At 38.0% G+C, this 122,500-nt stretch overlaps 9 protein-coding genes, 1 long non-coding RNA gene and 1 other non-coding gene across 13 annotated transcripts; 3 read left to right on the forward strand and 8 right to left on the reverse strand.

Annotated features, from left to right (window-relative positions):
- Positions 1 to 3,071: 3,071 nt before the first annotated feature.
- crispld1b (cysteine-rich secretory protein LCCL domain containing 1b) lies at positions 3,072 to 13,830 on the reverse strand. Its single transcript, XM_027142904.2, has 15 exons — positions 13,698 to 13,830; positions 12,888 to 13,192; positions 9,439 to 9,557; positions 9,084 to 9,216; positions 8,522 to 8,637; positions 8,279 to 8,379; positions 7,803 to 7,988; positions 7,318 to 7,378; positions 7,164 to 7,230; positions 6,657 to 6,787; positions 6,418 to 6,461; positions 6,256 to 6,328; positions 6,086 to 6,155; positions 5,788 to 5,921; positions 3,072 to 5,231 (listed from the first exon to the last, which is right to left on the reverse strand). Exons 2-15 carry the CDS (start codon positions 13,143 to 13,145, stop codon positions 5,180 to 5,182), a joined length of 1,545 nt encoding a protein of 514 aa, XP_026998705.2. The 5' UTR covers positions 13,146 to 13,192; positions 13,698 to 13,830; the 3' UTR covers positions 3,072 to 5,179.
- Positions 13,831 to 15,848: 2,018 nt separating this feature from the next.
- On the reverse strand, positions 15,849 to 19,636 carry pi15b (peptidase inhibitor 15b). The gene is made up of 6 exons (XM_027142905.2): positions 19,480 to 19,636; positions 19,054 to 19,319; positions 17,879 to 17,997; positions 17,674 to 17,806; positions 17,476 to 17,591; positions 15,849 to 17,205 (listed from the first exon to the last, which is right to left on the reverse strand). The coding sequence occupies exons 2-6, from the start codon at positions 19,300 to 19,302 to the stop codon at positions 17,070 to 17,072; spliced, it is 753 nt and encodes a 250-aa protein (XP_026998706.1). The 5' UTR covers positions 19,303 to 19,319; positions 19,480 to 19,636; the 3' UTR covers positions 15,849 to 17,069.
- Positions 19,637 to 34,552: 14,916 nt separating this feature from the next.
- jph1b (junctophilin 1b) lies at positions 34,553 to 54,979 on the forward strand. The gene is made up of 6 exons (XM_027142900.2): positions 34,553 to 35,244; positions 39,369 to 40,122; positions 48,064 to 48,182; positions 50,984 to 51,666; positions 51,827 to 51,924; positions 52,402 to 54,979. Exons 1-5 carry the CDS (start codon positions 34,866 to 34,868, stop codon positions 51,905 to 51,907), a joined length of 2,016 nt encoding a protein of 671 aa, XP_026998701.1. The 5' UTR covers positions 34,553 to 34,865; the 3' UTR covers positions 51,908 to 51,924; positions 52,402 to 54,979.
- Positions 54,980 to 69,294: 14,315 nt separating this feature from the next.
- On the reverse strand, positions 69,295 to 72,810 carry rpl7 (ribosomal protein L7). Its single transcript, XM_027142717.2, has 7 exons — positions 72,659 to 72,810; positions 71,741 to 72,083; positions 71,466 to 71,632; positions 71,051 to 71,188; positions 70,761 to 70,870; positions 69,813 to 70,023; positions 69,295 to 69,346 (listed from the first exon to the last, which is right to left on the reverse strand). The coding sequence occupies exons 1-6, from the start codon at positions 72,670 to 72,672 to the stop codon at positions 69,815 to 69,817; spliced, it is 981 nt and encodes a 326-aa protein (XP_026998518.2). The 5' UTR covers positions 72,673 to 72,810; the 3' UTR covers positions 69,295 to 69,346; positions 69,813 to 69,814.
- Positions 71,252 to 71,334, reverse strand: LOC113640428. The gene has a single exon (XR_003440071.1). It is a non-coding gene; the product is annotated as a small nucleolar SNORD12/SNORD106 (small nucleolar RNA).
- A 2,016-nt stretch (positions 72,811 to 74,826) lies between the features above and the next one.
- Positions 74,827 to 77,919, forward strand: rdh10b (retinol dehydrogenase 10b). Its single transcript, XM_027142716.2, has 6 exons — positions 74,827 to 75,362; positions 75,579 to 75,817; positions 75,903 to 76,001; positions 76,087 to 76,232; positions 76,642 to 76,773; positions 77,085 to 77,919. The coding sequence occupies exons 1-6, from the start codon at positions 75,083 to 75,085 to the stop codon at positions 77,206 to 77,208; spliced, it is 1,020 nt and encodes a 339-aa protein (XP_026998517.2). The 5' UTR covers positions 74,827 to 75,082; the 3' UTR covers positions 77,209 to 77,919.
- LOC125139949 lies at positions 75,718 to 77,199 on the reverse strand. Its single transcript, XR_007139131.1, has 3 exons — positions 77,061 to 77,199; positions 76,600 to 76,821; positions 75,718 to 75,852 (listed from the first exon to the last, which is right to left on the reverse strand). It is a non-coding gene; the product is annotated as an uncharacterized LOC125139949 (long non-coding RNA).
- Positions 77,920 to 82,926: 5,007 nt separating the features above from the next.
- ube2wa (ubiquitin conjugating enzyme E2 Wa) lies at positions 82,927 to 87,036 on the reverse strand. 2 transcript variants are annotated; one of them, XM_027142718.2, is made up of 6 exons: positions 86,969 to 87,036; positions 86,171 to 86,262; positions 85,922 to 86,024; positions 85,677 to 85,832; positions 85,029 to 85,104; positions 82,927 to 84,943 (listed from the first exon to the last, which is right to left on the reverse strand). In XM_027142718.2, the coding sequence occupies exons 1-6, from the start codon at positions 86,981 to 86,983 to the stop codon at positions 84,930 to 84,932; spliced, it is 456 nt and encodes a 151-aa protein (XP_026998519.1). In that variant the 5' UTR covers positions 86,984 to 87,036; the 3' UTR covers positions 82,927 to 84,929. The 2 variants fall into 2 exon arrangements, with proteins under 2 accessions (XP_026998519.1, XP_026998520.1); XM_027142719.2 differs by lacking the exon at positions 86,969 to 87,036 and adding an exon at positions 86,700 to 86,941.
- A 1,245-nt stretch (positions 87,037 to 88,281) lies between these two features.
- On the reverse strand, positions 88,282 to 90,315 carry elocb (elongin C paralog b). 2 transcript variants are annotated; one of them, XM_027142846.2, is made up of 4 exons: positions 90,189 to 90,315; positions 89,806 to 89,834; positions 89,287 to 89,430; positions 88,282 to 88,719 (listed from the first exon to the last, which is right to left on the reverse strand). In XM_027142846.2, exons 2-4 carry the CDS (start codon positions 89,807 to 89,809, stop codon positions 88,529 to 88,531), a joined length of 339 nt encoding a protein of 112 aa, XP_026998647.1. In that variant the 5' UTR covers positions 89,810 to 89,834; positions 90,189 to 90,315; the 3' UTR covers positions 88,282 to 88,528. The 2 variants fall into 2 exon arrangements, with proteins under 2 accessions (XP_026998647.1, XP_047662339.1); XM_047806383.1 differs by having other exon boundaries at positions 89,806 to 89,864; positions 90,189 to 90,272.
- A 169-nt stretch (positions 90,316 to 90,484) lies between these two features.
- On the forward strand, positions 90,485 to 93,502 carry tmem70 (transmembrane protein 70). Its single transcript, XM_027142844.2, has 3 exons — positions 90,485 to 90,753; positions 92,292 to 92,391; positions 93,058 to 93,502. Exons 1-3 carry the CDS (start codon positions 90,493 to 90,495, stop codon positions 93,495 to 93,497), a joined length of 801 nt encoding a protein of 266 aa, XP_026998645.1. The 5' UTR covers positions 90,485 to 90,492; the 3' UTR covers positions 93,498 to 93,502.
- Positions 93,503 to 93,578: 76 nt separating this feature from the next.
- On the reverse strand, positions 93,579 to 119,146 carry kcnb2a (potassium voltage-gated channel subfamily B member 2a). The gene is made up of 3 exons (XM_027142843.2): positions 118,660 to 119,146; positions 116,754 to 117,337; positions 93,579 to 97,733 (listed from the first exon to the last, which is right to left on the reverse strand). The coding sequence occupies exons 2-3, from the start codon at positions 117,327 to 117,329 to the stop codon at positions 95,877 to 95,879; spliced, it is 2,433 nt and encodes an 810-aa protein (XP_026998644.1). The 5' UTR covers positions 117,330 to 117,337; positions 118,660 to 119,146; the 3' UTR covers positions 93,579 to 95,876.
- Between the last annotated feature and the right edge of the window lie 3,354 nt (positions 119,147 to 122,500).

Below are 122,500 nucleotides of genomic sequence, written 5' to 3' on the forward strand. Positions count from 1 at the left end.
TGTAGGATTTGTCAGTTTTGCCTGCAACAGCATTCTTCAAGCAAATAATCATGAAGTGCAAACCCACAGAGAAGGAGAAACAAATTCAGTTTTATTAATATCTCCCAAATGCTGCTCCCTCACTAGCAATAAGTAAGCCCTGCATATAATCACACATCACCTGGACGGGAGACGTCTCTAAAATTAGTCCCATAACATCTAATCTCAGTTTTACAGCAACTCAGTTCCTGTTGTTCCTCCTCAAGGGAATCTGTCTCATTTCCACCAGCTTTAGGCTGCGGGTGAATAAAAAAAAAAATCCTCAAATAGACATGCTATTTGTGTGGAGAGGGTCAGCGTGTGAATGTTTATAACCCGTTATCATTATAACAACCAGCCGAGCGAGGAGAAGAGGAGGAAAGGAGAGGAGAGAAGAGGAGAAGGCCCCACCACAGCGCTGCACGCATGTCAGGATCGTGTTCATTAAACCTCAGTGTGGGAGCGAGAAAAAATAAAGCTTACACGAAGGTAGTCATTGCTGACCCGCATATACATCACACACTCACACACAGACACACACATATGCAGTACTCTATATGAATCCACACACCATGTGGTCTATACATATTTCCAGCTGCAGGCAAAAGAGGAAAAATGTCAAACACATGTTGGTCAGTGTGTAATCAGAAACACATCATTTCAGGGGTGCGACATGCTAAGATCAACAATGACTCAGAATAACAGCACATTACAATAGATTAGCATGCGTTACACACCAAACTGGAGTGAACTGGACTGAGCTGGACCAGTACCCGAGAAAAACTCTGATGATTGAGCTATTGTAGCTTTTACTCAACTGCTAGCTACAGTAACTGTGTGTTCACACCAGCACATGACAAAGCGACACCTGATTTTCTGCACAATTTCAGTTATTTTGGTTTCTTTTCTCTCAGCTTTGACATCGCATTAACAGAATCTAGGAGTAGCACTAATAAACTTTCACTTTTATAAAATTACCTCAAAATTTGGAGCGAAATTGTTATATATTTTTGTCATTTAATGCCTACATTACACAAACATTCAACCTCGAAGAAATAGAGATGAACGCTAGCATCACAATAAATACGCTAGTCTGTAATGCTAAAATTAGCATTATAGCAAACATGCTAAAACACAAACTAGCAGAATAACAAACAATAACAAACAGCATTTACAATAAAATACATGCCTTAAATAAATTATAATGGAACGGAGGTTACTGTACTGTTTGAAGTACAAGGACCACTTGCTTAGCATTGGCCTGAAATACACTCAAGTAAAAAACAGCAGAAGTGTGTGAAAACTTCATGTGTGAAGTGGCCTGATGCTGGAGCAGTGTGTCTGCCTGCCTATGCCTATGTGTGTGCGTGCACGTCCATGTGCATTTGTGTGTGGTTCATTGTCATGTTCTCATTGCTTCATGGTTTTGGAGTCATTTCCCAGCCATGTGACCTGCAAGCTCACCTGTGTGTGAATTTTGACACAGCTCTGATGCATGCCTCTTCTCTACAGAGACCTGAAACTTTCCTCAGGATCACATGATGATAACAGTTAACAAACACTTCTAAACATCAGTAGCTGCTGGAGATTCACCTTCAGATGTATAGCATCAACAAAACACACACATACCCACAGAATGAAGAAGTGTTTAGTTTCCTTCAAAGAAAACATGAACTTAAGATAAATCTTTAAACTTTTTTTCCAAATAGCTTTTGCAGAACTCATGTCAGCTTTGTTAGCAGCCATTGCTAACTGTAATAACGGTGTTATTTTAGCCAGATAAAGTCTTTTTTTTTTTCTAATTTAACAACACATCTGAGGTAAATGTTGTTCCTGATGAGTGTGTAATTTTTTCAGTCTGTGTCTTTACATTGACTGTATTAAAGATCTGAACAGCAATGCACTAGCTAGCAAAATGGTACACCTCGGTCAACATCTAGGCTGTTTTGCGTTTCTAGTTTTCTTGCATAGCAACAGTGTTGCCATGACTAACCACTGTTCAATATAAGGGTGCTGTGTGTCCTGCATGACTTACGTCCTGTTCATGCAGAAAAATTGTTAAAAGTTTTTTCTTAAATATTTGATTGTGTCTCAAAGCCTCCTGTTTTTCATTGCATTGCAACGAAAATATTTAGTACTAATACAGTGATAAACAAGTTTTACAATAAAAATGACAAACTGTGGACAGGTGACCAACAAAAACAAACAAGCTAACACATGAACTAGCACAACAGTAAGCAACCTATAACTTGTAGTAAACATATCAATTAGCAGTAAATCAATACCATACATCACAGATTACCATTTTATAAAGAGGAGAAAACTCAAACTAGCCTAACATTATACACAGGCTAATCCCAAGCTTTAGAGTAAATACACCAGAGAACTGCTTATTGTTTAAATGTGCTCCTGATGTAATAACAGAAATCTTATCTGGAAAAAAGATGTTTTTGATTTACATGAAAGTGACCTCAGAAAAAAAGAGAAAAAGCTAAATTAGCATTTTGTTACATGTTTCTGTCAGGAAAAGAGTGTCATAAAGCCTCCTTAGTTATGGTCATATATCATTTAGCGTCAAGATAATTCTTGACGCTAAATGATATATTAAAGGTGATGCTACAGATATTACTACTTCTACTACAAATAATAATAATAATAATAATAATAATAATAATAATAATAATAATAATAATAATAATAATAATAATAATAATAATAATAATAAAAGCTCCTAAAGATTTCTGAGGCAAAACGTTCTATCATATTCATTTTAGAAAAGATTGGAGCCCAGCAGGAAGCATGGTCTGATGGTGAGTGTTAGTAGGAAAAGAGGGTGAGGAGAAGGGGACACACACACATGCAATCACAATGGGTGTCTTTGTGTGCGAGTGTTTGAGGTGCGATCAGCTTTCAGTTTTTCATTCTGCAGCTCGGCCGAGTTCCAGAGTGAAATAAATAAAGCACAAAGCAGATCAGTTACATATAATTCAAACACACACACACACACACACACACACACACACACACACACACACACACACACACACACAAAATCAGTTTTGATCATATTGACATTTATTTTAATGAAAAAATAATACCTATTCCACTGCAGGTGGATTATTTGAGTGAGTAACTGAAGCGTAGGCATGTGCTGATAAACACTTATATTGTTTATTACGGTATTCAGAAGTGATAGATTTGAATAGAATTAATAGATTTGAATTTCACAGATTTTATTTAACACTTTATAAAATATATGATTTCCTGAACATATATCAGATAGATTTTCTCATCTATATCAATCCTCATGATACTTTGGTTTGTGTGTGTTTGTGTGTGCATTTACATTTAAAGATGAATATAACCTATATAATGAGCATGTAATAATGTGTTATTAGTGTAGTGTTATTAAAGACATATGATTAATTTACTGTGTGATTAAAAACAAATATCTGCACATGCCCACTGACAGTGTGGCTTTATTCAGCGTGTAGGAATAATAAATACTTAAAGTAACGTTTCACTGTCAGTTCCCCTCACCCTGCGTTCACACTCGTACGCTTCTCTCTTTTTGTAAGAAATAATCTGTATTTTGTTTAGAGTTTTGTGATTTTTTCCTGGCCTGCCAGGTCCAACTCCACTGCGGCAGGAATACAAAACAGTACAAAAATAGAAACTTCATTATCATAAAGTCGTGACCTCATAGAATGAAAACAACTCAATAGGGTTAATAGGGTTTAGATACACCAAGCTGCCTGTTTATCAGGTTCACCTACACTATAGATGCACTGCTGCTCTGCACAAATGTATTGGCACCCCTCTACACTGTGTTCATTTATCGAAGTGGAAGGGCTTAGCAGCAAATTACTGTATGGTGTTGGTATCACCACTACAGCACTGACAAATACAGAGTGACTTTTACACGATGACATGGAGTCTAAAGAGAATGTAGATGTACCTAATAAACTGGCAAGATTGGTTGCATGTAATCGATCCCATTATTTACAGACAGATGACATTTATACAATAAAAAGAACTTGTTAACAAAAAAGTCTCCAAAAGTCCAAATAGGCCATGCTAATTATCTGTCTTCTTTCCTGTCCTGTGATCCTGAAGATATTTTTCACATGATCTTGGTGATATTTTTCTGAGACATGCTTCAGACATGCATTAGCTACACCGTTCAATCCAGAAGTGGTATTTCTGTTAGAATTAGCATAATCAAATTTAGAATCAACGTTTAGCCTTGTACTTAAACACAACACCTAGCTAACACTAGCTTCTTTGTACCTATCACTGCCATTCTAATTCGATCAACTTTTATTTGATCAACTTTGAAACTATGTTTTTAGTAATTTTGAGAACACAAATGTTATCTATGAATTAATTTACATTATGAATGAAGAACCCTATCATTTCTACATCATCATTAGCCTGCCTGTATCATCACAATTTTTAAATTAGGGCACAAACTGGTTCTATAACAGGTTAATTATCTTATCTGTTACCTTTCCAGTAGCTATCAATGTTTAGCAAAAGTTAGACTGATGTATAAAGTCATAGATACACTAATATATTTATAATAAGTATTATTAAGTTAACTCTTATGTGCTAACTATAATGAAACACTCAGTAAGGTTAGGCTGAGATTTATTTTAATGTGTTATTTTAAACTACTCTATCAAGCAAACTGTTGCATAAACTGCTAGCAACAAATTAATCATGTGTAAGTTCAACAGTATGCTAGCCAACATTTGGCAGGTTTGCTAGTTCTAAGGCAGGCTTTTACAGCTTGGTGGCTAAACTGTGGCAGAAGGAGACTGAGCTACTTTTCAATAACAAAGAACTTTCAGATAAAACCCAGAAAACTACACTGTATAGCTAATGCTAACACTTTTTTTTCCGATAATAGAACAGGACAGAAGAAAATAAGCCCTGGCCTCTTTATCCTTCTGCAGAAACTTTTAGAGTAAGAATCATTCACAACATGATATTATACAGAACATGTACACAGAGCTGAAGACTGCTGCTTCCCGATTAGCCATATGGTTGGCGTTAATGTCTTTTTTTGTCTGTTGAGAGTTTTTTTAGCCCAGCATGAGGGACGCTGTTATTGTTGGCCATTCTGCTCCGCAGTGGCATGTGTCCTTGGCCTGGGGCTTCAGATCACCGCAAAAACTCGGAACGCTTTTCCTCTTGTGGGATTCTGCAAGCTGGAGGGAGGGAGACACACACACGCACACACACACACACACACACACACACACACACACACACACACACACACACAATCATTTACATGTTTTATGAGTCGAGCCACTAATCCCACGCTCTGGGTGGTCCTTTTATCTTTCTCAAATCTATAAACTTGACTCAACCACAAATGAAATTAAATTAGATCAGCTGATGCCCAACCTAAACCAGCATGACATCATTGGCACACTCTTCCATTATTTTGATTTTGACATTAAAGAGTATGTTACATCACAGTTTCCAACAATGCTGCTGACTTCTGGACTCTGATTGGTGTTCTGGTGTTGATTAATTTCTATAGTAACAGCTCATTCACAGGGATGTGAACAGCACATTCTCCAATAATATTAAACTGATTACAAAAATTGGTGACGCAGTTAGGCTTCCTATCGTATATATGGAAGGATTCACCAGTGTCAGCACTTTTTGTCTACTTTCAGGACCTGATGGGGTTACGTTTCTTGATGGGGTTTTCCTGATGGGGTTACGGTTTCTCAGTCACATGGCAGAAGTTACCTCTGTGAGGCAACACTGTTCTGGTGTGAGCCTCTGTAGGTCCGTCTCTTGTCTACCGGCATCACATCCAGATATCCACCTGAAGCATTCTGAATTACACCGGCATGAATTGCAGCCCGACAAATACTGGAGCTCTGAATAACAAAAACACAAAAAGAGAGAGAGAGAGAGAGAGAGAGAGAGAGAGAGAGAGAGAGAGAGAGAGAGAGAGAGAGAGAGAAATATATAATTGCTAAAATAAGTTCAAACTATATCTCACTACCCCTTACTTAATGGTTCATATTCAGAGAGAACTTACATCTGCATAGTAACGGGTCCCGATCACACGGGCGTGGCTGCTGTACAGGCAATTACGAGGACAATACAACCTGAAAAAGCAAACAGTTCATGCAAGTGACAGGTCAATGCTAATTACCAGCTTACAACACGCATGAAGTATCTTTGGAAAGTAAAATAAAAGTGAATAACCTTGGACAGTGTGTAACAGGCTTTTTGAAAGGACAATATTCAGACACTGTCATGTCACAGGATATCGCTTTTACTGCAGAAGAAAAAATCAGACCATAACAGCTTCTGTTCTGATGTAATGAAGTTCATTAGTTATGCTAATGTCATGTACAGTATACTGACCTGGAACCTTCAGCACAGTGAAGGCATTAGCGCTCTGCTCTTTCCTGAGGAGAAACAGATGAAAAAAAGTCAGAGCGCTGTTCTTTTCAGTCAGAGTGTGAGTCAGAGAGTCAGTTTGAGTCATTATAAGTCAGTGTGAGTTGGAGAGTCATTGTGAGTCTGGATAAGTCAGTAAGTGAGTGTGACTCAATGAGTCCATGTAAGTCAGTGTGATGGAGCTGAACAGCATGGAGACTTACGCCAGTGTCTGAACTCCGTTTTCGTACGACTTGGTGAAACGTGTTCGTTTGCCGACTCTCGTGATGTCAAGCCAGCCTCCGTCATCATCTATGATCCCGGCGTGTAATCCGGCACCACAGATACTGGATTGCTTAATAAAACAGTGTCATGTTCGATAGATTAGTTTGTTAAGTATAAATTTTCTCAACTGTAAATGTTTAATGCTTTGGATCTTTGACAAAACAAGTCAGCTAACAGTCGTTTCCTCACCAACTGCTCTCTCTTCTGTCTCTTGACATTAATAAGACAAAAAAGCAGCTGAGACGCGACTGTTGTGTCTATAAACACATCTGTGAAGGGCGTTTTAATGAGCTAAAGAGTTGAACAAGCCATGAAAAATCAGGGATAAATATAAATATAAAGTGTTATTGGCCTTCCTTACCACGTCTGACTTCCTGTTCATCACTGTTCTAATTTGGAAAGTACTACTGTGCATGATAAAAGTGAGTGTAGCTTAAATCACGTACCACATCATAATATCCTGAGCCCAACACTTTTCCATGGCGGTATAAACAACCAGGTGGACATTCATACCTGTTAATAAATCAGATAAGAAACGACAGAATAAAGTGACATTCGCGTGCAAACACAACACAAAAGATGAGACAGTAAAGCATTTACCTGTTACAGGTGGTTCCTTTACAACGATCCCGTAACTTTACATCACACTCCACTTGCTGAGCTGCAAAACAGGACGAGCAGAGTACACCTGACTGACAGGAAATGTTTGTAAGTACCATTCAGGGCAGAGATTCAAACTTAAATTGTGTAGTGTTCACACATTGCCATTAATATTTGTTCTTATGTAAATCAATAGTCTTTGCTTCTTCACCTGTTACACAAGGCTGCGGATTTTCTTAAAACTGTGTGTTGCAAAACCATTCCGGTGACAATGTCTTGTCATTTTGTTTGTTTACTTACTTAAAAATTCTGTAAACGTCAAATTCAAAGCAAATTCAAACCATAAATGATTAGTCAGTTTGTTCAGCACTGTAAGGGTTTATTGGTTTATTTATTTACTTTAAAGCATTACTCAGTAACAGTTATTAGAGTTAATGGAACACTGTAAGAGTTGTATGTGTGTAAACGTAGCTAAAAGCTCTTACACATCTGCTCAGTGCTGATGATCTCATTCTTGTCCATGCCCTGGTTCTGTGGCGGTGTTGGTGCTGGTGTTACTGTTGGTGTGTGTGAGTGATCAGCAGATGGAGATGAATGGCTGTGTGATGGCTCTGGCTCAATGAAGTTATTTTCCTCCAGGTCAGGGGCTAAATAACTCTGACTGCCATCATCTGAATATACAAATATATATATCAGAAATAATCACAAATCCACACCAGACTCTGTCAGAACAATCCCAGGTCCAAATGCAGGAGCGATTAGAGTGCTCATTCACACGCACACTGTCAGTTTACCTTATTTCACTGATTTAATTAAACACAATACACAACAACAACATTGTGTATTTAAATGATTTATCAGTATAATAGTTCAATGTTACATTGTAATTGAATCCTGAAAGTGTTAATTCCACACTGTAGGTGTTAATTTTACAGTAAGTATTAAATGAACAAATCTGAACCTTTAAAGCAGAGATTGTCTCTGCAGCCTCCTCCGTAGCTGGACGGACACGCTGAGCACGGCCGGCCGTGTTTATACGGCGCATGACCCCACCAGTTCCCCCTAACATCATCACAACAGCATGTAAACTACAACAAAACAAAACACTGCATTTCATAGTACATGAAGGGAAAACTGTTTAGCAAAGTTTCTTTGCATGATTAATTCATGTGTCAGTTAAACCCACATGGGGTTGGTTACTTACGGTGGCGAGTAATTACACACGAGGTAGACAGCTTTGGCCCAGATCATTCCCCACACGTTCATATTGTAACACACGTTGATGGCACAACCGATTTTATTACTGGTGGCCCAAACTAACTGCAAAAACACACCGATTTAGTTTGACAGCAATTATGTGACTATGATCATTCTCTCATTCTGAGTATCGGGTTTCAGCTGTTTTAACACTTCATATTAAACCCATCTGGAGTTCACTTCAGGTGAACCTGAACATGTAACATGACTGGCTGAATGTTTTATATCGTGATATGGTCTGCACATGAAATGTAGCATGTTCTATATACATAAATTGTGTGAAATGGGCATTTGATGAAATGGTGAAATATGATGAAAATCACACCAAACATTCAGCATCACACAATTTATACCAACATTTAATCACACTATAAAAGCAGACTGATGGAAAAATGATGCAAACTGACTGCACTTGGGTCAGTTTTTAAAGAAAATACTTCACTTCAGATATACATGTTGACATTAAGCTTTGTGTTGTATTGTAGCTGTATGGAGAAACGTGTGTGTACCTGTGTGTAATGTGTACAAACAGGTCCGGAGCACCTGTAGGGACAGTACGGGTTACACTCCTGTGGATAGGGGAAGCTGAAGTGCTGAACTTCATCATACCACGCCTGCACGTGAAAGGTCGGAGGTCGTTCTCTATGAAAACACAATATAACAGATATATTATCCTTTTAACAACAGATTAGCAAACACTTAGCGAAAACTACAATCCTAACAACACTGAATGAATATTTGTGTGAAATAAAGTATTTCACACACTGGAAAGTGTAGTGAGGTTAAAACAATGGCAACAATGTCTGATACTGAAAAATATTTGGGCAAAAGAACACAGTGTTTTATGTGAGAGCTGGAGTTCACCTGCCCCAGTGCACTCCCAGGTTCTGTCCAATCTGCGTGAGCAGGTGAGACGGGCCGTGCTGCCACAGACAGGTACGAGACCAATCCTCTGCACTGTGCTCCAGTTCAGTGTCCCACACCTGAGACCACACACACATAGACACACACACACATCTATTACTTGTTAGCTCCCTCATCCTCAACTAAAGAAGCAAACTTTAACAGTGAACATGTCTAAAGCAACATGCTGATTATTTATAGAACTGTAATGTGACCGGAAATTAAGTTTTGTTGACTTCAGCATGGTAAAGCGTTGTCAAATTGTTGTATTTTCTTGCTCCTGTGCGTAGGTTCATGGCTGTTTGCTCACTAGGACTCTCTGATAGAGATCAGATTATGGCTTAACAGCTACAGTGTGTTTGTGCGTCACTCTGTTTGGACAAAGAGCTGTGTGTAGCAGCTCGGACGTTTTCCTTTGTAAATTGTGCCCAATGCTGCTTCATTCATCTACCTGAACCTTACTAATGTGCACTTAAAGCTGATTGTATATGCTAATTTGTTCCATGTGCATGGCTGTAAATGGTCATTCTTTAAAACCAGTGTATTTTACCCATTCTAGTAAACCACATTGCATTAAACAGGTTCTGCACAACTTCACACAAATAAGGGAAAGTGTCACGGGTCAGGACTGGCTCTGGTCAGGCGAGCATTCCAGAAATAGGTGAAAGTGAGTTTTTCAGTCATACACCAGCAACAAACCTTCATAAACATAGCAGTTTTGGATGGTGGCCTGTGATTATGTTCACCACAAGCATGCAGTTCTCAATGTGAGAGGGCTGCTGCAATCCACTTGTCTAATTTCTCGATCCAAGATCTGTCTCCGAGCTTCTGTGACCTGATTCTGGCTTCCTGCCACAGCTCACGTGCTATAATTCCTCATTAATACTGAGTCCTGACTTTAAGAGTTCACTGCAGCTGAAACATGAACCCTCTGTGACCTACACTGCTTCCTGTTCAGAGTAATTACCCAGAAGTTTTTTAAGGCAGCCGGTTGGTTATCGTGCTCTGCTCTTTGGGGGCCACACACAGAACCACAGTGTTCTGCTCGGCTCCAGAGATGAACAGATTAGTCTCAGAGAGGCTGCGAGAGCTGGCCGGCGTCAGTGTAAATGCTTACAGAACACACAGCTGATGGGTTTTTAAAATTGTAATTACTTAGTATTTATTTATTTATTATTTATTATTTACTTTTCTCGTTTTTCTGCTCTTAATTGTCTGAAACTGTTACTAGGCAAGGTGGTTAACCACAACTCACACCTCCAGGGTTGGGGGTTCGATTCCCGCCTCCGCCTTGTGTGTGTGGAGTTTGCATGTTCTCCACGTGCCTCGGGGGTTTCCTCCGGGTACTCTGGTTTCCTTCCCCGGTCCAAAGACATGCATGGTAGGTTGATTGGCATCTCTGGAAAATTGTCCTGAGTGTGTGAGTGAATGAGAGGGTGTGTGTGCCCTGCGATCGGTTGGCACTCCGTCCAGGGTGTATCATGCCTTAATGCCCGATAACGCCTGAGATAGGCACAGGCTCCCTGTGACCCGAGGTAGTTCGGATAAGCGGTAGAAAATGAACGAATGTTACTAGGCAGGTTTGAATCCACTGCAAACCTTCGGTCTAAAAATTGTTCAGACAGAAAATGTCATATTTTGTTTTACGTTATTATGCAAAACAATATTTCTGGAAAACAAAAAAAATAAAAAATAGAAATCTAAATATAATTTTGTCTTATAATTCAGAACATATATGACAGCATTTTTTGCCGGAAGTTACATCAGTATGTTCAATTTATGACTTAAAAATTACATTTATTGCTAACATGATCACATTTTATGACCACATTTTTTCACTGTTGCGGAAACTTTATGTCTGATGTACAAAGAATCGATGAGTTTGTTGAGAAGATGTCTGTCAAAGACACTGGTTCAGAGGTGTGATGAGTTCTGACATACATTTCTGGAAACTTCAAAAAAATCAAACACATCCCTGTTGCTAAATCTATCTGCCACCTGAGCAAGAAAAAGATTCAATATGATCCAATTTACAGCCTATTAAATGCAATAAAACACAAGGCCACACCTCCTTCAACAGGACTGACAGGCACAAAGGCCACACCTCCTTCAACAAGACTGACGGGCACAAAGGCCACGCCTCCTACACTAAAACTGACACTGCACCTGTCTGACATAATGAAATTCTTTCCCTATACTTAACTTCAAAATTTGATCCCTGAACGTGAACTCTTGACCTTTGACCTGAGAGGCACTATTTGTCAACACTGTTGCCAGCTGCACTGTGCTGGACAAACCTACTAAGAACCAGTGTGTAATATTTGCTGAATGTCCATTACTACACCAATAACCAAGAAGAAACAAGAAGAAACAGGAGTTCTGGCTGGAGGCCATCAGCAGCAGGAGAGCTGAGGTTTGAGTGAAGGGGCAGTAAAGGAATGATGGTGCTGCTGACTTCCTGCTGAACTGAAATGTTTGCAATCGACCACAAACTTGTCCATCGTTCAAGATTCTTTTCACCTCCACTATAACAGTGAGAAACTGATGCACAGATTTGGACAAATGTAATCTTCATGCAAACACCAAGGAGAGATTTATAGCTCATCCACAATGCTGCTATTGACCTACAGTTCAGACTGAACACTGTGTTTTAGACGATGATGACAGGGTGGTGTTGGGGTAGAGCGGAACGAAACATTAATCCCACAGCCAAATATGATGGTTCTCAGCACAACATAGTTAAACAACAATGATGCCATTGACTAACAGATCTGACTGATTCTGATCTTTAACTTGATGACCTCCAACTGGAAGCTCGAGAACTACAAACTAGGGTTTTTTCACTTGGATGTTCACTAATTAGCTGATATCTACAGTAATTACAGTAGCTGAACTCTAATCAGTAGAACTCCAAATGGAGGACCTCTAACTGGAAGATCTCTAGCTAAGAGCTCTCTAACTAAATGTTCTTTAACTGAAGGTTTTCGATCTAGAAGATCTCTGGACCTTCATCTACTGACTCCTATGTAAATGATTTAAGGAAAGACATTGACTGACTTATTACTTTCCAACTTTCTGAAAACTACTGTGTAATATTTCCTAAAAGAAACAAAAAGAAATGACAGTGGTTTGAGTGAAGGGGCAGTAAAAGTACGATAGCGCTGCTGCCTACCTACTGAACTAAACTGTTTGCACATAACCACAAACTTGTCTTTCGTTCAAGATTCTTTTCACCTCCGCTATAGCAGTGAGAAACCAATGCACAGATTTGGACAGGTGTAATCTTCATGCAAACACAGAAGAGAGATTTATAGTTCATCTACAATGCTGCTATTGACCCACTGCTCAAACTGGACACAGTGTTTTTAGATGATGACAGAATGGTGTAACTTTTATTAACCAGATCTCACCATGTACTCCATGTTGGATGCAGGAGGATAAACCTGACCCCTGAGCTTGTTGTGGAGGTCCAGAATGAGCTGCATATCACTGTGAGAGATCGCCCTCTTGCCCCTCGATCTGGATTCCCACCATGAGTCCTCCTTGTCTATGTACCTCTCCATTATGGCTTCAAGGTGTGTGCTGTTGGGAATGAACATAGCAAAAGTGCAGTGGACGTGAAGGAGGAGCAGCACTGGACTGCTGAGCCAGCGCTGATTCATTTCCATATTTCAACCACACAGACAATCAACCCAATGGAATATCTCTTCTTCACCTGTGAATGCAGAGCAAGATAATAAAATGATATAATATTCTTTATCTTTATCATTTCTGACAGTGTTTACACTTCACACTTCTTTATTCTCTCAGCTGGAGCTTTTTAACATTGATCTAATTCATCTCACGACTTTTCATGAAGTGTTAAAGGAAAATAAACACACGTTTCTTTTTTTTTAAACTCTGGCTGGTTTTTATGTTAATGCAGTTATGCAGTTTAGTCTCAGGTAGAATTCCTTGCACAAGCATGGTTTATTATTTGCCTCTGCAGAAACAGATAGTCACATGCACGTGCAATATTTCCACGTGCAATGTATTCACGTGCAATAAGTTTATGACTCGCGATAAAAATATAAATTCACACGCATAACACAAAAGCACACCTTAAAACAACGAGCTAAAGGTTAATAGCAAGCATTTGAGGTTTTGAATGAACACATCAAAGCAATGCTTCATCCATGCAAAAGTAAAACAAAACTGATGTTATTATACTGCAAACTGACCTTAATGCAACGCGAAGACTTTTTGACAGTGTGTGTATGAGTGCATGTGTGTTGCAACACAGCTGTCCAGATTCATTCACACCGACGTGTTTTCTTTCAGACGCGCTCGAGCTCCACTGATCGCGCGCGTGTACCGGACCGCTTCTTATATCCAGTTAGGCGGGACTTTTATTTTAAACCCCACCCTGTGAGCGTAAACACCTTTCCACACCTTTTCATCACTTTGTCGATCAGACCCTAAACAGGAAATATAACGACTCACTGCATTACAACGCCGAACACTTCAACAAGAATTTAAGGGTTACTTTTTCTTTTCCATCATTTTTTTTACACTACATGCAATTAATGCATCGCTTCCAAAATGTGATTAATAAACATATATTGATTAATTTATTATCCTTTCCTTATTTGAGGAATATACTTCTAATTTTCAGGATTATATATATATATATATATATATATATATATATATATATATATATATATATAGCACACCTACAGCTATCTCTTTATTATCTCTTAAAAGTGTTTGCCCATGTAGATTGTTTAATGAGGGTGTGTTTTGTACATGATTGGTTGTTGTTGTTGTTGTGTAAATCATTAAACACACCATCACTCTTCTTACTGCTGTCTGAAATGAAATACATCCAACACATTCCTTTTTTTTAAGGCATTCCATAAGGACTTAATAAGGTGAGGACACAGACATTAGTGTCAGTTCTTGCATGTCTCCTGGCAGAGATGGTGTTCTCAGGGTGATGAGTGATGCTGGATTTCCAACAAGCATAGTGCTTTGTGCCAAAAAGGTTCAAGACAGAAATCTGAACTTTGGTCTCATGAGACCTGAGAACCTTTTCCACATGTTTGCTGAGCTGCGGATCTTTCTGGTTCCTTCAAAGTTCCATTGATTCTTGGCTGCTTCTCAGACTAATCCCTTCTTCACCTGGTAACGGTTTTTGTTGAATGGCCTCCTCTTCACAGTTGCCTTGTATTCTTTCCATTTCTTCATTAACAGATTTTCTGCTGCTTCTCAGTTTGTTGAACCTTTGGGCTGTTTTGTTTATAATTAATACTTGGCTAATGCTTTTCCTGCTGCTAGCTGCATGTGGAAATGTGTGTGCCAACAAGAAAATTAAAATATGACCAAAAAATCAGCAGCTCTTCACCGCATGGCCCTGATGTGTGTCTGGAACAACTGTAACAGTGATGCTCTGTGTGAGCTGAAATCTCAGAGAAACCACCATACACTAAAGCTCTGATTCACCATTCAGCCTCTCTACACACAACACAAATAGCGTTCTAGGGGCTTTAAAATAACTACAGACACAAAAAAGTTTACAAAGCACCACACACACACACACACACACACACACACACACACACACACACACACACACACACACACACACACACACACACAAAACCAGTTACAGCAGACCTTAAGCACAATAACATTAAAGGTGAAAGGTAGCACCTTGATGATTTTAGGCTAAGAATAATAAAATTCTATTGTAATAAACACAATTGAACGTAATGTATTTTGTTAGATTCGCAGAACATATTCAGTCACAGTTCATCAAAGAACAATAATCACGTGAAAAATTGCACAGGAGCAGTGAGTCAGGTGGGAGGAGAACGATTCGAGTCTTCTTGGTGAGTTGATCCAAATGACCTGACTCACTCATCCACTCAAAAACCTCTCCTATATTGCCAGAATTCCCATTGCTACCCAGAATGCATTGTATGAAATCATTCTGATGTAATTTTGGCTTAAAACAGCTGAGTAAAACATGGTAAGGAGAAGCACAAGGCTATGGTCGTTCCAGGTTCCTCAGTGAGTTCTGACCTGTGTTTATATTTTTCTGTGAAAGCTGAACTAATAGACCCTTTGTTATTCAAAAGAGAAGGGGGTAATTCTTTAATTTCTGAGCTCCTGAGAACCCGTGCCAATGCTGCAGGTTTGCTAAAGTTAGACAAATAAAAGCACAGGCCAAAACAAACTGATGGCTGGTTTGGCGTTTGTCATTTTCTCAGGGTCTGATTTGAACCATGTGCAGATGTGCAACAGGTTTATTCACCTGATTTATCTTCATCAACATATGGGAGATGTTTTAGCTCTCCAGCACAAACACTCTTTACATTCTACACCAATGAGGTTTTTATAGAATACAGCACCTCTTTATTGAGTACAAAATCTAAATCATACAAGGGTACAAAAATATATACATCTTCAGTGTAGTCCAGCCAAGTGATGAGTCTACTGAGCATCTGAATGTGTGTGTATGAACCACCAGCACCAGAATGTCACACATTTAAAGCAGTGTACTTCCTGTCCAGATGATGGCGCTGTATATCAGTGATTTAAAAACCCTGAAAGAAGAGGCTGTTTTTTCCTGAATGTTTGATATACAGAGCAAGAAGAGGAAAATGCTTCACTCAACAAAGAGCACTAAATTATATTGATAATAAATAATGGAATCAAAACTCACCTTTAAAATAACAGTGTGTGTGTGTGTGTGTGTGTGTGTGTGTGTGTGTGTGTGTGTGTGTGTGTGTGTGTGTGTGTGTAGACCTGATGTTTAACCTGGTTGAGCACTGATGTACCATTTCTCAGGAGCAGTAACTCAAATACTGCAGCATATAGTCAGACAAAATGTTTTTCTCTATAACATGGCAAGTGTCACTTTTGGTGAAAGGCAGGATGCTGAGAGAAGGACTGCTTATAGCTGTTATAATGTAATGAGAACTGGAACTAACTTATTCTGTGTACATTGCATAATATTAAATGTAACGATAAACAAAAAATACAATGTCATTCATTTAAAAAAAGAGGAATTGGTGGCTAATTGCTTTGGTATAAGAGGAATAAAACACTTAATTGCAGATATAGGAAAATAATCACTTTCGTGGTGGTGACACTAACTTTGCATCATCACACCACCACGTCACATGATATTTTACTTAAAACACACAAACAGTGTTTATTGCACAAATTTCGAACAACACAACCACTACAGGCTGTAGTTACACAGCCTGAGATTATATACTATATTACATGGCAGATAGTGGCTCGTGACATCTGAATATGTAGATCCAGAAATCATCTCTAACTATCTATCAGTAACAGACTGAATAATTCATAGATATGTCAAACCTACCCTTGTCCATAAAGGAATACACACATTCACTATTAAGAACATCAATATGATGATCTGTAGTAATAAAAAAGTCATACATATAGAATAACATCAGCACCATTACTGGAAGTGTAAATATAATTCCTATAAATTCTCCTGCTGCTGTACAAAATGAACTGTATATATCAAAAGACATGAAGAGTACACACATGTATGTTTACTGTACTATGGCAGCTCACTTAAACCAGTACACAAAGTTGGAATTTAGTGACGGGAAGCACATGTTGTTCCTACATGATCCTCCGTAGCTTGGAGGACACGCTGAACATGGCACGCCCAGTTTGTAGGGTGCCTCACCCACCCAGTTCCCCCTGCAAAAGCAGAAAATGATTTAGTGTAATGAAATCTCCATGTCTCCACTGATGGTTGACTTTTATACACAAGTGACGTTTGACAATATACACATTTTGCTTTATATTAAAAATATTAATATATCATCTGCTTTATAACTCGGCAGTAGTTGGTCAATTCTATCTTAATAATGTAAAATATAAGTTCTCCTAAGTCTGATGTAGGCATTGGTAAGTAATGGAGACACCAGATGGCGCTATTGGCTGAGTTTTAAAGCAGAGAGCACTCACTTTGGGGAATAATCACAGACCAGGTAGGTTGCTTGTCTCCACACAGATCCCCACACCACCATGTTGTAACACACCTGAATTGCACAGCCCACTCGGTTTGTGGTCCCCCACACCATCTGTATAAAAAAGACAAGTAGATTCTTATTAAATAAACCTGGTACAGGTCTTAATTACCTGTATGTAACTTGTTCCACTCACCTGTGTATAATGTGTGCACATGGGTCCATAACAGCGCATTGGGCAGGTAGGGTGGCAATCCTGTGGGTACGGGAATGCGTAATCCTTCACCTCATCATACCAGGGTTTCACCAGCTGCAGGATTGACCGGTAACTGACAAGAGATTACAACAACAGTAGTAATAATAATGATGGTGATGATGCACTTATTGTTGCTAAGACTCACTTGCCCGTGCGGACGGAGAGGTTTTGGCCGAGGTATCGAAGCAGATATGGAGGCCCATGATCCCAGATACAGGTTGCAGCCCAGGACTCAGCTGAACGTGCCAGAGACTCATCCCACACCTGATCATACACAATATACACCCGGTCAGACACACTACTGAGGCTGAGAGGTTAAACTTGCATAAAAACTAAACTAACAACAATTATAATAATAATTGTTGATTTAAAAAATAAGTAAAGTTAATTTATTATCACAAGCATCTGCACCAGGGTGAGTTAACCCACCACACTTTTAACCATAACATCAACTTTTTCCTCTCAGTTCTTCTTGCAGAACCAATTGTTCAACAGTTGTCCATTTAATACAGAAGGCAAGCACGTATTTTCTGTCATGGTCATGAAAAGCAACCCATATCTATTTTTTAGATTTACTCCATATTTAGAAGCGTCGTTTAAAATATGTTTGGCCTTTTAAGGACATATTTACTTCAGTCCAATTTAAACAAGAAACCACTGCAATGCTTAATATTGACCACAAGAGGACAAAATGGCGCCGGCCATATGTACATCAATTCTAGTTCCCCCTATCCAAATAGTGTGTGACGGATTATAATTTTTAAATGAAAACAATTCGAGGTTTTTTTACAGTTTAAAATTAAAATTGTTTACTTTCCGGTTAGTTAATTGTACTGTATGACTGATATTCAATCATATGAATACTTTACAAGGCAAAAATTCAGTTATCCAATCATAAATGTGCTTTCAATTTGGCGCCATAAATTAACCAATCACATCTCTACTTATAACGTCATAAAGTATCCAATCATATCCACATCGATACGCCCATATAAAATGTTACCATGGCGACCACAAACCAAAACAGACTACCTACAATGAAAAAAGTAAATTATCTGCATTATCCAATCATATCCCTTGTTTAGATTTCGTGTAACAAATTATCCAATCATAGCTGTTTTCACGCTATAGCAACTGTTGCCATGGTGACCATGGGTGACTGAAAAATTTTGGGATCTTAATAACCTGATAAAATATTATATATATATATGCAATTACTTATAATCATACATATTATGGTTCTTTCCTTTGAATTTCTTTTATTGTGTATATCCAAGCTAACTAACAGGGCTGTAAAGATATAGATACTAGGTCACTCACCATGTACTCCATGTTGGCTGCTGGAGGAAACACTCGAGCTCGCACCTGATTGTGATAATCGACGATGGTCAACATATCGCTCTGAGAAATATATCGCTTCCTCCTTGATTTTATCTCTGACACCGACACCTGATCTTTCACGTTTTCTGTAATGGTCATGTTCACTCCTGTCGGTAAATCAGTGGCGTTTTTCACCGTCACGTGACTGGCGATGAATAAGAGAATCAGGTTGATGTATAAATTCCTCATGTTCTCCAGTTAATCTCCTGAAATCACACCAACAATATCTGACATGAATAATCTGCTCACTGAGACTTAAACCAGATGTTGGAGCAGGGAGTCCAAACAGTGAATGCATGCAATACATTAACAAACAGTGAATCATAACAAAATGCAAAGATGGAGCAAGACTGACGGTGCTCTTACCCTTTAAATAGCTTAAAACCCTGTGATCAGCCGTACTGATGACTCTGGCTGCTTTCTCTTGCACTTTTCACGCTGCAGAAAACTCCCACTGCTCTTTCAATCCATTGCTATTTATATTGTCTGGGAGCTGGCTTTAGGTGCACTCAGTCCCACCCTAATACCTGGATCAAGTGCAATTCATCCATCCAGCACTATTTAAGGACTATCAAAACTGCCAGCTAAAGTAGTAATCCAAGATCTTAGAATTTGTCTAGCATGCAAATATATCACCGTAGGAAGAGAAATGGTGCAAAAAAAGCATGCTACCAGATTACATTCAGCCTTTCCAGCAAAACAAAGTAGCTTAATACATGATCAAAAAGTCAAGATTTGCAGAAAATAGTCATGTTTGCATATTAACATATTTTTTATGATCATTTGCATATCATAACATGAATAAGAAACATTTCCAGAGGAAGTGGAATGAAGTAAAACCCAATAAAGTGTTATCAGAAAAGAGCATAGTAGTATAATATAATACAGTATATGTTTATTTAAAAGAAGTTTCCTATAACAAACTGTCCTGGAGGGGTGTATCAGCAAGTACAGATTTTTTATTTGTTAAATAAATATAGACGAAACATCTTAATATTTATAAAAAATAAAACAAAACTGTGTGTATATGTGTGTGTGGATCGCAATGTCCCAGGCAATCCACACGATGTAAACAACTCTGTTCTGGAGTCTTTCCCATGTCAGAAAATGTAGAGAAACACTACAGCTTTACTTCTGGACTGTTATAAAACACGAACAATGTGGAATCCTTAAAAAATGTCAAATAAACATATCCTGACAGAAAACTTGAACAATATGAACAATCTCATTGTACGTGTGCCTGTACTGAGCTGTTACTATAGAAACAATAGCGTATCAGATCCAGGACAGTAATATAAACCACACACACACACACACACACACACACACACACACACACACACACACACACACACACACACACACACACACACACACACACACACACACACACATACAGCTGTTATAGGGAATTAAACAAACACCTGACCACCAACCAGAATCCCAGACTCAGTGGCCCTGTTATGTAACTGTTATGATTCTGTTATATGCAGTTTAGTAATAAATAGATTAAACCACCTGATACTGTTCAATCCCCTAATGCGAGTGGGTTAAAGAGGGGACAATGTAGGATGAAAATAAATGTATTTAAGATGAATAATTCATGCACAAAATTTAAACACAATTCTTTCAGCTCTTGTTGTGTACCTCTCACATTTTGGTTTTTCAGGACACACTCATTATCCTGGTGCACTTGTTCTGTGTTTTGGATCTAAAGTGGAGCACCAAAATGTTTGTGTTGGCAGGTGAAGCCTGGCAGAGGCAGTTATGTGACGCAGGTCCGTTTGACCCTACTGCACTCCATACTCCACTGCACACTCCTCCCTTCTCTGCTTTTCTTCTGAACTCTGGACAACCCAGTGCTTTTCTTTAATTAATCATACTGATGCACATGACTCTAAATCACTGGCCTAAAACTCACTGGCCAGGTCCAGGACTAGGTTTATTCCAGCTTTTGCTTTACACTATAGACTAAGTAGAGGTGTGAGTGTATAATAGCACACTGTGACATGTGTGATAATGTAAAATACTGTCTGATGGAGTGTGGTTAACACCACACTGGGATTTATACACACAGTTAATTTTAGTTGTTATTATTATTATACTATTGATTTTAGTCCTTTCCTTTCTTCTGCTGACTCTGATGCACACAGGCCCTCTGTACAAATGGCAAATAAACCTCTTTATCTATTAAACCTGTAACTTCACTTCATCACACCACAGATGCTAAATACTAAGATCACTGTCAGCATCTGTCAAATATGTTGTTAAATAATATAACATGGAAAACAACTGATGTTAAATGCTAACTGGAATCTTAGCAAATGTTAGCACTGTTTTGATCTGTTTTACCATTGGAAAATCAGTGTCCTCAGGAATAAACTAAAGTATGATCTGATTTATAGCCCTTGAGGATCATCCACCCTTTTCATTTCTGCTTTGCACAGGATTATGACACTGAAAGTTTAGTTCATTTTTAAGAGAAATGTGTTCAATTCAATCACCGCCAGGTTAGGATGGTGAGATAAAGACATCAGTCAGCACAAAATAAACCAAACAAAGCCTTCTGATTAAATGTGCTTGATCGATTGTGTTTCTGTGTTTAGCTCGTTCACTGGAATCCTCGTTTATTAAGTGTGTGAGGAGGAATCTGCTAGAAATATATAACAATAATACCTCAAACTCTCCCAGCAGTAGGGTGAAAGGGAGTTTTTTTTCTCATTTCTGTTGGGTTTCAGATATAAACAGAGCTTAAGCATAGGACAAACCTGTTATCACAGCAGCAGTCAGTTCACTGCCAGTCAGTGGCTTTTACTTTTAGATATTTTTTGTCTTCTAATAAAGCTCTGAGTGGCATCTCTGAGGTCTCATTACTGCTCTGAGGTGCTGGTGACATTTACAATTATGCCAAAAGGCTCTGGTGATCCTGCTGTTTAAAACAATGGCTTTCACATCTCATGGATTTCTCATCTCATGCATTCCAATCTGGTATTTAACAAGCACACTCACACTTTTGCATATATTTTCCTTTGAGATTTTGCAAAAGCAAATAGCTAGCATGCTAATTAGCTTGTGTGCTGATTAGCTGCTAGCTCTAATAGACATGGACTATTTTGGAACAATAAATTATATTATTTTACTGAAAAGAAATGACTAAAATGTCTGTAGGACATTTACCTTCGTTACAAATTGCAAGATATTTAAATATTTATGAATATGCAAATTTGGAGATATCCATTTCTATTCTTAATAACACGATTTCATTAACATTAGCTAACTTCTAGCTCACAGTAACAATAAGATAAGTGCAGAATTTCAGTATCATTGTCTCGACATTAATTGCTAAAAACCTGACATTGTTAATATGACAACTGCCACCTGATCATCAATAATATCTCATTTGATTTCCAGGTTGAATACTAAGCATGATGCTAACAATCTGATAGCATATGCTAAACCTGATATTAGCATGTGGAAAATAGATGTTAGCATCTGCAAAAGTATGTTTACTGCCTAATATCTAAACAGAGAAGGACATGTTTCTCAACCACTCAGTCATTCTACAGCTCTTTTGCCTCAGTGGAGGTTTCCTCAGGTTTCATTGAACATATTTATTTTCCTTAGAGAGATTTTCAGCTCTGTTGTTTGGTTGTGCTTAGTTTCACCAAAAATTTATTTGTGTTTCACAAAAGTGGTGATATATTTATGGTAATAAAATGTGAGTCACTTAGCTTGTGGAGCAGATGCTCACAGCAGAAACAGATGTTTGGCTCAATTTATTGGCACAACACATACACACACGCTGACTTGGTGGTGTTTAGCGAATGTGCGCTTGACTGAGACTTCTCTCGTCTTGCCCCTGTTTATAGCCAATACAAACCACAAACCTGCTCAATAAATCAGACGTGTTGTTATAATGTCTTAAACGCAAACACCTTTACTGTACAAAGTCATGTGGAAATAATGTTTCTTATGTTCTACATTAGATTAAATGAAGTTAAAGATCAGTAAAAAATAAAGATCAGTGATTATGATACTCTGATATAGGGATAGTCTGCATAATTGATGCTAGCATGTGCTAAAACTGATGTGAAAGCTAAAACTTTATCTGTATTTGTTACCCTACCACTACCAAGATGAAAAGTAAAATGAAACCCTAACACCATTGTTAGCAGGTGATCAAAATAAGATCCAATACTAAAGCTAATGTTAGCATGTGTTAAAACTGATGTGAAGTTATTTAACTTACATTTGCAAAAATGTAGGTCAAATGCCTAAAGTTAAAGGTAAGAGCATAACATTTGTTAAAACTAATGTGAACATTTATGCTAGTGAATTAGTTAATCATTGCTAAAACTATAATAAAAATGCTAGCGATTGTACAAACAAAAAAAAATGTAACATTCTCAAATGACTCATATTCTCAAATAAAACTTGTTTATATAGTGTAATAGCAGAGAAGAAATGCAAAATTCTGAAATGAGTAAAAAGTGAATGTAGGTGAACTGTGGAATTGCATTGAATTTATGTGCTACAACTTAATGCTAAATCATTGCACATGATAAATATGTTAGTGTATGTTAAATCTGAAGTGAAATTAGTGTGAGCTAAAAGAAAGAATAAATATTAAAACAATAATATTTATAAAAATTATTTTAAATGATACATGTTATTTAATTTTCATAGGAATTTAATAAACATTAGATAAACATTTATTGTACTTATTATGAATTATTATATAATTGATTATTTATTTCCATTTAAGGATTCGAAAGTAAATGAATGTAGAATTTAGCGCTCGGTTGCTCTGGCCTAAGTTCAGCACAACCCCGGGCTTCATTTCTCTTCATCATCACGGCTGGCTACAGCAGCACAGTGTTTTCAGGATTTGGCGAGCAGAGCCGAGATCCAGTCCAAAGCTGAGGAGAATTGTTGTTTCACATTTGGGCCTCGTCTCATTGCTCTTTTTGTGCTACAGAGGCCAGGAGATGACTCATAAAGCAATGCTGCTAATCAATGTAATCCAAATGCTTTGACAAATACAGTACAGAATTATTCTCTTAGAGTCCATCTGACTAAATTGTTATGATCGCTTGCAAAACAGTATTCTTTAAATAAACTCTGTTGTAAGGATGTAAATTAACTCTTTTAAGTCACGTTAAGTCGAGGGAAAATTTCATCAGGTTATATAGCCAATGGGTGGAGCTTACTATTTTTTCCCATACGTTGTAACAATCCGTTAAGTGCTTGACTGTTCAATAACTGCAGCTCCAGTGGTGTTAGTTTTCCCTGAAAGCTAACTACTGTAGCACCTTAAGTTGTATCAACTACAAGCAGAAAAAAGCAGGAAAAATTAACTTTGAGTAACTGTTTTTGCTGTGCTTCAATCATTAACTGATGTGTAGACTCTCCATAATCTTAGAATTTATGTTTGTACAAGACCAAGTTAAAGCAAAAAGCAGAAAGACTGTTAAAATCTGACTAAAAATAATAATATAAACGATGTGGCCATATTCAACAATAACATGTTTTTAAGTGCTCTGTATCTAAAAATCTGATTGGATCTGATGGGATGGGACATGCTGAGACTAGGGATTCTAGCATTTATATTTATCTATGGAAACTCAAATCTCCAATACAGTATGAGGAAACTGATCCTCTCCAGAACCTTCAGGGCTTTTTGTCCTTTCTCATAAACGGTCCTCTTCTGCTTCCTCTTACACTTGTTTAGTCCAGGGAAGTTTACCAAAGCTGTCAATAATCCTGGAGCAGTCTGTAAGTTATACCTCAATGTCACACTCTTTTTCCACTATGTTTTGTGAACTGAATCATTTTCCTTGAAAGACATGATAAATTAACTTAAATTTCATGTAAATTTTAAAATAAGGATGCTGATTTATGAAGGAGTGAATAAGGGAAGAACAAACTCTGGCCAAAAAATATTCTGCCTATTTAGATAACCTTCTAATCAGGGAATACTGAATACACCTGATTGTTGGCATACAGACAAACACCAGAAAATATATATCTTTTTGGCAAAACGTGTAAACATTGCTGTACAGCAAACTGCTCATCACATTTAAAGGAAAAATTTGAGTTCATTTCTATGAAATGTTGTGTTTTGACAAAACCCCTGTAATGTTTATTTATATGTATAAGGTATGTATTCTAAATCTATGATGTCAGCGGTATTCCTGGTCATTATGGGAAAAACCATGGGATTAAAGGCTTGATTCTTTTTTTTTTTTTTTTGATGGATTTCCCCGGACCACCATGGGACATGACCTCCAGCTCGGCCAACTCTATGACATAAACTGCTATTAGAACATTTCAGCACCATTTTAGGGCATTGCAGCTGCTGGTTTTGGCATTTATCGAGGCCATAATGAGATTCATATTCGTGAACTGTGTTTTTACTCCAGTTACTAATCTCAGGTCAGATAGTCCAGCAAACTGAGAAATCATAAAATTCAAATATTTACTACAAACTCTCTCCAGGGCATTATAGCCTTCCTGTTTAATTACTGATCACAAAAGAAGCAGAAGAATGATTCACAGAGGAAAAAAACATTACTACATTTTGTTAGTTTTAAATTAGCCCTTTTCAACAAGAGCACTATCGTGATTGCTGTGATAAATAGAATGTTTACGTACAGTAGATAGTTCAGTGATTGACAGGGATGCATCAGTACTGATACTAATATTGGAATCAGTCTGATATTCTTATTATCTGGTCCTCAGATACCAACATCTATTGATAGACGATAACAAATAGACAACAGGAAACTACACCGTTATGGAAGTGTGTGACCATTAACAATCAAGCAAAGCAGACTGCAAACTGTGAACATATCAAGAGGATATGTTATCATAACTATGGCATCTTGGACTTCGGTGCAGTTGGAGCAGTGATCGAATGAGGAGCTCGTTGCTAGCAGAACCTAGCAGCAACCAACAATGACCTTGTGTGAAAAGCAAGGGAAAATATGCAGTATTGTGAGGTAAGTGGACATTTTTCTTTCGATGTAATGAGTAAAGCCAAAAGTATTAAGGGAATAAAATACATAAGATACTTAAAAATAATTAAAATAAACAGACTTTTCTGCAAATTGTATATTTTATACTGCATTTGAGATCAATCCAATCCCACTGACACCTCTAGTATCGCTCTCTCTTCCAGTTTGAACTCATACAACCTCCTTTCACTGTCCTGATGACCGTGACCTCCTCCCACACGTCCATTAACACACCACACGTCCCAGCAGCTCAGCTTTGGTTTCGTACAAACCTCGGACCTCAGACGCTGATTTATCTCCATGGGATTATAACTCATTAATCCCACCTCAGATGAATGTAGTCATAAAACCTTGCATGGGAATTCATGATCTTACCAGAAGCCCTAAGTATAGTGTGTGTTTTTGGGTGGATGTTGCGGTCGGAGGCGCAGGAACATGAGATCTCTGCTCTGACAGGATCGAGTGGAGGATGATTTCACTCGTCAGATTTATTTGCTGGAAAAATTCCCTGTAAACCTGCTGGCCTCTGTGAACTTCTTAGTCTGAATATCACAAGAGCAATATAAGATAAACAGATTTCTGGAACCAGTAGTGAAGTCATCTTGTTTTCCTTTTCAGATAATAATAATAATAATAATAATAATAATAATAATAATAATAATAATAATAATAATAATAATATCTGTTTTAATTTAAGTACAATTTAAATTAAACTTTTTTTTAAATAAATAGAAAAACACACCATAGCTTTTATCTGATTATTGTTACATTTAATGTGAAGGAACATGTTGACAGTTACTTTATAGCAGCTATATACTCCTCACCAACTTCTCTTTATTCTTTCTCTCTTTTGCTCTATGAAGAGAAGTGTAAACCCTTTTGTCCTGATGATGTCAGAAAAGTTATAGCTTTACCTCTGACTTTTACAAAGCGCTGACACTATAAATGGTTATAAATGGTACATGGCTATAAATGGTACATAGACCCCTGTTTAAAGAAAACTTAAAACATGAACAATTGCACATGTTTTTAACCTGTTAATTATCAGTGGAATGAGCGTTGTACTCATCCCTGTGAGCTATTATTATAGTAACAACTTATAGAGCGAGTGCGTTAAACTAACCGTGCACTACTTATAAAACAGAGCTGCAGTTCTAGTGAATTAATCAACACATTTTGACCAATCGCATTCTAGAACTTAGCAGCTCTGTGATATAAAGTAGCGGTAAAACATCTGTGCAGGACATCAGCTTCCTCCCGATGTTCTGAGCTCACACACAGAACATGACCAAACTCCAAATCCACACTCGGTAAATAGGCCTGAATTACAGAGTGTGATGTGTGAGATAATAATGTAAGATATATAAAGTCAAGTTTCCTCAGTGTGAATTTAAAATGGGGTTGGAACAGCCTTCTTATCTGAACAGGAAGTGGAAATAGGAAGTGTGTGCAGACAGGTGTTGTAGTTTGTATGTTTTGAATCCTAATGTTAAAATTCAGACAGCACTGTCTCAGATTTCTGTGATCTCTTGTGTGATCTCCTGCTCTGACTCAACCCTGCCCACACCATTTTCACTCTGGATCGTCATCATCACTGTCACACCCTGTTCACTTTGGTCGCTTTGTAGCCACAGTTAAATTTGGAGACGGATAGGAAAGCAGTCTCTAAAGGTTCTTTAAGGGTTTCAAAAAAGGCTTTCAAAAAAGGTTCTACATTATTGTAGGGGTTCTACAAAAAGAAAAACTGGAGAAGAATGAAGATTCTCTGTTTTTTTTTTTTACACCCAAAGATTCTTCTTATAGTTTTTGTGCTAATTGTTTAATGCTGGATTTTTTTTTCTAGTTCCTCTAGGTTCCTACATGTTTTGTTGTTTTTTGGCAGTTTGGATGATGATGGTGATGATGATGATGATGATGATGATGATGATGATGATGATGATGAAGTTACCTCTGATTAATAAACCATGCCCCGGCTTTGTTCAGGTCTCCATTTTAAAAAGCCTAATTAAAGAGTGATTCTGTTTGTCCTACTCTCATTGCAGCAGCTTACATTGTAAACCAATCATCTTCTCAGAACACTTTGTCTTTTTACACCGTTGCTGAATGAACAGGAACATGGAATAATGCTGCTATTTTCATGCTCTTGGCATGGCCCTCTGGCTTCTATTTTGAGGAAATATTCCTCTTAGAGCTGACATCATTAATGAAGTATGGTATGCATTTTCGAGGTGGTTTTGTGAGCCTGGTAGACTACACACTACAAATATGTCCATCAGCTCAGAAATCACTTCAGTACTTCTTCACCAGATCATATGTACGCCAAGTGTACACATGACCATATATAGCATTTTATTATAAAATCACTACACACACACACACACACACACACACACACACACACACACACACACACACACACACACAGGTATAAAATCAAACATATAAAAAGACCTTAAGCATGTCACTGTGCAGCCACAGCCTCACAATTCAGACACACTGCCTTATTTTTTTTAAACTGTGTGTAAACACACACACACACACACACACACACACACACACACACACACACACACACACACAGGTATAAAACCAGATGTATAAGTATTAGTGTTACCCCCCCCCCACACGCACGCACACACACACACACACACACACACACACACACACACACCAGTTTTAAACAAAATCCTCTGTTTTAACCTACATTCACCAAAGAATTGCTATATAGAACATTATTACTATTCATATTAAAGTTTTTATTACTGCTTTGCCTGAGTAACTTTGTTCGAATATAATCTTAGAGAGAAGAATCGAGTGTTTTAAACAATAACATCTCACGTCAAGGCATGAGCTCATTCTCTACCAGCTGAAATCACTGGTTCTAAAACAGGCCATGACATAATTCTCCCAGCTGATACGAGAGAGAGAGAGAGAGAGAGAGAGAGAGAGAGAGAGAGAGAGAGAGAGAGAGAGAGAGAGAGAGAGAGAGAGAGAGAGAGAGAGAGAGAGAGAGAGAGATTGGTTTATGTTCCTCTAAATATTAAACATATACAGTAGTGCAGTTGCAAATTGCAGGTTTATATTAATGCACTTGTTCTAATAAGTTATTGTTTCTATAGTATCAGCTCATTCACTGGAAGAATGATTGTATTCAAAAACACCCACAGTAACAATACTGCACATTACTGAACACTGAATAATGAACACTTCAGTATATCTTGATAATTGATTATTGAGACATTACTACACGTATACGTCTGGAGACCTGACTATAACAAATGGTACAGCATCTTCTGTCTGTTACTGGCTTCAGCTCAGTGTGCTAAAACCTCCACTGAGATGTTCTCAGCTCTCGCTCTAAAGTTAAGCTTTTTCACACAAATTGGAGAAGTAGAAGAAAGTTCATCCGTTGTTTACATCTGCTGTGGGTTTACATCTCCGTGTTAAGCTCAACACGCCATCCTCAGGGCTCAGGACAGTGGTGTGTGTTTCAGAGAGGCTCGTCTTCTGGTTAGTGAGTTAAACACAGCTGCCTGGAGAGAAAACACACCCTGACATCAGCGCCACACCAAACCACTGTCTGAGGAGCTGTCACGGAAGCCTTCTCCCTGCTGTGCTCCTCAGCTCCAGCTCTGTTCACGCATGACCGTATTCACCTGGCTCCAGTTTGGTCCACCTGCCTCTCGTTGTGTTGTTATACAACTCAGTGTATAAATTCTGCCCTGGTCTGCAGCCGTCAGCAGCGTTGCATGATTCTGACATTGGATTCCTGGTATTTTGACCTTGTTTGCGTGTGTTTAGGCTCTTACACTGAATTATCCTGCCATTTACCAGTCTGTGTGTTTGTGTTTTGATCTCTGCTGCCTCTAATGATGCTGATCAGAGAATTAAATATACACACACACACACACACACACACACACACACACACACACACACACACACACACACACACACACACACACATTGTATACAGCACTAATAACAATGGACGAGTGTATAGAAGGGAACAAACCTGACGAGTGTATAGAAGGGAACAAACCTGATGTGCAGGTTTAAGTGAAGTGGGGTCATGATGGCAGTCGCAGAGCATCTCACTGTCCTCAGTACAGAGAGAAGAAGTGCTGAGAATCTGAGAAATAAATATAGTGTTAAACTGAGAGACTGAGGAAAAAGGAAAGACTATTCTGACACCATGTGGTGAATAAAAGTCTCTAGTTTCTTTAGTACACCTGAAAAAGAGAGATCTCAAGTTCTCAAAATGCTCTTTAAACTACAGGCAAATTAAACAAATTAAAACTAAACGTTAAAATATAATTGTAACCTAACACATTAAAAAAAACATAAGAGTTGGGCTTCAGTTCAAATAAACAGACAAATGGTTGAAAGATTGTTAAAATAAGAACATTTGTTTGTAGATATGGGGGAAAATATATTAATTATGAAATAAGCGAATAAATAAATCAAATCATAAATATATAATTTTATATATAAATAAATGTACATAAATTTAAAAAATTTACTTTTCCGGAAGCTCCGCCCCACATATTTAACCTGGCATTAAAGAGAAATGGGTGGAGTCAAAAGGGCTGGAGGACGCAAGGGGGTGTGGTCGGTTTCCTCGTTCATGGATATTCATAACAGTGTGTGATAGTATTGAGGGTGTGATGTTTTTCTGCTTATTTTACGCGTTTAATTGGTCAGTAAAGTCAGCACAGTTTGTTTAGTGAGAAATTGCATAAAATAATAAACACACACACAGCACAGACAGACACACAACAAACACACACACACAGGACAAACAGCACAGACAGACAGACAGACAGACAGACACACACACACACACACACACACACACACACACACACACACACACACACACACACACACACACACACACAGAGTGTGGATTTATGATCTGGTAAAATATCAGGGCATGTCTGCGAGGATCAAACAGAGGCGCTGTGTGTTGGAATTCGAGGTGAACAGTGTGTGTGTTCCTGATGTCCACATTGTTGTAGAGTTCAGTGGAACGTCCGGCTCCCAGTGGATCTCAGGTTCTATTCTGAGATCTAATGACGATCTTTGTCACCTTTTGAGCAGCGCGAGTTCATTTGTCTTTCAGCAGTTAACGTCTGATCCGTAACGACAGCTGCAAATCTCTCTCTCTCTCTCTCTCTCTCTCTCTCTCTCTCTCTCTCTCTCTCTCTCTCTCTCTCTCTCTGTGTGTGTGTGTGTGTGTGTGTGTGTGTGTGTGTGTGTGTGTGTGTGTGTGTGTGCGCGTGTGTGAGTGTGAGTGTGAGTGTCTGTGCTGTGTATGCTTGCGTGTGTGTGTCTGTGCTGTGCTGTGTGTGCATGTGTGTGGGTTGTTGGGTGGTTGAATGTGTGTGTGTGTGTGGGGGGGGTGTTGGCTGGTTGAATGTGAGTGTGTGTGTGTGTAAAAATATTATGAAGGTTACTTATGGCCACAATTATTGGCACCCTTCCCTTGGGTACAAACAGGTGGTTACATGCATCTTATATGAATGTGTGTGTGTGTGTGTGTGTGTGTGTGTGTGTGTGTGTGTATATATATATATATATATATATATATATATATATATATATATATATATATATATATATATATATATACAGAGAGAGAGAGAGAGAGAGAGAGAGAGAGAGAGAGAGAGAATGTTCCCTGTGATGAGTTTGCACCCTTACAGGTATCCCCGCCTTGTGCTCTCAGTCTCCTGTAATAAACTTCTGCTTTTTCTCATCCCTGTGGATGGATAGTTTTCACCCATCATACATACTCGTATCGCATTTTGTAAAGGTAAAACACACACACACACACACACACACACACACACACACACACACACACACACACACACACACACACGTGATTAACTGGAACATCATGTGAATTAAAAACAATAAAAAAAAAAGTTTAGTGTATTTCCAGACGTCAGAGAGGGGATCATAAACACACAATCTGGCAACCATAGGTCATTACGGCTAAACGTCATCCAGAGCGATATTATTGCTCGCTCACCTTCTCAGTCATTTATTACAATCCTTCACGAGCCCCTTTAACAGAGCACGGTGGGCGGCGACAAGCGAGATTGACGTCATCAGTGAGATTTGGGCTAGAGATGAACTGTTACGATTCATTCAATCCATTCGATTCGACTCTCTCGAACAAACAAGAACCGACTCGCGACATTTGATTCCTTTGATTCAACACAAATAATGCATCACAGAGACCGTGTGGCGTGTTGCCAATATTTGCAATAACGTGAAATAATTGGCCGAAAATAAATATAAAATATGAAAGCTGGATTTTAAAAAGCCCAAACAAACAAACAAAATCAGGATACACAGGTCAAAATACAAAGTATAGTGCAATGTAATGTTTTGGAGGAAGGCGTCGCTTTATGAGTTCATGAAAATATTAAAAGCTTATATAACTGAAATCGCCGATGATAATACAGAAACCCTGAAAAAGCTGTAATTACTGCCCTCTGCTGGTCATGTGGAGAAACGCTAGAATTTAAGATCTTAGATGGTAAACTTTTACTCACGTGCACAGGACAGTGGCAACTTTCAGTTCATGTAGGATGTTGAAGAAGAAGAAGAAGAAGAAGAAGAAGAAGAAGAAGAAGAAGAAGAAGAAGAAGAAGAAGATAATTAACCTCAGGAGACAGCAATCATAAGACCGGAGCAGAACTCAATGCCCCAATTAGTTTTTTTATATTTATAATCAGAATTTAGAAACGTTAGGCTTGATTTGTTGGATGTGTATCCAAGCATCGGATGTATCCATGCATATCCAAGATGTATAATAAAAATGTTTTGCATGAGGTTAGTCTTAGCTAAAATTAAGAAGGATGGATTCATGGCTCTCAAAGTGCTCTCTGGTTCATTATTCTCTAATTTCTTTGAATTCTCTAATTTTACATTGACATTATTATGAACATAAATAATGTTACGCTTGAGGAAAAAAAAGTAAGAAACAAATCTTTTTGAAGGAATGTTCAGAAATTAAAAATAATCACAGGATCCAAGTAATAGCCAGAGAATTATTGTAAATATTGAAATGATCTGCCTGATATGTTGAAAATCTAAATTCTAAATTAATATTTCTTGTCACATACATAACCATACACAGTATGACATGTAGGGAAATGCTTGTATGACTGTCTTCCCACTAAGGTGATTCACTGATTTTTGTTTTTTACAGTTAAACATTCCTCGACTGGATTGTCTGGTGAAGGATTTAATATCCTTTTAAATAATTCAGATACAATCCCACAACTGTATCACACTCCTGAGTGCTAACTTTAAAAATTTATTGTTTAATCAGTGTTTGTCATGTCTGCCTTACAGAAGCAGTGAGTTTAGTCATTTTAAATCTATTTCACTTCTTTTAATTCATAAAATGTACTGAAATGTTTAAAAGTAACATATGTTTAACGCAGCAGTTATTCATTTCATATATTGTTTATAATGAACTGTTTTCCTAATGAAGCCTATTCCTTTACCCTAATCTTGAAAGGGTTTTGTAATATTATTATTATTATTATTATTATTGTTGTTGTTGTTGTTGTTATTATTATTATTATTATTATTATTATTATTATCAATGTCAATTGTAAAAAGCACTATACAAATAAACTTGAATTGAATTGAATTATTATTATTATTATTATTATTATTATTATTACGATTATTATTATTATTATTATAATTATTATTAAAATGATTATTGTTATTATTACGATTATTATTATTATTATTGTTGTTGTTGTTTGTTGTTTCTGTTCTTGTCATATGTTAAATGGCTGGAGCTGATTGATAATGAAATTGAGAATAAAACAATGCACTGATGTACAACACATTATATTAATAAAGGATTAAAATATCTACTTGACCCTGCATTGTCATGGTACTTTGCACTTGCACCTTTCAACATTAAGACAATTAGAACCAACTTATTATTATTATTTTAATTACACAGGAGTTAAGATTTCTATCAACTAGTGTCAGGGTTTATCTTTTTTCTTAGTTTTTGTATGATATGAAATTATATTGGCTTACATAACGTTATCTTTAACATCATGAACTTTAAACAAACTGACAGTAGAATAAAACATGGAAGTGCAATGTTAATGTGATACCCTGTGTGTCAGACATCTACAGCTGGAAAGTTCAGGAATAAGAAGCTTGAATGGATCAAATAAATGACATCACACATCAGACATGTCCGTGTTAATGAAATGAAGGTCTCAGCCTGCAGAGATAGTGATCCCTTAAAATAGAATAAATAAAATCAATTATTTACCTTTTTTTTAAATAATCATTAGTGCTGAGAATCGATTCTCAAAAAAGGATTCACTAACAAAGAATCATTTAAAGGAAAAAATAAAAAAGAACCGATTCGTTCTCGAGTCTCCCCTCATCACTACTTTTGGTCTCCTCTGCTCCTCTCCTCCTCTCTCGCGCTCCGAGGGGAGAGAGAGAGGATCATAAAGCGACTAACGGCGCTGACAGCGCGTGCGGCCTCCGGTGTGCGCGCGCGCTCCCCTCCACCGACATCGAGCCAGATGCGCGCGGATACCAGATTCTCCCCGTTTTCCATGCACGTTTTTTTTAGAATTAATTTATTTATCAAGAATCCTCACGCCTGATCAGTCGTGCAACGACACAGCCACCGAGGCGCGCGCGGTTTGTTTTGTTGTTGGAAGCTGAATGACGGGCGGCCGGTTTGACTTCGACGATGGCGGAACGTACTGCGGAGGTTGGGCGGATGGCAAAGCCCACGGGCACGGCGTCTGCACCGGCCCCAAAGGCCAAGGCGAGTACTCGGGTTCATGGCGCAACGGCTTCGAGGCGGTCGGTGTTTACACGTGGCCCAGCGGCAACACCTACAAGGGCCATTGGGCGCAGGGCAAACGGCACGGGCTCGGTGTGGAGGCCAAGGGTCGGTGGCTTTACCGGGGAGAGTGGAGCCACGGGCTGAAGGGGCGCTACGGTGTGCGCCAGAGCCTCAACACCTCCGCCAGGTACGAGGGCACGTGGAGTAACGGGCTGCAGGACGGCTACGGAGTCGAGACCTACGGGGACGGGGGTGAGTTTTAGCGAGTGAGGCTTCAGTCACCTGAGACTTCTTAAAGTCTAATCTACACAAGAGTTAATATTGCATTGCATAAAGACTTTATAACACCACAAGTGTTTGTGTATCACTAAAGACTTTAAGACTTACTAATACTGCAGTATAATAATACTAATACTACTTACTAATACTGCAGTATATCACAAAAGGCAGTCTATGTGAGTCATATTACTAATTTACATAAGCTTGTGTATGACGTGTCATAAATACTACATAAGGCAACATACGGATGTATAAAGCAACATCTAAAGATTTATGTAAGACTACATATTAATAAGGTGGTATACAGAGAAGGGAGACTGTGTGAATGATATGACTAGTTTACATAAGATTATATAATACATGTCATATTGACATATAGGTTTTATAAGGTGACATAAGGTTGTAAAATGCTACATACAAACACTTTATGTAATATTATATATTAATACTGAAAGGTATTACAGAAGAGAGAACATGAAATATCAGTCTTTTATATAACATATATAACCCTTCATTCGAAACTTATATAAGATGACATAAGGTTGTATAAGGCTACATAAAAAATATATATATATGACAAATATGAGACATGAGGCTGAAATATATTAGGGCATGTAATACTACACACAATAGAAAATTTAAGAAGGTAAAATGTGAAATGCCAAATTTATATAAGCTTATAGGTAACGTGTTATAAAGACTTCATAATTTTAGATAAGGCTGTATAAGAGACAAGGCTATTTATAGCAATTGTATATAAAACAATATGTTAAGACTTCAGTGTATTTGAGATGGAAGGAATTGAAATGACAGTGTTATGACTAATGTACATATTGTTATGTATAAAGTATTGCACATAAGACTTTATGAAGTGACATAAGGCTACATATAAGCTATGCTAAATATAAATATCTTTTTTATATAAAACTAAATTATAAAACTGCAATATACCTCATAAAAGCAGAAGATGAATTCTACATATGCTGATCAGACAGATCAGCTAAATTACACAGACAACTAAATGCTAACCGCCATATGACAGTTTAATGTAGTGCCTGTCTTCAGCTTAGTTAAGGCTACATAAGACAACATATTTGTTTGTACTGCATATAACTCCATATAAGGCTACATTTTAGGACTTTATATGACTGCATTTAAGACTAAAATGGCACAGGCTACATAGGCCTGTGAAACTTCTCATTTAAGATTTTAAATGACTACATAAGGCTGAATAGTTAGCCTGTGTATGTAATGACTGAAGAACAATTATAAGCCTACATATTAAAACCCATACCTCTCATTCTTAAACTTATGACAGATTACACAGGACTACATAAGGGTATATATCAGATTGGAATGTATATAATGCTGTAAGTTGATATGTTATTTTATATGACTGCATATAAGCCTGCATAACACCACATATAACACTACATGCCACAGACCAGTGAGACTGCATATAATTATGTCTTCATATGAAGTAGAATATTAAAACTGGATAGAATTAAGACAATCATTCACTTTAATGAAATGTAAGTTATAGGACTACATATCAGATTGTACAGTATATAACTCCATATAAGGCTACATTTTAGGTCTATGACATCACATGTGAGTGCAGAGCTAATGTAAGAATATAATATTCCACTCCATAAGCCACTACATTAGGTTAATCTTGACACTTTCAACACAAAGCTGTACAAATAAACACATTATAAGAATAAATATAAGATTAAGATTTTTTAGCCTATATATGTTGGTAAGGCACTTTCTTTGATACCTTAACCACATAAAGCTGCATATATGTCAAGGTTTTAATATAGGTTATATATAAAGACTATAAATAATGAGTACTAAATACCCTATAAAGGCATATAAGACTTCATATAAGGACTGGATATTAAATGATTATTAACACTTATATACATTAAGAATGATATATTTATCCATATGAGCCTATATTAAGACTGCATAACACTTCTTATACGCCTTTATAAGAATGTCATATAAGGATAAATATCAGAAGACTGAATATAAGGCTAAAATGACAGAAAAGCATAATACTATTCTAAGAGTACTAGTATTCTACATACATTACATAATATTACACCAAATAAATCTATAGAAAATATTTGAACTCAATATTCCTGTTTGTGAGATGTTCTTTTTTCCCGGCCCTTTTGAACCTTTCCGATCGTGTCTAAACTCTGGCATGAATTTACAAGTATGTTGGAGTCGGACCCGTGCTGCTGGTTTTGTATGAGCTATGGCTTTGGATTGGACCGGTCAGTCCTAGAGGTCACGGCTAATAATAGTCATATCTGCTACACTTCTGTTCAGAGTTGCTGTGATCCAACACGGAGCTGAAGATCAGCATTGATCCTCATTTAGTTTGTGTTTGTGTTCAGCAGATTGAAAATGGTTGAGTTCATGAAATAATCCTTTAATGAAATAACTACATAAAGGCACATGTATAGTGGGGCTATATACTTGGAAAACTCATGATCTGTTTATTCGAAGATATTAAATAAGATATCATAATTTTGCGTTTTAAAACAATTCACCAGAAAAGTGACGAAATACATCTACTGAAAATGCAATATGAATAAATATGGCTGTGCTTTGAATAATGTAATAGAAATGAATATTTTAATATATACAGCAATTAAGAGTATAAGATGAAGCAGGTATTTAAAACCATATCAAAATATTTACACCTTTTACCATATTTATCCTTTTATAGTTACATTTAATATTGTAGTATATCCAAATTCCTTATTATATATAAATCCTTATTATGTTATAGCAGCAATAAACAGTCATTACTGAGAAACCACGAAGAAGTTTAAACACCTCTGTCCTGAAAATGTGGAGTTCCAGCTTTACTTCTGACTGTTACACTGTTGACACTGAAGACTCATTCCATATATGTTACAAATACAAGTGCCTGTGAAGGAGCTGTTGCTATAGTAACGATTATGCATTAGAGTTAGTGTATAATATAAACCTGCTGTTATAGAGAATTATTCAACAACGTGGTGTAATGTGTCCTAGCAATAACGTTGTATATGTTACTTAACTAAAACGTCAACTAATCTACTTCCTCTTTAATAATTTGTAATAACTCAACGTTATTGACGAGCCGACGGGGCGTGAGGGAGACAGGTCGTCCCAGCGGAAAAGATGAAGCGTGTTTTGTGAATAAAGCAGGGTTATGATTGGCTTAAGCTGCAAATTTCTCCACATCTCAGGTTACTTCCATGTTTTAAAATAGTGCTGTGTGTTTAGGACGGAGATTTGGCAGCGCCGACTGTCCACTCCGTCACACATCCGTCATTCCACAGCTCCAGTTACACACAGCGCAGAGCAGAGTGGTTAGCATGTGCTCATATAAAATCTTTGTCGTACCATGTTTTGGTTTAATTGTCACTAGAACCTTCGCAGGCAGCAGGCAGTGACGCTCCTGTAGAGGACTGTTCTCCTAATCAGTTCTCTCAAGAAAAACTTATCATCACTTGACCACCATCACAATGTTCTTCCTATTGAATATATCAGTATAAATGATTATAATTATTCATTATAATATAATATAATTATAATAATACATTATTTTAATATTGAGTCGGAAGGAGAATCTTCAACACAAACAACAGCAAAATAAATCCATTATATTTATATTCATTTTATATATTATATAATCTCAATATTATTGTATATTGATAATATATTTTATATTTTCAGTAATAATTATATCAACTGTTAAATTTTCCTTTTTAAATTAGATTTTAAGGAAAGGCTTCTGTTCAGGGTTCAGTTTCAGTGTTTATATTATTTACTTCCTATGGTTCAGGCTGGATTCTGGATTTTGATTGGTCAGAGCGTGATAATTCATTTTCTATATGCATTGTCCTAATACACTAAGGTTTCTATAGTAACAGCTTGTTCACAGGGACTCATGCATGGATGTGACATGTAAACATATGTGTAATAAAGGTTTGTTTATAAATGGTTCTCTTGAAGCAGATGTTTATTCATAACACTATGCAGCTTTTGTTCAGATGGTATTTAACCCCTGCATGTGTTTGTGTGATTGACAGGTACATTTCAGGGCCAGTGGATGGGTGGGATGCGTCACGGTTATGGCGTGAGACAGAGCGTTCCGTACGGTATGGCTGCAGTAATACGCTCGCCGCTGCGCACTTCCCTTGCCTCCCTACGCAGTGAGCAGAGTAATGGCTCCGTCCTGAACGAGCGCTCCTCAGAGAGTCCGTCTGGAACACGAGGCGGCTTCGTGCTCAATGTCCACAGTGATGGCGAGCTCAGTTCAGGCAGGAAGAAAGGTCTGTTCCGGCGTGGCTCGTTGTTTGGCAGCCTGCGGCAGCTGAGGAAGTCAGACTCACGTTCATCCATCTCGAGTAAGCGCAGCTCAGCACGCAGTGATGCCGCCATGAGCCGCATCAGCTCAAGCGACGCCAACTCTACGCTCAGCTTTGGAGAGGACGAGGACAACGCTCAAACCGAAGACAACGTAGATGCCACTACAACTGAGTCGTACATGGGAGAGTGGAAGAACGATAAGCGCAGTGGCTTTGGCATCAGCGAGCGCTCCAACGGCATGAAGTACGAGGGCGAGTGGGCCAACAACAAACGCCACGGCTACGGCTGCACCGTCTTCCCTGATAGCACCCGCGAGGAGGGCAAGTACAAGAACAATGTGCTCGTCAGGGGCATCAAGAAGCAGCTCATTCCTCTGAAGAATGCCAAGACCAAACAGAAGGTGGAGCGTGCTGTTGAAGGGGCGATCAGAGCGGCTGCCATTGCCAGGACAAAGGTGGAGATCGCCACCTCCAGGTGAGAGCTTGATAATTAATCTATTGTTTATATAGCGTCATCCTAATGTGTTACAGTATAAACATCAGCAAAGCTAAATACAGACACAACGTCACATATGGTGAAACAATTTTAAATTGTTGTTGCTGTCTAGCTAACAAGGTTCTCTTCAACCTGAAGAAACTCGCTACATAATGTCGCATTGAGGGAGATGTTCCTGTTATTCTTCAATACACTGCTGAGTAAGAAACAAATAAAAATGTAAAAAAAAAAAAAATGACAGCTTTGTAGGGACCTGTGGGAATTGTGCAAAAATAAAGTGGAAAAGAAAGGAGGAAATTTTCATTTCATTCAAGCTAAAAATTAAAGACACACACAGAATATTACATTATAGGCTCAGAATCGTGTGAAATGAGACACTTTACCTAATTTTATCTAACCTTACCTAACTTTACCTAATTTTATGTATCTGTAAAGGTTAAAAGTCAAAAAGTCTTTTTTAAAGATTTATTTAAGGTCAATTTAATGAGTATTAACTCATCTCAGCTTCTTCTCAGCAGTTGTTGACTTGACTGTTCCTTCAGGAGATTAGAGCTGTTCAGACTGATGTTGTGCATCAGACATTAAAAACATAACACAAACAAGCAAAACGTCAGATGTGAGCAGGGAAATGGCACAGAGGACGAGTGAGGGACAGACAGGAAAGGATATAGTTACAGAGAAATGGGGAGGAGGTGAAACTCTGAGATACAGAGAACAAGAAGGATAGGGAGAGACAGAGAGGGTGAGAGAGAGACAGAGAGTGAGAGAGAGACAGAAAGAGAGAGATCCTTCCTGTTGAATAGAATAGTGTTCACATGAGTGTCGTTATTCGCCCCAGGATAAAGCTCTCTCTGAACAGCTAATCAATGCAGAGCTGAGCGGATGTGTTAGTGATGAAATCACAGCGGCACTGAGAGCAGCTGCATGAGAAACTCCAAACTGCACAATTCATCATTTACTAATCATTATCACAGTACTCCTATCTGTACAGATCTGTACTGATACCAGCATTTAATCAGGTTTGATTTGTCAGAATTATGGCATTCACACTAATGTGGCTAGATCCAAATTATGCAGAATTGTCTTTAAAGTGACTTAAGTAGAACTGGCACACAGCTACTCCATGTACACAAAGCCTAGCCTCCCCATTATACCCATGTGGATGTGGTAGCCTAGTGGTTAAAGTGCTGGACTACCAATCGGAAGGTTGTGAGTTTGATTCGCATGTCCCACTGCTGGGTCCCTCAATTGCTGTGTGTACAATTAAATGTAAAATGAGATAAAATGTAAGTCATTCTGGATAAGGGTGTCTGGTAAATGTAATGTACACAAAGCCCTGCCTCCTAATCACATCCATGTACACAAAGCCCTGCCTCAAAATCAGGTCCAAGTACACAAAGCCCCACCTCCCAATAATGTCTATGTACACAAAGCCCCACCTCCCAATAATGTCCATGTACACAAAGCCCCACCTCCCAATCATGTTCATGTACACAAAGCCCCACCTCCCAATCATGTTCATGTACACAAAGCCCTGCCTCCCAATCACATCCAAGTACACAAAGCCCCACCTCCCAATAATGTCCATGTACACAAAGCCCCGCCTCCCAATCACATTCATGTACACAAAACACCGCCTCCCAATAATGTCCATTATTAATTAAATATTTGATCACCTCCCAATCATGTTCATGTACACAAAGCCCCACCTCCCAATAATGCCCATGTACACAAAGCCCCGCCTCCCAATCACATCCATGTACACAAAACACCGCCTCCCAATCACATCCATGTACACAAAACACCGCCTCCCAATAATGTCCATGTACACAAAGCCCCACCTCCCAATCATGTTCATGTACACAAAGCCCCGCCTCCCAATAATGTCCATGTACACAAAGCCCCACCTCCCAATAATGTCCATGTACACAAAGCCCCGCCTCCCAATTACATTCATGTACACAAAGCCCCACCTCCCAATAACATCCAAGTACACAAAACCCCGCCTCCCAATCATGTCCATGTACACAAAGCCCCACCTCCCAATAATGTCCATGTACACAAAGCCCCACCTCCCAATCACATCCATGTACACAAAACCCCGCCTCCCAATCATGTCCATGTACACAAAGCCCCACCTCCCAATAATGTCCATGTACACAAAGCCCCACCTCCCAATCACATCCATGTACACAAAACCCCGCCTCCCAATAATGTCCATGTACACAAAGCCCCTCCTCCCAATCACGTCCAAGTACACAAAGCCCCACCTCCCAATAATGTCCATGTACACAAAGCCCCGCCTCCCAATCACATTCATGTACACAAAGCCCCACCTCCCAATCACATCCAAGTACACAAACCCCGCCTCCCAATCATGTCCATGTACACAAAGCCCCACCTCCCAATAATGTCCATGTACACAAAGCCCCGCCTCCCAATCATGTCTAAATATTGAGCAAAGATTAAATACACAAAATATTTGATCTAATCTAGTAGTCATGGAAATAAAATGATATGTGTTACTATTTAATTAGCTGCTTGTAGCTATGTACACAGAGCACCAACTTCCAATCATGTCTTTTTAACAGTGTATTACAGTAATTATATTGAATATGTACAGCATTACTGGGTAGCTGTGTCATACTGCTGTACATATTCAGTATAATTACTGTAATACATTTCCTGTCACATAAAACTGAGCACTTCACCAGTTAGCACACACAGATATGCCTGTTTCCTTTCTATTAATACACTAAGCCACTCATCACCTCTGAAACTAAATATCTAGCAAATTGTTTGAATGCTCTACCCCTCACCTTTCACTCTATAAGCAGCTTTAGTGCATGAATTAGCATAGCAAGCTAAATAAGGGGGTGTAAATGAATACTTCGGTGATAAATGCTAATGCTGTTAATAATGAACGGAAGCTAATCGAGTCTGTTAGCATTGCAGGAATGATACTGTGCTACCTGCTCCTTGCTAGATCCAAAACTTTATAAAAATCTGTCAGTTATGTAAATACACTTACAATTATGTGGCATTTTTATACTTTAACTACAAAGTTGAGTTCATTAGCTACATCAGCCTTTTTTTGAAAAGGGAATAAACATGCTAATGACTATGCTATGAACATAAGCAAGCTTTAAGCAGCCAATTAAATATTAGCACATTATGCTTATTTTATTTCATTCCATTGACAGATGAGATTATATTATATATATATATATTTTTTTTTTGGTTTAAAAAACATCAGTGCATTTAAACTGTGCTCAATATTTAGACTAATGTGTTATTATCTGCCCTGTACAATAAATCAAATAAAATGAAAAAAGAATTAATATATGATCTGGATGAAAATGGGCACACGGTCCATTTTATATAACTGACTCAATTCAGAAGGATTCACTAATTAAACTTCACTTTTACAGAAGATTTCTTGTAAATAGTAACAAATTAGATTTGAAGCAAAAGAAAAAAAGAGCATTGTTGAAAGAAATAAACAGTTTGTGTGTGTGTGTGTGTGTGTGTGTGTGTGTGTGTGTGTGTGTGTGTGTGTGTGTGTGTGTGTGTGTACGTCCAACAGTGTTTCATTTCTCTGTCGCCACAGCAACTTACAAACATTTATTTATTTATTTAAAATAAATGTTAAATAATAATGTGAAATTGATACTATTGCAGCTATAAACACTCATTTCTTCCTCTCCAGTAATTATAAAAACATAAACTTATCATTATAAAAAATTTAAAGTTTCATTTTAAACTTTTAATAAATAAACGTCTCCTAACAGAACAGCATTTCCACTCATCTTTTAATCTGTTATTATTAGTGAAGTGTGCGTTCTACACATCCCTGTAGGATGAGCGCATCAACATGTCAGAGCTTAATCAACATTTTCTGACCAACAGGATGAAGGAGTGGATTGTCACCGCATTAGCGTCTTGATGTGAATGCTATTGAAACAGTTAAAAGCAGTACGAATGAAATCTCTGTCTGTGAATTTCAACGCTGTTATGGAGAGCCGAGATAAGCACTGAGGAGGACTTGAGGAACGCAAAGAGAGAGAGAGAGAGAGAGAGAGCATGAGAGTCAGACCCTCTCTCTCTCTCTCTTTCTCTCTTTCTTTCTCTCTCTGCTTGCTGACTAAATAAGGCAAGGCAGGATTTGGCTCCTCAGCGCTGACAAGAATAAAATGCTGCGACTGATACAGTAGTCGATCTGTGTGTGCCTGTCATCTGTTGGAGCACTCAGCCGACTGAGCATGGTGTGTGTGTGTGTGTGTGTGTGTGTGTGTCTGTGTGTGTGTGTGTGTGTGTGTGTGTGTGTGTGTGTGTGTGTGTGTGTGTGTGTGTGTGTGTAGCTTCTGCACTTAAGCAGCTATTCATGTCCATGATTCTGGTCAGCGTTTCACTGTGTTTGTTTTCCACATAGAAACATTTTCAATACACACTTTAATAAAATAATTTTAACAAAGTAACAAAGTAAAAGTGCCGAGCGACTTGTAGCTGATTAGATGTTACCGTGTTTTGCTCATACACATGCATCTGCTTCTTTTCACAGACATTTCATGCATTGAAAATCTCACTAACTGCGACAGTTTATATACGAAAACATCTTTTCATCTTTCTTGACATAACCGTGTTTAAACACAGCATCCAAAAAATAGTTTGTTTATTCATTATTATTTACTCATTACTTACAAAATATTTTTACTAGTTTAAAAACATTTGAAAAAGCATAAAGCATCACAGCGTATATTAAGATTCACTTCAATTAATGTATTTTATTTATTTTAGTAATTACAAAAGCACATGTAATGATATAATAGTTAATTAATTTTATTATTTAATCTATGATTTAAATAAAATAAATGAAGAAAAAATGGTTATGAGTTAATGCCTTAAATAATATATGTAATATATATTGTCATATGTGTGGCTAGATGGTGGGTGCCAATATTTATATCCTCACCTGAAATTATTTAAATTATGTATATTGTATTCATGGACAGAATAATGCTGTGGATTAAGTTACACAAACAAATACCAGATAACATTGTTTATTAAAGCTGACATTCAGGTTTTAATAATGTTGACTAGCACATTAATAATATTTTAAAAACTCTAAACGGAACCTCAGCTCTAATTCTGTCTTGGTCGTCCCCACGTGTTTTGCTATTAGCTGTTGTATATTGCCTTATATGGTCAGTGTTTCCTCTGTTGTTGCTATGGTAGTTCTATCTTTTGCTGTGTTATTCTGCATTTGAACGCTATTTTAGGGCAAAAATAAACCACGAGACAGATTGTGTAGTACAGCATTTGGTTTTGCTTTGTAGGCTTTTTAACACAAATGCAGGAAATAAATAAACAAACAAACAAACAAACTCAGCTCAGGGCTGGTGTTAAACAAATTAAGTAAAAATTATTCACTAAAAAGCAGATATTCTGCACACTTGACTGAAACAAAAGACAGAACAAAGTTAAAACTACTGAAAAGAATTGCACATGAAATTCTGAAGAAACCTTCAGTCTGGATGTTTTCTCGTGTTCAAACAGATTATTTTTGTTTTAATACAAAGAGATTTTAAATCACATCACCTGAAAAGGAGTCTTCTGAGTGAAAGGATGTGTGCTAAACGATTTGAAATGCAGTGTTCATATTAATAATTGTGTTTCTTAATTGATATTTTAGTTACTAATCTGAAAATTGACAATTCAAAGTATGGATTGTACACAGAAACCTTCACCGCTGTCAGAACAGAAGGGTTCACAGTACAGTATAGAAAAAGAAAAGCAAGATGCCTTGACCATATAAGGAAAGTGCTGGGTCAAACGTGACAGAAAGATGCTGCAACTGAAGAATGAGGGTCAGTAAGGACAGAATCATCCTGGAAACGATTGACATCTGATTGGGTGTGATGTATGTGTTACTCTCTTCGAGTCAAATGTTTACTCCTTGCGAGGAGTGAGCTCAGTGAGAAGTGTGTATCCTCGCAGCAGTATCCTTGTTATCCCATGATACCTGATTAATCGTGTAATTACACTGAGCTCGAATCTCCTCATCTGCCCGAGGCTTTGGCGCAGCGTGTTTCTGGATGAGATGAACCTGCACAGATTGACGACACGCTATAATCCGCCCATGAATTTGTTGCATCGTGTTCATGAACACCGCCGTTGTGTGTCACATATTCCAGAGAAAAAAAAATCGAGAAAACACATCTATACCGAGAGTTTTCCTGGAATAGCACATCTTGTGGTCTAAGTGTTTTATTCCTCTTATTCCACTACAGATTCTTTTATTTATTTATCTGTTAAAGACGGATACGTCATGCACTTTGCCTGTTTACAGCTATGTTCAATGTTGTGAAACCTGCACAAAACGAGCTCCTGTTCTCTCATAACAGTGAACAGCTTCCACTCAGGAGAACGTGGGACTAGTTTTTTTTCACATCGTCTATTTTTTCAGATATTACATGGCAGGGTCGCTTTCAGCCATCTCTGATAAGAGAATTCCACCACCACCACCATCATCATCATAATCTTTATCATCATTCTGTTCATTATTCTCAGCAAATGAGTTCCAGGAATGTGTGAAAACAACGGCACACAGAGCTGCCTTTGTAGTGTTTTATATACCAATGCAGTATCATTTCAGTACTAAACATTTACAACAAGCATCCTGATGACTGTAATCTCCTCTTATTCTGGTCCTTTACTCTGTTTTTTTCTGTGAATATGAAGAAGAGAGACAGAGAGGACGAGGCAAGCGTTTCTAAACGACAGAGCGAGGATGTGCTCGTCTTGACATCTTTATCTGCACCACTGAGAGAGTGGGTGGATTGTGTATGTGTGTGTATGTATGTATGTGTGTGTGTGTGTATTGGGGGGTGCTGGGGGGGAGACGAGTTGACTGCTGCCAAATTAAAACCTCAGAATTTCTGCAACTGCTCCATCTGTCACCAAGGAGATGATCTTGGTCTCCGTCTCTGCTCTGTACCCTGTTACATGCAGCCTATTGAAAAAATAAAGAATGCAACTCTGCCAACAGTACAGCGAGTGGAACTAAAGGGTGTTTTTATTTTTTCTCACACTGAGCTCGCATGTGTGCTCTCCTTCATCAACGGACGTTCAGCGAGAACATTCTCACCGCTCTGCAAGGCATAGTGATATTTGTAGCTTTAACTCGTTCATGGGAAGATCATTTAACTCATATAAATGATGAAACGTGCATCACACTGAACTTTCTCACTTTCTCTCTCTCTCTCTGTCTCTTTTCTTATAACCGCTTTAGAGATTAAAATCTTTCTGCCAGTCAGAAGACGCACCTACGCACCTATCAGAGCTGAAAAAACACGCCTGCGCTTTTCACGCTTCTACTTACCATTCTGTTTATGACACCACGACTCAGCGACTAAAGAATGAAGAGTTCAAGAATTCAGAAATGTGTCAAAATCATGTAGAGTAAATTTATACCATCATAAATTCTCAAATCTGATTGGTCAGAAGATGTTGATGAGTGTAAGTGACCTGTGTGTATGATGTGTGGATGGAGTCTCCAGTGTCAATGCTGTGTAACAGTCAGAGGTAAAGCTGGAACTTGAAGCTTTCCAACATCTTCAGGACAGAAGGAGTTCTTTTTGACTTAAAACTTAAAGAGAGAGTAAAAAGAGGAACATTTCAGTGACATTATACAAAAATATATAGATTAAAAGTTTGTGCAAATTTTAATGGTTGGGAAATCACTGCAGATTCAGTGAAAAAAAATATTATTTTGCTATGAAATTAAAGTATTTATTTTATTTTAATTTGTATTTTGGCTTCAATTAATTTTAACTCAAGTGTACACACTTTGAACAGTATATAGCTTTTATTGTTCTTTATGTACTATAAGATTATTTGTATTTTTTTTATTGTTTTCAGGACAGCCCATGCCAGAGCTAAAGCGGAAGCTGCAGACCAAGCGGCTCTAGCAGCATGCCAGGATTCAGAGGTGGCTCGTGCCGTAGCACGAGAACTTTCGCCCACCTTCCGCCAGCCAGGTATTGCCCTCAGACTCACACACAAATGCACACACACACGCTTATGTAAAAACACAGCATGTGCACTAAGGACCAAACACGTGACTAATGCCCCAGACAGCTGTATCTTTAGCTTTTTTGGTGATATTTTATTCTTTTTTTTTTTCTTTTTCTGCTTTATGCTGCTTACATCAAGTGCTGGATAAAATCATATATCAACACAGAAATGTTTACAGACATGATACACGTGTCTGTGTCCTTGGCTTCGTGTCGGTCTTGACTTTGCCTTTATTCAGAAAGAGAACGTTAAGCAGATGTAAATGCAAATGAGTTCTGAAGCAAGGCAGATCATTTGCATATCTTTTCTGCTGTTTGCTGCAGTCCGTCAGTTCCTGCTGCATTAAGAGAGGCGCTCATTTAAATGATTTCAGGACAGTTTAAAGATTTACTTTAATTCAACACATCAAGAAAATTTGAGATTACTTTTAGAAACATATGTTCTAAGAAAATGTTTTGTATACATAACAGCCAAGTGGTTCTCAGACCCTAAAACTATCAAATTTAATGATTTTCTGAAATTTTAATAATGTCATATCTTTTCACCCAATAATCCACAAACCCATTTAATATCTCCTGTGTGAGCCATGGAGGTGTCAATCATTACGTGCATTCAGTAGCTTGTCTCATGATTTCAACACTTCTAACTCATCTAATAACCCAACCCTAACTACCCAAACACCTCCAACTCATCTAATAACTCAACCTTAACTACCCAAACACCTCCAACCCATTTAATAACCCAATCCTAAATACCCAAACACCTCCAACTCATCTAATAACCCAACCCTAACTACCCAAACACCTCCAACTCATCTAATAACTCAACCCTAACTACCCAAACACCTCCAACCCATTTAATAACCCAACCCTAACTACCCAAACACCTCCAACCCATTTAATAACCCAACCCTAACTACCCAAACACCTCCAACTCATCTAATAACCCAACCCTAACTACCCAAAAACCTCCAACTCATCTAATAACCCAACCCTAACTACCCAAAACCCTCCAACCCATCTAATAACCCAACCCTAACTACCCAAACACCTCCAACTCATCTAATAACCCAACCCTAACTACCCGAACACCTGCAACTCATCTAATAACCCAACCCTAACTACCCAAACCCCTCTAACCCATTTAATAACCCAACCCTAACTACCCAAACCCTTCCAACCCATTTAATAACCCAACCCTAACTACCCAAACCCCTCTAACCCATTTAATAACCCAACCCTAACTACCCAAACCCTTCCAACCCATTTAATAACCCAACCCTAACTACCCAAACCCCTCCAACCCATCTAATAACCCAACCCTAACTACCCCAACACTTCAGACCGATTTAATATCCCAACCCTAACTACCCAAACACTTCCAACCCATCTGATAACCCAAGCCTAACTACTCCAACACCTTCAAACCATCTACTAAACCAACCTTAACTACCCAAGCACTTCCAACTCATCTGATAACCCAATCTGAACTACCCCAACACCCCGACTAATCTAATAAACCAGCTCTAACTACCCCAACACCCCTAACCTACCTAATATGTTATTTAAACTCTCTAAATTTTAAGAAATGGTATAATACGGATTTAAATAAATGGAGTGCAATTATTATATATACTCTAAATCTGAATTCTAGAATAGAAAAACACTATATTATGTTTCCATGTTTTTCGCTCTGTCACATCTAACAATGCATCATGGTTTGGGTCAGGTTTGTCTCCCTGCTCTCTGATCTTCCTGGATTTCTGTAACAGTTTCTTTGTCTTCTTCAGATTCAGGCATTGCAGTACTGTATAGGTATCACTGCCAAGAGACACAATGCAGCGAGTGTTTGTGTAGGCTGTGAAAACAACCACCGCATGCTAGTCTTATCTCTAACCTAACTTCAGTAATATACTCCTTATGTAGCCAGAAATCTTTGGTTAACTGGAGTTATTAATCATGTGGTTGTATCACACAGAACATCTTGGATTATTAGAGATATGATCGGGGAATTTTTATAGATTAGTGTATCACTTTGTGACAAAAAATAAGTCAGGAAAGATGAACTAGTTTTATCCCTTTTTACAATTCCTGTGTTTCGGAATGGAAGGGTTCAAAGCTTTGCACTAGCATCAGTGACCTTTTGTTAGCCTTTGAGGACAATTCAGGTTTTAGCTCAACCTTGCAAATTCCCATATAAAAATAATGCCAAACTTTTCCTTCTGGACTCAGATGGATGGATTTCATTTCAGTTAAGAAATTGGTTTCATTCTGACTTTCCTGCCTCTGGTATAATGCTAGCTGTCCTCTAGATGTCAGTTCTTAGGTTGTCAGCTCTGTGCAAGCATCTGATAAACAGAGTGATTTACAGACCCTTCTATGGCTGGATCTGGACACGTCCCAGGAAGGGTTCTAGAAAGCCCATAGTGTCAGCTGCAAGAAAGTGTTGGCACTGTGAAGAATCTGAAGAATACTGTTCCTAGGCAACTGAGAAATCTGGCACCATGTAATTCCTAGCTAATAACTAAGGCTAATGCGTTAGCTAGCAAGTCCATAGCTGTTAGGTTTTTTTCTTCTTTATTGAAACAAACATTCCATCAACTCCTGAACTCAGTGTTGTCAGTAAATTTCGGCTTCCAATAGTCAAAATGGGTCATTTTCTACACAATGCAGCATCATGAAGGCATTTCTATGATCATCATAGAGCATCGAGAAGTTCAAATATAATATAATTTTGGCTTAAATTTTTTTTATTTCCTTTAAAGGCCCTGATTACATCAAGCAAAAGTTCTCCAGCGAACCAATAGAGATTAAAGAAGTCATTGAAGAGAAAAAAGAGAAAACCCCCTCAGGAAGCCCACATTTCTATCGCAAGGGCACTACGCCCACCCAAACGCCCACTCACAGCCCGGGCCCAACTCCCCCACCCTCACCCCCATCCAACAAGAAGAAGTCCTTCTTCAACCGAAGCGCACCAAAATCTACCAAAGAGAGCGTGGTCGAGAGCCTAGCAGCCAGCGTCATCCCCAGAACTGCCCCAAGGTTGCCGACCAAACAGGAAGTGAAGCATGAAGGTGTTTCTTCTTCTACCCTCATGACCTATAAACCCATGTTGCCGGTCGCCAATTCCTCAAGTCCTGGAAACGGTGAGGTTCATTCACAGTACCACAGCTACTTTGTGAAGGCAGAAGTGTCGATCCCACCTGAGGAGCCAGAGGAAGATGTGGAGGAGGAAAAGCCAGAAAGTGCCCTCGCCAGGGCTCCACCAACTGTCAAGCAATATACACGTACCCCTACACCCTCCATGCCCCCTGCCAAGCTCACCACCACCAGAGACATCAAGCCAGAGCCCAAGCTGAAAAAACAGGATTCTCTGAAGCCAAAGAGTTTATCAGAAACTAAGAAAGCAAGCATGGAGATCACCACGGACGTGGTAGAGGAAGAATCAGTAAGTGACCTCTACACACACATGAACACACACACGGCTAATCACAAAACACCACTGTGCTTCATTTGATTTGGCTAATTTGGTAAAGGTGGAAAATGACACACTGAAATGATAAACTGCTTAAGTATTTCTGATGTATGTGCTCATCACTCTCTTGTAGGGTCCTAACTCTATACTGGTGGCGTTAGTGATGCTGATAAATATCGGGCTAGCAATTATTTTTGTCCACTTCTTGACTTGATACATCATCAAACTCAGGTAAGATAGTTCACTACAACATTTAACTATTATACGAACTAACTAACAATTATACACACACTCTTCCATTAAACATTTGCCATTTATTTGTCACCAATGTGTTACTATGAAGGTACATTTGCTGATATTTCACTTGGACAGTAAATGTAAAGAAGTAATTGAACCTTTAGGAACATAATTGTACCAAAAATGAAGGGTTCTCACGCTGCTCCTGAGATCCACTCCTCTGAAGATTTTTTATATTCTCTCTGTTGATGATATTAGGTTTAATTGATCTGATTATCAGGCTCTTTACACTTTGAATCAGGTGTGCTGAGAGTAAGTAAGTGAAAAGCGTGTGATTTTGTTTAAATTGTTTTTCCAGGGAAAAGTCATTTGCTAAGCAGGTTTTGGTCATTTGTAGCTTTCTAAAACAGCTTAGCAGCCCAAGCTCTTCTGAAGTGTAATTCTGGTCCTCTGATTGTTTGGCCTTTACAGCGAGTTCTTCAGGACGTGCGGCATAGGCCCAGTAATTCTCTGCGATGGTATGGGTGGCCTTTAGAACATGCCGCTCAGACTCAGACACAGGCAAAGGACGACTGGACGACTGGAATGAAGAGCGAAAACAAGGTGGAGGGGAAAAAAAGCAGAGTCCCGTAGCCGAGCCCAACCAGGTCCCCCGGCACCCAGCACCCAACCCCCAGCCCCGCCCTATCCTGACCGTGATTTACGACTCACTTGGGCTCTGTGAAAGCTGAAGCAAGCACAGTCGCTGGTAAAAGAGGGTGGGGGGGGATAAAAATAAAAAAATGTGCTGAGCCAAGCCGTACCCAGTGTGAAGTGCATGGACGGCCTGTTGGAGTGTGTGTGTGTATGTGTGTGTTGGTGAGGAGGGGGATAACTGGATACGTTTGGCGATGCACTTTTAGTTGACGGAAGCAAACAGCTGCCTTACAATTTTACCCTCTGACGTTGTCAAGGAGGGGGATGTGTGTGAGAGTGAGTGAGTGTATGTGTGTGCGCAGTAGGTGGTGAGAGTCTGAGTGTGTGTGTGTGTCTTCATTCTGATCTAAACACCGTGCCCATTTTAAAAAAGAGCTACTCGCCAGTCTTATTGCATTACCCGTCTCTGAAGCCTTGTCTAACGCCACCTGCTCATGTTTTAGGAGCTTAGCGAATGCCACGCCAGGGTGTGGTACAAATGTAACATGTCTTCAGCTTGTTTCTTTTTGTGTGTGTTTCTTTGTTAATTTTAAATATAAAAAAGGTGTACATTTTTGTCCCCTTCCACCGAATCTTTTAATGGCTAACAGGAATGCCGGTCGAATAACGAGCAATATTTTAGTTCTGGCGATTAGCCCACGATTTGAGGTGAATATATTTATAATATATCAGTTCACATGGAAACGATCACGTGGAATTAGAAGCTCTGGTGTTAAAGTTCCATTTGTAAAATTAGAAAGGTATCGTTCTGATACACGGATGTTGTATAATAGCTATAGGACATTATGCATGGTGTTTGTTGGGTTTATTTATTTAGATATTATTTATTATTTTTGGTTAATAACTGGCTATTGCACTGGATTTTTGCACATGTAGAGGTCGGAGCCTGCGCGGGTCATGGCCGTTCTTCCTTCATCACTGTCTGTAACCCTGAAGCGTGGTGTTGAATGGATTCAGGAGGATTGAGCGAATGTAGTCAGATGCCTTAAAGGACTTTTTAAAAACAGTGTTAGAGTTTACCTTGGGGAAAATAGTAGTGATTTTGGACTTTTGTCTTAATTAATTAGAGTTTTTATTGAAAAAAGCTATTATCTGTAGTATATTTAATTATGTGGTGGTGCATGAAGCTGTGGTTTTATTTTATGGTAAACTGTACATGGCACTTTTGTGCCTCTATTTGAATAAAAAATATATATATTTTACATACACAATATGAATATATTTAGCCAGTTGTTCTAAATTATATTGTTATATCCAGCACAAGTTTTTTTCCTTTCTCGTGTGCATGGTATAATATAAAGGTAGCTTTTTAGACACATTATTTGAAGTAGGCATGTGCCAATAATCAGTGATACGATATATTGCGATATTCATCACTCACAATATTATTAGCGTTGACACAGTGCTACAATTTGGCAATATTTTTTTCTTTGCAAAGCCCATTTTTTCCTTAGCAGATATATTTCTGTCTGATTATCTTTTTCTTATCAGTTTTCATGAACTAAAATTGTATTATCGTCAGACGGCTATTTGGAAATGTGGTTGTGTGTGTGTATGTATGTGGTTGTGGTGTGTATGTGTGTGTGTGTGTGTGTGTGTGTGTGTGTGTGTGTGTGTGTGTGTGTGTGTGTGTGTGTGTATGTGTGAATGGCATTAATAGAGTTTTCTTCAGACTGCTATAGCATGTGATCAGGAAAGAAGGATGAAGGAAGGAAAGAGAAGAGCACCGAAATGAAAATATAGAGCTTTATTTGAACTTTTGATATTTCGAAGAAAAAAAAAAAGTATTTATATGTAGTGGCTGTGTAAATGTGTTTCTTTTGTTAATATTTTTATTTAATCCCAAACAGAAGCAAAAAAGAACACTATTAGATTTCAAATAAGATCCCCAGATCACTTCACTCTAAACTTCATATTTTTACGTATTTATACAAAGTTCAGCAAAATTTGTCCGTATTTTTCTAAAACAATGAAGTGTCTATGTTTTACTGAAAAGTTCTCTGACTGTCTTTGCATTTAACAGTATCAAGTCTTCAGATATATATTTTAAAGTTTTGATTTTGAAGAAACATCAATGAACATTTTGGAATGGACTGTCCCCTCATTTTTTGTTTGTTTTGGAAATTGTTTAAGTTAAAGTATGTTACAATAAAATATTGTAAATTTTTATGTAGAAAGTGTTTTAAATGAGCTGTTTTCCAAAAAAAAAAAAAAAAAAAAAAGAATTACAGCACAGGAGGTTTGACTGGTGCAGGATGTATAAGCGCTGAAATCCAAATAAAACTAAGAGTTTTAAAAAAGGATCAGTTTAAATGTTAATCAAATGAATAAATAAAATATTTCCAACTTCAAAGATGATTTTTTTTTAAAACTGTAAATGGTCTTTTTTATTATTAAATGTTCATTTATTAAATAATGATTATTGATTATTTACTAAATAATCAAATCAAAAAAACGACATTATTGAATGAATGAGTATTTTGTGAATTCGGTTATGTCCCGTTCGCCCCTTCGTACAGGAGCCGCATACATGCCGGTGGTTACAGAAGTGTTTATTTTAGATCACAGAAAACTCACAGTCCACTGTGTGAAACCTGCCTGTTGTCTGAAGGCTTGATGTGGCAAAAATAGTGACCAACAGCTGCTCTCTCTCTCTCTCTCTCTCTCTCTCTCTCTCTCTCTCTCTCTCTCTCACACACACACACACACACACACACACACACACACACACACTCACTCACTCACTCTCTCACTAACAGTCGGCTTCTTGCCATCACTGAACAGTAGTGAAGTAATGATTCCGATGAGCAGCAGTATTATCTATATATTGATGCCAAAACGAACTACTTTGTTAACAACTTACATAATCTACAGTGTGATTTTTTTTTACTTGCTATATAATGTAGTGGCGTCGTTCAGGTTAAATTTGCAAACCAGCTAACTGTATTAGCTATATTCATTCATTCATTCAAAGTTAAAGGTATCTTTATTCTTTATTTTATTTTATTTTATTTCACATTTTATAATAAAGAGAGCAAGTCTATGAGACGAGAAGATGAAGATGAAAGAAATGTTTGGGTGGCATAAGTCAAGGTCGAAAAGCCTCAAGTATGTCACTGTGCAGCCACATGCCTCACAATTCATACACACTGCCTTGGTTTTTCGGACACAAACACACACACACACACACACACACACACACACACATGCACTGCATGGCAGCTGGAAGAGATCAAGGATCAGGAAGATGATCACAGGATTAAGTATTGCTTAATGGACCTTTTAACTGAGTCTCACTGTGATTTGTGGATGAAAACCCTGCAAAAGCAGGGTTACTGTGACGCCTCTTTTTTCCATTTATACTGTAAGTACGTCAGATGTGGAACGTCGACAAAACTTTTGTTAGTGACTCTTAGATTATAGCAGGTAAAACTGAGCGAGAGAGTGTGTGTGTGTGTGTGAGAGAGAGAGAGAGAGAGAGAGAGCAATAGTCTCTAGTTGATGTAATAGAAAAAAGAGGAGTCACAATATCTGATTTCCCAGGGTTTTAATCCTAAAGTTTACCTCCAGCACTGACATTGAAGACTCCTTTCATAATCTGTTTAATGCATGCTGTACACATCCCTGTGAATGACGTTACTCTGTTGCTATAGAACTATAAGTAATCAGAGCGAGTGCATTAATATAAAGCTGTGCCACAGTCAGAGCTGCTGTTAAAGAGAATGAATCAACACCTGACCACCAATCTGAGTAGGTGTGGAGTTTTTATGCCTAATGCTCAAACAATTCTGCATTTCTCAGAGGAAGTGATCATTTCTGCTGTGTGATTTTATCTCTGTGAAGCTAAACGTCCTTGCCAAAGTACAGAGCTTTGAGCAATGAGAGTAAAGTCAGACTGCACACAGATTGCAACTGTCACCTTCACAGTCAACTCCACCACCTGCTCCTGCGGCGGCTCCACTGCTCTGGATATTCAGCACATTTTTCACCTTTACCTCGGAGAAATTCTGAAGTGAGGTAGGTTTACACTGAGGCCCCTCAATAGCCCTGATTTTCTGCTCCACACCGCCCCACGCCACGACCCACCCAAACCACACAAACTGCCCTTAGAGGAAGATCTATGGCTCAGAGGGTCAAAGCTGCACGTCTGAGCTCACCTGCTACGAGCCATCAGGTCCTCAACAACCCGTCACCCTAAGGGTTCAGTGCTCTTTCTGTAACAGCACCCCTTACAGGAAATACAGAGCAGGTGGTGTTTAGAAACATCTTCCATCACCTTCAGCCAAGGCAGCAGATTCTTATGGATCTTAGAGGTGCGTACAAAACAACACATAACCAAACACAGGAGGAGCAAATTAAATGGCACTGGTGCAGTCAAAAATAAAAAAGTCAAAATATTCAAGAGTTACAGATTCATTTTAAAAAGTAGATTTACTTCAGGTTTATTTCTACATCCTTTTTAGTTTATTAATATTTAGTTATACACAGTGATGCAGTTACAAAAATCCCACCAACATATTCCTCAAAAGACAAAGATGTGATGGTGGATTTTTTTTTCTTGACATTTCCTATAACACACACACACACACACCTATATAGACATATAGATTGATAGATAACGAGAGAGAGGGAGCGAGAGAGAGAGAGAAATAAACAAAACAAAGAAGTGCTAATGTAGTGTAATGTAACCCTAACCTGATTAAGATGCCAAATCTGAAGCACCTTGTCACTGATGCCATGATTTAAAAAAAATGTTCAGGACACGTTTCAAAAAAGATTCTTTACATTTACATTTACAGCATTTAGCAGGCGCCCTTATCCAGAGCGACGTACATAAGTGCTTAAATCTCTAACATTGAATACATTAATGCTGGTTCACTAGGTTACATATTTAAGATACCATGGGTTTAAAACATTTGTTCAAAGTTACAATGAAAAAGTGTCAAAGATTTTTTTATTTTATTTATTTATTTTTTAAGATAAGGAAAGAAGTGCTAGTTGAAGTGTTTCCTGAATAAGTAGGTCTTCAACCGCCGCTTGAAAATAGCCAGTGACTCAGCTGTCCGGACCTCTAGGGGAAGTTCATTCCACCACCTTGGTGCCAGAACAGAAAAGAGTCTTGTAGTATACTTGCCTCTTACCATGAGAGATGGTGGAACCAGTCGAGCAGTGCTGGTAGATCGGAGGGTGTGGGGTGCAGTGCGAGGAACGATGAGGGCCTTGAGGTAAGAGGGAGCTGGTCCATTTTTGGCTTTGTAGGCCAGCATCAGTGTTTTGAATTCTTCATCAGCTCTGCTGAATTCTGAAAATCACAGGACTCAGTAATGCACCCTTTATCTCCTTTAAAGTCCATCAGCTGAGGAAATAAGCAATACGCAAGAAAAAAAAAAAGAAAAAAGCACTATCAGAGGTTTCTCCAATCTTCTCAGGTTCTTCATCAGGTTCACTGAAAGGTGGGAGAATCTGCAGTGAAAAGCTCCTGAGATGTGTGAAGTAACACCTTTGAGGTGTGATATAGTCTCCTCGGAGGTGCTTTAGGCTTGTGGCTAAAATCAGAAGTACAAATATGAAGACTGAACCATGTCATCATTATCCTCCTCATCAGTTATTTTTCCTCATGTGCATGGTTGACTTTATCGTCACAGTTAATTCTCTATCAAAGTCATCAATAATGTTTGCTGTGGCGATAAGCTGATACTCGCCCTGCAGATAACACAAAAAAAAACCCAATAATGTAGATTTCATTTAATGATATTACTGTAAATTCAGGACATACAACTTACATTTGGTACAAAGTAGGGCTTTAGGGTGAACGGAATCGTCTCTTGGATTCTTTCTGTAACAGAAACTGAACCGATTTAAATCTTACAGCTGTAGTAAAGAGAGAAATCCTAGCAGATGTTGAGACAGAGACATACCTCCTTTAATCAGGTCACATATCCTGAAATCCTCACATGACTCCAGTGGCTTGTACAGCGTGAACAATGTTTCGCTTTTATACAGAATGCTCAGATGCCATCCCAGTTGTACCATCGTAAACACTGAGCAATAACACAAGGCCTTCTTGACTACACATTCATCAACATTGAGAAAAATAATATTGCACATAATAGTGCAGCTTTAAAAGTCTTTGAAAACTAATATTCACAAAACATAGCTACCAGTTTAAATTACACAGGATGCCAATTACAGAATAACCAGCAAACGTAGTTGTTATAACAGCATGGTGAGAACTTTAGCTACTGCTTAACATTTATGATACAATAATTAACTGAATTTTAGCTATAATGCAAATCTTTGGTTGTAATTGCATAATTAAGTAACATTAAAGGTGGGGTGCACAATGTTTGAAGGCCAATGTTGACATTTGAAATCACCAAAACAAACACGGCCCTAATCCAAATGGGTGTCACCCCTGTTATGATAGCTCTGCCCACACACACATACGAAACCCAGGCAACTATTATGGCGGAACCTGCTGGGGTAGCTGGCCGAGGGGATATTTTTATCAATAAATGACTCAATGAGTAATACTATGGTAATACAAATGTGTTTTTGTAGTATTGTGTGTACCGTGAAAGGTTTACCTCTGTTTCACGCGGAAGACGTTCACAGGTCCTACTTCTTGCCCTATCGTAAACCTTTCTTCGCTTTTAGTTTTTATCCACCATGTCAATGTTTCAATCGCTTTCTGCTAATGTCACACATGCGCACTGAACACTCTCTCTGCCGCATATTGACAAGACACGCCCCATTCTGCTCATTGGCTACACGTTTGTTTTGTTTGTCGGCCCGTCTCAGTTTTCTGAAGCATTTCTTTAACAACATGCACCCCACCTTTAAGTCTAAAGATTGTTATTTTTTTAGCAAATTTCTTCACCTAATAAAATTAAATACTGTTGATAAGGTAGTACAGCTCAAGACTAGCCAACGTTGTTAAATCAGCACATATGCACACTTTCGGCTGACTTTCTTTTTTTTTTAATCTATATTTATTTACTTATTTATTTATTTTGAGGTTTAAACAGCATGTTTTGTTTGTATCAAGTAAGACATTTTAACGTGTGGTTTCAGCGGACTTTGCCAGCGGACTCTGTGAGTGAAAACGTCACACTTACTGGGCATTCCTGTGTAGGTCAAAGTGAATTTCTCTCCAATGGAACAGTCCGACATTTCCACTGACGTAAAAACCACTGGACCTGAAAGCAGTTTTACTTCTTTAGATCTTGAAATGCAACCATAAAGAAATTCACTCATTTAAGCAGAACTCAGATGCTCAGTTATATTTTATTTATTTTGAAAAAAAAAATATTTTTGTTACATTTAAAAATTCAGTCATAATCCAAATATTCAGATAATATAATCCTGCAAAAAAGATTTTTTAAATTATTATTAAACCTCAAAACTGTTTCCATGTAACAGAACAACAAAATATATTTCCTCTGAATCATTGTTTTCTGTAACAATTTGTCACAATGAATTAAAATAATTAATTTTAAAAAAGGGTTTAAAAAAAAAGGTTTTATTTATAAATGTTTATATTTAGTTTATAGTTTTATTATTCAGAATAATAATGCTTTATCTTCTGTTTTACATCACACATATTAATGTTACTCTATAAACATAATATGACATATTAAGATCCATTTATAAACATGATGTTGTGTATAAATCTCAACTGCCCTCTTACCCTCATATTCATACCACACGGTCAGGGAGTCTGAAGAACACAGAAGCTGCTGTTCTGCGAAACTCGTCAAATTTAAGCACAGAGCTATTGTTATAGCGAGTCTGAGACAATTTGAAGTACACAATAGCATCATGAACAAGTTATGTTGCTTTATAAGCACAAGAAGTTTAAAATGAAGTGTAGTAAGCATATGACTGTTAGCACGCTTTTATTCTGGTTGTGTGTTAAACTGGTTTTTCTATAAATACTGGAAATGAAAAACAGAGAAGCGTCTGTGGGGAAAAAGAGAAGTGTTGTGTATGTGTGGTGTAGTGGGGGAAAAAATCAAAATACACAATACACATTTGCAGGAAGCTTTAAAGGTCTGTTCAGTCAAGTCAGCACATGGTCAGAGGATCATCGCACGCCATGCTGTTGTATAATGGATTTGTGTAGTTCCCTGAGGAACCTTTTCAGCCTCAATGAATATAATAAGTGTTTTCCAACATGAAGAATGCTGCACATGATAGTAGGAAAAGAAATACTTTAATTTCCTTTAACATCTACAATATACAGGTTTTAATGGGAAAAAACTGACATTTTTCTGGATATTTTGCATTTGTGAAAAAACATTTGTGAATACAAACACATACAGGAAAAAGAAGCATTCAGAGCGTTCTGTGGATCATTTTTTAATTGCTAAAAGGTTTAGATTTCGGTTTGAAAGAATAACCAATCAGTTCTATGGACACACAACTCTTAATGCTTCTCTGAGGTACAAACCACAGACCATTTAAATGTTCTTCATTTAAAAAGTTCAAACAGTTCTATGTGATCCCTCGAGGGTTCTTCAGAAAATGTCCTGTAGAATTTCAGCCTTTGCTACAAGGTGTGTTTTGGGGAGGCAGAAATAATCTAGAGAACACAGAGGACAAGCAAAACTCCACGCATGATATGAACTGATAAAAATGAGTTTGAGGCTCAGTGAAGCTCAGAGACTCAGTAGTTCCAGCTCTGGTCTGAAGAAACACAGGGTTCTATGCCTTTACTATGCCTTTACATTTTTTCTCAGCTGTTCCTCACCTGAATGGTTGCATTTATAGAGATATTTATTTCCCGTTCCAAGTCGTCGATGATGCTCAGATGGCCTTGAACACGATATTCTCCCTGTGGGAGTATCGCAAGACATTGAGTTTAAATCAGTCACATAAACACCGAGCTTAATCAGCGACATGAACACTCCATACCGTTGCAAAAGTTTTTGTACCACTTTCAGAATGCATACTGGTCAGTGCTATCTGTGTTTTTTGTCTTGTAGTGTTTTGCATTGTCTGTCTGCACTGTCTTTTGTCTTGTTCTATTTGCATTAGGTTGCGTTGGGCTTAATGTGGCTAGGACAATTTACTAATTGTCTTGTTCTATGTAGATCTGTCTTGTTCTTTGTAGATCTGTCTTGTTCTATGTAACATTATGGTCCTGGAGGAATGTTGTTTCATCTCACTATGTACTGTACCACCTATACATATGGTTGAAATGACAATAATGACTTAAGTTGAAGTTCACACACAGGACTCACCTCTGGAAGGTTATGAGAGTTTATTGGCAGTGACAAGGTCTCAGAGAGTGTTTCTGGAACAGAGCAGCCACATCATTACACTACTGCGGTGAAAGAGTAAATGTAATTAAAGCTCCTGTTCAAGATACTCTTTAGTTTTTATACCTCCTTTAACGATGTTGCAGATTTTTAAATCTGTACACGGAACCGCAGGCTGTGAAAACTCCACCCACAGCTGATTCCGGTAATAAAAGGTAATGGTGTATCCAGCACGTGCGACCGAGAACTCTGGAGGAAAAAAAACAATTAGATTATCCAAAGCCAGCTGGCAACCATGGGAACACAAACTTTTGCTCTCAAATGTACTTACAGTAATAAAGTGAAAATTGGGTGAAAATGTCTTACTTGTAACGAGCGTGTAGTTAGCATTTATTACGTCCATCCCATTAGTGCAGGGATCAGTGCTTATGGTGAAGTGATACAGCGGCCCTGAGGAATGAAGCCATCCACATGATAAAGTTTATTAAAGAAAGAACACTAGAACGGGATAAAACGGGGAAATAAGTTTTAAATATATAATTAATATATAATATAATTTTCTAATATTTTGGTAAAGGTTTTAGTCAGGGGGGGGCACGGTGGCTTAGTGGGTAGCACGTTCGCCTCACACCTCCAGGGTCGGGGTTCGCCTCCGCCTTGTGTGTGCGGAGTTTGCATGTTCTCCCCGTGCCTCGGGGGTTTCCTCCAGGTACTCCGGTTTCCTCCCCCGGTCCAAAGACATGCATGGTAGGTTGATTGGCATCTCTGGAAAATTGTCCGTAGTGTGTGATTGCGTGGGTGTGTGTGCCCTGCGATGGGTTGGCACTCCGTCCAGGGTGTATCCTGCCTTGATGCCCGATGACGCTTGAGATAGGCACAGGCTCCCCGTGACCCGAGGTAGTTCGGATAAGCGGTAGAAAGTGAGTGAGTGAGTGAGTGAGTGAGTGAGTGAGGTTTTAGTCAATCATTTATTTTTTCTCTCTTTTAGAATAAAAGGAATTCATTCTTTTATAAACTAAATGTTCATTATATAACAATAGATGTTACTTATTAACAACCTCATTGTGAAATGAACCAACCCAAAATATCTTTACAGTGGTTCCAATACTTCCAGAGCTATGGTAAATTCATCACCATGAGATCAGCACAAGGTGAAGAACACTATTACTAATAAAGAATATTTCTCAGAAATATCAAAATTCAAATCACACACACACACACACACACACACTTACCTTCGTATTCCCACCACACGGTCATTGAGTCTGAGGAACACAAAAGCTGCTGTTCTGCAGAACTCGTCACAGTTAAACACAGAGCTACTGTTACAGCCAGTCTGAGACAATTTAAAGTACACCACAGCATCATGAGCACATTATGTTTCTTTTCAAGGACAAGACGTTCAAACTTAACTGATGCCGGTGCTTCTAGTCAAAACCTTTGACTCCAAACCAAAATGTAAATGCCACGCTGCTTTTGTTTTTCTTTTCCCTTTTTTTGCAAAATGTAATGAGGGGAAATGTTTTTAAAGGAAGTGTTTGAATGACTTTAGAAAACTGATGGGTTCAAGGTGAAACTGCAGGAAAACACAAAATATTGTTATATATAGTGGTATATTTGGTATGTATATTTACGTTGCCACAGCCATAGTTTCTTATTTCAGTTTGAATTTTATTCACAATTTTATTGTAAATCAGTAACACGTTTGGTGACACATTCTTAATATTTTTTTTTTATTTTTATGGTGGCTTAGTGGGTAGCACGTTCGCCTCACACTTCCAGGGCCGGGGTTCGATTCCCACCTCCGCCTTGTGTGTGTGGAGTTTCCATGTTCTCCCTGTGCCTCGGGGGTTTCCTCCGGGTACTCCGGTTTCCTCCATGCATGGTAGGTTGATTGGCATCTCTGGAAAATTGCCTGTTGTGTGTGCCCTGCGATGGGTTGGCACTCCGTCCAGGGTGTATCCTGCCTTGATGCCCGATGACCCCTGAGATAGGCACAGGCTCCCCGTGACCCGAGAAGTTTGGATAAGCGGTAGAAAGTGAGAGAGTGTTTATTTTAATAATTCACCTGGAAGTACAAACTTTTATAATAAACAGATTTTCTGTCATTACAAAACCCCCTAGTTCAAGCTCACAGCTGAATTGTATCATTTAAAACTATTAACAAACACCAGAGGGCAAACAAACAAACAAACAAATAAATACCTTCACGAACATACACACACAACCATTGAAACTCAGCACTGAGGCATTTTCTGCTTTTGTTCACTAGATGGCGCTGTGTTTTACGTATAGAAAGTTTAAAAAACTTGTTCTGGAACAAAAATATCAAATCTCACAGAAAATACCATTAAGACACAAGATTAACAAATCATTCATCATATTCAAAAAATCTTACACATGAACTCTATTACTGGAATAATACTAATTATAATTATTTATCAATCCACCATTTTTAGTTCATTGGAGTGGCTTACATTATCATAGCTCCTACACAGAAAGAGCTTCTGTTTGGTACATCAAAATCTTTACACATTTCTTTTTGCTGCACTTTACCGATGTTTCATAAAGTTTCAGCGATGTGCAAACAGAAAACAAAGACATGATCAAAGAGGAGTTTTGATTAAACAAGTGTACACGTGGGTGTAAATTGTTGGCCACATAATGAAGCTATGGGAAAGATTAGTGGAAGCAAGGCTAAGGAAGTGGATATTTGTGAGCAGCAGTATGGCTTCATGCCCAGAACGAGCACTACTGATGCAATTTTTGCTCTGAGAACATTAACGGAGAAGTACAGAGATGGCCAACAGCGTGCCGAGAAAGAAGCTATGGTACTGTATGAGGATGTCAGGAGTGGCAGAGAAGTACATAAGAGTAGTTGAGGATATGTATGAGAGGAAGTATGACAGCAGTGAGATGTGCTGTAGGTCAGACAGAGGAGTTCAACGTGGAGGTGGGGATACATCAAGGATCGGCTCCGAGTCCCCTCTTGTTTGCTATAGTGATGGACCGTTTGATAGATGAAGTCAGGCAAGAATCTCCATGGACAGTGATGTTTGTGGATGACATTGTGACCTGTAGTGACAGTAGACAGCAGGTGGAGGAACACCTGTAAAGGTGGAGGTCTGCTCTGGAAAGAAGAGGAATGAAAGTCAGTCGTACTAAGACAGAATACATGTGCATGAACGAGACAGAGAGAGAACAGTGAGGTTACAGGGGGCTGAGGGCAAGGTCGGCTGTATTGGGGACCAGGTCAGAGATGGTTGATTGAGACGGTTTGGACAAGTACAGAGGAGGGAGATAGTTATATTGGTAAAAGGAGAAAAAGGAGATGAAGCTGTCAGGTAAAAGGGTCAAAAGGAAGGCCAAAGAAGAGATATATGGATGTGTTAAAGGATGATGAAGTTAATTGGTGTGAGAGTAGAGGATGCCGAGGATAGAGTTAGGTGGAAATAGATTATTCCCTGTGGCGACCCCTAAAGGGAAAAGCTGAAAGTAGAAGATAGGTGGGTGTAAATTATTCTCATTTCAGTGTCACATTTAACTCATGATGGTTACAACTGTTTGTCGAGCCATTTATGTGATATTAACCTGAAGTGTCTGAACCTGAATATCAACTAACATTACTACCTCCCCTCCTTAACATCTCATGATAATGCTAGTCTAAATGAAATCACTAAACTATGGCACAAAGCTTAGGTTTTGCCGTAAAATAGTTCACCTTTCGGTGTCTTTACACTGCCCGAGCGTTCTGTTAGCTGACATTATGGCAATCAGCTAAATATCTATTAATTAACCACTAATATTAAAAGCTCACGTTACAGCACACGTTTCCTCCCATTGCCAGACGTTAAACCAAAAAATTAAAAACGGAAATGATTAAAGTACAAAGCAAAGCAGTTTAAAATCTTGAACTTGCACATGCAATATTGATTTAAGATATTCCGAAATACTGAAAGAATACGTTTTGATGAATGTATATGTAATTTACAGACAGGTTAACCCCGTGTAAAAATCTAAGACTGATCATAAGGCCAGAGCTTCCTTTATTGCATTTAAACTGTAGACAAAGATTCACAAAAAGTAACCTGAGCATCTTTAAGAGTAATTTTAATTTAAAAAGAATTCTCCAGATGAGTTTGAGCTGGGATTCTTGCAATACACTTTTTTAAACAAAGCTGAAACTGCACTATAGCTGGAGGTTTTTTTTTAACAATAAAAGCTGACATTTCAGCATTTCTCCACCTGCCTCTCTGCTCGTTTCAAGACAGGTAAAAGCAGCTGAAAAGGAAATCTAATAAAAACATGGAGATTCATTTATTGAATATGGATTTAGAACAGTGAAGGTGAATAATGTAGAATATATAAGAGGAATAAACCATTTCCTTGATGTTTCGAAAAGCTGCATCAAGAAATAAAATCTTACACTGAGCTTTAGGCAAAATAAACCTGAACCCCAGCTCATGATGGGGTCCTGTGTGATGTCTGTTCATCTTTGGGATCCTCCTGACTTTTCCTTTTTTTTTGCAATGCAGTATTTAAATGGTTTTTATTATTAACCCTCCTATTGTTCTCCTATACAAATTATGAGCGCTGAGTCAACTTGACTTTGTCTGTTTTGACTGCTTATAAAAAATGAAGTATATATGATAGCCACCCCCCCACCTTTTTGTCTATCTTGTTTCCAACATATATTTTGCAATATATATATATATATATATATATATATATATATATATATATATATATATATATAAAAATAATAAACCTTATTTATATACAAAAATGCCTCATTTTTTAGTTAAAAAAAAAAACAGAAATTTTGAATTATTTTCACTATAGAGGCACAAAAGTTGATGCACAATTACAGGCTGGTATATTTGTTTTGAAACCATTTTGACCATTTTTAATGTCAGCAAATAATAAAACCTGTTTTTTTCCAGGCCAAATTGACTTGCATGCTTATAAGTCAATAATTCTACAATTATCACCATTCTGTGTGTAATATCTATTTTGCCCACCTGAAGTCATCTGATCAACCAACAACAGGCTACACACACACACAACTCAAAAACATGCCATAATTTCATTTGAATAAAACTTTGTTTACCTCGTTTTTTTATTACACTTAATTTATGAATGATAAACCTTATGAAATTATGCCATGTTTTGAGTAAAATAAGCAGAAATTAAACATTTTGGATAACCACTGACTGATAAATGTCAAACATTACTTAGCATATCTCCAGGCCAAAGCTGACTGATACAACTAAATTCAATGAAAACGTGTGTGCGCATGTGTGCGTAAAGATTGTTGGTAGAAGAAGAGAAGATATTGTCCCCAGCTGGACAAATGCATATAACAAGTGTGAAATATTTACAAATGATTGATTTTGTTTTTTTGGAGGCCCAATGAATTGCAACGCCCAATGCTTGTGTGTGTGTGTGTTTGTGTAAAGCTTGTTGGTAGATCAGATTTTGCCCCCTAGCAGGACAAATGCATCTAACAAGTGTGAAATATTTACAAATGAGTAGCTTTTTTTCTGGAGGCCTAATGAATTGCTATGCCCAGTGCTTGTGTGTAGCATCATTTCAGTAGATCATATTTTTCCCCCTGCTAGGCAAAAGGTATATAAAAAGTGAGAAATATTTACAAATGTGTAGCTTTTGTTTTGTCTGGAGGCCAACTGAATTGTAATGCCCAATGCTTTGAACAGTGTTTGTGTGTGAATGAGGCATCAGTTCGGTAGATCATATTTTGCCCTCTGCTAGGGGAAGGCATATCAAAAATTTTAAATATTTACAAATGTTTGGCTTTTTTCCCCTTTCTTCTGGAGGCCTAATGAAATCTGTATGTGTGCGGTGTGTGCTTTGGGTACGTGTGTTAGTAGACATTTTGTGTGCGCATTTGTGTCTGTATGTATGTTCATTGCGCTGAAAAAGGGCAAAAGTATGACCTATTGCCCCACTAAAATGTGGCCAAAACACATAGCACGCACAGTTCAACAAAAAGAGACAATTAATTTTCCTTGCAAAGTTCATAATTTGGAACAATCCTAGTAAATTTCAGGCAAATATGTGCAAGAAAACCCATTATGACACATTAAAACCTTCCGGCTGGGTCAAATAGACACAAGGAAAATAGAAAGGTTAAAGGAAAACAAAATCCAAACCCAAATGGCCCTGTGTGAAAAAGTGTTTGCAAAAAAAAAAAAAAAAAAAAAAAAAAGACTCGCCCAAGACTTCACAAAAAACCCATATCAGTTAAAGTCAGTGTTCATAAGTCCACCATAAAATACTGGGCAAAAATGGCTTGCATGGCAGAGTTTCAAGACGAAAACTGCTGCTGAGCAAAAAGAACAAAGGCTCGTCTCAGTTTTGCCAGAAAACATCATGATCCCAAGACTTTAAGGAAAATACAATGTGGATTGACAAGACAAAAGTTGAACATTTTGGAAAGTGTGTCCCATTACATCTGGAGTAAAAAAAAAAAACCCCATTTCATAAATAGAACATTATACCAACAGTAAAATATGGTGGTGGTAGTGCGATGGTCTGGGGCTGTTATGATGCTTCAGGACCTGGAAGAGTTACTGTGATAAATGGAACCATGAATTCGGCAGTCTACCACAGAATCCTGAAGGAAAATGTGCAGTCATCTGTTCGTGACCTCAAGCTGAAGTGAACTTGGGTTCTGCAGAAGGACAATAATCCAAAACACACCAGTAATCCACCTCTGAATGGTTAAAGAAATACAAAATGAAGACTTTGGAGTGGCCTAGTCAAAGTCCTGACCTGAATCCTATTGAGATGCTGTGGCATGACCTTAAAAAGGCGGTTCATGCTCGAAAACCCTCCAATGGGGCTGAATTACAACGATTCTGCAAAGACGAGTGGACCAAAATTCCTCCACGGCGCTGTAACAGACTCATTGCAAGTTATCACAAACACTTGATTGCAGTTCTTGCTGCCAAGGCTGGACCAACCAATTATTAGGTTTAGGGGCAAACACTTTCACACAGGGCCATGTAGGTTTGGATTTTGTTTTCCCTTAATAATAAAACCCTTCATTTAAAAACTGCATGTTGTTTGCACTTGGGTTATCTTTGTTTCAGATCAAACAAATTTAAATATTAGTCAAAGTGTGACAAACATGCAAAAACAGAAAGGGGGCAAACACTTTCACACCACTGTAAAACCCCACATTTCTCTTTAAGTGATCAGAAAACAGAACCAAACCTCTTTACAGATAAGAAAATCTTAATTTGACTTCAAATTTGAGCTTAAATCAAGCATCAGCTCAGCAGCTACAGCCACTAGATGGAGACATAATATAATTGAAATAAAGTCCATCAACATCTGGTCCCAGCACCACAAACATGAAATAAGGACAGGAGAGACTGTGTGTGTGTATTAAACATTTATTTTCCATAAACCAAAAAGATGTCCAAGTACACCTGGAAAGACAGGGGAAAAAGTTAGCTATATAATTAATTCTATAGACAAACAATACACAAATTAAACCTCAAACGTAAAGAAAAGCATTTAAAAAAATTCAATGAATAAAAGTTTGAATGTTTTAAACAAAGATCAATAAAATCTTTTTTTTCAGGACATACTTTACACTGACAAATTTATGGGGAAAAACTTTAGAAATATTTATTTAGAAAGTTCTGTTAACTGAACAGCAGCATTTAGTCACTAAAGCACAGCTGCAGAACTTTCATTAAAATGACGATTTTTTTCTATTAAATAAACACTTATTAAATGTGCTCTACTGTAATTGGAGAAAGTTTTAGACTGTTACACAAATCTGTAAAATACTCGATATCAATCCTCATCACCAATTCTAAATTATTTACAATGCACTTGGTCAATGTTAAAGCAGCAAGCACACTCCTTTTAGCCCCCCAGCGTGCTTACCTTTAGTTCATCCTCCTGATAAGTCTGTTGATCTGGTCCTCTCGGTTCCCGGCATCTCCTCCCTCCACAAAGTGTGTGGTCTTCTTGTTCATGCCACCGCGAGGAGATGAGAGCTTGAAAGGCCACATGAAGTTGTTGGCAGCTTTGAAGTTTCTGCCAACGGTGTAGATCGTGTGGATCAGATCTTCCATGCAGATGATTCCATTGGTGCCTGGAGAAAAAAAAAGTAACTGATCTGTAACTGTGATACCATCAAGAACTAAACTCTAATTGATGCAATTAATATTATAATCAAATCAGCTATCCATAAACTCATCTCTTATCTATTCAGTGTTGCTAGTTTTTAGTGTTTATTAAACATCAATGTAGAATTAAAAAAAGATACGGTGACCAACTACAAAGAGAAGGAAATTCAGTCACAAATTAAAGTTCCCAATGGCCCAAGTTCAGAAATGTGATTAATATTAAACACTGGTAACTACAGCTGCTTTAATGAAATTACTTCTGATCTATTACCTGATGATATCTTTTTTATATATATATATATATATATATATATATATATATATATATATATATATATATATATATATATATATATATATAGGTGATAGTCCAGGTTACGATACAGTTCTCCAGCTGACATATGCTGAAAGAACAGCTTCTTTCCATTTTACATCAGTGTAAAAACCTGACTATGCAGCACTGGAGACCAATCCCCCAATCAACACTGTCCCTGATGACCAGTCACTCATCACCACACTGTTTGCCCAACTAAAAATCTTGCCTCAGGCACCTTAATTTGTAGATTGACACTAATTTCCATAATGCAGAAATTAAAATGTAAATTGAAGATTGTTTTGAGCATGCCTTAGCGGTGTTCCTCTGAAAAGAGATGACAGCGCCATCAGCATCATTTTCAGAACATCTGTGTAGTGTGATTTTTACCAAGGTTCTTCTCGATGAGAGAGTTGTCAGTCAAAGGAATGCGCTGCTTTCTGATCTTGCCAAATCCGCGCTTGTAGATGAGCTCACGCACAGACTTCAGGTTGGGGTAACTGATGGGCAAAACACAGGTCACCTGTTACACTAGAGCAGGTCACATCTCAGACATCCACTTTAAATGCCCTGAGAGATCCCCTTTAAGGAAGTCCTACATTTCACATGCTCTAAGCAATCTAACCAAATATACCATACAAAAAAATAAAGAAATGTAGAGAAAACAGAATTGTGGTCACCCCCAGGCAATGTAGGGCTCGGCGATGCGCAGCATGTTGATGGAGGCCTTGTTGAGCTTGACGAAGACGCCGTTAAAGATCTGGCGCAGACGCAGCAGCTGCAGAACCTTTCGCACTTTAGGGCTCACGCCATTGATACTGTGAAGGAAACACACGATTAACACTAGCTCATTTAAACTATATTTAATGATAAACAGTGATGTGGTTTCAGTGAAACTGGCTAATTAGCTGAGGAATCACCATGGTCGATAAGACGGGGAAAAAAGTGATGCATCATTAACCACTGTTACAGCATGGAACACTCCACCCAAAACTATTGTTTTAGTCTTTAAAGTCACTCTTAAAGCAGACCAAGTCTGGGTGAAATGTTCCTTACAAGCGAAATCGTAACCTCCCTGTAGAGGTAAACCCTCACCCTCTGATCCTGATAACGAAGGCCAGTTTGGGCTCAGCGGGGACGTAGAAGTTTCCGGCTTTACGAGCCATGCGGTTCATGCGTATCTCGCTCCTGTACATTTGCCGGTACTCTTTATGGTAAGCCTGTGCTCTCGAGTAGATCAGGTTCCGGGTAATCCTGCGTTTCTGGTGGGTGGGAAACAGAGGAAAGGAAAGGAGTAGGAGAGAGAGAGAGAGAGAGGTCAGAGCACCAATCAGGTGATTTATATTTCACTGACTTTATAAAGCACAAACCTTCTTCTCGAGCTGCAGAGACTTGACACGAGCCACCTTGGCAGCTGCAAAGCGCTTCCTCTTCTTCAAGAGACCTTCAGGGACTGATGGAATTTTTTTCCCTTTCACCAGTTTCTTTTCCATTGTGTTCTTCTTGGTCTCATCCTTCTTAGTCGCATCCTTTTTCTTGGTCGCAGGCGCGTCCTTTTTCTTAGTCGAAGTCACGTCCTTTTTCTTGGTCGCAGTTGCATCCTTTTTCTTGGTCGTGTCCTTTTTCTTGGTTGCAGTTGCGTCCTTTTTCTTGGTCGCGTCCTCCTTCTTCGGTGTCTCCTTCTTCTTCATCTCCTTGGCCTCCTTCTTTTCTCTGGAAATAAACACATACACCAGGTCAGAACAGAGACAAAACTAGTCCATGGCTCAGAAAATAATACAAATATACAGTTTCAAATTTGAGACATTACATACAGGTAACTATTTACAGCTTTATAGCTAATCTTTCCCCCATTTTAACGCTAAATGTTCATTCCATATTTCTGCATCATTGTATTCATTATAATTGTCCTTGCATTACTTTCACTTAACTTTATTAACACACAGCTGAACAGCAACAAATCTGACAAACAGTAAAATTAAGTATAAAATATATAATCCGATATATTCCCAGTTATATAACCGACCTGGTGGATTACAATTAAAAACTCTAACATTCACCTGAAGCCTCTAAGCTACAGGCCGGTTTACCATCACGTTGCTAATGCTACACAGACCCCGACATCATAAACATCAACTTTTACACAAATTATACACCGTATCTGCCACTAATTTGAACATGGAAATACACATGGGGGCTTAAACGTAATTCTCCACCTGAGTCTGACACAGAACAGACATCACAGACGCAGATGGAAGAAGATTTAAACGACAAGACAACCGACTTACGTTTCACCCGCCATTATACCCACGGTAAAAGAGGCTTTCACGCATGCGCACTGACGCCTTATAGGTCCACATACTTCCGGTAAGTATTGGGTAGACTTTTATATCGCCTGACTGTTATGATCAAGAAGTGTAGTTTATTTACCAGCAAATGCTTCATTATCGATCCTTAAACATTGAAAAGCTTTGACTGACAATAAAAAAGGGAATATGTTCATGTAAAGACACATTAATTATTGGTGTCACGCTAAACTGGCATTAAGAAAACGCCAACTGATCTCAACACAATAGATCTAAATTAACAAAGAGTAGAATGACGTGTAAATCGGATATATTTGTCTGAACGCAACCAAACTAACTGGCTAACGCTATGTTTGAACAAAAAAAATTTTTAAACAAAAATACAATTCTAAATATTTTATATAATATTATATCTAACGTAGAAACTATATATATACACTGCTGTGTGTGTGTGTGTGTGTGTGTGTGTGTGTGTGTGTGTGTGTGTGTGTGTGTGCACTTTGGATGGGTTAAATGCAGAGAACGAATTCTGAGTATGGGTCACCGTACTTAGCCGTATGTCACGTCACATATATATATATATATATATATATCACCTGTTCCACAATTACTGGCACACCTAACAATTCCTCTGATAAATTTAATTGATTTTTTTTAAAATATATTTTTCTGTAGTTGCTAAAGGTCAGGGTATCTAGGAACTACTTCCTGTTTCCCTGGGATATAAATATGACGTGACAGAGAGGCCCCTCTTACCCATTTGTCAACATGGCAAAGACAAGAGAACACACCATTCAAGTAAGGCAGATGTGTTTCGAAATTCATGTCAGGCAATGGCTACAAGAAAAATAGCACCTCGCCTTAATTTGCCCATATCTACAGTCAGAGTAATCATTAAGAAGTTTAAAACAACTGGAACAGTGACCTAGGCTGGAAAAGGTCCCAATCTTTATCTTGCCACAACACACAGTGAGGAGGATGGTAAGAGAAATAAAAAAAATTCCCAAGCTCACTGTCACAGAATTGCATCAAAGAGTGGCATCTTGAGGTCACAAAGTCACCACAAGGATGTGATGGTCCAGCGGTTAAGGCGCTGGGATCTTGATCAGAAGGTTGGGGTTTGAGTCAACATAAAGGCTTCTATGCCATTAATAAAGGCTTCTATGCCCTGTTCTATTCTGTTCAGACGCTCTCTACATGCCAACTCAAGGTCCTCCCATGGCCATCTCAGTCCCCAGACCTCAACCCATTCGAAAACCTGTGGGGTGAGTTAAAGAGGAGAGTGCATAAGAGAGGACCCAGGACACTGGATGATCTAGAAAGATTGTTCAAAGGAGAATGGTCAAAGATCCCTCTCTCTGTGTTCTCCAATCTTGTAAAATGTCATGAGTGCTGACACATTGTGGGACACATGATTTTTTTTCCTAAATGTGTGGGTTTTTTTTTTTTTTTTACCACCAAAGTAATCTACTTAAATGAAAGGTTGGATTTTTCTCTTTTTTTGCATTTGGGTTCTATGCTGTTTAAAAAAATGAGAATTTTTAGAAGTCCACGACCACATCTTAAACATTATAAAAGTTTCTATTACCAGTGTTGCCAGATTGAAATAATACACTTTAGTCTGACAAGAAGCGTCTTCAAACGTAATCGGTTATTCAATTGGATTTCTCAGTGACAACACAATTTTGTTAAATAAATTTACCTGTCGTTTTTCTACATATTTCCCAGATTGTAGCTACTGTGAAGGTTTTATTATTTCTGATCGAAGATCTACTTATTCAGGAAACACTTCAACTAGCACTTCTTTCCTTATCTTTTGCAATAAAAAAAAAAACAAAAAACCTTTGACACCTTTTCATTGTAACTTTGAACAAATGTTTTAAACTCGTGGTAACTTAACCTAGTGAACCAGCATTAATGTATTCAATGTTAGAGATTTAAGCACTTATGTACGTCGCTCTGGATAAGGGCGTCTTCCAAATGCTGTAAATGTAAATTTCTGCCTGTGAGAGGTTCTCCACGTCATTAGAGACCGCACCGTTATTAATGTCGATATGCAAAAGTCCAATCTGGCAACATCTCACACATGTGGGATGGGATCATTTGGAATTCCAGTGACGACATCAGCGTGACGACATTTTCCCTCGGTCCTGTATTTATGTTAAGAGCAGAACGACGTGCGATGAGAAGTCAGATATCTGTGTGCAGGGGTTCAGCAGCTGATGGTGTAGTTGTGTGTACTGTATAGAAGAGACAGAGAGAGAGAGAGAGAGAGAGAGAGAGAGAGAGAGAGAGAGAGAGAGAGAGAGAGAGAGAGAGAGAGACAGACAGAGAGAGAGACAAAGTCGCGACTTCAGATCAAACTTTTTACACAAACTTTGTCAGTTGTTGGTTCAGTCCCTGACGATGCACATCGCGGCTGAGTTTTGCGTGGTTTGCATGAAGGTACTGTGGTCGTTCGCGGCGGCGGCCGTACGGTGGCTCGTGAAGCCGCGAGAGAAGCGCGTGCACGGCCGTGTGTGCGTGATCACCGGGGCCGGAAGTGGACTGGGCCGCCTGTTCGCGCTGCACTTCGCCCGCAGAGGAGCCACGCTCGCGCTGTGGGACATCAACCGCGCCGCCAACGAGGAGACCGCAGAGCTCGTGCGGGAAATCTACCAAAAATACACAGACACCCGCAGCACCGGTGAGTTCACGGTTAAGGGAGATTTTATTTCTTTACCACAGATCTATGAATCTTAGATAAAAAGAATCTGACTGTAAAAAGTGATGTCCAATCTGAACTGTTTATTTAAGATATTTACACTTTAAACACATTTATTATTATTATTATTATTATTATTATTATTATTATTATTATTATTATTATTATGACATGAAGTGAGTGATCACGTATCTGCAGTTTCAGAGGACAGCAATGAGAAGTTCCGGCCCGTGTTTCAGCCCCGAGTTCACACGTACGTGTGTGATGTAAGTAAACGCGAGTGTGTGTATGCCACGGCCAAGCAGGTGAGGATCGAGTTGGGAGATGTCACGTTCCTCGTCAACAACGCCGGGGTGGTGTCAGGACATCACCTCCTGGAGTGTCCTGATGAACTGATCGAGAGGACCATGATGGTCAACTGCCATGCTCACTTCTGGGTCAGTAGTAGAAGTCTTTATCTTCATCTCTCATCCTGCTTTCAATCAGACATCAATTAATCGATCTGCTTTATGTGCTTCACAGACCACAAAAGCTTTTCTCCCTAAGATGCTGGAGTTAAACGAGGGACACATTGTGACCGTCGCCAGCTCTCTGGGTCTCTTTACCACAGCCGGGGTCGAGGTGTGTGTTCTACATCCTGATGTTTTCGGATGTAAATGAGTTATTTTCAGCAATCTAATTGGCTTTCTATTGTGTTTTGTCACAGGATTACTGTGCTAGCAAATTCGGGGCCATCGGTTTCCATGAGTCCTTGAGCCACGAGTTAAAGGCGGCTAACAAAGATGGGATCAAGATGACACTTGTGTGTCCCTTCCTAGTTGATACAGGGATGTTTAAAGGCTGTCAGATCAGGTTGGTCTCCGTTCAGTCAAGACAACACTCAGAACTTAGAGCCAAGTGCAAAAGTTGGTAACTCATTCGTTATCACCTTTGTTGTGCTATGGGGTGTACAAACCTTTGCAGTGGTCTGTATATACAGCCAAAGTGTATTTAATGTTGTCATTTTGGAAAAATCTACTTATTTATCATATAATAATTGCTAATAATTACACTTAAAATTGTAATCAGTTATTACTATAATTAAACTATAATTAAAGCAGTAAGTTAAACAAAAAAATAAAGCAGTAATATAAACATCTTAATATATTCATATGATACATTCATTATAACTTACAATGTATGATAAGAAATCAATTCTTTAGAATTTGGCTTGTTATACCTGTGTTGTATGCAGTTGTTTATATTCGGTTCTTCTGCACAGGAAGGAGATTGCACCATTTTTCCCACCGCTGAACCCGGAGCACTGTGTGGAGAGAGCCATGAGAGCCATTCTGACGGATCAGCCGATGGTCTGCACGCCACGTGCCATGTATGCGGTCACCTTCATGAAAACGTGAGTATCGTCTGCAGTGACACGTGATGTTCGTAACAGAAAATACATCTGTACAAGTACAAACACTATATTGAACTTCTCAAGGCATAGTGATGTAGTTGCTATCAGCAATGAGATATTACATCATAAAATATAAAAACCAATCAGATTTAAGTGTGCAAATGCATACTTTTAGTATTTTACTATTTAATAAAGACAAAATATAGAAATAACTAAGCCCTTGGGATTGGAAACTCTCAAACTTCTGAACTGTGAAGCTTCTACTTCCATGATGTTATTTTCTTAACCTGCTGCTCATCTGTCTGTTGCAGGATTTTGCCATTCGACGCCATCGTGTGCATGTACCGCTTCCTTGGCGCTGATAAATGCATGTATTCCTTCTTGGCTCATCGGAAAGAATCCACCAACAACAACGAGTCGAAAATCAGCATGTAGTCACTCCGGTGTCCTGTATATCTCTGCACTCTTTTTTGGAGCAAAAACACTTTTATTTTAATTGCCAGATCTTTTAATCTTCTACAGATTTGAGATGTGATGCTCTATTTTTATGTCCTGATAACTGTCTAGATTTAAAAAAAAAATTAAAAAAATCTAAAGGCAAAAAAATGCATTATTTAATATAAGAACCAGTCAGATCTCAGTATGCAAAAGAAACCCCGGTTTTGTGTTTTGAAATCACTCTTTAAAGTGCAATATTATAAACTGATGGTCTAATGTTCTCATCATGGGGCATTTTAACCATAGATAAATAAACTTACAGCACCAGCCACACAGAATTATGGGATATCCTCCTCTAAGCAGGACACATGCTTCTGATCTTTCCATTAAATGTCGTCTGGAAGATTAAAGCTGCTATTTGAACAGGACAGAAATACTGTAAGAAACAGTAATTCTGTGTTCATGATCACATGTCTGTATGAAGATTCTGATCACTGCAGTATGTTACTGTAACCATGTACAGAATCTTTATATCATTATTTTTCATTTTCTTTTTGTTCCTTTTAATTCCACAGTGTGACTAAATGTGGCTTCTGAACGAAGCTTTGTTACTTTACTTTGTTATTTTTTGGCCAACTTTTACGAAGTATTGTATATTTATATTTGCAATATTTATCAGTTACAATAAATATTTTCATCTATAAGAAACTCTGTTTTTAACTTTTTTTTTTACAATACAATTACAGTAGAAATCTTGAGAATTCTTTTTTATGATAAAATTTTAAAATAAATAGGTCATTTTTTCTGCAAAACATTGTTATTAAATATATTCAAAATATATGACATTAAAAATAACTGCATAAATTGCTGTGGTGTACAAAGAATAAACCACATGGGGTTCATGCAGTTAGAGGAAAATAATCAACTTTAGAGTGAACACCACCTCATCACCTAGCACTATAACACACACACCCTTACCTGTTATATACAATAAGATTGTGATGAAAGCTGAAGAAAATTACTTAGAAAAAGTTAGTTATTATTACTCTTATAAAGTATACACATTAATGGTATAATTGTTAATGTTAAAAAGTGACATAACATACGGCTAAGTATGGTGACTCTTACTCAGAATCCGTTCTCTGCATTTGACCCATCCAAAGTGCGCACACACAGCAGTGAACACACACACACACCGTGAACACACCCCGGAGCAATGGGCAGCCATTTATGCTGCAGTGCCCGGGGAGCAGTTGGGGGGTTCGGTGCCTTGCTCAAGGGCACCTCAGTCGTAGCCGGCCCGAGACTCGAACCCACAACCTTAGGATTACGAGTCAGACTCTCTAACCATTAGGCCACGACTTCCCCCATTAGGCCACGACTTGAAAATAATGTAATAGCAATAATTAATCCAATATTATCTGTAATTATCCGATGGACCCTTAAAAGAATATTTTTTTTCTGAGGGTGTCTGTCTTAACTGGCTACAGTGCACTCAAAAATGCCACATCGTTGCCACATCTTTTGCTCACCTTGACCCTGTGATGAGTTTAACACTCGGGTGCACTCTTAGAAGAGAGTTCTTCAGGGGTTCTCCAAGAGGTCACTTTATAATTAAGGGATCTTAAGCCTGCTAAAATGTCCGACTGGGCTTCTAGATTACACCATTAAGGTTCCCTTATTATACTTGTGAATAGTGTATAAACTAACAAAACTGCCTCACACACACATCAGTCAAACTCAAACTCGCTTCATTTATATCAGCAGAATAAAAAAGAAATGTCATGGATCAGATTTCATGATTTCCGAGTCTGTATTTTCTGAAGCGCACACACTTCCTGTGGAACACTCCACATGATTAAGATAAGTGACTCTCCCTCACTTCTGCTTTGTCTATGACTCACTGCTGTGTGAATAGGATTCCCTTTTCTCCCTCCAGGAACCAGACCGAGCTCATGCAAACTCACACAGCAGCTCAGTGACATTTCACTCCCTCACTGCATTCATTCAAAAGGAATGTGTGTAAGAGAGATAGAGAGAGAGATACCAGGACACAGAGAGATTTCCAGTCAATGTGCGTAGAGGAACGCTGTAAAGAATGTCTTCCCAAAAAATCAGTTTACTATTAGTGTGTCATCATCACTCGTCATCATTTGTTGCAGAGATGTAGATTAGACGACTGTCTTTTGCATATTTTATCGCAGACTTTTTAATGTCCTATTATGCACAGCACATAAAGACAGTAATAACACCTGTAACAGAGTGTAATGGGCTGTATTAACCCCTGTAACAGTGTAATAGACTGTAAGAAGACCTGAAACAGAGTGTAATAGACTGTAATAAGTCCTGAAACAAAGATTTATCAACTGTAATAAGACCTGCAACTGAGTGTAATCGACTGTATTAAAACCTGTAACAGGGTGTAATCGACTGTAATAACTCCTGTACCAGAGTATAATCAACTATAATAACACCTGTAACAGAGCGAAATAGGCTGTAATAACATGAACTGTAATAACACCTGTAACAGAGTGTAATCGACTGTAATAACATGGACTGTAATAAGACCTAAAACAAAGTGTAATCGACTAACAAAACATGTGATGGAAATTAATAAAACTATGACACAATATAGTAAAAACTTGTAACAACACCGATAGCAATGTGTAATAGAAAGTAACAAAACCTGTAATAGAAAGTAATAACATACAAGACAGTATGTAATAACACTACATAACAACACAGTAAAATCTTTAAACACCTTACACACTTTATAATTAAAGTTAATCTATAATTATCTTTTATGTTTTTCGCATGATTAAATATTCTTGGGTGGGAACATTTTGAGGAATTTTGCATTTTATATAAACGTAACCATATTACTGTACCACATACTATACTGACAATCATACTGCCTGTATTATTATAGCTAACTATGGATTCACTGGGGATTTTTTTATTTCCTCAGGGTGTGATTTGTGTTTCCAGGCACATATAATAATAATAATAATAATAATAATAATAATAATAATAATACATTTTATTTAAAGGCACCTTTCTGAACACTCAAGGTCACCGAAATATGAATGAGTGTGTGTGAGGTCAGTGTCATCACAGTGATAAGGGGATCAACCTTCTCAGGATATTCAATTATCATACGAGCAAAACGGTTAAACTAATAGCATCCTGATATTTTTAACTAAAATATAGAGATAATGGAACATTATGCTGTAACCTAATGCTGTCCTTATCTAAAAATAAGTCTTAGTCATTATCTCTAATGTAACAGTCTGCTTTATCTGATCAGAGAACCTGGACTTCCTCAAAAATCTCCTTCCACTTGTTTTAGCTTTTGCTAAGAAAGCGAAGTTTAAGTGCCTTCTCTTATTAGTGTCTTCTTTGGGAGATCTGATCTGAACACAACAAGGTCATTTCTTTCTGTTCATGATTCATCTGCTCAGGACACTCGTTTCTCAATAAACATTATTTTGAGTATTGACTAACACTCATGACTAGACTGCCTTAAAAAATGAATTAAAAAATAGGAAGATTATACTCCAAAATTCCCAGTTTTACTACAAAGATCATTTATTAGTGTCTGTGCTGATTCACAACTCGTCACTGTTCACCTTTAACTGTGGCTGGAATAAAAAAGACTCCATTGTCATGCTGAAGGTCTGCAGAGGTGGAAAGTTAATCAAAGAAGCGAAGGCTGAACTTTTACTTAAATAGATTTTGATGAAAAATACAAACAAACCCAATCTCAGCTTCGTGATCTTTGGAATCAAATGCCTTAAAGCAAGCCACCTCAAGCATCAAGTTACTTATAAACATTCACCTCATGAATCTCCCTCTTTGTTTGAATCTTTATTATTATTATTATTATTATTATTATTATTATTATTATTATTACTACTACTACTACTACTACTACTGCTACTATTATTATACAAATAAATATATGCGGTTGGATTTTATATGAATCAAGATTTATAAGCTCCAGCTCTGATCCTGACCTTTAAAATAAATAAATAAACAAATAAATAAATAAAATTCTATCAGATGTTTAATTCTATATAAATAAAATAAACTGTAAGACTAAAATGTCAGTCACAGTCAGTGGACTTTTAAAATGACTAAAGTTCCACATGAGACAGCAGTACACACCTTTCCTGAGAAGGCAGAGAACCCAGGGTCAAAGCTCATTGGCGTAGTAGTATAAAGAATTGAGGATGGACTGGGAGGTGGTGGGTGCAAAAAAGAAAAAAAAAGAAAAAAAACCTTCCCAGAAAGCGATGAGCAGATGTGCGTTTTGGCGAAGTGTTCCTTCAGTTAAAACACAAAGGTTAAGTTCATGCTGATTAATTTGCCTTTCCATGTCTTTTATGGTTATATGCCAAAATAAATAAAGAAAGCTTTTCTGAGCAGATTTCATTATTTTTGTGAGGGAAAAAAGCTGGAAAATTTGGAAAAGACAGCGTTAAGCTCAAAAACAGCATTTTACAGTCTTGTTTATTTACATATTAACCACAGTCTTTACAGCTCAGTGTTGTCACATCATTACTAAGGTGTACACTAAACCCCTTTAAACAAGTGAGGGGTAAAACAATCTATTATTTATAATAAAATGTTAATAAATCAAACGTACAAATGTAACAGTGCACTCACACACACACACACACATTCCAGTAAAGCAGACACTGTGGAATACGAGGAGACTTGTAAATGTGTAAAATCAGGCTGTTTTTCTCTCTTACTCACCAGTTACATATGAACACAGACATCACACCGAATGTTTCTTTTAAATACCTCAGTCAGGGAAAGTTTGCACCGAGTACACGTCACTCCATAACTGGGTTATCGGTGTCAGCTGGAGATGTTTCTTTAGCCTTTTCTTCTTCCTTCCTCACTCACATCACCACTGCAATGCAATTTCAAACGTCCGCTTTATTACAAAATAGATTTTAGTGAAACTTCAGTAAAGATTCCAAACAGCTCTCTCTCACACTCACACACACACACACACACACACACACACACACACACACACACACACACACACACACACACACACACACACACACACACACACACACACACATTAAGCTATGGACCATTAAAGAACACTTTTTGTGTGTTGTTGGTGTGAGAATGTTGAACAAACCCTAATTAATTCAATATTAATGTTTTCTTAACTTTTTGTACTTTCTGCAATATTTCTTATGTTCTGTAAAGCTGCTTTGAGACAATGTCCATTGTTAAAAACGCTATACAAAGAAAATAAAAATTTAAAATTATTATACTAGTTAGAGTAAGCAAACAAATTTTTCTCTTTCATTGTGATAATCTAAATTTCGTTTTAAACCGATTTTCTTGATCACAGTGCTTTATTGTTTAATTTTGAAACAGAGCATTTTGTTTTCACATAGAAATGTTTAAAACCTAAATTTTGAAACCAAAAACATTACAGTTGATGATTTCAAACACTATAATTTGCAAGTGGTGTGCTTATTGATACTGCCCGCTAGAGGAAGCAGCGGGAACAACAGGAGAATTTTCTCACCTCTTGAGCTGTGTAGCAGCTTCATTTATGAACTCCATGTTCATCTTATAATAATAATAATAATAATAATAATAATAATAATAATAATAATAATAATAAACAAAGTGCATGGACTAATCTGACAAAATGAAAATAAACACAAACCCAGAGACTGTAGTCATTGAAAATATATTATATTTTTAAATTCAAACATTTTGTTTAAATATTAAATAACAAAAAAAACATTGCATTATCAAATTAAAAATTACTAAACCTTAAAGCCCGAGCCAAAAATCATTCAGAAATCAGAACACGCACACACGCATGCACAATGTTACTGAGGTCTGAAAAAATCTAGTCCTCAGTCATCAGCAGGGGCTTTAAACACCAGAGATAATATACCAGAAAAAAAAAAAAAAACACAAACCGCCTTCATAAAGCAGCACTGCGGTATTATAAATCATTCACCTGTTACACCTCAATCAGAACATAATAGAAGGGTCAAGTGGTTATTTTCATTATTGCCCCCAGGTTATACTTTAAAATGAAATAGATTGCTGAACAGTAACAGCGCTGTTTATGTGATCTTCAATATTGTGTATAATTTCAATTATATGTTGCAGAGCTTATATAAATGATATTAGAAACAGGTCCAGATCCAGTTGAACGACAATGTCTACAACGTGAGAACTGAAGCGAGCCTTCACTCTGCAGTACAAAGAGAATGTTAAAGGTTAAAATGCTGACGCACATTTGCTGACCGATTTTTGCCTTTTAAAGAAAATCCATTTTTAAATTAAACCTCTTTTGACCTGTAGCTCCATTTTCACATTGGCTAACATTTCCCTACATTACCCACAATGCCTTTCAGCCATGTGCCAATAGTGGTGCACTGGGGTTTGTCTCTTAAGTCAGCTCTAGCTACAGAGAGTAATTCTCTGTGAAATCAGTGCGACAGACAAATTCTGCAAACCAAAAATTTCATGTGTTCAGGGTTTAGTTTTACTGTAAATTCTGCGCTCCAGGTTCGATGGTCAACAAAAACCAAGTTCGGATACAAATACAGCTTTAAAAAGCTGGAAGTGGAGCCTAATGGGGCGGAGTCATAATAAAGCAAATAGATTAATTAAATTCCCACAAAACAGAGACACAAAAACTCTTAGCGGATCGACTACATACAGAATAAGAAGGCTTATTTAAAAAAAATGACTTTGCAAAAGCGAGCTGTACATTTATCTACTCATCTAAAATATTTTTTTTTATTTTGTTATACAATTTACATGCCTGGACTGACTGCCTTTACACAAAGGCTTAATTATTGCACAAAACATCAACCTGGAAAGAAAAAAATAAATAAAACAAAACAACCGCTTGTCTGCTGATACCGTGACAGTGCCAGCCCTGGTGGTGGGGCTTATTCAGAACCTGTTTCAGCTCGAACACGGTTTTATGGACCAATGAGACACTCGACTAAACACGAGGACCAAAGAAGTGAGAGCTTGTGGGTGATGATGCAAGGAAGTCGAGCTGTTTGATGCTTTGTTATTGTAACAAAAGGCTAAAAGATAGTTGATATGTACCTAAAAATGTTTAACATTTTAAAGGCTGTAGCTAAACAATCCCTAACACCCTTAAAACAGCTACATTGGTGACTAATCATGTACTGTAAAAATGTGCTCAGGTTTGATGATACATTTCAGACACATCACATCAACTTTGGAAGATTATATTAAATAAATATAGTGTGAATTACTGGTCCAAGGAACAAACTGTACGAAAGCCATATTGCTAATCCTAATGCGCAGTTACGGGTTCAGAATAAATAAGTAATCATGATGCACTGCAGATGAACGGCACTCAGTAAACTAATCCCAAACCGGATCCCAGAACCAGCACCGGCTCCACTGGGTTAGAGGAAAAGAGGTAAAAAGTGATCCAGCGCTAATTTCACCATCTATAAACCCTCTAAGTACACGCATCATACATGTTTCTCAATGAGCACACGTGGAGTTTTACATTCCTGGAGTCAGATCAGGTTTTTTCAGCTTGCTGATGTGTAACGCTCCCAAAACGGCGTTTCTCTAAAGGGGTCCACTCATTCCCAAGACCGTAGGACTGAAAACTGCCAGTGTACTGTCCGTGAGCCTGTTTATAACTGTTAAAAGTCCCAGTGCTACTAACACGTGTCATCTGTAAGGAGACAGAATAGAAATAAACAACGGCACGCTGGGTGAATGTACATAAAGGAAATAACAGCTGTGAACAGATCACTCACCATGATACCACCACTTTGTCTTCTTTGGGTTTTTATTACATGTCCGTACGTAGAAGGAGTTATCGGGTGGACGATGCTATAGAGAGAAGAGCAGAACTCAGAGACACAAAACTCAGTTAGCAGTTAGCATTCTGACCACTGATTACAATAGTTACAGCAATGCTATTTGTTTATCTCTCCTGCATGGTAACCATAGCAGGAGAGTAAAAGTGACGACAATGTTACCCGCTTACATCTATCATGTGGTAACCATGGTAATATTAATGCTAGTGTCCAGAAAAGATGAAGCAGAAAAAATAAATAAATAAATAAAAATTAACCACCTTTTTGTGTTATTTCGGTAAAATAAAAACACTTTAAACACTTTAAAAAAAAAACACCAAAAAAAATAAATAAAAAAAACCCCCCTCATTATTAATAAAAAATACTGCCATAAATTAAATATATGGGAAAAAATCAGATATTAAAGTTACCACTAGAGGACACATTGGAAACTCTGGAGTCTCGAGTTCATCCCATTCCTGACCAGACCAGTTTCTACTAGTTTTATGCACCAGGAGAATACCGGTCGAGCCTGTCTAACAAGCTGCAGCAGTGGTGGCTTCGAACACACTGTTCAATTCAGGTTTTTATAGATTTGAGACTGACCTTCTCTTTACAGCTGGATAGCATGCTGATAATGCTAAGGCACACGGACTGGACAGACAGAGCTGGACTCCAGTCCTCTGTTAAAATGGACAGACAGATGTGTCCGTTGCTGTAGACGTGCGGATGGACCGGAATGTTCTCGCCGGTAAACATGACCTGTATGACATTGAGAACAGAAGTCAAGATGAAGGGCACCTGAAGAAGTGATCAAAAACAGTGTGCACTCTGACACTTTTGAGGCTCACCTGAGGAGAGTCAAACGGGTATCGGCTGCTAAACTTAAAGAGAAGCTGGAACTTCTCGCCCTCGTACAGGGTTCCAGGAGCACCCTCCATATCTATAAACCACCTGGACACAAGATGCAAGTGAGAAACCGCCAGGAACAAATAAACACACTCATCAATTCTGTGTGTGTAAGAAACCACTGCATCCATAACAGTGAAAACTGCATTCTGTATAAATCGCAAAAAACAAAACAAAAAACGAGCACCTACTCTGTGATTGTATTCTGAACGCTTCTTTCATTCAGAGTCATTCCTGGAGGTGGATCATTCTGCAAAGCCAACAATTCTTTCTGCAACCGTTTCTAGAAAGATAAACAATAAATATAAAAAAAATAAACATAGCTGAGTGCACAATTTTGTACACCCCACTTTATACTAGCTGTAAGGAAGAAAAACACCACCAATTTCTGATTCAGCAGTCAATCCTCAGCCTAATGTGCAGCTCTTATACGTTTGTGAACCATATCAAGCTGCTCAGGTGATTAATATCGAGTGTTCTACAATGTGTTCGGTCTTATTTGAACACTTTCTCAGATTATTTACAGAACTAAGAATTATACATCAAAAAGGGATCAAATTCTTTCACACAACTGAGTAAAAAAAAAAAGATCGAATATCGAACAAAACACAAAACATTTCTACAACTAAAAGGTGCTACATAGTTAATTCTTTAAATCATTTGCTAGCATTTCTAAAACAAAACAAAACAATACAAAAACACCCTCATGATTAGTCTCACCATGGAAAAAGATTCCAATGTGGGTAAAAATGTTTTGTTTTGAAGGTAATGCTAAGCTAAAGCTACACACTCGACTAGCTAACACAAGTGCCAAAGAGTAGCTGGTTTAATATTCGTGCTTTTCGAAGTCCATTCATAAATAACGACTTAACAAACACACACTGAATAAAGTAATCTGCCTGAAATCATAGCTGCTAGCGATATGCATTCAAATCTCCCTCTAACCGTTTCAATTAACTCGATTTGTTTACTATAGTTTTGCTACTCACCTGCATCGACGCCATGTTGGAACTCCCTAAGTTCTAGACGCGTTATTTTTCTACCCATGTCCGTATTTGGACAAGTCCCGCCTCCTGCTCTACTATAGGCTAGTTTTAGTTCTATCCTGATTCATGATTGGCTAACTATATCCTAGTCATACATTGTGATTGGTTAGGTAAGTGAACGCCTCTAATAATGAATCTTAATGGAACTAATTGTAGCCAAACTAACTAAAGTATTAGTCAGTGCTTTTCACTGACATTTATTTATGGCATTGGCTATTGTGCAGTAGCCCTTATCCAGAGACACTTCATAAAGTGCTTTGAAGCATTAATAAATACATACTGTTTGATACTGGTCACAAACTTATTTAAGGTCTTAGATGTTCTTTAAACGACTGCCATTGACTCTTGATGCTGGTCTTCTTTGTGCCCTGAGTAATGGAGGCCAGAAGAAATGGCCAAAAGGTCAGTTAGGTCTTTCATTCTGTGAATATCCTTTTCCATCATGCATAGAATCTCTTGCTCCTGTTCTTGATTGTGCTTGTTTGTGATGACCGAAAACATTCTCCACACAATTACACCACCTCCACCAGCCTGGACTGTTGACACACACAAGGATGGAGGCAGACTCCTTTTTCCCCAGTGTTTAACAAGCCATTTTTTTTTAGCCTGTACCCATTGCAGCCTTAGAATTCAATTCTTGTCTGACAGAAAAGGCACACAGTATTGGCATCTGCTGTAAGCTCATCCACCTCAGGGTTCCACATGTTGTGCATACTGAGATGCTTTTCTGCTCATAACAATTGTACAAAGTGACTGAGTTACTGTAACCTTACTGCCAGCTTAAACCAGTCTGGCTATTCTCTCTTAATCTCTCTCATCAGTAAGGTGGTTCTATCTTCAGAACTGCTGTTAACCTGATAGTTTTCTTTATTGCACCACTCTGAATAAACTCCAGAGCATTTAGTGTGAAAGACTCTGATCAGATGCTTCTGAAATGCTCAAACCAGCTCATCTGGTACTTACAAATATGCTCAAATTCACTGAGATTATACTTTACCCCATTCCAATGTTTGATGTGAACAATACCTGACACTATGTGTTTCTGCGGAATTTGATGCATTGCATATAACAGGGATCTCGGGTTTGCACTGATAGAAAAGAGAACATCTTAAATGTGCTTTATTATCTATCACCCAGTGAAGACTGTAAGAATGTCAATGATACCCTGAACTGCTCAGTCAGTGATTATAGGAATTTTCTTATTATTTGTGAATATTCACAGTTCTTGTGGAAAACAATTATCATCATAAAAGGTATAGACAATAATTTAATCATTTTATTCAAGGAATAGCATTTCACAGCTATTTATTAGTACAGGTGCATAAACAGACTAAGCATGCTGTCTGCTTAACGAATTCCTTGTTAGGAATTTTTGTAGCATAGACAAAACTAATACTGTGGGAAAAGGGAACTAAAAATTACACATGTCCTTCTGCCACACATTTAGACTATTTTTAGTTTAGCAAAATGTTTTATGAGCTCAATCATGTTCAAGCCATACGTTTAACAATCCAAGAAGTTTGCAGCCATGAGCAGTTCCAAGGCGATTTCTGGAGCGATGGGAAACTCTGGGATTTCTGTGGAGCTATTGGTGTATCGGACTTTGTATGTGAAATACATGCAGACTTTGGAGAGGACATGAGACGGGATCTCTCTGAAATTCACTTCATTTGTTTCATTTTCAGCAAACTGACCTGAAAAGAAAGAAAGAAAGGACATGTAAAGATGTAAATGTAAAGATAAAAACATTTATATAAGTCATCTATCATCATGCAATAAAATAAAGAAATTAAATATACCTTTGTTGCTGTTTATAGCTTTAACATTAAATGCTCCCACATTTTCATAATAAATATCAGTACATTGGAAATGTAATTTTAGTTAAAGTACGTAAATAATTTTACATTACTATATATACACACACACACACACTATAAAATACATTATTTTACTAAATTTTGTAATATAAAAAGAATGAAAGTAATGAATCAACCACAAATCAGTGTCAATCACATTTGTATAGTTCTTTCTGCTGCTTTGTAACACTGCGTACGAGTATAAGTCCAAATTAGACAACTGACATACATTCACGTGTTAAATCTTTGACTCTACAGTTTGATGCTCAGAGGAAAATATAAACATTACTCAGTTACCTTGTAACCCTCAGCTGTGTGTGTGTGTGTGTGTGTGTGTGTGTGTGTGTGTGTGTGTGTGTGTGTGTGTGTGTGTGTGTGTGTGTGTGTGTTCACGCGCACACTCACCTGGGCCACTCAGCATGGCTTTAATGGTTCCTGATGTCAGTGCGTGTTCTCTCTTCACAATGAACTCGTGACCGTCCGAGGAGATTAGTTTCACGTACATGGCGTCGGGACCTTCACAGCCACCGTACGTCTTCTCTTCACAGTCTGAAAAATGCAAAGTGTAAAAAGTTTGCCAAACTTTCACAGCCTCAAATTCAGCATTTTCCCACTGCAACACATCCTCTAGTGTCACAAACAAGTAAGATTTTATGAAGTAAACAATGTGCTGTACGGTTATTTTTTTTATCCATTTGTAGTCAGATTTGCATTTATCTAAGTTTATGTTATAACATAATCTATAAAAAGCAACTGCAGAAAAATTATTTTGAACAAGTCACCTTGCTGTGTCATTTGACCCTTTTCAGATCTGTATTATATTCTATTTTGTCTTGTTCTTAGATAACACTAACAATCGAACATGCGAATGAGCTGTTGCCATAGAAACAGCCTTTTCCAAACCGGTAGACAGAGATCTCTTACCCATGTTGTGTTCTTCTGCTTCTTTTTCCCTAAAACACACAAAACAAATGAACGAGCAGCTAAAAACAAATAAGATAGAAGATTTATATTTCGCCCACTGTTTCTTTCTATTCTAGTATTATTCTATTTCTAATATTTCTATCCTCCGTAATTTCTATTCCTTCGCATGTGCTGTGGATTTCCTTCAAGTAACTTAAATGTCTGTAAAACGCAAATGAAGTAAAGTCGGCTAGCTAATGTTAGCATTTAGCTTTTAGTTAACACGGCACAAAGCTGACTCACGTTACCAAGACGAGTGTGTGGAAATTAAAACTGGGCTTACTTTCTCATAAAAAATATAACACATTATTTCTACGAATGACAAATGTAAAAGAAGTATTTACCTCACTATAAACTAACTCAGCTGTCTTTCTCTACAAAACACTAAAGCGACTGAATTGACTCCCACAACCGGAAGCGTCCTACTACGTCTAAAATAAAAGTAACTTCCGGTAAGTACTCTACAAATTAAATGTTTTCATAGCTTTATTGTTAATTTTTACGGATTTATATACAACTAGTATTGATTCCGAGATCTGATATTTGTATTTAATTTATTTTACATTTTTATAATTGAATTATTACATTTTTTTTTGTTAATTTACACGACATCGCACAACAGTTTGCTTCACGGATGTCACGCTGTTGATGTACTTCCGGGTTTTATATGGCGACTCTGTAGTAATCCGTATAGGTCCAACAACATTGATGTTTCTGAAAATGTTCCACTTAAATATTTTACCGCGGTTTAGATTTATCTCAAGAAATCATCAGATATTCAGACATATCCATCTAGGCAGCGTTTATTTCAATAGCAGCTGTCAGACATCATTAGCATCTACTCTGAAAAGCAGACACTGTTTACTGCAGTCAAGCCAGAGGACGTCCTTAACATATGGGATAAATCAGGTAAACATGGGGATTAGTCAAGATTTATAAAGAGCAAGCGTGTAAAACCAAACTAAAGAATATAACCTTCAGTGCAGGGGAAATTGATTTTATCTCATCGACAATGAAACCTTTTCAGTGGACTTTTAAATTATCATTAACACTGAAAAGGGGTATTTAAAAATATAAATAAAAATGTAAATGATTTGTGCTTATAATGCTTTAAAAGTTTCGAACAGTTTGGTGACATTTCTGCTCCTTCAATTCATTAGTAATATGGTTAAATATATATATATAATTTTATGATAAGTAAACATATTATGATACACATTATGTATTAATTCAATAAGACATGTTTTCTTTTGTAAACTTCACTTTGTGTGTCATTTCAAACCTCTCTTATTGTTCATGTTACAACTAAGCTATCTGTAGCTCCGTTTGTTTCTCTTTTCTTGTAAATAATGTAGATTTAAAGCAGTTTTATTCACTTCCTAAATATACAGAGAAGTATATTTAGTATATTTATATACTATATAAAGTGTATAATATAAATGTATGTATATTTAGGAAGTGAATAAAACTTTTAAATCTACATTATTTACAAGAAAAGAGAAACAACCGGAGCTACAAACAGCTTAGTTTTGTAACATGAACAATAAGAGAGGTTTGAAATGACACTCAGTGTGAAGTTTACAAACTGCTTTAAAAAAGAAAACATGTCTTATCGAATTGAACTGTGGATGCAGTAGCTTACAGCAGGATTATTCCCATGCTGTTTAACTGTAAATGATATAAATTGGCGCTTTGACAAATTGTGTCAGAGATGTTTACATTTACATGCAGCAATGGCATTTTGGCTCTGTTTTGGAGATGTTATAATGAATATAATAGCAGCAGAAATTATATAATGTGGTTTACATTTACATTACATTTATCTCATTCATGCATCTCTAATATGATCGGTCAGGGTCATAATCCCTTCATTCAAATATCTTAATATAGAGACAAAGTGAAGGCTTATAATAGACGGATCTGAAAAATTAAAAACTCCTTATGAATCATTGTGAATACGGGCCCAGATTATCAGATCACTAATTCCAGGTTCACTACACTGTCATTAATAATGTTTTTACTTCTTTAACTCTGTATTTGCTGTGGATCCAACAGACTGAACGTCTACTTAAAATCTGTGTATTTCATATGAGGATGGGTTCCCCTTTGAGTCTGGTTTCTTCCTTTACCATCTAAGGGAGTTTTTCCTTTCCACTGCTGCCTGAGTCACCTCAGACTTGCTCATAGGGGACAAATACATACACATTGTGAACTAAATCTATCTAATATTAATCTTGTTAAAATCTAAAATTTTGTAATCTATTCATCTTTATGTTATTCTTTATATTAACCTTTTGTTCTATGTTTATGTTCTGTGAAGCTGCTTTGAGACAATGTCAATTGTAAAAAGCGCTATACAAATAAACTTGAATTGAATTGAAAAAACTTGAATATTTCATGTTATAATCTGTTTCCTACTTTCTATCTTTATGTTTTTTGTTCTTCAGAGTCGACCCTGCATATATGGACGATGTTATTCCTCGCAGCTGGGCAGCACTGAGGACGGGGTTCTGATCTACACAGGCAATCTGGGCAAGGCCGTGCTCGGTATTTCATTTACGCTGAATTTCCATATAACTAATCGCCAAAATGTTTTGCTTTAAGTAAGTGATAAAAATGTGTTGTGTAAATAAAAGGTAGGATTGGATCTACATTTATGATATCTAATTCTTCAGAATTTTCCATCTGAAATGGTTTACATGTTCCTGATCCCAGATGAATGACACAGCTGTTTTTGTAAGAATTTTTTCATGACAGCATTAAGATGATTTACGGCTCAATGAAAGTTCTTTTAAGGGCAGAAGAAACGTTGTGGCAGTACAATGTGGCATTAAATTGCTTCACTTTCTACCAACGTTTTGTATTCATTTTCAACACTTACTTTAGAAGGTTCTCATTATTCTTACGTGATTTATTATTAGTATATGAGAGTAATCTTGTCTGGTTTATTATTAGCATCTGAAGTGCTCTTACCTGAGTTTATTAGTAGCTGAGCTTAAAAAATAAAATCTTGCACAGGCCAAAGAAAAAAAAATCACACACTTACAGTAAAACCTGACGGCTTGCTTTTAGAGGTGTTTTAAGTGCCAGTGACCCTGTCGGTTGTTTGCTGGCTGGCTGTGATTGTTTAGAATGTGTCTTGAATTGTTTGTCCGCTTAACAATGTCATATTGAGTAACTGCTGCTTTCTTCACAATTGTGTTTGATTTACAGGTGTGAAGTTTTTCTCGTATTCCAGCAGCATGTTTAGCTTGTGCCTGATGCCCCTCATCCTCACGAAGACGGGAATCGGTGTGAGCAGCTTTGCGCTGAAGGCTGCATTCTGTGGTTTTATCGGCTTCTTCACCTTCCTGACACCGGTCCTGCTCCACCTTATCACCAAAGGCTACGTGGTGCGCTTGTATCACAACAGAGAGACGGACATGTACACAGCTGTCACGTACAACGCACTGCTGGTGGAGAAGAAGACCATGTTTCACCAGAGTGATGTGAAAGTCCCGGATGTGAGCCGCATGTTCACTAGTTTCTATGCCAAGAAAAAGTCGATGCTCATAAACCCAATGCTGTTTGATTTGCCACATGATTACAATCACCTCATGGGCTACGATCGGCCCTTTACCTTCGACCCCGAGGACATAAATAAACCTGATTAAAATTAGCTGTTGTCACTCTTCATTTGAAAGTTTTATTAAAAGGCCTGAACTTGTGCTGAAGTGAAAATGAAAAAAAGTATATATGAGAAAACGTCATAGAAATTTTTATTATTTGATAGAAGTGAGATTTGTCCTCCATGTTGCTCACTCTGAGTGATACGATGGCCTTCTTTGAATAGGACAATATTTCTTCACGTTCGTCCAAAGTCTTTACACAGCGAGTGTTTTTTAAATAAAATAAAAAAATACTATATTAAATTAAAAGTTCATCTTCTGAAAGGAGGAGGATCTTTCTGAAGCCCTCAGAGGCTTACTAGTGTCAGGCAGCTTGCCTCAGGTATCAAGGTTAGCCAGTTGTTTGCAGTTAAAAATAAAGACTATAAATCATTAGTGAATAATAAATTATACCTTATATAAAAGTAGAAATAGTATAGCTTATGCTACCTAGCAATAGAGATGATAAACAGTTGAATTTATATGAATAAAATCCTGTCAGAAATCTTGTCCTTTGCTCATATTAGCCAACTGGACACTGTTCTCAGTGGAGTTTATTCCTTTTTAAGGAGAAGTCCTGTCATGCTTGTTCAGTGCTGTATAGCAATTAAATATGTAACTTGTAAATAAAAAGTTTACATTTTCCACAGCATACATACATACATATTACAATCGCCCATAAATTAGTGATGTAGCCATGCAGGTCTGTACAAACACATTTATTTTACTGTGTTTGGAACAATCCAGTCACTATTTTTTAAAGTTTATTGTACAATAAATATTAACTACTGTTGCACTGCCACGAATCTACAAACTGAGCTTCAAAAAACAAAAAAAAAACAAAACAAAAAACATCAGCATGTGAGTAAATGCAGAAAAGACAGCCTTCAGTTGTCATGTACACTTTACATTGTGCAGGTTAAATATCCATTACGGGAAGTTTTCATCCACATAGAATAATTCTTGCATTGTAAATACGTGAACTAACACATGATTATGAGTGGAGTGTCTGCATTTCCTCCATCGATGCAATGAATACGTGAGACATAGAGTCGTGTCTAATGAGGAAAGAAACCATGACGTTAGTGCTTTTCAAGTTATACAAAACCTGAGAACTCAATTGTACTTGCATATTTTACTCTATAAAAATTAGAATTTTTTTCTGTACAGACTGATACGAAGTAAGCCAAATACTGTAACGCCTTCTCATAAATATTTATGACAAGGCACGCATAATTCATAAATTCTCAGAGCAGGAAATGTTTGTCCTGCCAAAATGATCTTTTACGAAATCACTTGTTAGGAGAGAATAATCCATGTGATCTGTAATATTTTTCACGAACTACCAGGTCAAGTATATACAGATAAAATAAAGACCAGCATTTATGTGTTGGTAATTCAAATGTTTATCTCTGGTGATTATGGAGAAGCCAAGTTCTGTGCTAATGGCTGTCATTACCATAAATATAAAGTGATGTTTTGTATCCAGCAGGAGGCGCTGCTTTTTCCACCACTGTATCACTAGATAAGTGATACAGATATTTTATAAAAGGCAAGACTTCTTACAGCAAGTTTTGTCCACAGTGTTAAAATGTGCTGGACAACTGGTATAATGGACATGCATCGTTTCCACTCCGTAAATGCGCTGAACAGATGAAGACTAGCATGCTAATGTAGGTAGATGAATATTTTGTAAATATCTTGCTGTTTTTTTTGGTCTTGTAAATTGTGCCTTTTTTGAACCAGAATGTAGTTAGAGCAACTCTCAAAATACTGACATGTAAGCTTAGCGATCAGGAGGAGATCACCTCATGAAGGCATTTTTGAGAACGTTTAAATGCATCATCATATTCATGTCCTAGGAACTAAATTGCATACACCGGTTTTACTTATGATATCAGTGAATAGACTACTAGTCAACCCAAACTAAACTAAACTGGATAGTTCACACATTGAGCCATATGTCATTACTTATGGGGTGGAGACTTGATAGCATGTCAGTATGTCAGGCTCGGCAGTAACTCTATTCAATTGTACTTCTGTAGATCAGGAGTAGATCTGGAGTAGAGCAGTACAGTTCCCAGACTTACGGATCCAAATCAAGAACTGCAATCAACACATAAGACAGGACAAGTTTCATTACTGTCCTTCCTTCACAACAGGTCATTACAGTATCAAGTACAAGTGTCTTCCTCTGTGGGGATGCAGTTCCATCATCCATAAGTAAATATATCCTGTTGTGCAAAGCTAAAGAACGGTCTCTTGGCAATATCAGAGTCTGTGTGCCTTGTAGAGACTTGCTACACCAGAGACTCCATTTACCTCTTCCCTATTAATGACTTGATTTATAGTCAGTGCACAGGTATCTAAAGGGCCTGGTTAGTATTACATGCTGGGTTCACATGGTGGCGAGACATTCCCATCCCCAGTCGATTTGAGAATGTCTGGAGAGAGGAGGTGATTGATGACCTTCTGCCCACTTTGACTGCTGTCTGAAGTGTCCTCCATGCCAGGGGAACAATTCAGCACAATTTTAGGTGAAGCAGGAGAAACCATAGGCTTGTCAATGTGATTCTTCCCTCTCAGGCTCTCACTAGGTGATGGTGTGAAAACAGGTGAACTCATTGCTACTTCCCCTTCAAAACCTGTTCCTGGGGTTTTGGGACTTTGCCGAGAATGTGGTGTTAATGGTACAGTGTCATCTGTGACCACCAGATGCAAGCCGGGTGATGAATCGTCTCCATGCTGCTCCAAGTCTTTGAAGTTCACTTGGAGTCCTTTGGCATGTCTTTTTGGAGAGCCTGTTACACTTTCGCTGCTCATATCAAAGCTCTGGTTTTCCTCCCCTTGAGATCGGGCACTGCCCTCTGGCTTGTACTGGACAAACTCATAGAGACCCTCCTTGATGATTGGGGGCTGCTTTGACTTTTCAGCTGCCTTTGCATTTAAGGAGGTTATCTGACTCAGATCTAGGGGAGGAGGAGCACGAGGGTGTCTTGACTGGAACACATTAGGGAGCAGAGCCGTTTTCTCTACTTCACTGATGTCTGTGGAGCAGCTTGCAAAACTGTCGATACTTGACACACTTCTGATCTCAGTAACAGGACGTTCCTTCATTATCGGTTCAGACTGAACCACCTTCATCTCCAGACTCTCCTCCCTGCCAATCCTGCTGCATTCCTTTGGAACCAATGCACTGGGAGTCATTGCCATTTGGTTATACATTTGTTCCAGAGATTTTGCGTTTAATCGCTGTGGGCTTGAGCATGGATTGATACCTTTCTCTGGAGACCTTAACTGCATCACTTCCTGATATTTAGTCTCATAGGATTTAGAGGCACTACAAGGGCTTTTCTGATGGGCCCATCGACTTGGAGAAAGGTGGTTGTCTGAGGGTTTCTCTTCATTCTTTTCAATAACAACATCTACCAATTCCATGTGACGCACAAAGGAATCCTTCATATTCATTGATACAATGCTGCCATTTCGCCTCGCCCGTTCCAAAGCTTCTCTACGCTTGATGGCTTTCTCCTGCCTCTTCTGCTCTTTGTAGAACTCTGAGAAGTTGTTCACAATAATAGGGATCGGCAAGGCAATCACCAGAACACCAGCGATACAACAAAGCCCACCAACAATTTTACCCAAAAGCGTTTGTGGGTAGATATCACCGTAACCCACAGTCGTCATTGTAATTGTGGCCCACCAGAAGGATGCTGGAATGCTGGTGAATTTGGTGGCATCTTCATCTTTCTCAGCAAAAAACACCAGACTGGAGAAGATCATGATTCCCATCGCTAAGAACAAGATCAGCAAACCCAGTTCATTGTAGCTCCTCCTGAGCGTGAATCCCAGTGACTGAAGGCCTGTTGAGTGTCTGGCCAGTTTCAGGATCCTGAGTATTCTCATGATACGGAATATCTGGACCACCCTGCGTACATTCTGGAACTGGAGAACACTCTTATTGGACTCTGTGAGAAATATAGTGATATAGTAGGGAAGTATGGCCAGTAGATCAATAACATTCAGAGGGCCTTTGAAAAACTTCCACTTGTTGGGTGAAGACAGAAACCGAAGAAGGTACTCCATGGTGAACCACGCTATGCACACAGCTTCTACATGGGCAAGGTTTGGGTTGTCATTCGACTGTCCGAACTCATCGATGACTTGTAAGTCAGGTAAGGTGTTCAGTGACAGGGCGATAGTGGACAGGATGATGAACAGGATGGATATTATTGCCAGGATCTGAAAAGAGAAGAAAGGACAGGTTAAACTAAGCAATATCACAAATCGGATATTGGCTTCATAGGTTTCCATCATGATCATGAATAGAAACAATAGTTTACTATTTCTGGTCCTGGTCCAGGAGAACCCCCTGTCCTGTAGCTAGCTAAAATGGTCCAGGGTTGGGATTCTGTGATTTAAACCATTTAAAGCAACAGACATTAAGTGGTTATAGGTCTGTGCTTTTGAGTAGAAGGTTGTCAGTCTACAGATATTCACATTCTGTCATTGTAAAGTATGTTCGACTGAGATGAGAAGTGGTGAGTGTGAATGCCGTAGCATATGATTTACATAATTTCCATGTTCATCATTCATTGAGAGCTCAGGCATTGTATATAAGGTGGTTTCATCCTAGAAGAGACCAAGCCCATAGAAATGTTTCATCATTTCATCAAGTGGATCAGAATTTTGTACTGGTTTGCTGGGACACTTAGTTCCAATGGGGGAAACCATCCAACCATCATCCAAACCATAAGAGTCACTGAACCCCTGAGTGTATAGGTTGATTATTCAGGATTAACATACTGTACTCTACCACTCATCTTCAAAATATGGTGATGGATGTCCCTATCACTTTCACAGGAAATTTTTAGATTTGAAGACATTCATCGAGATTGTGTTTCAAAACCTTTTTTTTTGTTTTTAAAATGATCGCAGCATCCGAGCCCTGGCAATGAACCCATCTTTAAAGTCACTCAGATCTTTTAATCTTTCCATCTTGCTTTGAAATAAAAGTGAACTGGGCCCACTCAGATTTTTATACTCACTACACAGAATGGTATGGTGCTAATTAGGATTTCTTGATCACCTGTCAGGAAGCATTTCCTGTGTCCATTGATTCAGTTAATGTGTAAATAATAGATGATGAAAAGTTCTTTTGAACAGATCTGAGAAAATGTTTTCTAAAAATGAACCATATTATTTTGCCTCATAGAACTCAAAACCCCCTGAAAAGTGAATATGACACCTGAGTTCCTCTATATTTATTAGAATTACACGAGATTCGGTGCGTGCCACCTTATCTCCGTACAAACATCTTGGGTGATATACACTGCCAAGCACATATCGATCAGCTGCTTTGTTAGTTTATGGAATAGATCTCTCTCGAGGTTTTTCCACTCTACTTGACCGGGTTAATCTGATATTTCTGACTGAGATACCATTCTTCATATCACATTTCTCACCATTAAATCAATCACAATGTCTGCAGCATTACAGCGGAAGGCACCATGCTCTTATGTAAAGATACTTTACTCCAGAACACTAATGTTGCTAACACTGAATGGTTATTGGCGTGCTACTGCCTTCTGCTCACAGGCATTAATGACTAAAGTGTTACCAGCTATCCATTTTACTGTCAATCCCATCCTGAGATAAAAACAAAGGCATCATAAGTACATTTTAAATATTTAAATGGTAGGGCTGCAGAGGTCATGATAATAAACCTAATAAACTGCTTCTGTTTTCATTTTCCTCTTTTATGATGACAGTCTAGTCAAGGGGCATGTGGGTGTGATGGGACACTATAACATGGAAATGCTTTTTTTTTATTCTTGTGAAAATGAATGAAGACTTTCATCACAGGTCAAAAATGTTTTTTGAGCAACATTGTTAAAGATTAAAGATTATTATGGAAAGGCTTTTCTGTAAATATGTGCCTCAAACCACATCCAGATTTCTCAGTGACATCACACAAACTTGCAGATGAGGACACACAGGGACTTCCTGTCTGTTATAAACATTAACTGAACTTCACTGTGTATCTGAATGCCGGATATGAGGTCGCCATCTGGGACAACTGGTATAACTGAAAATATTTTTAAGCAACAATTTCTTTGGTAGTTTGCAGTTTGGTAAATAGTGCTTCCACACCTGATGTGGATAACATCATGGTTCAGGTTAAAGGCCAGACCACAGTTTCAAACAGGACCAAAGATCCGCAAGTGTGTAAGCAACCACAGAGTACTCACAACTCTTAAGAGGTTTCGGTCGTGTCTCTGGGGAACCCAGTGGAGTGTTTCCCTGGCAGGGAGAAGAGAAAGCCCTTTAATGAAGCCGAGAACCTTTAACTACTTAATGATCCAGTAAAAACCCTTTGTATTTGTTTGAAGAGTGTATCAGACCTCAAAAGATGTCTTGTGTAGTGTGGAGGACAGCTGACATTTTTGCAGAACTTATTCTTTATCAATATGAAAACATTTCTGGCAGTTTCTCTAAGCAGAAAAAAAGAAATTGCTAAATTGCTAAATTCCTCCTTGTTATTATATAGTATTATATATATATTATTGATATATCATCACATCTGTACATTGAACCTTATCTCGATTCTTCCTGTCAGGTTGGAAAGAGTGAGTAACCATGTCTAACCTTTCGGGATCCTCACTATAGATAGCATCTAAATCCTATTATTACAGTTATCCTGAAACATCCGGCTGTGGAGAAGACAATGTACGTAGGCTTGTCACAGCTCTGAATACTAAAGGAAATCAAAAATACTCTGGATACTTTCATATCAATCTCACTTTTTATCTACGTATGTATATATAATTACACATTCTCCAGGCTCCTGGTGGTACAGTGGAAGGATCTGGTTTTATTCCAGGGCAGAGAGCTATCCCAGCCACTGAAGAGCTAGCTCTCAGTGCCAGTCCCAATCCAGGAAGGGCCTGTGTCAAATAAAATATGCTTAATATGATCCTCTGTGTTGACCACGAACAGTGAGCAACCGAAAGAACAACAACATATAATTATACGTTCTCTATTTGCAGAGCGGTAGGACTCGGAAGAGGTTAATCCCTGAAGGCTCATCCACAGAGGACACGAAATGCCACGTGAAATCCTCCTGAGCAATGCCACTGCCAGATCTTAAAGGAAATCCTATCAGACACGCAGAAGTCTATTGCAGAGTCACTGTGAGAACACACTTAAATACACAAAATAACTCTGTGTGCTATAACAATTTAGGTGATTCATGTCTGTCTTTATTCAGTTTAATTGTTCATTACAGCCACAAAGCCACAAGTGTACCAATTAATCTGGTGTAATTTATAATCATTGGCCCAGAGAGAACAGGTTATAGGAGATGAGAGACAGAGGATAAGAGACAGACATTGTGTGGTGTGAAGCCAGGATTGAGCCGTCAGGTTAAAGGCCAACATTCGTGTTCACAACCCGGTTTAAAAAAAGAAACGGCCCGTAATCCCTCAGTAACAGACACGCAGGTCAATAAAGACGAAAAGGTCAACAGGTCTTCCTCGTTAAAACTCTGCAGTTTAGATCGCAGAAGAAAGATGGGTTTCACTGGCCAAGAGTAGATTCAATTGTTGAAAGATTTTTACCTAAAACAAATGAGCAGAATCCAAGAGTTCATAATAGAACCTTAAATGTTTTTTTTCTTTTTAATGTATTGATGCTCATTTTAATCAGCCGGAAAACCACCAGTCATACCAAGGCAGACCCTTAAAATCAAGCTGCACAAGAAAGATACCCTCTTCCTAAATTGAGTTTGGATTTATGAATTTACTGTATACTATATTTAATGGTTATTTCACTGGTCTACCACTTGTACATGTAAGATGCTTTTAACTCACTGGATTATCATGAAATACTTTCAACACACTGTTTGAAATAAATTAAAATGATTCCTTGTACAGTACGTATCCTGGACAAAACGAGTGTGTGCCCTACACTGACAAACTGCTTTGCTGCAATTGCTTGAATACTATAATCGTATGAAGGTGGATGGCAGAAGAGCAGGAAACACCCCAAGGCTAAACTTTACAAGGGCAGAAATTCCCAGAGTGCAATGCTGCCATGGCGTGTTCATTAATCACAACAGTGAGCTTTAGGGAGAAGAAGACGAGCTTCCTACATTACTGTGTACCTCTTATCCACTCCGCTGCTGTCTGCTCTCATGTTTTTAAGTGTTAGAAAGAGATGGAGCCTGAAAAAGGGAAATATTGAACTTTCTCCATCTGTTCATTGATTACATCAGTGAGCCTTTTTTTGCACAGCATGCAGAAAAAGATGAAAGGACTAAGGGTTTGTCTCAAATTGTGCTATTCTTATATTCTCCCTACTACATTACACTATACTATACGATATCATACAACACATTACGATGAGATTATACTATATCATATGCTGGAATACTATAAGATGCTATACAGCACAATTTAATGTGAGACACTATACTATGCGATACTAAACTATACTATATGATGGAATACTATACTATCCAAGTGATTCTATATTTACTACAGTACTCTACACTTTAAACATCGCTAAACTACACATTGATAAGCTACGCTCCAAAGGCTCAGATGTACCATTGACCTTCTGCTTTTGTAGAGAACCTGTGAAGGCTCCTACTGTATATTCACCTCTAAACAGAGGTTTCCTATCAATGAAAGGTTCCCAAGAACCCGTTAATACTATACAAAGAACAGATATTCATTCAGTGCTCATTTTTACTGTATTAAAATATATTGTAATGAGAAACCACAGATAACTTCAGTTCCGGTGTGTCCGACGCTTCTGCTTTTGAGTCCTTGAAAGTTCTAGTAAACTGTTGCAGTAATTGAAGTGCATAGCATCTTGCTAGTATTTTCCAGAGTGAACACATTCCTACATTCCTACAGCTATTAGCTATTAATTACAGACATGTCTAAGTGCTGTACCATCACCATCTCAAACAACACAAGCACCATTAGGTCAATCACACAGCAGCATATGCGACATGAATGATCCAAACTATCGATCTGACCAGCACCGGTCACGATACCCTGATATGAGGATAAACGATGGCTCCTTGGCTTCACTTCAGTGTACTGAGCTCTCAGTGACTTTGCAGTAATCCTAAACCGCATGTCCTTTAAACCGCCCACTGAAGAGCCGAAAGCCACAAAAGCTCAAATTAGCAGTGGTCGCAGGCCTTTTATTTCCTTAAGCACTCAGCTTCCAGGTATAATCATTTCTGCAGTCCGTTTACTATTTCTTTTTTTTTAACATTCTTCCAATTAATGTCTATTGGCATTTCCTTCTTTATTAAAGCTCCTAAAATTGATAAACATGAATATATGCTGGTTCTGCAGTCAGAGCTCTGGGCTATTGATCAGGTTGTGAGGTCAAATCCCCAAATGGCCCAGTTTTAATTCGCTTTGGAAAAAAGCCTCTGCAAAATTGAGAAAATGTCACTCAGGATGACCCAAATGAAGAAGATCATTTTTATTTCACCTGTTCACCTGGTATCTGATTTGTTATCAGTTGATGTGTGCATGGTACTGAACCCATACCTAATTTCAGACTGTTGTACGGTTCTCCTTTTGATTCAGCTTCACTCTGTATGCATGTCGTTGTATTCGGTATGTATTCCGATTCTACATATAATCTTGAGTGTTGCTTTGGAAATTCTGGGAAATCCAGTAGCAGAAGTGTTGTACCCTGAGGTTTATTTTGAGTCTCTCTGTCCTATCCGAGTGTGTCTACTGTATGCATGTTTGTGTAAGTGTGTGTAAGTGTGTGTGACCTGTGCTGAGTCCTTGGAACATCTGGCTCTTGTGCTAAGCAGATTAATTGTAGGATCTGGATGTTTTTTCCCTCACTGCCTGCTGAGTTACTTTAACAACTTAACTGAGGTCCCACAAAAACGTACCAGTGTGGAGTACAATCTGGCTGAACATGAGGATTTGGAATTTAATCTGTGATTGTGGAATTAAAGCGTGCGTGATGCAAAGTTGGACAAAATTATGGCCGAGGAAGAACATTCCTGTCTTGAATAATGGGAAAATGTAATAAAAAATATATAGAAAACCCTTATATACTGGTCACTTTTGTCATAATATTGTACTTCAGTCCTTGATCTGGTCAGGACTGTGGACCACAGCACCATCTTAAATCTCTTTTTTTCTCTCCACGTGCTTAACATCTCAGTGTGAATGTAGAAGTGCACTGTGTTACTGCTTCAGTCATAAAATAAGCACCTCTTATAAAAATATGTTACTAATCCATTGCTCTCACATAACTCTGTATACAGTGGGGTTTATTCACACGCCTCTGTGTCCCATGAAGAGCAAATCCCTTTATAGCAGTTTTTTCCCTTTAATTTATATACAGATACAGGACACCTGAATAGGTAATATGTAATTGTAATTTGTTTATACATGTAAAAATCATGTAATATTATTGATAAAAAAGTTATTTATCTTGCTATTGTTTTCTAATTCAAATTCTAATATAATAATTCTTATTGGCCTAATAACCACCATGTGAGATGGAGTCATATACTATTCAAAAAATATTATAAAATTCAATTATAAAAATATTATATAACAATATAAAAGCATTTTAGAATGATTTGTTTATAATATTTTAAATAGCCATTACGCAGATGGCCATATTACTAAAGAATCATGCCTGACTATAATACTGTACTGACTATACAGTAATTCCCAAACCCTACCAGTGCTACAACCAATCTAAGACTAATTCTAACTAATATTCACGTGATCCAAGTTTATTTCTTGTTTCAGGGTTATTCTTGTGTTAATCATTTTCCCTCGTTTCCTTCTTTACAAATCAGTCAGTTTTCTCTTTCCTTTGCTCCTAAACACACATGACAGTGTGTGTGACCTAATAAAATGATGGAGGATGCTGATGCACGATACTGAGTGTGGAATGAGGAGGAAGGTTTTTAGGATCTAACAGTATGCTGACAGACAGTAAGCTCTACAGCGACTGTCACTGCAGGAGGTTGAAGGTTGAATTATTTCTGGAAATCACCGACATCATCGCTGCGCACAGAGGAAGAGGAAACTCTGCCTGGAAAGCCGAGGACCTCGTGATCAATATTGCGGGTATTTATGGAAGGGTGATACGGGATCCGCTGGATTCTGGGTTTTTATAGGACAGTGTTTATTTAGAGTAATAATCACTAAGTTTTATTTTTGCAGTGTATGTGACATTCTGTCCCTTTACACTGTGATAATGACATAACAGAGCAGACTGAAACAGACCACACACACACACACACACACACACACACACACACACACACACACACACACACACACACACACACACACACACACACACACACACACACACACACACACTCCCAAACACAACACACACACAATTGTTAATCCTTGTGTCCTGTTTGAACCAAAGTGACTCACTATTAAAAATTCTCTTAATAGTGATTTGCTATGAACAGACATGAAGAAACATTTAAAAATGCATTAATATGGTTATCAGAAGTTATGGGAGATACTAAAAATGATGGTGCTGACTCATTAGTTCCTCAGGATCTCTTGGTTGTACTGTTCTAAACTGTTGTAAAAGGACATTATTTACATTTACATTATTTCCTGTCCAGTATCACCCAAATGAGGATGAGGTTCCCGTCTGTGTCTGGTTCCTAAATCAATCAATCAATCAATCAATCAGTCAATCAATCAATCAATCAATCAATCAATCAATCTATCTATCTATCTATCTATCTATCTATCTATCTATCTATCTATCTATCTATCTTCTTCTTCTTCTTCTTCTTCTTCTTCGTCTTCTTCTTCTTTTTTATTTTTACTGTTTCTATACTTCTGTAAAGCTGCTTTGAGACAATGTGAATTGTTATAAAAGCTATACAAATAAACTGAATCGAATTATCCTTTTACTATACAGTATGTCGTGTTCGTGTTTGTAAACATGAAGCAAAAAGGTTTTAGTGGCATCGCAATCACAAGCAAAAATATTTTTTTATAAGTTTATATTTCTATTTTTTATATAGTTATGGTTATATTAAAGAAACCTCTTTTCAGCAAACAATGTGGATTGGACAATACGACATTCGTGAGCTCATGCGTGTGGAAGAGAGAAGACAGCACTTTTTTCTGAGTGCGTTATGCTGTACTCTGAATGTACTCTGAAGGAAGTACGTGTTAGCCTTCACCTTGTGTGATTGGACAAGACCAAATTAGGGAGTTACTCCTTGTGAGGAATTTCAGCTTTTCTTCCTGGGAATGTGTGAGTTTCCTCCAAGTTTTCCAGTTTCCTCTCAACTGTTGGCAGGTGGACTGTTGACTCTAAATTACCCCCAGGTGTCAAGGTGTGTGTGACCCATCCAGAGGGTATTCCCACCTCATGCCCAGCATTCCTGAGACAAACTCTGGTTTATCTCAGTTAAGTTTGGTTAAGTTCTAAATTAATATAAATAGATTATATGTTGTAAAACTTCCTCCAGTGTGAAAGGGAATGGAAAACAAAGTGGAAAGTCGAATTCCTGTTTTCCTCTATCTCTTATTTCTGTGCACACAGCTGGCATCAGGAATGATCCTGGATGGTGTGATGGTGTCTATTCCCTTAAACACGGTTTACATCGATCACCTCTCAGAGGAAGAGAAGAGAGAAGTGATATCAGGTGCTCAGTGCTGGAATGACTGTATAGCGAGAACAATTCACCTGCAGTATTCTCTCTCTCTCTCTCTCTCTCTCTCTCTATCTCGCTTTAGCTCTCTCAGGCTGCCACACCTCTGACCACACCCCTCTTCCCTTTAGCCACTCCTCATCCTCATGTGGTAGCGTATTGTCATTGATTCTGCAAGTCATAATGATCCTAATAAAATCTCATCTAAATTCTATATCAGTCTACGTTATCGCAAGTGTTCTACATGTCAGATTTCACCAAGAAGCCCCTTGAAAAACAGATCTGAGATTAAAGGTACTGACTACAATCTGCTCAAGCCACCAATCATCCTGAAACATACTCGCATAAACACAAACATTCTTCAGAGTCAGTTTGATGTAATAAGAAGATTTCTTTTTTGTCTGTCCATTGGCATGTTTTATGTTTCTTAATCAGTGATACCGTATCTGTAGCTGTCCTGTGAGTTTTTTGTGCTCCTGCTGATGGATTTTATATGAAATCTGTAGTAAATTTCTCTCACTGACAGAATTGTTGTTGGCCAATTTGTGTTGCATTAGCATTTAACTTGATTCTTAAACATTTTAAGACCTGAGATCTCAGCTCAACTACTGATGGCTTTAGTTTGCTTTATCTTTACTTATTATTACTTTAGTATTCGCAAAAAAGTGATATATATATTGTGACTGTATTATAAATATAGCAGAGTAAAGGCAAAGCGGGTGAATGAGTGAATCTCACGGATTTTCACTGGTGTCTTCTGTGCGCAGTGTGTTTTGCATGTGCGGGGGAGGCAGGAAGTGTGTGTGTGTCTGTGTGTATCTGTGTGTGTGTGAAGGGTTTGATTACAGTGATTAGTCAATAAATGTGGCCCTGATGACTCCCTGTGATTTACAGACAAACCCTCGGCTTAGTACTTACAGCTTTCCTCGCACATGAAACCCCTTGGGCTGGAGAGAGAGAGAGAGTGAGAGAAAGAGAGGGAGAGAGAGAGAGAGAGAGAGAGAGGGAGAGCGAGAGAGAGAGAGAAAGAAAGAGAGAGAGAAAGAAAGAGAGAGAGATAAAGAGATAGATAGAGAGAGAGTCTCCCATAAACACAGTGCTAAGGGGATAATCACGCTGTCCAACCTATTCTTAACTCCACTACTGCATGGAGCTTCATTCGTTTATCCTGCAGGTTATCTAACAAGAAGGCTAGCCAGAATAAACAAGTTTTTTTTTCCAGAAAGCATCTGTGTATGTGTGTGTGTGTGTGTGTGGTTGTGTGTGTGTGTGTAAAGGCACTTCCTGTACAGTGTATTTTTACTGGAACTTTGTATTAAAGATTTAAGATCTTATATCAGTCAGACAAACCACCCTGAGAAGAAATCTAAAATGAATCATTAATGCTACAGCAGTGTAGATTACCAGGATTTCCCTCAACAGGTCCAGTTTATTACAAAATAGTCTAGCAAAATAAATGAACCCTCACTTTTCCAGCTCAATATGTTTCAACATTTCTGAGCAATGTTTCTGTTTTCTCGTTTTTGATAAAACACCCATATACAAACCCCAATGACTGGAAAACACTGCACACTGACCAAATACTGACATTATGTTTACTTTTAAATAAAATGTTCCACATTTCCTGCCAGAAAAGACTTTGTGTTAAAAGAAAGTCAGGCAAAGCTCAAAGCCCAGTCCTGTCCGTGAGAAATATGATCCATTTACAGCTGCAGAAATAATGTTACGATTATTAATATTATTATCACAGAAAAACAGTGAAGCTATGATCTTTACCTTGCATTTTTAATTTTTTTTTACATTTCTCTAAAATGTGTTTCTGGGACACAGAGTAAAGTTGAAGATGCACAGGGTTTGTCCTAAAAAGCATAAAGCCAGTGGCAGGCACATGAATGTGGCACCAAGCAATGAGCCTGAGTGGGCAGAGTAGCTGGAGGTAATAGTATGCACTTTTGTTGTCATGTCATGCTAATAACACACAGCTCGGCTGAGCGAGGATCATTACAGCGCGGGTGTTTCGGGGTCTCATCTGGTAACAGGCAATTTCTACAGAGATCAGCTGAGAACCAACACAGAAAAAACAGATTCTGATCAATAATAATAATAGTAATAATATCAATAATAAAACACTTTATTTACGTGTAATCGTAAAGACTGTGGAGGCTCAGACAATTCTGGATTTGTGAAATAGATGAGTAATACATCATCTAATGCAGTACAATTTAATAATTTAATTATTTTTATAACAGGCCATCAGTATAATCTAAATGAAGAAATGGTGGATTATGAGCAGTTTGGAAAAAAAATTGTTTTTAAAAAGACATTTCAAAATTCAAACTACTGTAATAGTCAAGTCAAGTCAAGAATAATGAAAATAACAAAATATAATACAACAACAATAATAATAATAATAATAATAATAATAATAATAAGAAATACACATACTATAGTTATACACAATAGTTGTGTTTATATGATTATCATAATATAATATAATATAATATAATATAATATAATAATATTAAAACTTGCCTGTTAAAATCACAGAAAATCTTTTTTTTTTTTTTTTTTTTTTTAAATTTTATTGTATTTATTTAACATATCATTGTGATGTTGCAGATTTAAATCAGTCTAATTTGTGTTTAATTTTTATTTCTGGATACCAAACACTAAACATTCACTCCATTACATCATAAAATGATGGAGTTAAAGTGGGGCAGGTTATAAACCTTTGGCTTTGTCATAATATTTTAATAAAAGAAGAAATTCAATTAAAATGGCCATAAATCTGGAGTGAAATCAAAGCCACTAAGTGAAAGATTTAACCTCTAGGTTATGGACCCTGTGCTGCAGTTATAATTAAATATAGCATGTTAAAGTTCTAAAAGGAAATCAGTGTTTGGTCTGATGTCCACTTTTAATTGACTGACTGTAATTATGGGGAGATTTTGATTAATATGGATCTTCTTGGTGATTTCATTAAACTTAATAGAAGTTAAATATGTGCTGAAAACAGAGGTTTCAGATTTCATTATTCTGTGACAAATATTAATAGTAATAAATCTCCTGATGAATAAAACCCACCAAACAAACAGGTCCCAGTCCACAGACTCTGAGTGTATCTAACACGTATGTAAAAGTAAGAATAATGAAGATGACACACAACAAAACACATCACCAGTAACCACAAATCTTATATAGGCTAGTAATCAGTGCTATCTATACATGGCAGGTGTGAGAAATCGGTGAGCGTGACTAGATCATGTGAGATGCTTGGGCTGGTGTGTAATGCAGCCATTTTGGGTCCCAAACAAGTAACAACACTACGAATATCATTAATCTGTGTTGCGTTGATTGTTTTTAATAAAGGCAATGGTTTTCTCTCACAGGGTCTCAATGAAATGAACAAGCTGATAAAATACATTCAATTACTAAACCCTCGGTACAAGACCAGACAAATCTCCAATTTAAAAAAAAACAAACACGTCAGGCACACGCAATCAGGGATCGAGCCAACACTTTAACAGAAGGTGAAGACAAGACCAACAGCAAAAGTACACAACATTAGCACAAAAGCACTTGGTGAAGTTCACATGGGAACAAAAACGCCATTCTTAAGACAGGTTTTTTGTTCTATTCTCTTTTATTTCCTTATTGGTTTAAAGAAATTGCTAGAATAATTATTACTTGGACACCACAACAAAGTGCCACTTTCTCTAAATGACACTTTTCTGGCCGCCATGGTCATCGTTATCTACAGCAGAACAGTGTAAAGATAAAGATAATGGTAACTTCCTCATGCTATATCACTGCAGTAGTACAATGATATCACGATATCACAATATAATGATATTAATGATATAATAATATTAATGATATATTGTCACATCTCTAATAAGCAGTTGATTCTGTGATGTTACAGTAAACTGCATTTTGACCCACGCTCAGGTTTCATCATCACTCAGGTTAAAGATCATTTTCTTTACATCTCCGAGGTCGATTTGAATCTTTTACAAGTATTGTGGGAATTGGGGGAGGTCAAAGGTCACTTCCAATATTGGGCCATACACAAAAACAGTCTCCTGTTGATAATAAAAAGTGTAAAATTCATTATGAAAAACAACAGAGTATTGACCACAATAGCTTTTATTGATCTGATGTTAGTTTCTGTAAAGGGGGCGTGACCTCAAGATTGTCAGTCACAGTGAAGGAGGTGTGGCTTGCTGGTACAAATTGCAGTGAAAGAAGAGGAGAGCACACTTGGAGTTATTGACATCATCTCACTCCGGTTAATAAAATCTCACAGAGCCTGTAAAGTGCTCTTTCGTTTCAGAGTGGTGACCAGGACGCGAGCCAAGACCTCTGTGCTGGGAGAGTTGTGTGTCTCTGAATGTGGGAAAGCCCCTGATGCAGTTTTAATTGAGAGGAGAAAATAATGACAAAAGTACCCACCCGATGCCAGTATTTTCCTTGTACATCTCGTGGGGGTAAAAAGTTACAGATACAGTAGTGACATCCGATACCATGTGATTAGTGTGCTGTGATCCTGGTGTACGACTGTATGACACTAAACAACAACAACCTGGGCTGTAGATTGCTTCTGATTAATTAATGACCAGTGAGAATGGCCATAAAATACAAGAGCAAAATGGCATGAACTGCACAAACACACCCACACACACAAACACACCCACACACCCACACACACACAAATATACTGGTGAGCGTGTATGGAATAAAAACACTGTCAATAATAATCGTACGTAATTCAAAGCATAAGCGTGGAGCTGAGAAATTGTTACACAGACGAGCAATTCCCTTCAGCATGTGGTCACTCACTACAATTTCACACATTCATTTATTCTTTCATTCATTTACCCTGATTACTCATTATTAGGATATTATGTTCGATACTCATTTGAGTATCAGTATCAGTAAGAAAAAAAAAACATTAGTATTCATACTCATACTCAGTAGCACTGCATCCGTATATTCCATATAATAACAAACGTAAACGCTATAATCAGAATCATCACTTCTATGTCATTTGTGGTGTTGCTATACGAGCAGTGTTTATCCTGCTATATAGATTTATTTACCAGCAAGACGTCCACTCAGGCAGTAATGCCTATCTTCACCTCTTGCAAATCACTGCAGTAGATGTGGGTTGGATGTTGCAGGTCGATTGCACTCCTCCAGCCTGAACACAATTCTGATCTATTATTAATGTCATAGCCATATAAGAACAGCAGCCATCTGATCACAGAGAATCTCCACTAGGTCCGTATTACGTCAGCTGTGCGGCCTCCGACTACTTCATTATTTTTTATTAAAAAATAGAAATTCCAATAGTGTTGAAGAAATGATCAAGCATTGATGATTCTGTTATGACATTATGTTAAGCATGCTAAGCCTGTAGATAGATGAATCCCACTGTGCTAATGCTAACATGATTCAAGTGGACTTGCAAACCATGCAAGAAACACTTAATAGAGGCAAAAAATCTAGTTATTATTTGTTACTCCAAGTCTCAGTATAAAACAAACCCAATCCGAACAGAGCTTTAAATGCCCTGAATCCGGATTCACCCTCAGGATGACGTGATCTGTAAAGATACTCGGAAGATCTCTGAAGATCTTTGGACTCCTATAAGTATCCATAATATCCATAATATTTATAATGCACATAATATTGCAGACTTTTTAATTCTACTTGATTTATAACGGCATCATTCAAACCGAGTGGCTCGGTCTAACGGAGTGCTGTCTGTCAGCGGTGAGAGGAAGTAAATCAGACTGCTCTAACCCGATATAAACACACATTTTCTGATGACTCTTTATGGGTGTTACATTTCTTGACACTCCTGAAATTATGTTACATTTCAGACGGGTTTGTCAGAGTGTTGTGTTACTGACTGAGTTGCTAGTGTTTCGTTTGTAAAGATTTGCAGTGAAGGTGCAATATTTCGGATTGTGCATTGATTCCTGTAAAGCAACACCACAACTTTGAGACGCAATATGTTTAACATATGAAATAAAAGAACCGTTTTCTTGAATCTCGTCACGTGTCACATGTATTTAAAGGAACGCCGAGAGCGCTTTAGAGGAGCTCGCCCTGGTCATGTGATGGAGTTTAGAGCTCCATGCCCTTTCGAGAGGACACTCTCTGATAAATCCCTCGGGATCATTCAGGCAGGAGAATGTCAAGGGGGAAGAGAAAGCGAGAGAGAGAGAGAGAGAGAGAGAGAGAGAGAGAGAGAGAGAGAGAGAGAGAGAGAGAGAGAGAGAGAGAGAGACTAAAATGGACCTGAGCTACACTTGATCAATATATAAGGTATCAGAGAGCAAGGTTAGATCTTCAACGTCCTATCTTTATTAGGATCTTTTAATCAGGCACTACTTTAAGCATCAGAACCTGTCAATCTCTGGTTAAAGAAAGGAGCTAATATTGTCAGACTATAGACCAGCCAAACAGGGAAGACTTTCTTCCCGCTTTCCACTTTATTAAGAAGAAAAACATATAACACAAATATTGTACATGTAAATGAATGGGCATCATTCAGCCCATTAATCCACAGAACCTTTAAAGACCCTTTATCCTGCTGGTTTGGACAAGACAATTTTCTTTCAGTGTCTTTACCATGTCCTGTAATTCTTGATCAGCACCCGGACACACCAGCCGACGATATACGGCATCCTGAAAATACGATGACTGAGACTCTTCCTACTGCTATTTGAATGACTGACTCGAAATCAAAGTAGATTAGAACATGATGATTTCCCTGGATCCTGCATTCAGTCCGGTCATCTCAGCTAGACTCCATCATCAGACAGAGCTTATCCTGCCCGGCAGTTTCCATTACTGCAGACTGATTCTGATCAAAGGGATTTTCTCACTCAAAAATAATATTTGGTAAAGATCTCCTCAGATATACATTATCAATAGATAATCATCCATCATCCTACAAAAGATGGTTATATGTAATAGATGCACAAACACGCACTAAATAAACATAAAATAAGAACACAGTGACAACACAGAAAACTTCAATAGGGAGCTAACAGGGAAGAAGAAAACAAAACCTTAACAATAACAGAACTTATTTCTCAATAGAAACCCTGAAGGTTCCTAAAGAATCAAATCTGTACAATCTCTCCAGATAAAGGGTTTTGATTAGCAGGAAATCTTCTGAATATTACAACAGAAGGAAATTTCTAGAAATATTTATAAAAAGCTCTTTACATAACAATCTTATAATGATCCTGAGATGTTTGGGTGTGGTAGGGTGGATTCAGGGTGTTGTATGTTGTGGTTAGGATATGGTATATTGTGTTCAGGGTATATTCAGTAAGGAGAAAAGTGTGTGGTAGGATGTGTTCTGAATATGGTAGGGCAGGGTATGTTAGGGTGTATTATTGTGTAGCAGGTTGTGGTTATGGTGGGGCAGGGTGTGTTAGGGTGTGCTAGGGTGTGTTAGTGTGTGGCCGGGTGTGGTTATGGTGGGGCAGGGTGTGGTTATTGTGGGGCACGGTGTGGTAGGGTGTGGCTATAGTCTGGAAGTGTCTGCTAGGCTGTGGCAGGGTGTGCTTAGGGTGTGGTTAGAAGGTAGTCAGAGGATGATAAAGTAACTATGTGGACATATGACATTACAGCTGCTGGAGGTCTAAAGATCTACAACCATCACCACTCATCATCTTCTTCTGTGAAGGTGCGAACCATTTAATCCAAACAATGCAATGATTGCTCGAGTAAATCATTTGTACGCTATGTTGAAACACTGGACCCCAAATTAAACCACCTAACACTAATCATTTATTACACAACACCGACTTAATAAGACACGATGATGACAACAATGTTGATGTTAGCACTTCACAACAGATATCAATCCAGTAATACGAGACACGATAGTATACACAGATGCTAAGACGTACTGCTGACTCATGCATTATCGACTGGCAACAAATCACAGAGGCAGCAACACAACCTTCATCCTCTGTTGCACAACAGCTCTACCTCCTTGATAATGATGCCAGGATAAAGCTGTCAGCCATGTTGAGTAACACTCTCGGGTTCTCTCAAGTAGGAATTGTTAAAACTGAGTCTAAACCATGTTGAGGTGAGCGGTGCTAGTGGAAGGTGACAGCGCTAATGCTAATCTTAAAGCTAAAGTTTTTATTATCATTTTATTATTAAACAGCTTTATATATATTACAGTATACACAGAACCTGTCAAGGTAAGGTATTTGGTACTAGAAGCACTTTCAGACACAGGGTCCTTTCTAGTTTTTTGTATTATTAAGGGTTCTTGGATTTACTTGGAACATTTTCAGACAGGAAATCTCTACATTGTAGGTTTTAAGCATTAATGGTTACTTCATCTGGTAAAACTAGCCAATGTTTTAAGAGTGTTTAAAGAAACTTTTATATAGTGTTCTGTTAAAGTGTTTCAAAATAAAGATGACTGTTATATTTACACTTGAGGAAAAAAATCTCAAAATCTAAAGGGTTTCTGAGTTTGTCCCCCAGAAGAGTCTTTTATGGTTCTAAGTGGAGCTTCATAACGAGGTTGGCTCAGTGTTTAAGGCTTTGAGCTGCTGATCAGAAAGTTGTGAGTTTAAATACATGCACCACCAAACTGCCTCTGTTGGTCTTTTGAAAAAAAGTGAGTCACACTTTACCTCAGCAACACAAAAAGCAGAAATACTGAAAACCGAATCCTAAAAACCTTAAAAACAGTTCACACCTGGAGGTCTGAACTATAAATAAACAGAAGTGCTTAAGAAAGGAGACATGGTGACATTTTTCTCTAACATGGAACAGTCATAGCTGCATCTTCAAGACAGATCAGTTTGCACTTCTTTGTGGATTCTCAGTAACAATGAGATCTTAATTTAATTTGTTTTTAATTCATTTTGAATGATTTAATTTCAATAGAGAGAGAGAGACTATAACTTTAAATGGACAAAAAGTAAGGCAAGTTCTTTAACAAGGAAAATTCATAATTATTGACAAACTGCAGTGGTATTAGAGAATAAAACACTTCAGAATGATTTACAGAAAAAGAAATAGAATCAACAGATAACCAGTGTCTGATAACTGATAATGATTACATATTGAGCAGAGATTTTTATATTCTCTTTATGCTGCTGTTTTTTTTATTAGTGCTTCACCTCGGAGGAAATCTCCAGCGGAAAGAAGGGAGAGAGGGAAAAAAACGATGAATGTACATTAACGCTGTTTACTAATGGTCCATTTGAACGATTTCCATAACTGTGTTCTGGGAAGAACGCAGAGCCTCTGGGATTAGAGTCAGACATAAGAAGTGTAGAGGCTCACAAACCACTGTAAAAACCCATGCACTTGCTCAGTGACCTTCCGTCTGAGCAAACACACACACACGCACACACGCACACACACACACACTTCTCATTCAAGAGTTTTTTAAAAGCATGAAAGCAAAGCCCACATTTGTTCGTTAGTTTTATAATATCCGAGGATTAAGTGAACGTGAAATTAAAATCACTAAGTCATTTGATATGATGCTGCATGAGCCGTTTATAAGCAAATCAAATGCTACATGAAGCAATTAGCCAGTTGTGATCAGCGGTGCTAGAAGACGAGACAAATCAGATTTGAAAGCAACGCCCTCGAATCGCAACAAATTAGTATGCATGAGTTCAGCAGCTAATCAAACAATTAAAGCAAAGTCACACTGTAACACTGTTATCTGATTCAGGAAACAGACTCCGACTGCATCCATACTGAGCATGTGGTGTTTTTTTGCATCATAACTCAAGAGAACATTCGGTAATTTCAACTTTTCACAAACTCTCCTGACAGCAACTAAGACATGAACATTCATATAACTCTCTCAGTGTCATGCTGTGGCTTACAAGAGCTGAATTTCAGCCCTTCTATTTTTCAAGAAGTGTCCATGTAAACATGGAGCCTTGTGATCTCTGTGATATATATTCTGAACTGGATCTGAAATTATGGCATTAATAGAGCAACAGTCAAACACACACACACACACACACACACACACACACACACACACACACACACACACACACACACACACACACACACACACACACACACACACACACACACTCACACACACACTCAGAGTTACCACAGCACAGACTCAGCAATATCTTACTTGTATAAAAATAAAACTTTGTAGAGGGATGTTGTGTGCTTTTTTCTGTAGGGTGGGATTAGTTCTAATTGCAGACTTTTTGTTATTGGATTTTAGCTGTGCCTTTTTGGTCCAAGTGTGTGTGATTTCCTAAAGTGTTTGATTCATTCATAGTGTTTTGCTTTTGCTTATCACATGTTTGTACTGAGGGGTTGGGCCAGGGTTGCTACTATGTGTTTTTGTGTGTTTATGCGTTGTGCCTTAAGGCATTGTATTTGTATTATTACTACTGTATCTGAGTTTGGTGGCATTTTAGTCCCAGTGATATGAATGAATGTATGTTTTACATCCAGTTTCAGTCAGGTCACTTTGGATAACCGTTTGTGTAGAGAAGTTGTGTAGGAGGTTTTCCTACCTTTGCCGCTACAGAAGAGCTGGGTTTCTCCAGCAGGTCCCACAGCTTCTTCCTTTTATCCGGGCAGCATCCCGTATCTGACTCATCCCCCTCCTTCTCCCTCAGGGTCTCAGCCTCGCGCCTCAGCTCCTCGTTCATCTGCTCCTTCTTCTGGTGGTATCGTGCCTGGCAACATGACTCCAGGTAGATCTCATCGATGCCCCAGTAGTCAAGCTCCTGGCCAAACGACAGCGCACACATCTCCTCCATCATGTGCAGCTTGCCCGTTCTGTAAAAGTTTAAGATGGAGGAGAAGGCACCCGGGTGTCTGTCAAAGAAGTACTCATTCTCGTTGATGCTGTAGTCATCGCAGATCTCCATTAAGGTGTCATGGGTGTTGCAGTCTCTCAGCTTTCCAAGTCTCGTGCGAGGCAGGCGGTCCAAAGTCCGCCACAGGACCTCGTGGACCAGGCCACCTACATTGATTCGGACTCTTTTTGAGCGTGCTTTGATTCGAATGATGTCAATAGGTTCGGGCGGAAGGGAACCCTGGGGACGGGAGACTTTCTGACTCCCAAAGTTTGACCTTTCAGCCATGGCAGCCACTAAAACAAGAACAGAATTGCAGTCAAGACATCTACAGGTAAGAACTGTGATACAGGAAGGGCTCAGGAACAGGAGTGTCTAACAGAAATGTGGTTCAGACCCTCTTTATATTCACAACAAAGAGAAAGTTGAAGGTCTCTAAATTTCTTTTAACAGATCACCAATGTGATCTGTGATCAGGAGTCTATCAGTTATTATGGGCAGTACATCAGAACATCCTATGAGGTTTGGTTTTACAAGAATCACTGTATCTGAACATGATGAAGTGAATCACACACATTTATCCACACAGTGAATTACACATGTCGGCTTGCAGGAGGCGCAGACTTTAAGTTATTACCCTGGGAATAAATAGCTTTCAGACTCAATTTAAATCACGATATTTCAGCATTTTAAACAGGTGTATGCAAATTTTAAGCAGTGAAAATGTCCAAGCGGATAAGGAGCTGCAGTGGGCTGGAAAGGAGCAGGTAATGCGATTGAGTATTTAAGAACGTCTCGATCACAAATCCCTGTAGGACTAATTAGCAAGATTGCTTTTTCCTGCTCTAAAAGACTTTGGAACAGTTGGGCTATTTAAAACTTCCAACCAGAGAGGAAACTATTTAGGCCATCGTTTGATAATGGAGCATGTTCAGAAGAACTACACCAGCCCTTTGCCCTTTGCGCCCTGTTAATACCCTGCCACATCCAATACGTCAGGAGCTTTTCTCTTTATCCCCACAAGGTTACAGAGGAGCAGCTCGTTATTTAGGAAGATGTCCTGAGATGTGGAAATGGAGTCGTGGGTGCAGACGTCCCCTGAGATAGGTAGCAATGTCCCCATAAGTGCAAAGATCCTGCTCCTATTACAGTTTGTCCTTCCAGGAAATTTCCACTTGGCTCCAACAGAGAAAAATCTCCAGGGAGTTAACTGTTGCTAATGAATATTATTGGTTTAATCTGGACTGTTTGTATGTAAAGGTCAGTTAACCTGTCTGCAGAGCAAATCATTACCAAAATGAACAAATCAACCCTCGAGTTGAAAAAAAGCACTTTGTGGTATCTGTGGCTCTTACTTTAAGTGCACTAAAACCTCTGTTTAAGACGCAGTCCAATTGAAATGGATAAGGAGTTAAAACTCACATCAGATCTTTCCTGTGTCAGTAAACAGTCCGTTCTTAAAGTTTAATAAACATTCAACCTTAAACAAATATATGTCAGAGCTCACTTTTATACTTTGACACTTTAAAATCCTGCAAAACATCTACATTCGGAACAGATCATCCTCAAGTCTAAAGAAAAACACAACACTGCACTGATGCTGATGATGAAGTCTTACCTGAGCTACTTAACTGAGCACTTTTTCCATCTCTCCAGTCCAGAAATAAGGAGAATCAGCGGCGGGATTTTGCCTCCATCGGAGTGCTGCAAGGAGTCAGTTGGAGCTTTTTGGAAAGCATCGCCTTCTTGTGCTCAGACCAACAGCTAAATACCAGTTTACTAATAATCTAACGGATAAAGAAGGAATCGATTCTTTTTGTCATGATAAATTTGTTGAAAACCTAAAAGCAGCCAGACAGTAAATGTTACTGTGGGGTTTCGCGCAAAGAGAGAGAGAGAGAGAGAGAGAGAGAGAGAGAGAGAGAGAGAGAGAGAGAGAGAGAGAGAGAGAGAGAGTGCTGCAGGCGAAGAGTAATTGGATCGGCTCTTGTTCACTGCGGAGTCGATTCGCTATGGAGTCGATTCATTATTGCCAGTCATAACTGAATCGATTCTCAAGCCAGCATGATGTATTTGTTTATGTAAAGTTTTATACTTGGCTTGTAACTGTTAGAGATCTTAAATTATTTTTACTTTTAATTATTTGTTCGCTTCTTTGTTTGTTTCTATATAATCACTGAATATACGTTTACATTTGGAATAAGTAATAAATAACGTTTCAATATATGAAATTAAAATAATTTTAGATTAAAACACATCAGATAAATTGCGTGCTAATGTATGTTGTTTTCACTTGTTAAAACTTCAAAAATAAGAATTAGTAGGTTATATATATATATATATATATATATATATATATATATATATATATATATATATATATATATATATATATATAAAGTGGTACATTAAATTAAATTACATTATAAATTTTTACATTATTTTTACATTAATGGCTTTAAACCACAGAGATGCTTCCACATGTGCGGCAGAAAAAATGTAGCTCTCAACTTGAATTAGAGGTGAAAAAAGACAACAAAGCATAACTAAACAACAACAACAACAACAACAACAAAATACTACTACTTGATTTTCTTCAGGTATGTTATACGTTGCAAGCTAAATTTCCCTTAAATACTGGTGAATATTTTGCGTGCAGTTCCTCTGTTGACCACAAAAGGGAGCCAACAGATTGAATATTTAACACGTCAAATACTGAATTTAATCTTAAATTAAAAAGGAAAAGAAGGCGTGACTTTATTAAAAACATCTCCATGTCAAATGAGATGTTTCAAATAGGCTATATATTATATTATATTATATTATATTATATTATATTATATTATATTATATTATATTATATTATATTATATTATATTATATTGCTAGGGGTGGGGATGTGGTAGCTCAGTGGTTAAGGTGTTGGATTACTGATCGGAAGGTCGTGAGTTTAAATCCCAGAGCCACCAAGCTGTCACTCCTGGGCCCCTGAGCAAGGCCCTTAACCCTCAATTGCTCAGCTGTATGAATGAGATAAATGTAAGTCGCTCTGGATAAGAGCATCTGCCAAATGCTATAAATGCAAATATGATATTATATTATAATCTCAATAAATTTTTGGGAAAATGAAATTGGACTAAGAGTGCACTTTCTTGATTGCAGGAAACAAATATTAGATCTAAATAAAATAAACTAAAAAAAACATTAGATAACAAACTAAAATACAATATAATGTTTGCTTATAACAATGATAATAAAGTGTAATAATAAACCTTAAATAATAAACATCCTTTATCTCAGTGAAGGTTTATGAAAGATCCAGCACTCAGGGTTCTTTATATCTGAGAGACAAGGACTGGAGCTGAGAAAAAAGATACACAATACAATACAACACAGCAACAGTACAGCACATCACAACACTTCAGCACTACACTGCAGCACAGCAACACCACAGCACACAACACAACACGACAGCACAACAACACTAGACTGCAGCACAGGAACACCACAGCACAACAACACAACGCTACAGCACAACAACACAACACTGTAGCACAGCAACACTACAGCACAACACAACACTGTAGCACAGCAACACTACAACACAACACAACACTACAGCACAACAACACTAGACTGCAGCACAGTAACACCACAGCACAACAACCCAACACTACAGCACAACAACACAAAACTGTAGCACAGCAACACAACAACACAACAATACAGCACAACAACACAACACTGTACAGTAGCACAGCAACACTACAGCACAACAACACAACGCTACAGCACAACAACACAACACTGTAGCACAGCAACACAACAGAAAAAACAGAAGTTATATATATATAGAGGAGCCATCTGTATTTAATTATAATATAGAGGAGCCATTGGTGTCAGTGGCTTGGGAATGGGGAGATCGGGTATGAGGACAATGAGCAGCGGCTATTCACCAGTCTTGAAAGGGATCTTGACTTGTTTTGGTGGGGACGAAATGGGCATTGACATAAATGCACTGAAACGCAAAGGTCCCCACTGGCTTTACTGTGTGCCGTAAGCTAGTGCGCTTTAACACACACACACACACACACACACACACACACACACACACACACACACACACACACACACACACACACACACACACACACACACACACACACAAACACACACACACACATATGCGCACACAAACACACACACAAACCATGTCATTGAAACATGTCATTAAAAAATCTTCTCATTTCTGAACCCTAACTATCACATTTTTATGTCTAAGATTTACATTCAATGAATTATACAGTGATTTATGACAATGTAAGTACAAACAATGATACACAGTATACAGTGTGTATACAGTGATATATGATCTAAAATGAACTAAAATCATATATTCTCTCTCTCCCTTAAACACTGTTTTTGGACATGGACCACAGCGAGCCACTGCTTGTGGACCTGTGGTGGCGGCATAACCTCTGGCTCAGTGGGCATCGATCGGTCCCGGGGCAGGGCAGCTATCTGGCTTTCTTCTCTCCCAGACGCATGGTCCGGCCCTTACTGAGGCAGGGGGTGGTGAGGACCAGGGCGGAAGTCTCTCTGCCTGTCCTGGCCGATCTCCAGGGTGGCTATGGTGTTCTCCAGGGCATTTAGGAATTCTTTAGGGATCTACAATCACCCTCTCAGTGACTATCTTGGCAGTGTAGGTGCCTTGCCGAAGCTCTATCAGATTATCCTTAGCACTTTTGATGCTTTTTGCCAGCTACTGGATCACTTCATGCTGTTGGAGAATGAACTGCAGCATGTGCCTTAAGTTCACCTTTGAGCACACAAAATCACAGTTGTGTGTTTTATTTTAAGTGCTGAGTAAAAAGAAAAACCACAGTATAGCAGTCTCTCACTTAAGGTGAGTGTAGAGTTTAGTCCCAGAGTCACCAAGACATGCAGTCCAACAGTGGTGGTGGGGAAAGGTCGGTGTCCCAGGAGCATGGCAAGGCTCAGCAGCCTCCTTTATCTTTGGGATTATGAAGGAAGAAAAACAATTTTTATCATTCTCACCCTTATCTCCCTCTAGCTGTGAAACCTGGTTCTCTGCTGTGGTTTAATAGCAGAGGGTGAGTGCCATCTTCCCATTCTTTGCCTTGCACTCTGTCCCAGCAGAGCTGACCTTGGTGCTGAATGACCCTGTTCTTCTGTCAGCGGCGCTGTCCAGGGTGCTTGCTCCTGGTGGCGGATTTTCTGGTACACACACACACACACACACACACACACACATACACACACACACACACACACACACACACACATATATATATATATATATATATATATATATATATATATATATATATATATATATATATATATATATATATATTATATACACTTGCCATGTATATATGTATATATACAAGGCAAGTAACACACAGAAGCATAGAAGCATTTTAGTTCAATCTGTA

This window comes from Tachysurus fulvidraco, chromosome 22, assembly GCF_022655615.1.
Source record: "Tachysurus fulvidraco isolate hzauxx_2018 chromosome 22, HZAU_PFXX_2.0, whole genome shotgun sequence".
Taxonomy (NCBI): domain Eukaryota; kingdom Metazoa; phylum Chordata; class Actinopteri; order Siluriformes; family Bagridae; genus Tachysurus; species Tachysurus fulvidraco.

Bases quoted from the DNA above. Each gene is read 5' to 3' on its own strand.
- crispld1b (XM_027142904.2), bottom strand. From the start codon at position 13,145: ATGGAAATGAATCAGCGCTGGCTCAGCAGTCCAGTGCTGCTCCTCCTT. The intron at 6,788-7,163 runs GTACGTGATTTA...TGTTTTATTAAG, and splicing joins GCTCAGGATATTATGATGTG to CAATCCAGTATCTGTGGTGC. The intron at 5,232-5,787 runs GTAACTTCTGCC...CCCTCCCTCCAG, and splicing joins AACAGTGTTGCCTCACAGAG to CTTGCAGAATCCCACAAGAG.
- pi15b (XM_027142905.2), bottom strand. From the start codon at position 19,302: ATGAGGAATTTATACATCAACCTGATTCTCTTATTCATCGCCAGTCAC. The intron at 17,998-19,053 runs GTGAGTGACCTA...GTGTATGATCAG, and splicing joins CAGCCAACATGGAGTACATG to GTGTGGGATGAGTCTCTGGC. The intron at 17,807-17,878 runs GTGAGTCTTAGC...ATCTCTTGTCAG, and splicing joins CTCTCCGTCCGCACGGGCAA to TTACCGGTCAATCCTGCAGC.
- jph1b (XM_027142900.2), top strand. From the start codon at position 34,866: ATGACGGGCGGCCGGTTTGACTTCGACGATGGCGGAACGTACTGCGGA. The intron at 35,245-39,368 runs GTGAGTTTTAGC...TGTGATTGACAG, and splicing joins CGAGACCTACGGGGACGGGG to GTACATTTCAGGGCCAGTGG. The intron at 51,667-51,826 runs GTAAGTGACCTC...ACTCTCTTGTAG, and splicing joins ACGTGGTAGAGGAAGAATCA to GGTCCTAACTCTATACTGGT.
- rpl7 (XM_027142717.2), bottom strand. The intron at 70,871-71,050 runs GTGACCACAATT...TTTGCCCATCAG, and splicing joins GAGCCCTACATTGCCTGGGG to TTACCCCAACCTGAAGTCTG. The intron at 70,024-70,760 runs GTAAAAATCACA...TTTTTTCTCCAG, and splicing joins TCTCATCGAGAAGAACCTTG to GCACCAATGGAATCATCTGC.
- rdh10b (XM_027142716.2), top strand. From the start codon at position 75,083: ATGCACATCGCGGCTGAGTTTTGCGTGGTTTGCATGAAGGTACTGTGG. The intron at 76,233-76,641 runs GTTGGTCTCCGT...TCTTCTGCACAG, and splicing joins TTTAAAGGCTGTCAGATCAG to GAAGGAGATTGCACCATTTT. The intron at 76,774-77,084 runs GTGAGTATCGTC...TGTCTGTTGCAG, and splicing joins GCGGTCACCTTCATGAAAAC to GATTTTGCCATTCGACGCCA.
- ube2wa (XM_027142718.2), bottom strand. The intron at 86,025-86,170 runs GTAGGTGCTCGT...TCTTGTGTCCAG, and splicing joins GTTCAGAATACAATCACAGA to GTGGTTTATAGATATGGAGG. The intron at 85,105-85,676 runs GTCAGTCTCAAA...TTCTCTCTATAG, and splicing joins TATCCAGCTGTAAAGAGAAG to CATCGTCCACCCGATAACTC.
- elocb (XM_027142846.2), bottom strand. The intron at 88,720-89,286 runs GTGAGTGTGCGC...CTTTCTTTTCAG, and splicing joins AGCCATGCTGAGTGGCCCAG to GTCAGTTTGCTGAAAATGAA.
- tmem70 (XM_027142844.2), top strand. From the start codon at position 90,493: ATGTACTTCCGGGTTTTATATGGCGACTCTGTAGTAATCCGTATAGGT. The intron at 90,754-92,291 runs GTAAACATGGGG...TTTGTTCTTCAG, and splicing joins TAACATATGGGATAAATCAG to AGTCGACCCTGCATATATGG. The intron at 92,392-93,057 runs GTATTTCATTTA...TTTGATTTACAG, and splicing joins TCTGGGCAAGGCCGTGCTCG to GTGTGAAGTTTTTCTCGTAT.
- kcnb2a (XM_027142843.2), bottom strand. From the start codon at position 117,329: ATGGCTGAAAGGTCAAACTTTGGGAGTCAGAAAGTCTCCCGTCCCCAG. The intron at 97,734-116,753 runs GTAGGAAAACCT...TTCTCTTTTCAG, and splicing joins GCTCTTCTGTAGCGGCAAAG to ATCCTGGCAATAATATCCAT.